At 43.7% G+C, this 124,463-nt stretch overlaps 3 protein-coding genes and 1 long non-coding RNA gene across 13 annotated transcripts; 1 reads left to right on the top strand and 3 right to left on the bottom strand.

Moving 5' to 3' along the window:
* The first annotated feature begins 19,109 nt into the window (after positions 1-19,109).
* Positions 19,110-66,073, top strand: Fam240b (family with sequence similarity 240 member B). 6 transcript variants are annotated; one of them, XM_060378702.1, is made up of 4 exons: positions 19,110-19,223; positions 54,683-54,701; positions 56,625-56,769; positions 65,490-66,073. In XM_060378702.1, exons 3-4 carry the CDS (start codon positions 56,627-56,629, stop codon positions 65,581-65,583), a joined length of 237 nt encoding a protein of 78 aa, XP_060234685.1. In that variant the 5' UTR covers positions 19,110-19,223; positions 54,683-54,701; positions 56,625-56,626; the 3' UTR covers positions 65,584-66,073. The 6 variants fall into 6 exon arrangements, with proteins under 6 accessions (XP_060234685.1, XP_060234681.1, XP_060234684.1 ...); XM_060378698.1 differs by having other exon boundaries at positions 54,599-54,701; XM_060378701.1 differs by having other exon boundaries at positions 19,154-19,272.
* Positions 24,795-30,475, bottom strand: LOC110539526 (spermatogenesis-associated protein 31-like). Its single transcript, XM_021626386.1, has 3 exons — positions 30,293-30,475; positions 28,163-28,235; positions 24,795-27,649 (listed from the first exon to the last, which is right to left on the bottom strand). Exons 1-3 carry the CDS (start codon positions 30,473-30,475, stop codon positions 24,795-24,797), a joined length of 3,111 nt encoding a protein of 1,036 aa, XP_021482061.1.
* Positions 66,074-72,002: 5,929 nt separating the features above from the next.
* On the bottom strand, positions 72,003-75,130 carry LOC110555716 (uncharacterized). Its single transcript, XR_002476844.2, has 3 exons — positions 74,818-75,130; positions 74,399-74,597; positions 72,003-73,328 (listed from the first exon to the last, which is right to left on the bottom strand). It is a non-coding gene; the product is annotated as an uncharacterized LOC110555716 (long non-coding RNA).
* A 34,672-nt stretch (positions 75,131-109,802) lies between these two features.
* Positions 109,803-115,294, bottom strand: Cdk20 (cyclin dependent kinase 20). 5 transcript variants are annotated; one of them, XM_021649091.2, is made up of 8 exons: positions 114,610-114,909; positions 114,210-114,323; positions 113,311-113,499; positions 113,021-113,142; positions 112,812-112,874; positions 111,977-112,100; positions 111,528-111,683; positions 109,803-110,707 (listed from the first exon to the last, which is right to left on the bottom strand). In XM_021649091.2, exons 1-8 carry the CDS (start codon positions 114,682-114,684, stop codon positions 110,576-110,578), a joined length of 975 nt encoding a protein of 324 aa, XP_021504766.1. In that variant the 5' UTR covers positions 114,685-114,909; the 3' UTR covers positions 109,803-110,575. The 5 variants fall into 5 exon arrangements, with proteins under 5 accessions (XP_021504766.1, XP_060236329.1, XP_021504765.1 ...); XM_060380346.1 differs by having other exon boundaries at positions 109,803-110,735; positions 113,311-113,462; positions 114,214-114,388; positions 114,610-114,901; XM_021649090.2 differs by having other exon boundaries at positions 109,803-110,735; positions 114,610-114,896.
* Positions 115,295-124,463: the final 9,169 nt, after the last annotated feature.

The following is a 124,463-nucleotide window of genomic DNA, read 5'->3' as shown; positions in this document are numbered from 1 at the left end:
TTTCCAATGCTGTTCCTTTTGTTATTGAAATATTTCAGCTCAGCATAGTTTTTTTTTTTTTAATTTTTTGAAATACACTTTACATCCCTGGGGTAGCTCCATCCCTCCTCCCTTCCCACTTCTACCTTATCTTCCTCTACTTCTCCCTCCCTTTTTCCTCAGAAAAGGGGAGTTCCCTTTTCCATCCACCACAGCTCATCAAGTTGCATCAGGACTGAGAATGTCCTCTTTCTCTGTGGCCTGTCAAGGCAGTCCAGCCAAGGGTGGAGTGATAAAAAGCTGACAAGTGAGTCTCTGTCCAATGCAGTCCCTACTTCCCTTACTAGAGGACCCACTCGAAGCCTAAGCTGCCCGTCTGCTACCTCTTTGTAGGGGGTTTAGGTCTAGTTCACACGTGGTCCTTGGCTGATGTTTCAATCTCAGCAAACCCCTCTGGGCCCTGGTTAGTTGGCTCTGTTTGTCTTCTTGTGGTGCTTCTGTCACCTCCAGGTCATTTTCTTTGTCCTCTCGCTTGTCCACAAGACTTCCTACACATTTTGCTCAATGTTTGGCTGTGAGTCTCAGCATCTGTTTTGAGGTGTTGCTGGGTAGAACCTCTCAGAGGTCAACTCTGTCAGGCTCCTGTCTGCAAGCTTAGGAGAGCTTCATTCATAGTGTCAGGTTGGCACTCTCCAGTAGGGAGGGTCTTTGTCTGGGCCAGGCATTGGTTGGGCAGTCCCTCAATCTCTGCTCTATCTTTAGCCCTGTACATCTCATAGGCAGGTAAATTTGGGGTGGAAGTTTTTGTGGGTGGGTTGGTGTTCCCCTTCCACTGCTAGGACACTGTCTAGTTAGAGGGTGTCCTCTTTAGTCTCTATGGCCTCTGCTACTAGGAATCTCTGCTTGAGTGCCCCTCATACCCTCCCAGGAGCCTATCCTGACTTAGGTTTCCACCTTGTCACAGAGATATGCCCCCCTCAGTTTCTTTTTTTTCTCCACAGACCTCTGTCCTCTTGCCCTCGCTCCCCCCAGGTCTGTTCTCCACCCTCTTAGCTCCCTGAGCCTCTTCTCCCACGTTGTTCCCTCTCTTCAGCCACAACCTCTGTCTTTAAATCTCACTCCCCTCCTGAGTGAGATTTATGCATCTTCCCTTGGACTTTCTTTGTTACTATCTTCTCTAAGTCTATGCCTAATAGTATCAGCATAGATTTTGATAGGAGTAGTTTACTGCTTCTTCTTTTTTTTTAAGGCAATCCAAAAGGATTACTTAGATGCCCCCAAACATTTCATTTTCAGATTAATCCTGCTGGAAGCAAACAATAAAGAACGAGTCTTTCTGAAGAAAGGACTAGTTTATGATTATTAAAATGAGACTGTCATGAACATCCTGTTCTGTCAATCACCTGAGTGATTTAGGCCTACTATGGCAGTGCCCACCGTGACCGTCTCGTCTCTGCTTTACCCTCACCTGTAGTTCCAACAAGTGCCCAAGGTATTGCTATTGTTATGTACTTAGTTTTCCCAAGTAATGAGGAACCATAGAACTTGATTAGTATGTAAAATTCAAAATAAAGGGGCTCTAAAATAGTACAACTCTAACCCTGGACCACCATTTCCTTGGTAGGTACAAAGTAAAATGTCACAGTGCCTGAGAGGAACGTGGTCATGATGAGGATCATGTGAGGAAAAGAACAACAGCAGGATCCATGTACCTACGTAAGACGGTGTCACCTGGAAGCATATTCTTCTCCACAACTGGTTCCACCAAACGGGAGGTGCACACCCATGGTGCAGTGCTTCTTTCTCACTTTACAGTCAGTCAGCTCCTCTGTGGCACACCCCTCAGTCATCACTCCCTGATGATCAAGATACTTACCACGGGGTGTCATATTGTCGAGTTTTCTGTAGGGGAAGAAGACACATCAGAACCCTTGGCCCTGGATGTCCTCCATTTATTCCTACAAATGCCTTTTGGCCACCAGTTTCCCCATAGTCCCTAGAACCATACACTACTGCCAAGATTGCCACAGTGGCCTTGAGACAGCCTTAAAACTCAAGAATTTTACTAACTTTTGGCATCTTCATGTGATATCATGAAAATAGTCACTATATACCATTTCAAATTTATTTTTTCAGACAAGATATGTGTATACACACACCTACACACAAACACATACACACACACATACACATATATATCTTCTTCTTATCTTGGTTTTGCCGTCTCCATGAACTTCTTATTTCTAAGCACCAAGTCATTTGCTCTTGGTGTCTGTGAACCTTCAGAATTTTGAGACAATTGTGTGAAATTCATCTTCTCCAAGTTGTTCAGGGTTATATACCTCAGGCAACTTATCAGAAATTTGTTGCTTACAATTTCTGCCAGTTTCATGTCCTGCATTTGGACTCTTCAGTCTTGTGCCATGAAGACTTTCATAGGGTCATTCCTGAATTCAAGAAAGGTCTTTTGTGGAGATTTAAAGTTTTTTTGTCCTTACTCAACTTCTCTGGAAAGGTGTTTTGGTTAAGCTATGGCTACAGAGATGACATAGCGCCTAATGATGTATCTCACCTGTGTACAGATACACTTCTTGCCATTGAACGCTTGGCTAAGGACATGGCAATGTGAAGGGCTCTTCCGGTGGCCTTGGCTCTGAAACTGTCCCTTGGCCTGTATGGATAATGACCTTCCTTCTCCTCAGGACTTCCTACTTAATAAATATAAATAAATATAAATATATATTCTGACTCATGCTTTAACCTTGATAAGCCTTGAGGGTATTAAATTACACAAAATAAACCAGTTGCAAAGCCACAAATATTGTAAGATTCCTGTATGTAACACTCAAAGAAAGAATACTGAAAACCGATTATTGCCAAGGGTTGGGAGGGAAGAAATGGGGACATACTGTTTCCTGGAACAGAACTGGTTTTGCAAGATGATAAGGTTTCAGAGCTCAATATACTCCAGTGGGAATATACTTAACACTGAACTGCGAGCCTGGAGTTGAATGGTAAATTTAAAATTCCTTGTACTCCATCACAATTTAAAAATATCCTTTGGCAGTAATTGGTGGAGTGATGATTCATGAAAAATCTGTCTCCCACTGTATGTGTGTGAATGTGTTCGCGTGCACGCATGCATCCATGCATCAAAATTGGGAATCTTGATCTATCATTCTCATTCCTTTGAGATAGGATTTCTCATGGAACCTAGATCTCGGACGGTAACCACCCAGCCTCATGGTCCTCCTGACTTGATCACCTACAGTGTTAGGCTTTCGGGCATGTATACAACCACACCCAGCTTTTTGTGTGGATGCTGGGGATTTGAAGTCAAGTAGTCATGCCCATGCAGTAAGTATTTTACCTGCTGAGTGATCGCTCTAGCCGCATCACAGTATTTTTGTATTGGTTTGGACCATATGTCTTTTCTTTTCTGTTGCTAATATTCTTCAATGACTGAAGAGTTATAATGTCTTAAAATTGGACAATTGGCATTTTCTTTTTTTGACTTGGACAAAAGTATAACATGGCTGGAAGTCTAGAAGTAAACCCACTAATATTTAAAGCATATTCTCAAGTGAGCACACTGCAGCAAGTCTCCTAAACTGCATGTCAAAGCAAATGGTTCTGTGCTGTGCAGGACACCTTCTGTCTGATAAAGGATCTACAAGGATATTCTCAGGCACAGATGAGCCTTGGAGGGCTATGCTGTCTTCACTGTAAGCATCAGGCTTGCCCCCACCTCGTGCTGCTGACTTCTTTCTGAATGTTTTGGGCGTGAATTGTGCCATGTATCAAGTGTTTATAGAAGAACCAGTTTGTCCACCTTATTGGCATTGTGTCCGCATCCACTAAAGCCGCCTGTTCATTCTTCTTTCCTGAATAAGCTGGTTTTCTTGTTTTGTTTTAATTTCTCTCTCTCTCTCTCTCTCTCTCTCTCTCTCTCTCTCTCTCTCTGTGTGTGTGTGTGTGTGTGTAGGTCTATTTGGAGCTGTAGTAGAACCTGAGATGGTATATACTATATTATAAAAAAATAGAAAATTAACTGTAATGTTTTCAAGATAAGGATGACATGAAGTAACAAAAATACTTTCAAACAGATCCAAAGATGAAAGAGAAGTAATTTATTGCTATTAGTAGTAGTAGAATTAGTAGTAATAGTAGTAGTAATAGCACCTGCAGGGAGACAGGTGCATCGTGCATAGACTGCACACGTTCTGTGATACTGGGGGGTCTCAGGGACTCTCTCTTCCCATGGTGGCTCAGGCTTTTGCTAATGTTAATGCAAAAATTATTTAATAATACTTGTTAAATATACAGTAGGAATGGCTACTTGTGAACATCACAAAAGGCGTAGGGCCACTAGAAAAGGATTTTGCAGGGATTAAATGAATTGGGTAGATGTGGACTTAAAGGCAAGGAACAAGGTAAAGTCAAAGAGTAATCAAAAAGAAACAGCAAAGGATTATGGCTAAACCAACTTAATGGGCCAGTCTTGTTGACAGGCCAAGGCTACTAGACACGACCTGGAAAATGGAGGAAGATATCTGATCAGATCTGAGTTTAACCAAATCCTGGGGCTTGGGGTTCCTGCCAAACTGACTAACAAGGAAATGTAGAATGGCCTTGAATTTTCAGGAATCTAATGCTTAGTAAACCAAATCATCCTTTTTAGTACCAAATAACAGTAAAAGCTGATGACCTGTTGACAGCCCTTATATAGCTCTCTAGAGTTACTTGATGAGATTAAAATGACTTTTTTCTATTTGCAAGTTGAAAGAAATCCATGCTTCCTTGACTCAGGAAATTTTATTCATATAAAGCAGAATTTAATAAAACACAGAATCAGTAAAGCAGTCCTGGGTTTGAACACAGACTCCACAGTTAGATGGCTCCTAGTAAGTCATTTAATGTCTCTGAATTTATTTACCTCTAAAAAGTTAAGAATATGAAAAACAACTCTTAAATATTTTTTGACAGGATCAAATGCTAAGTTTACATATAAGTTTCTAATGTATTTATTGCTGGGTGCCAGGAGCCAAAGCTATCTACTGAAGCCAAAGTCAAAAAAGTGAGCCAAAGCTATCTAGTGGAGACAAAGCCATTTACTGAAGCCAAAGCCAAGTAGTGAGCAAAGGTCATTTAGTGGAGACCTAAAGCTATTTAGTTGAAGAGTTACCTAGGACCCGAAATCGTGGGTGATAGATTGTGAGAACATCCGTCTGTTAGTTTTAGAGCATCCGTGAAATAGCTTAAGAAGACATCCTTACGGCATCTTGCAGGTACAATAGTTAACCCATGAAAGCACTCTTCCTATCTCCTGCAGCAGTAAATTAACCTTCCCCCTTTCCTGCCTTCTCCCTATATAAGTTGGGTAAAAATTTTTAATAAAAGGAAGCTTTGATCAGACAAACAGACTTGGCTTCCTTCCTTGCGCTTCTTGTCCCTTCCCCCCATTCCTTCCACTCTCCTCCCTTAGGAACCCACGTTGAAGCCCCGCTGGTCCGGGCAGCTGGGTATAAACTGAGCTCTTAATAAACATGTTTTCCTCTGCTTCATTTTTTTTTTGTTTGTTTGTTTTGTTTTTGCTTTTGTTTGTTGGTTTTTCAAGACAGGGTTTCTCTGTGTAGCCTTGGCTGTCCTGGACTTGCTTTGTAGACAAGGCTGGTCTTGAACTCACAGAAATCTGTCTGCCTCTGCCTCCCCGAGTGCTGGGATTACAGGTATGTGCCACTAAACCCAGCTTTCCTCTCCTTAAATGCTCAAAATAATGGTTGATGTTCACAATTCAGTCTTATGAAGTGGGAATTCTCGATATTAACATTTTAAATGAAGCGTGAAGAGTGAGCCGCTTTGGTATCTGCTCTCATAGTTCTCATTAAGCACCATGGGGTAGATTCAGACACTAACAAATATCAGTCGTATGGTGAACTGAAAGGTGACTATAGACAAAGCCCTCACAGGTAAACTAAAAGACATATAAGAAAATTAACAGTTGAATGACACAAATTAAGACCTTAATCATTGTTAAGATTTTAAATGTTAGCACAAGAGAAGGATCAACTTAAGCAAAATTCTAAGACTATTAATGAATATATCATAAAAAAAACAAATTATCTCAATGTATTTGACCAAGGATCCCTAATTTGTGTGAAAGAAAAGGGGCCACAAAGCCACAGCTGTTCTAATAGAGCAATGAAATGCTCACATCTGTCACTTTTCACGGGAAAATGCATAAAAATATGCACTTAATATTTTGTGTCAGACCGTAACACATGCTCTCAGTGGAGCCAATGGAAGTTAAGAAACACAGTCCCCTCTTTTTCTCATAAAGGTTGTTCCCAGAGGGTGAAAATAACTTCTCCAATTATGAAGCTACTCAGTTCTGCACCTAGCGAGGATTCTCCATCCATGCCTGCACCCACTACGTCTCCCTCTGCATACCACTGGCTCTGCACTGCCCAGAGTTAACGCATGCGGCTCTAAGCCAGTCTGCTTTCAGCAACTCACTTATAATGGAAGTATTTACTGTTTACCCTAACCAAGTGGCAAATGATACAAGTTCAGTGAGGGGTCCAAGAAGACCTGCAACCTAGCAGTGTGCATGTGTATGTGTATGTGTGTGCATTGGCAGGGATGGGGCACCAGCTGATGTCCAGCAGAGCCTGACACCTACTAGTGTGTATGAGGCAGTGAGTAGTATTCGACCTCACAGATCCTGCTACCCAGCAGTCAGTGTGGACAGCAGATGTGGGGAGATCCCCTACTGTAATTGTTGGCCAAAATATGCTGTCATTTTTCAGCAAGTCGCCCTTGATGGATAATTCCCACGGACCAGGGCCTCACACACAACGATCAGAATCAAACCTATCAGACAGCCCAGTTTCCCCTGCAACCCCATGCACACAGCAGGGTCCTACTGAATGTATTCTCTGTCCTTCACTACTCCATATAAACTGATAGGAATCAAAGCCCGACAGACAACCCTCACTGGGGACCATAACTCCTCACACAATTCTACATACTGGGATTTACTGGACACCCATGCTACCCTTTATACCATTCTAGCATCTCTACCTGATTGACAGCCTTCCCCAATGCTAACAACAGACATGTATTGTTATATTTTGGGGTTCTGTGCCACTTCCTGACATACACGGCTAGGTTCAGACAGTACTAGAACTCTCCATTTTGCCACCCAACATCAGTTGCTAAGTATCAGGCTCTGTCGGGTGAATCATGCTCTTGATGCACACATACTATTAGGTATCAGGATCTAGAGGGAAAATCATTATGTTGCCACACTTATATTTCTAGGTATCAGGCCCTGCTAGATGCTCAAACCACCACCTCACATACATTGCTCGGTTTTTAGCCCTACTGTAACTACTCCCATTACCACCACGGTACACAAATTGCTATATATCAGGTCCTGCTGGACCCCTTACCTTTCCCTCCCTATATGGACTGTTATATTCTTCCTCATTTCTCCTGTTACATATTGTCTGTCTCAGTGCCAACTCTAAATATTAAGTCAAAAAAAATTAAAAATAGGTCTATGAGGGAAGTAAATAATCAATAAATTCCTATATAAATAAAGGCAAGACAAATCAATCTAATGATGCACTTCAAGGTTATAAAATGAATAAACCAAATTCATAGCAGTGAATAACAATCAAAACATAATAATTATCAGAGATGACATTAATGAAATGGAAACAAAGAACAAAACAAAGGATGAAAGAAACAAAGAGTTGGTTACTAGACAGAATAAGTAAAACTGACAAATTCTTCTACAAACTAACCAAATGAGAGAAGACGCAATTTATTAAAAATCAGGCTTGAACAAAAGTGATGTTTCAGCAGCTGACACTAAAATCAAGAAGATCATTAGGGAAAATGGAAAAAAGGGAGGACCCTCTAGGGAAAGGAAGGGATGTAAATATAGAAGAAAAAGGGGGATAAATAAAAATAAAAACAAGCATGGCTGCAAACGCCACAAAGAATCATACTTTTAACTATTTACCCTTAAAAAGCCCTATAATGAACATAATTGAGTGTATAAATATACATGTGTGGTTAGTTTTAATGAACTTTTCTCATCTGGGCTTAAGTTGCTCCCTCCAAGAGCTAAAGACCACCTAACAAACCCCCAATAACAGACACGAGAAGCCTTCTTCTGAGCTGTTAGCCAGTCCTGTCTAAAAGACTCTCCCAAATACCCAAAGTGTATAGTCTATTGATGCTGCCCTTGGCTATCCAACCCCAGAGGTGGAAGGCAGGCCCCTGTCGCTGAAGACACTATGCACTTCAGAAACAGGACTCAGAGTTCTTTGAGCTCAAGATAACCTGAATTTCCCCTCCCCAAGGACTAGTTTTTATGGTACCAGAAGGTGCTATTCAAGCTTCCAAAAAGAGAGACAACCAACAGTTACACCCAGCTATAAAACCCATCAACTGTATTACTGGCCAGCATGGCATGATAAAAACAGGCGCAGTAGTGGCGCACACTCTGGCAGTAACCAGTGGCTCCCTAATTGAAATGAAGACCTGCTCAACAAGAGGGATATCATGTCTGGTACTGGAAACCTCGCTAGCTAATCAGTGCTACTGAAATCACGGTTATTGGGGGGGGGGGGGGGAAATCTACAACTACTAACTTTCAAAACCAGCATAATCCCTAACAACAGTTTATAAACATGCGTCTTTATCTGCGGGTGCACAAATAAGTGTAGTCTTTACTCCTCATCAAGGAAACTTATCTTTGAAACTGACGGAGACTGCCATAGAAAACTACAACCAATTAAAATGCAGAGTTGTGGAGCCCAGTCTCAATGGATACATCCACAAAATGTTCCCACACGTAAGACACAGGGAACGTTGTAGAAGGGGGCTGGAAAGCTTTTAGAGACAAAGGATCAGGGAGTTTGCTGTGAGATTGTGTTTCCTAATGACATCAGAAGCTCAGAAAGCTGTACCTATAAAGTCTCACCAATATGACTGTCCAAACATGAGCTGAACAAGGAAGACACCAATGAACATGCCAAACTGCACGGAGAAAAGCTCATGAGACCTCCGCTACACACAGGTAAATCTGGGAGGCGAAGAGGTGACCCTCCCCAGGAAGAGCACAGCAATTGGTTATCTACTTCTAGCTGGTCACTCTGAAAACATACATCCAAGTAACATTATATGTGCTCAACAGATATTTGGGGATACATATGTGTGTGCAAATACCTATGTGCATGCAAGAACAACTGATGGGAAAACGGAAATCATTAATTTGAGGGAGTGTGGGGAGGGGCTTACGGGAGTGCTTGGCAGGAAGGAAGTTTTGTTGAAATTAAAATATAATCTCAAAAATCATTAGGAAGTATTTTGAAAACACATTTTAGTCAACTGTAGAAGAAATGGACCAATTTCTAGAAACAACCTACCCAAATTGAGATAAGAAAAATCAAAGCATGCAAAAAGAACAATATAACAATAACTAGGGACAATATTGAAATATTAATGAAAAAAATCTACCATAAAGAAAAGTCCAGGACCACACAGATCGGCAGATAGAGTCTACCAGAGCATTAAAAGAATTAACACCAATACTTCACAGACTATTCCATAAGACAGAAAGGGAAGGGAAACTTCCAGGTTCGTTCACAAGCCAGTATCACCCTGATACCAAGTAAAGACATTACAAACAGAAAATATTATAAAAAATGTCCTTAATGAACATAGATGTAAAAATCCAAAATGAGAGTACTCAATACTTTACAATTTAACAATACATTTAAAAGCTCATACTCCATGGAATGCATCCAGGAATGCAAAGATGGCTCCACATAAGCAGACAATACAGCATATAAATAAAATCAAGGGCAACACAATCATCCCCAAAGAATCAGCACTTTTCCGTATCTAGAGATGTGTCTAATGGGACAAACCGGCTCCACAAACATCACTGTTTTCTATCATATTTGCTATCAGTGGGTGAGGCAAGGGATCTGAATGCAGAAAGGAAACCAACAGAAATACGAGAGAGGTCAGGGGTTAGCCAGCACAGACTGCCCACAGAGTGAAGAACAGAGCCTGGCAAGGATTCAGTATCTACGCTTTCGGAGCATTATGGTTCTCCATTGAAGCAGCGTGTAGGAACAGAGAGCAGAGGCATGAAACTCATCCCAAAGCGGCTTTGACAACCCTCCAAACAAAGCCGATGGGAAGGACTAACGGAAAGAGCAGTGTCTTGGGCAGGCTGTACCGGAATGTTAGGTAAGAGACCAGTGAACACCTTCTTGGACTCCAGCGTCCTTGCAGTGAAGGCTCATGTCAAAGACTGCAAGCAACTGTCTCAGGAACTCTTCCCCACGTCCAACCCTGAATCCTTGGTCACATGCTCACACAGTGGCCAATCACACTGGTAGGTGGGGTGGGCTCTGCTGATTGGTCAGGTTGGAATCACGTGTTCTTTCCCTGTAGGTGCGAAGGAATTGCTCGTCTTGGATCCTGGTCTCGCTGCAGAACTCAAGACCGCGCTGCTTCCCTTCCAGGCTCCATTCATTTTGAAACAGACTTACTCTTTTAGGCTCAGACTCTTCATTGGCGCTCAGCAAGTCACTAACTTCCCGCAAGATAGTCTAATGCTTGTTCTGGAGAAAACAGAGCAAAACAACATACCTGCTCGAGGCACGGTGGTTGGGGGTGGGGTGCGCTACTCCAGAAGCAGACCACACCCTTGACCGTTTGTCTCATTGACTTTACTAAAGTGTTTCATGAAAATAAATGGATCTCCTTTATTTTCTGAAAATACTTTAGTTAAAATTCTTGAGATTATATAAATTGGCATATGACTTCAATAAACATTAGAGTTCCTTTGTACTTATTTTTTGCGGTGTCTAAAAATGTTCATGTTTCATGAAACTATAGTACAAACAAGACACCCTGTCTTGTTCAGTGTTGAGGTTATACAAGTGTGGGCGCGTTTGCATCTGTGGACGTATATATGTGTCCACAGTGAAGAAGCGAACAGTTCCGTCAACGTGTGTGTGTGTGTGTGTGTGTGTTCATGTTTACTTTTGCCTTCATAATCTTTCCATTCCCTGGCAAGAACTGAGCAGACTTCCATTTCCTTTTGAAAATTGTATAGAAATAGAACCATGAAGTATGGGCCGGCGTAGTTCCTTCGTCAGTGCTTACCGCTTTCGAAGAGCGCTTTTTCTTAGTGGTGCATCAACCACAACTTGCCCCGTTACCTGGCATACAGCACATGTATTTATTGTAATCTAGGACTATTATACACACATTTCTCAGTGTTGGCAGCCGTGACTCCAGCGGCCTGTTTTGATTTTTAAATCTTGGCAGAGAGATAGCTTTTAGCAGGCCTTTACTAATGGCAGAGGAGAACTTGCAAGTCCATCTCCTTTTGTTTGTGACAGCAGGTGGGATAGCTTGTGAGGGTCACACCTCTTCCTCAGGCTCCTTGTGGAAATTAACCCATTGTTCTGAGATGTTTTACTGGTTAAAAGAAACTCCTCACAAAAGAGGTCAGAGGGCTGGAGGCAGAGGAGGAGGCAGAGACTTGAGACTTGCTGCTTGTGCTGCTTGCTGCAGCAGCCTGCCTTCTGCTGTGGCTGTCCAGTCTGGACCTTTAAAAAGTTTCCTGTGTGCTGTGTGTTTACTTTATTAATTTTAATCCTCACTCCGGACTCAAGAACCGTTCGACTCTGCTGGCTGGCTCCGGCTCAGAACATTCATGTACAGAGTTTGGTGTGAACTACATTCTCACTTCTCAAGATAAATGCTTCAGGTGCCATTTCTGAGTCATAAACTATGGTTTATATTTTTGTTTCTAAATTTTAAAGGTGCAAAATTACTTTACAGAATGTGTTAATGTGTTTTCCACCTTTTGAAATACATTCCATTGATCATGTTCACATCTCATGTCACCTTATGTTTAAATTTGCCAGGTATTTTAACCTGTATTCTGTATGGAGGATTTTTGGTTCCCTCATTCCTTTTTGCTGACTAACTTATAGTATAGCATGTTAATACTTTGGTTTATTAGTGTTAAAATCCATGTGTTATTGTATTAGGCTGTTCTAAGTACTACAGTGTGCATCTTATAATGTGCTTCATGTTACTCCTAATGTAATTGCGGTGTAACAAAGAAATTTTGTACTGGGCGGGGTGTGGTGGCACACGCCTTTAAACCCAGCACTCCGGAGGCAGAAGCAGGTGGATCTCTGTGTTATAGGCCAGCCTGGTCTGCAAAGTGAGACCAGGGCAGCCAGGACTACCTGGAGAAACCCTGTCTCAAAAAGAATCCAAAAAAAATAAAGCATATTACAGGAGCCCCATTGCTTGTGACCAACTGTGTTGTTACTGCCATGTATGTTAATGTGATACAGTTGTTGTGTGTTGTTACTGCCATGTATGTTAATGTGATACAGTTGTTGTGTGTTGTTACTGCCATGTATGTTAATGTGATACAGCTGTTGTTTATGTCTTACTTTTCCCTCTTAAATATCTCTTGATTCCACTGACTTCCATCTCCATTGCCACTGCTATTACCCATCACAGATTAACCTCTTTGTATTCCTGGGCTCCCCATGTATTTTATTATTATTCCACCTAGGTAGATCTAATTAAAATCAGAGCAGAGGGTCCAGATGACTGAAGGTCTAAGGCATCAAACTAAAATTTGGATAACTTATCCCCATATTAAAATATTTTATTACAAACTGCAGTCATTTTAAAGCTAACTGCAAACTCTTTGAAAGTGCACATAGAGACCTGGGTTCTCTAACTCTCATTTGAACCTAGATGGGCTAGCAACTATTTAAGGTAGAGCGGCAAGGATGTCTATGACTTCAGGGTCACCAAAGGCCGTTATTAGCCTTGTTTCTGGAAGCATTTTCTCTGAAGCTCGAGCTACTATTTAAAATACTAGCTACTTTTAATAACCATATGTAGTCATATAGCCCAGAAGATGCTGTTAGTTTCCATATATTTGAGGCAGAAACAGAGTTACAAAATAGCTTCAAGGTGGTAGTGGGGAATCCCAACACTCAGGAGGCAGAGGTAGGGAGATCTCAGGGTTCCAGGCCAACATGATGCACAGAGCCAATTCCAGGGCCCTGAGGGTTACATAAAGAAATCTTTTCTTGAAAAGCCAACAAAACAAAACAAACAAAAAAGAAAAACAAAACCTTTCAAATTTCTACTTCAGTGTATAAACAACAAAAATAATGAACAAAGTTTAAACCAGAGCCTTGGTATTTATTATTAAATGTTAATATAGACCCCTCTTTAAAATAAAAATAGCCATTGGGGAAAAAAAATCAGCTGTCTTGACTTAATGCTCAGGACAACTGGTTAAAGAGATTTTAGGTAGCTTTTAATACAGCTCAGTGTTACTTTGATGAACACACATCTTTCAAAATTATCTACTCTAGGAGTGTTTAAAGGGCTTTTGTGATGGTTAAGTGAAAGATTAGAAAGTACAGAAGATGCCAACCAGAAGATGTTTTGCGATACATGGCATTACCACCTGACTAGAGTCGTCAGAACAAATATCTTTGACCTAATCAGTGATAGGCATTTGAGAAGACGCTGGGGAAAGTCAGAGATGGTTCAGAATAGAGCCTCAGGAGTGTCTTTAAGAGCAGGAATTACGTGTGTTAGCTGATGGTCCCTTTCCTTTGAGTAACATGTAAGGCAGAGTTCTCAATAATTGAGGGTCAAATGGGGACATGACTGAGTGAATTCCCTGGGATGGACCAATTCACTATGGCTTTCTGGGCAGTTTCTTCAGAGCCCATGTCTTTTTACAAAGCCTGAGACATCTGGTGGACTTTTGCCCTTGCAAGTTTACTTAGGTGATCTTGCAATTTACGTAGCTACGTAGTGGCATGGAGCATAGTAATAGGAGAATTTTAGCTTTACAAAGTTCAGAATCAAATCTTTTCTCCATAGTTTGCCCTAGCTGTTAATGACAGCTTGGGTGTAATTAGGTATTAGACTAAATGAAAGAAGTTTGGCACAGAGAAAGAGAGATTATGTGTGGTATGTATAAAACAGAAACAATTACCCTGTTTGATAAAAAGAGTGATGATTACTGGGCACTGAGAGGTGAGGAAATGGGGGTGCAGTGATTCAAAGAAAATGTCTTCTTAGTCATAAGATGAATAAATTTTGAAGATCTAACGTTCACCACAGTGAGTCAGGTAAATAATATGTAATAGAAATTCATTGTTCTGGGCCTAATCTTTAAAAAAATGCTTATCCTGAGGTTAGGGAGATGGTACATAAGGTAACATGCTTGCTGCACAAGCATGAGGACCTTAGTTCAGATTCCCAGCACCCACAGAAAAACCTGGGCCCAGAGGTGTGTTCCTGTCATGTCAGGGCTGAGGAAGCAAAGGCAGGTGGAATCTGGGGCCTTATTGGACAGCCAATGTAGTGGAATGGTAAGCTCAAGGTTCAGCAAGCGTTCTTGTCCCAGAAAACAGGGTGGGGAGGGCACAGTGGAGGAAGATCTCTGGCTTCAGTGCCCAGAGATGCTTTGTTCGAGAGAACTTACCTATAAATATCCTGAAGCTTCTATTGTTCTATAAAAAAAATAGCCACTAACTTCTCTGTGAAAACAACACACATTTACTACCTCACATAGTTTTGGTGAGTCAGAACTTACCATTGCCATACCACTATGGATAGCGTCCCTGGCCCCGATTCTGGTCATATCTCAAATGCTAACTGGACTTCAAATACTACAATAAATACAGATAAGGAGAAGTAAATATAAATAATTATATGTGATATATAAAATAAACTAAAACACCTATACTACCACAGAAACCTGACTTCCAGGCAGGAAGCATTTTTGGAGACAGTGCCATATAAATACATAAATCAATCTATGTGAAGATTGGGCCGTGGTAATAAAACAACTTTAAGTGCTTACACATCTCAAAAGTCAGCCTTAGCACATAGGAAGTTAGTACATTCCTGCTAAGTAGAGAAATACAGATCATTGTGAGAGTTAAAGTCATCTCTGTCAGATTCAACAGTGGTTTTATAAACACACAGATAAAAAAATAAGTAGATTCACATGAAAGTAATAAATGTGTTTGGAAATCTAATTACCAGGTGGTCTTAGGTGGAGCCAGGAAACAGGAAGGGAGATCACTGCAACTTTCTCCTAGTCTGCAACCAGAAGTGGACGCAAAGAGATAAAGCAAATGGCTAGGGAGGATGGAATGTATTTCAGCAGGCATTTAAGGTTGTATAGAAATCCTTACTCAGGTCTTTGTGTCTGTTTGTGTGCTACATGGATCAAACCCAGTGCTCTGCCCATGCTAAGCACCAAGCACCAATTATGTCCTCAGTTGATCAGTTATACGTAATGCCAACCACCTGTGAGGGCTGTCCCAAATAATTAAGAATACAGCATCCAATAAAGACAACTTTTATTGTATTTCTATCATCGATCTTTTTAAATATGAAAAACTAGTCAAATGCATATTAAATTATTTATAGCCACTTATTCTATAAAACAGAAAATTTCAAGGTAGTTATTGTATGAGACTTTTTGTACAAAATTGAATGCATGTCTAATAGCCACAATTTCCAACAGTAAGTCTTGGTTAGCTGCATATTGTTAAATTCTTATATTAGACATTTCTGTCTTCACTTTTATTCAGCAATTTGATCTAGTGCCCAGTCATAACCAGTGAATAGCCCAGTTATAGTGACAGCTCTCCTAGGCCTGCAAAACTGTGGCTGAGAAAACAGAGACAGATTTTTTAGTTCTTATATTCTGCCCTTTTTTTGTGTGTGTTGCACTCTGTGAAGCTAAAGCACATGATTACTTCTTATGACCTTTCCTTGGAATGGAAAAGAAATCCTCCTGAATTCCACATATCAACTCCTACAAGACTTCACACTGAGGATACCTCAATTCAAAAAATGTTATTCTGATTATTTCTTTAAAATATTATTTCATCCAAGGTCACAAATATATGAATTCATCTGAGCACCAAGTTCCCCTTTGAGCATAGAATACAATGCTGCCTCAGCATGGCATCCGAAAGCTCATAAAAGCAGACTTCCATTGCAAGTAATACTGTTCCCATCACTTGCCTTCTAGACTATCTGCAACAATAAGCATTATCCCTGCTCTACAGTCGTAATCTACATGTACATGTAACCTCCATTTTTGAAGGAAAAGGGCAATTTTATAAAATGTCACAGACATTTTACAGCTTGAAAGTCATTACAACTGATTTGCTTTCAGTATTGTCAAATATAATTTTGTTTGGAAATTAAATTTGCTATTTACCTGCATTTGTAAAATGAACAACCCTGTTCCTTTCATTTTTAAACTACAAGGCAGCAATAAGAAATATTTAAAACTTTCTAAATACACCCATTAATTATAATACAATTCAGCAAAGACAAGCTCTGCATCCATTATAACCTTTCAAATAGAGAAATACAGGCATGCCAGTTAAAAATGTAACATTATATTGGAAAAGCTGGCACATCTGGACCTGCCATTACAACTACCAGGAGGAAGCCAGCCAACTAAAGAAATAAATAGTTTTGTGTGGCAACTAGAATGAAAATACCATAGATCACAGGATGTGCTTAAATTAGCCTCAATATCTAACGTTTTACTCTGTTTTAAATAAATGAGTGAATGAAATAGTTAAATAGTCTTTTGAAGGAAATGTGAAGATGGATTGATGAAGAAAGGTGTGGCCTTAACAGGAGAGAGGAGGACAGAAATCAAAGGTCTCAGAGAAGAAACATCTTGGTCTGGCTGAAGAATAAAGAGCAAAATACAGAGAAGAAGGAAGCAAAGATAGTGGCTGAGCTTTGGGTCTGTGCTTCATTACCCTGTTTGTTTGCAGTGCGGGGAACTGAACCCACAGTTTGTGCCTACTAGGGAAGCACCTTCCACTGAGCTGCACCTCCAACCCAGTACAGGATTTTGAAAGGCCTGAAATTCTCAAATTAGGGCTTTGTCCTTTTGACAATTGAGAATCATGAAAAAACTTTAAGGGGGAGAGCTATATAATCATATTAGTGTTTAGTGAAATTCATATTTTAGATAACCTAATGCAGAAACATGCTAATGAGTGATAATTTTAATATCAGTTGTACTGCCACTGGCTACACTGAGAAGCGATATGGAGAAAAATATTTTATTGTCACATGATGATCTAACTTACTTTAGCTGTGTTATTCTTACTATGGGAAACGTAATTGTTTAAAGTATTATTATTTATTACATTTCAACAGTTACAAACCATAAAGTAAAATTTTTTTCAGTTGATGAGGTGATAAATCTTGACAAACGCATACAGTAAAATAGTATTCAGGGATAAAAAAGAAATGAAACACCTTGAAACAATACAGAGAGATTTTAAGTGCATGTCGCTAAGTGAAAAAAAGTATGGAAAAGTTGTTGGAATCATAGACAGTAGATACACTGATGTTTTTCTGGGAAGACTACAAATTTTTCATAGGCCAGTGCATTCTCAACCCTTTGTGTAATGTCTCGTGTGTGTGTGTGTGTGTGTGTGTGTGTGTGTGTGTGTGTGTTACTGGGGAGATGGCTCAGTCAAATGTTTGCCTTGAAAACAGGAAGGCATGAGTCTGATCCCTAGAACCTTGCAAAAAAGTACCAGGCATGGTGGTGTGTGCTTGTAACTCCAGTTCGGGGGCAGGGGGAAGAGTTCTTGGTTCTCATTGGCTATCTAGTCTGACTGACATGGTGAGTTCCAAGACAAATGACAAATCTTGTTTCAAAGGAGGCAGATGGATTGCTCAAAATAACACTCTAGTTTGCCATTCTAACATCTAGATACACATGTACACACAAACATTCTCTCCTAGAGACATGCACAAACACATAAACAAAACATAGTCATTATTATAAAATATTTACAAATAAATAGATATATATAAATGTTTTATAATTTACCCTGTCAGAATTATACCAACATACCAAAAGGGTTTTAATAAATACTTTTTGCTATATAATAATTTTGATATAACACAGAAAAGTAATCAAATTGAAATGACATAAAGAAATTCGAATTATTGAATAAAATGTCTTCATTTTATAAGTACAAATATTCTATTATAGCTTCAGAAAGTCTTAATGGCACATATTTCTGGCTGCCACAGGAAAGAAGATGCTCATTTTAAAATTTGATAAAATGATTATATTTTAGTGTTATGAAAGAACATAGCATTGAGTTACAGTCAAGGTGATAGCATACATACTGTGAATTCATGTTTATAGTTTGAGTTTGGTTCTTACCCTCAGCCAAACATCCCATGGCTGTTGACATTTTGGTTTAAAAATACAGCTGCTGTTACTTTTCTCTTGTGATAAAACACCACAACCAAGGAAACTTCTAGAAGAGTATATTTGGGCTGGGTAATTCTAGAGGGTTAGAGTCCATGACGGAAGAGTGAAGGCACGCTGGCAGAAGCGGAAAGCTGAGGCTCACGTCGTCAACTGCAGTCATTAAGCAGAGAACTAAACGTGGCATATGGCTTTCCACCTCATTCCCAGGGACATACTCCCTCTAGGAAGGCCACACATCTGGGTCTTGGGGGCGGGGTCTCATTAGAACCAGCACACACTATCAACACTGGGATTACTGCTCAAGCTGATTTTGACTGAGTATGTTTGTGAACTGAATGACTTCCTCTACTTCACGAACTCCTGCCGAGATAAGTAAGAACAAAGGCAACACAGTCACACAGACAGTACACAGCTTGGGAAATGTGGGTACCATACACAGTGCTCATGAGTCATTTCAGAAGAAAGATGGCAGACAAGTTATTTGTATGTTAAGTCTTGTAGGAAATGTCTGCAATGGTAAGGGCTACAGGCTCAGTACCGGCAGGTTGGGGACAACATTCCCAGTTCTCATTCATTTACTGTTGCATCGATGAGAACAGTGCCATGAGGTGGAAAAGGTTCGCGTTGCTGTGAGCGGCGTCTGTAAGCAAGTGGAGAGGTGCATTGCTGTGAGCGGCGTCTGTAAGCAAGCGGAGAGGTGCATTGCTGTGAGCGGCGTCTGTAAGCAAGCGGAGAGGTGCATTGCTGTGAGCAGCGTCTGTAAGCAAGCGGAGAGGTGCATTGCTGTGAGCGGTGTCTGTAAGCAAGCGGAGAGGTGCATTGCTGTGAGCGGCGTCTGTAAGCAAGCGGAAGCGGAGAGGTGCATTGCTGTGAGCGGCGTCTGTAAGCAAGCGGAGAGGTGCATTGCTGTGAGCGGCGTCTGTAAGCAAGCGGAGAGGTGTATGAGCCTTCAGCGAGTCAGCTATTGACATTTAGCTTATGACGAATAGAGTTGACTACTACAATACATGGCTAACAGCATGTGCCAAGATAGTATAGCGGGGACATTAACTTACGAGGTTAATGTGCACGGTACTCACTGCATCAGCTTTTCTAGGCCTGGTGTTGTGAGAAAAGGACTAACTTTCAAATCAAAGGTACTCTCCTGGTTCACTCTGCACAGCTTCCTTTGTGCCAAGCACCCATAGCTATCGATGCTGCCTTCAGTATCAAGTGTTGGTTATCAGCTAAACAGACCACATTTGGATGAGCACAAATCTTTATTGTTATTATTATTATTCACTTTGTAGCCCAGTTGCAGCCCCTTCCCTCCCTATTTAACACCCCTTTGTAATGGGCTGGAATACAAGTCTGTCAGTTTATTGGTCTTTGCTGCAGACTGAATATTCAATGAACCCCATAGGCTCATGTGTTTGAACATCGGGTCCCTACCTGGTGGCACTATTTGGGAAGATTATATATCCTTTAGGAACTGTAGCCTGGCTGGGAGAAGAGTATCACTGAGTAGGAATTTAGGGTATGTAGCCTGGCCCCACTTCTGGTTCTCTGCTTCCAGTGTGTGAACAAATCTAATTGTACACTTCTTTCAGATACTATCAGCCACAGTCATTTTATCAGAACTTACATTTATGCAAGTGATGAATTTTGTCAGATTTTTAAGTGTTTTAAGAATGCCTCGTTTTTTTTTTTTTTCAGCTATGTAATAACATAATAACCACATTTGGATAAGCACAAATCTTTATTGTTGTTGTTGTTGTTGTTGTTATTATTATTATTAATCCACTTTGTAGCCCAGTTGCAGCCCCCTCCCTCATCACCCTCCCTCCCTCTGCCCTCCCTATCCCTCTCCCTTAGTCCACTGATAGGGGAAGTCCTCCTCCCCTATTGTCTGACCCTAGCCTCTCAGGTCCCATCAGGGCTGTCTGAATCCTCTTCCTCTGTGGGCTGGCTAGGTCACCCTACCAGGGACATCTGTCCCAGCTTTCACTTTCAATTTGACTGGAACAGTGGTTCTCAAACTCCCTAATGCTGAGACCTGTCTCTAATAGTTCCTTGTGTTGTGGCGATCCTCAACTTTAAGTTTTTGTTGCTACTTTATGATGGTAACTTTGCTACTGTATTGTCGTAATGTAAATGCCTGTTTCCCCATGGTCTTAGGTGACCCCTGTAAAAGCGGTCTCGTCCCACAGGTTGAAAACCTCTGGCCTCGAGTCACCTGATTAGAGCTGATTTAAATTACCCATATCAGATGGGCCTGTTGTACATGGGGGAGGGGCACAGTCCTTATTGTTAAATGATGTAGAAGAGCCCGTCCACTGTGAGGGGCACCATCCTTAATCAAGAAGGTCAAGGAATGTATAAGAAAGTCAGCTAAGCAGGAAACAGAGCTAGCAAGAAGCATTCTTCCATAGTTTCTGCTTTAAATTTCAGTTTGGGTTTTTACCTCAGCTTCCCTCAATGATATTCCTTCAATATCATTCCCTCAGTGACACAACCTGAAAGTGTAAGTCAAATGAACCCTTTCTTCCCCTAAGATGCCTTTGGTTCATTTGCTTCAGATCTTTGGAAAGAAGAAAACCATAGAACTTCAAAACTTGTCCCCAATGTGATTTTTTTAAAATGTGGAATTGATACACTTTGTCTAGAAGGTGACAAACAAGATACTTTCTGTCATTGGAAGTTGACAATATTTACTCATGTTTGAAACTGTGAGATTCTCTGTGTTGTGAATCAGAGTTCTGTAAGGTGTGGGAAAAGCCCTGAGAAAAAGCATGTTGTTGACACACGCACAGCCATATTGAGGACTCAGAGGCCCTAGGACCCACAAGAAATTGCCAGGCAATATTAGCTAGGCTCTAGAAGAATGGCAACATTTTCCTCAGGAGTTAAGCATGAGCATTGTGAACAATTGGTCAGTGTATACAAAAACTAGCAACCACAGCTTGCTCTAGAGTTTTTACATCCAGAGACTGCTCACCCACAGAGACCCCTCCTCCTGAGACTGGCTTACCCCCCTCACTGTTCTGCTCATAATGAACACACTGAGGTTCCTAGTTGGGATGGTAGCAGAGCATAATCCCATAATCCCAGCTTTACTGTATTTGTGTCAGTCTTTTCTTCATTTCTTCGGCATCCCCCCTGGTTGAGAAAGAGTTCAAACTAATAAAATCTTGTAATAAAAATATTTTTGTAGATCTCTCATGTATATTTTCTTCAGAGATAAAAGAAATGCTACTAAAATAAAAATAACCAAAAAAATGTGTTTCTTAAGCAGAGAATCCTATTTGGTATAATGCTGATAATGTGAGGGTGTTTGTCAGTACAGTTCTATAGTACCATTTTGCTCTAAGTAGTTTCATCTTCATTGGCTTCTCAGCCCCCAGAAGAACGTGTGTGAACTTTCTGTGTGTCTGACCCTTGGCCAGTATTCTGCTGAGAGCTCCAGATGAGGTTTCTGTTAAGTCTCCATAGGAGGTTTTGTGTGAACTGTGAGGAGTAGTAAACCTCTAGGAAAAGTTGCTAGGGGGGTTATTTGAAGGCAGTGGAGGTCTGTGCTACCTGGGAGGTCTATGTGGTGATTTCTATGGGGTGTCTGTAAAAGGTCCTTGTGTGCGGCTCCGTGGGAGATCTCCATAGCGGTCTCTCATGAGCTCTCTGTGTTGGACCTGTGGGAAGTAGCAAACATGTCTGGTTATTCTCAGGGCAGTCACTGGATCAACCTAAGGAATCTTTGGAAGGTTCTGTGGTATGTGGGAGATTTCTGAGACTTGGGGTCTGTTTTCTGAATGTGTCTGTGAGAGGATCTCTCTGTACTAACTGGGAGTTTCTGAGGGTAATCTGGATTGCTGTATGTTGACTAGGGGTGTTTGGGGGAGAACTCGAGTTTGGAGGTTCTTTGTATTGCCTTGGGTGTTTCTGTGACAGGGCTCTGTAGCCCCTATTTGTTGATTGGGACCTATATTGATTGGTCTCTATAGAAGGTCTGTGGAGGTTTAAGTGTGGGGTCTGAAAATGTGTCAATGTGAGAAGGGGTACAGCTATGGAATTGAGGCCTCTGTGTGAGAGACATGTCTCTGTGTGGTCTCTGTGGAGCTTAACACCAGATTGATACCAGGGCTAAGAGCTGTGAGAGGTTCCAGTGGAAAGTCCCTATGAGAAGTTTCAGATTGTAAAACAATGTGAGGCAATGTGAGGTATCAATGCTGTCTGAAGTCTCTCTGGGAGGCTTCAGTAGATCTCTTTGATGACCTTCCTGAATCTTATGTGAGAGCATCCATTTCTCTTGTCTGGTCCATAGTGCAGTCACTTTATTGCCCTTTCCCTGGTAGGAACCGTGGGGTCTCAGTCCAGCTTCTACGTAATTTAGAGAACTCACCTCTTGGTGTTTCAAGAGAAGACAAAAACAGCCAGACATGACCTCTTCCAAGGTCAGGATCCAGCTCTGTCTTACCATCTTTTTAGCTTCTGTAGGCTGGGAAACCACCCTGCTTCAAGTCCCAGACCCTTCCTGCCAGCCCTCGCTCCGTTCTCACCGCTGGTCCCACTTTGGAGGCTAACTTGTCCATCATATGGCACCAGCATCCAGACCCCAGGGGCCTGTGGTCACTATTCTTACATGCAGGTAGGTGCCGCCTAGTCCCATATGTGGAGGGACCATGTGTGTTAGAGCCCGTTTCTATTGTCATCAGGCTCAGTCTGATGCAAGGCCCTCCACCGTGTGTCTGAGGCTCCCATGCTGTGCCTAGTCTGTATCCTGTGTGTAGCACAGCTTGTCTGTGTAAATGGTCTAATAGAAAGGAATGCTAGAAGCAGAGAGTGGAGCATAGACCTCTCCTGTATCCTGCTACACAGGGGAGGGGATGGACTTTGCAAAGCCATTGGCAGTGCACAGCCTTTCTGATTCTTTTCTGTTGGCTTCTGAACTAAAGTGCTGAGCAAAATTTGCCATGTGAACCCACGCCATCTCCTCCACCCTTGTAAATTTTCACCTCTCTATGGTAATAGTCCTGCTATGGTGTATGTATACAACAGACTTAAAGATCTTAAAGATCTCAAGAGCCCCAGTCCTGAAGTATATTGTAAAATCATCCTTTCTAGGATTAGACATGTGATTATATGCAAGGTTAAGAAATTTACCTTTCCTAATTTGTTTTGATTCCAATCAGTCTGTTTTTGTTGTTGATTATGTGGTTTCTCTATGCCTGAGACCAAGGATCACAGATGGGAACAAGTGTGACCAGGATGATTATCACTTGGCCCCTTTAAAAAATAATAATAAATAAAAAATAAAAAAAAACCTTCCTCCTCATGGATTCCAGGATTCCAGGTGACAGGGGAACAACAAGGGCTCCTTGTTTGTGTCACATTTATAGCACTTCCATGATTCTGTCTTTGGCTCCGAGGTTTTCAGTCCTTTGCACCCCGCCCTCAGTCTGTCCTGCCCTCAGTCTGCATCTGAACCATGACACTTTTCTTCTGGAGTAGACACAACCTTCAGTGGCCTCTCTGAATGTTCTCACCCTGACCTGGAAAGTGCTTTCTCTGCTTTTCTACCACATGGGGAATTAAGGGAGATAGAATATGACTGATATTTTTTCTTAAGGCTGAATTATAAGGGCTCATCAGTATCCCTCCCCTCCCTCAGGAGAAGAGGCTTCCCAGAAGCATGAAAGCTCTGGGCAAGCTTTCTCCTGCTTCTGAGCTCAGAGTGCAACAGAATATCTCACTCCCAGCAAGTACAGCTACTTGGTTCTGACACTTCCAGGAGACCCTGGGGAGATTTGGAGGCTTAAGATGCCTTTGTCAGCCTAGTCTTTGCAGCTGCCTGAAGTTTAGGGTTAAGATAAAGCAATGGAGAGGAGAATCGAAGCAGATTGTGAGATGGACTGCTCTCAGTTTTACTTGTTAACTTTGTGTGAACACATGTATGTAAATGAGCATGTGTGTAAAGGCTAGAGGTCAATGTTGGGTATCTTCTCAGTAGCTCTTTTGGGACAGGGTCACTCAGTGAACATATAGCTCACTCAAATGGACTAGCCAGGTAGCCAGCAAGCTTCAGGAGTCCTTTTCTTCTTCCCAGCATTGGTATTGAAAATGTTCATCACCATACTTGACTTTGTTCGTATGTGATGGAAACCTGAACTCAGATCCTTACGCTTTTGCAGCAATCATTTCACCACCAGAACTTCTCCCAGACACTGGCAATAGTGTTTTAATGTTGGACATGGGCTTGCACCATCCCTGTCAATCACCCATCCTACTCTACCCCTGCTAGAATCCAAGGCCTATGTAAAACATGGAACAGACAGAAGCCAGTACCCTTTTATGAGGGGAAAAACATGTATTTTGGACTACATTAAATATCTTGAATGTACTAACATGAGAAAAATAATTTTTATATGCACTAATATTTTTTGATTATGTTTTCCTACTAGAAAAAACTAGAATTTTCTAGTTGGCTACAGATACTTCTCCGAAGAGCACAGTGCCTAGGGCAGTGGAGATGGTGGCCCGAGAAGGCTGGCACTATTATTCTATTCGGGGGGAAATTCACTAGGTTCAAAGGTGCGTTGTGGGGAGAGGACCCAAGGTTCTGTGGGCTCTGTGGTTCATTGCTAAACCGTACATTTTTCTGAGACAGCTGCTCTCTGGTGTGCCTGTCCTGTATACAGTAATTCTGCTGTGACAGATTGGCTGGGTGACTGGGTGCTCTCATTTGCTCTGTGTAGGAGCCTGGCTTGTGGCCTTGGGAAAACTGGTAGGGATGGGCAGGAGGAAATTGCTTGTGCTGGTTGAACTTTGAAGCACAGAGTTTACGTTGCAGCATCATTTTCTTTTCTAACATCTGTCCAACAGCTGTCATAAGTTCCTGGGCCTCAGCAACATTGCTGTCCACATGTGGTCCCTTTCTCACTTGCTTTTGTTGGCTCTGGGCAGTGGTTGCTGTAGGCTTAAATTTTGGGGGAGGAGTTTCCTGCGCTTTCATTGTTTTCTTGGGCTGAAGCCACTGTAGAAATCGGCTCACCAGTCTTTGGAAGGTGCTCTGTGGTAGAACCTGTGTGGTGTTTGGAACAGGCTGATGGTATTTACTTCGAAAGTTGTCTTCTTTCTCTTTCACTCTGCTGAACTTGGACTTTTCTTCATGATTTCCTTCACTCTGTCTTTTAGTGTCCTCATCTTGACAAGTAGAGGCCAACAGCTTGATTAGGTCCTTCTCTGAGACTTGATGCTTTGGAGTACTGGTTTTCTGCTGCACAAAGCTCTTTCTCCCTTCTACTCCCACAGTGTCACCTAATGCACATGGAGCTGAAGTGTCTGCAGGAACCCTGCTCCTAGAACATTCTGGAAGGAGCACAGCAGTGGCGCAGGTTTGTGGCTGGGCTGCTGGTTCTGTCTTCACATTACACGGAAGCTTACTAACAACTTGTGCTTGAAGGCTGTGCGGCCCTGGACTTTGGACACTAGTCCTTCTAGGCAGTAAAAAGACTTCTTGGGTCTCTCTCTCTTTCTCTAAGACAATCTCGCTCTCAGAGGTTGTGGCCATGAAGTTGTGTGTGAGAGTTTCAGAAAGATGCCTGCTCTCTGGTTTAGTTGGCAGGACTTTCAAAGGCTTATGGTCAACCCCAGAGGGGAGCCTTCTCAGGGCCCTATCGATATTCTTATAGGAAGGAGGGGAGACAAGGAGACAACTCCCCGCTGATGAGGAAGAATCTTTAAGCATCTCTCGCAAGCATCTCTGAGATGGTTTTCCCAGAAACCTGACTACCTCAGCTACTGAACTGGTGGTTGAAAAGGGCTGGGCACGAGATGCAATAGGCAGAGACTCAACATTTTTCAACTTAAAGAGGTTTATGGGCTTGAGCATCTTAAGGGGTAGGCCCCACTTGTGCCTCACCCAAAACCTTACGATATGTGCCTCCAGGGTCTGTCGAGTTCCTGGATCGAGAAAGGCAAGCTTCTGTGGAGAGCTCATGGACCTTTCTAAACAATTTGGGGATGTTACATTTCTAGTTTCTGCACTGACGGGGGATCTGGCAAAACCATCGCTTATGACAAGCCAGGATCGCCGCACATTCAGAGGGATCAGGCCTTGATGGATCTGCCCTGACTTTAGGCTCAAATGAGTTTTCAGGGAGTTTTCTGGATTCTTGGCTATGTATTTTATTGTGTCATTTCTGGAGTTGCTCTCCAAGCACTTCACTGGATTTCTTTCTGACGGTGAAATGTTTGCCCATTGAACCTTTCTCGGAGGCTTGTACAAGCCCCTGACTGGATCCTTTGAGATCTTTCCTAGAATAGGTCCCAGATTCTTGCCAGTTTCCTTTTCTGGCTGGACTCTCACCTTCTGGCCTTCCTTGCTGTATTCGCCAGAGGACACAGAGGATTGTGAGGGGCTGGGCTGGAATGATGCTTGACAAGTATTTGTGGCTGTGTTCTGACGCTGCATCACTTCCAGAGACTCTTGGGTCTTACAGGGAAGATCCCACCGGTGTTGAAGGAGCCATTTCTGAATGTGCTGCTCCAGTTTCTCCCGGAGCTCACAGCTGATTGGGATACTGTCAGGAAACATAGAAACTGCCCAGTCTTGGGTAAGGCTGGGGGTCGAGACGTCACAGACTTGTGGCAAAGACAATCTACTTTCTGGTTGTCTTGTCAGCAAGGGCCTTTCTCTGTATTGTAATTCAGTAGGGAGGTATGGTGGCTTACACTGTGACTGAGAACAAGATGTTCCATAATCCCTAGTGTAGGGTAGAGAAGAGGGTAGTAGGCTTGGGAGAGGGGATTGAAGATGGACTTGAGTTAGAGTTTGGGGCTGGAACTGAGATGAAGATAAAATGAATGGTGGAGATCGGAGGTCCAAGTAGGACAGAGGAAATGTGTGGGAAAGCATCGGAGACAGTTTATCCTGAAATTGTACTGGATAAACACCTGAGATGACATTGAATAAGAAAAAGGGAGATGGGAGAGCAGAAGCTGTCTGAGGGATCCAGGCAGTAGCCACTAAAGATTCACTGTGGAGAGAAGGGAGACCCCAGAAGAGCTGGTTGTATTTCTGTTGGAAATGGTCCCCCCAAATCTTGGGATTTGATAGCTTCTGAGTGGACATCTGTTGTTCTGATTCTCCTCTCAGCTTCCAGAAGGGTAGCAAGGCAGTGCTGTCCTGCCTAGCACTTGACGAGTTAAGCATATTCCCTAAAGAATTCAAATGGTGTCCTGAGCCCATTTCTTCTAGAAATAATCCATCCTTTTCTTTTCCTTGGAGTTTTTTCAGGCATTCTCCCCAAGCTGGAAATTAGGAGATGGGGTTATGATGGTGGAAGGTGGGGCATAGGGTTATTGTAGTAAGCTAAATTTCTGGGTGTCCCATTAGAAAAGATTATGAGATTAGATTCTAGAGTCTGCTCATTAGCATTCAAAGTCCTGTCATCCATGATCGATAGTGTTTTCAAGGTACATGAATGGATAGCACTTAATCATTTATAAATAGCTCTTATAGCTGTCGCCATCCATGATTCTTTTAGCTGATCTATGGGAGAAAGGATGGGAGTCACCTCAAAAAAAAATCAGCTTTACTCAAGGTCCGACCCCCAAATCCCAGGAACATTGCTCCCAAGAGTCAGAGACGTCTCTGTTGGGAACACTTGTTAGCTGGCTTGTCATAGCTTTCTTCTAAGCCAGAAACCTGAGTATGGGATTCTGATTTCTTTCCCATGAACCTCCCCCTTAGGCCACTGCAACTTACCTGGGAAACATGGTGTTAGCTTCCCACAGGCAGGTGAATGGCAGAGACTGACTTACCTTTGGCATGGCTCCTGCAATGATTCCTAAACTTCTTTCTGTGCTGGCTCTGCCAGGTCATCTTCATCTGAGGCTGAGAAATGAGAGCGGAAGAGAGAGAGGGAGAGAGAGAAAGAGAGAGATGGGAGGAAGAGATTCTCATTCTCCTCTACAGAAGCTGCAGATAGTCAATATTCATGAATTTTTAAATTTAATACAGTGTGTGTGTGTTCATTTGATATGTATCTGTCCACCAGCAGACACCAGCAGAGTGTGTTGGATCTCCTGGAGCCAGAGTATAGGTAGTTGTGAGCTATGCATTCTGGGAAACAAACTTAGATTCCCTGGAAGAACAGCAAGTGTTCTTCACTGTTAAGACATCTCTTCTCTTCATCAAGGTTAGCCTTGAACTCACATATCTACTTAACTCTGCCTTTCAAGTACTGGGTTTAAAGAAGTGTGCCACCAAACTTGGTGCTAGTGGTTCTGTTTTTGTTGTTTTAACTTCACATTTTTAAGTGAGTGCAAATTCTCTTTCTTTCTTTCCTTCTTTCCTTCTTTCTTTCTTTCTTTCTTTCCTTCCTTCCTTCCTTCCTTCCTTCCTTCCTTCCTTCCTTCTTTCTTTCTTTCTTTCTTTCTTTCTTTCTTTTCTTTTCTTTCTTTGTGTATGTGAATATGAGAGACCAGAGATCTATGCCAGTGTTCTCCTGACACTCTGTCTAAATACAGAGGCTCTAACCCTGGAACTTACTGAGTTGGTTAGACTGGTTGTCCAGGAAGCTTCAGGGATCCTTTTATATTTGTTTCCCCAGCATGAGACTGTGGGCACACCTCACTACACCCAGCTCTCTAACTGGATGCTGAGTATCTGAACCTTTTTCGTGCTCACAAGGCAAGCACTTTCCTGAGCACTTTCCCCAACCTGTTTTATTTCTTTAAGGAATATAAAACGGGAGCTGTGGAGATGGCCTGGCAGGTCAGAACATTTGCTGTCTGAGGACCTAAATTCATGGCTGAGCACTGACGTAAAAAAGCAGGTATAAGTGCACGTGTGCCTTTAACCCCAGTGCTATGGAGGCAAAGACAGAGACCTGAACTTGGATTAAGGCTGGGAGACATGTTCCTGCCTTCCACAGCACTCTGCCTCCCATGGCCCTGGGGCTACAAGGGCTCTTTCTACAGAAAAGGAGTAAAGGTTGTGGAGCAGACCACCTGGAATTCTCCTTGGCCCTCCTCACGCATGCACAGTATATGCTCTCCTCACCTGTGCTTAAGACCACACACATCACACACTTACACACATGCACACACATATTACACACTTGTACACAACACACACGCGCGCACGCACACATCACACACATGTATATGACACACACAAAACGGAAGGAGGATTTTCTCTGTGAGGCCAGCCATAGCTGTCTGCAGTTGCTGTTCTTCTGCTCAAGACTCAAATCTCTTCAGCTGCTTCATCGCTGCCAGATGTCACCCTTGCCTCTGATCTAATGCCCTGTGAGGCTCAGCACAACCCTCAGACAAACCATCACAGAGGAAAGGCTAACACAGGAGAAAAGGACATATGAGCCAGCACTCAATGCTTCTTCAATATCAGAGGTCCCCCACATATATGGAGAACGTAGGTCCTGTCCATGAAACCATGGCATTCAAGTTCACCCTGGCACACTAGCACACCTCACAGGCATACTGCAATTTCTAGATAGAGGCTGTGGTAATGCTTTCAACCCTGCCCCACCAGCTCCAAGGGGAACAGATTTCTGTTCTTTCTGGAGATTGTTCCCCAGACATCTCTCTACTTGATTTGGGGAGTGGAACAGTACAAGATGGGGAGATAAAAGAGGAGAGGGTGTGAAAGACAGCAGACAATCAAGATAAACATTTTGTTTAAAGATCCCATTATTAAGCCCAATGCTTTGTATGCTAATTTAAAAATTAAGAAAGAGACACAGTAGGAGAGATGGAGGGAGGGAGAGAGGAAGGAAGGAAAGGAGGAAAGAAAGGAAAGAGGGAGGAAGAGAGGGAGGGAGAAAGGGAGGGAGAAAGGGAGGGAGGGAAGGAGGGAGGAGAGAACCAAGAGAGGGGAGGAGGGGAGGAGAAAGCATTCTCTGTTAGATTAGATTGAGAGTGTCTAACCTTTCTGGTGAACTTAATATTTGGTGGTGATGCTGACAGATGACTCTCAAGGAAAGGGAGTAACAGGAGGTAGAGCCCCAGTCCACCCACAAAGGCAAGGATCATGTCCATTGCCCACAGAGTGGAGCTGAGGCTGAGCCATGTGCTGTATATGCTTTCCAGAAGAGAGGAAAGATTCTCCATCTGAACCCCACTAACAGGAGTTCTCTCTGGGAGCTGAAGGATAACCCGCAGCCAAGTCACAGAGCTGGAGACTCCCCATCACAAAGCCAGGCCTCCACATCACAAAGGGCTTCTGAGAGTGGGGGAGGGGCGACAGACAGACATTCTCCCTTTCCAGCCTTCTGGGTGCTCCCTTTCAACTCCACCTAGTCCAACTTTTTTTTTTTTTTTTTTTATGTTCTATTAACCACACCCCCACCCTAGCCTTAGAAACTCATATATTACCTGGTTCCTTTTCTCACTTGTAGATCTTCGCTTGAGGTCTTTTAAGGTCAGTTTTATGCTCCTTAAAAAAAAAAAAAAAATCTTAGGATGAATTGAAGGATGGAGAGATAGCTTAAGTGCACTTGCTGTGCAACCTTGAAGGTTTGAGATCAGATAACAGTAGTCACATAGCAAGCTGGACATCTTTCTGAAAGTGTCAGAGGGCACCCGTGCCCTCTCCTGACATCCTCACACACCACTTGCACACACAATCACACACACACTTTTTTTAATAGATAGCGTAGTGCTTACGAGCACTTGATGCTCTTGCATAGGACCTAGGCTTGGTCCCGGCACCCACGTGGCTGTTCACAACTGTGTGTTCCTCCAGGCCCCTGAAATCTGGCAGTCTCTTCTGGGCACCACACATGTATGTGGTGCACATGTGCACATGCCGGCCCTCGTGTGGACACATCAAAATGATATTTTGTTTCTAAAGCTGAGGCTGGCCCCGTAGGTTTGAATGTTTCAGGGAGTTTTCCCTCTTGGTATCTCTTTTGTTCTAAAGTCTTCCATCAGTTCAAGGGAGGAACTCAAATCCCTCATATTCATTTAGTTTTAGGAATTTTAAATATTTTTATATTTTGCCTCATTTTCAAATAGAAATTGCATAAAAATAGGTATAAGTAGCTAAAATTTTGCACGATATTTATAAATATATAGCATTTACATAGCGTTGGTTAAGTTTAACTTCACAAAGATTTGGGCATTGCTTCATGCATTCACCCATGGATATCCAGCCACATGCACAGATAGTTATAGTACAAACGCACATGTCATATTATTCCACAAAACAATCTAGCATTTTTTAATCCAAGAATATATCACTTGCTCTACAGCCATCAGAGAAATGCCTAACAAAACTGCAATGAAATGTCCAAATGACTATATTAAGAATAAAAACAAATACTGGGGAGGATATAGAGAAAGAAAAATTTTCTTATGCTGTTGGTGGAGATGTGAACTAATACAGCCATTTTGAAGAGCAGGATAGATGGTCCTCAAAAAAATTAAAAGTAGCTCTACTGTATGACACAGTTACCCCACGCCTCAGTGTATAGTCAAAGATATATTGAAAAGTTACTTGAATGCTCATGTTAACTGTAATAGTTATTACAGCTGAGATAGTGAGGCAGTCATCTCTCTCACACACACACCTCATAGTGGGAGTCCTACTCATTCATAAAGAATGATATCCTGTCATTCACAAGAGGGATAAAACTGTAGATTGCTGCATTTGTAGAAATGTCATCCAAAGAATAAAACAAGTACTGTCCATTCTCTCTTGCATGTGGAAGTTTTTAAAAAGTCAACTTTGGTGTAGAATAGAGATGTTAGAGGCTGAGGATTCAGGCAGAGTGCTGAAAGGGGGCTTCTTTATTTGTGTCTGCTGTACACGTGTACTGAAATATAACCCTGAGTTAAATTAATATGTCTAATTACATATTAATAAACAGGTTTTAATTTTGTAACACCCTTATTGAGCTTCAGTATCAGGGCAATGATGACCCCATCAAAGAAGTCTGAAAGTGTTCTTTAGTTTTCAAATTTTAGAAATGTTTGTTCAAAATTACTAAAGGAAGCCTATTTCTAAAAAGGAGCTAACAAAATAATTACCTCCTAACGAGCTATAATAAAAGAGAGGAGAAGAGCAGGTAGAGAACCTCACACTATCCGAAACTGTGACGGGGCTTTGAAATGCGAGATCATTAGGAAGGAGAGCCATTACAAATTTTAGAAATAGATTTCTTTTGTAAGATTTGGTCATGGCACCTCTTCAGTGTAACGGAATAGTAGCTAGAAGAAAGTGACACACATATTAGCTTGATTATTTGCACTTGTATGACAACGCATACATTAAGTACACAGAATTTTATTTGCCAATTGTATCACCAGGAAGCAGAAATAAAATCTTTCATGTTAGACAATGCAACCAGTCCTGATGAGACCTGATAGGCTAGGGTCAGATGAAAGGTGAGGAGAATCTCCCCTATCAATGGACTTGGGGAGGAGCAGGGAAGGAAGCTACAGCTGGGATACAAAGTGAATAAATTGTAATCAACCAAAAAAAGTTTTTTAATTCTGGGAAAAAAAAAATCTGTTACAGATAACAAATTAAAAAGAGCTTCAGAATACAAAATTTAAAAAAATCTTTCATGTTATCACACAATTACTTCTTTTTTTATGAACATAATACATACTTCCATAAGTTATGTGAGCTTTAAAACTTGATGCCTCTCAGAAACCGGCAACGGCTTAGGGTGGACCAAGTTGCCAGCCCTGAGGGTCCTTTGAGTTGGAAGCAAGATTTGGATTCAAAGCTGAGAGGCTGAGTGTGGTCTGAGTAGCCTCTGTCAATATCTTGGAATGTTTTGTTACTTTTTCTAAATTCACCCTGCCTTCCTGCTCCTTTCCTCTACAGAATGCCAGAGACTTTATCTAGTTTAGCTGGGTCCACATAGATGGGAGAGGGCCTTCAAGTCCTACATAAAATTTCTTCATGATACCATCCTGTGTCTCTCAGTAACTATATTCACTTGGGAGTTCCCATCATCCACTTGTCTTGATGCTTTACCTGGTCTTCGAAGGATGTGTAGCTCTGTTTCTGGTGAGAGGTTTCTATAGAGCTTTGATGGGAACTGATATTTGAGTTTATATGCTGTATAGCCATGAATGGTCACAGCACCCCTTCCCCTTTTAAGCTCAAGGACAACTAAATTAAGAGTTTAGAAGAGAAACTGCAGGACAAGCAAGCTATAAATCTCAGCAGCTGTCCAGAAAAACAATGGGAAGAAGTGGGGGGAGCTGTGCTGGTTGAGGTAAGCCAGGGTGGAAATCAGCCACACAGCAGACAAGCAGACAAGCAGACGGGCCAGGGGCCAGGAGCTTTAGAGAGAGAGTGATGAAACCTACCATGCCTGAGGAAGCATACTTAGGCTCTGCATAGCATCCAAGAAAAAGATACAGAAAAAAAGAGAGAACAAAAGTTGCAGAAAAGCGGGCACACTCAGCCAAACCTCACGGCAGTTTATAGTGACTGCCGAATACATCTGCACCTGCTGTTTCTCCCACTGCTCTGCACGCTCTCCCTGGACATCCAACCTCCTTGAAGTTAACTTTTGATGAAAATTTGAGCACTAGATCTTTTATTCATATTTGCCTGCTCTATTTTCTTCATGACTTTGTGTCCAGTATGACTCCTTGGACCTTGATTTTCTCACACTTACAAAACTCTTGCCTGGGGGGGCTGGAGAGATTTTCCAAAGGATACGCAGATATGCTTTAAAGCTCAACACTCTCAAATTTCACCTTAATGAAGAGTTTTCTTTCAGGGAACCTTGAAGACCATTGCTGCTGTAGTCAAGTCACCTGTCAAAAGTTTGATTTTGATCACTTAATAGGGCCACTCCATTTTCCTCCCTTAAGATATAAATAGATGAATTTTGATATGTTTTATTTCCTCTTCAAAATTACCCCTTTAACCTTTCCTTCAATGTAAGGCTTATGTAAAAGACAAAGTTTTATTCATCCTTGGGACATGGTTCAGTGGGTAAATATTAAGAAGCCATCTTCTTCATTTCTTGGGCAAAACACTTGCTGTTCAAGCTTGAGGACCTGGGTTCAGATCCCAAGAACCCACATAGAGGTAGGCAAAGCACACCCTGTTATCCCAGTGTTCCCCTACAGAGATGAGAGGGAAGACAAGAAAAACCCTGCATGCTCACAGGCCAGGGAGCTCAGATTGTGCAGCCCTGAAAACCAGGAAGCCTGCCTCAAACAAGGTGAAGAGTGAAAGTTCACACCAAAGGTTGTCCACTGTAACACTCACACGACTGCCACTCACACTTATTGTCATATTGTCGTCTACTTTCTAACATCTATGGCTGTGCTTTGTTCAGAACAATGGTCCTTAACCCGAAGGGCTATATTCTCATACTTCACTCTGAGTCGTTTATATGTACATATATATATATTTTTATATATATATATATATATATATATATATACACACACACGTGTGTGTGTGTGTGTGTGTGTGTGTGTGTGTGTGTGTGTGTGTGTGTGAAATTTTCAGGTACCAAAAAAAAATAAAATAAAATGACCTTAATATCGATCTTTTTTCCACAAATCTAATGTCATGTTCCTGGCTTGATTTTCCTTCCAAGTGGAATTTCATCTGGGGTTTTTGTTTGTTTGTTTGTTTGTTTGTTTGTTTTTCTTTTTTAATATTAATTACAGTTTATTCACTTTGTATCCCAGCTATAGCCCCCTCCCTCATCCCCTCCCAATCCTACCCTCCCTCCCTCATCTCTTCCCATGACCCTCTCCAAGTCCACTGATGAGTATATCCTCCTCCCCTTCCATCTGACCCTAGCTTATCAGGTCTCATCAGGACTTGTTGCATCGTCCTCTGTGGCCTGGCAAGTCTGCTCACCCCTCAGGGGAGGTGATCAAAAAGATTTATGTGACTTAGAACTTTTGAAGCCTTATATTCTGATATGTCTCATCTATAATACTGAGTCCAGGGTCAGAGGCACCTCCCGTGAGAGAACCTCATCAAAGTTCTCTGAGAAGTAGTCTCTCCTTGACTTCCTCTACAACCTCCTATGCCTTTTTAGAAGCACTTTACGATCATTACCCTAGTTGAATTGTGTCTGCATGTATCTGATTTTCCTCCTGAATAGTGAGTTTGAGGATCAGGGGACACTTGAGTAAATTAATAGTGTTTAATAATTTAGTTCAACATGGTGGCCTCTCACATGTTACAGCTGCTGGCAAGCACTTCCCACAAGAGCACAGGAGGGGCCTGGCCAATGTGCACGTTCACAGGTCTACAATAGGAAGCCATTTCAGATAGGGCTAAGCCCCCAAACTCTGCTTTGCAGAAGCCCATGAGTATGCTGGGCGGTGTGGTCAATCATGTCTGACTCATGCTGAAGTGAAACAGTCTCCCAGGTTTAAGAACCATTCCATTGTGGCTTAATATAAACTATCCTTCGTAGGCTCATGTGTTTGAACCCTGGCTGTCCAGCTGTTCTAAAAGGTTGTGGGACCTTTAGGAAAGGAAATATTTCTAGAATAAGTAGATCACTGGAGGTAGGCCTGGGAGATTTATAGCTTTCCCCCCTTCCCTATTCGTTCTCTGCTTCCTGACTGTGGTCCTGACGTAAACAGACACCTCAAGTTCCTGCTGCCACACCTTCCCAGTCATACTGGATTATGGTCCCTCAGATTTAAACCCAAAATGGAGTCTTCTCCTCTGAAGTTTCTTTCTGTCAGGTATTTGGTCTCAGCAATAAGATGAACTAGTACACAGCAGTTCGTACTCCACTGGCCAAGCTAAACCCAGCAGCAAATCCATCCCTGCCAGTGTTTGAAGAGTAAGTCCAGTTTGGCTGGACTCTGGAATCCTGACAACGCTGTTTGCTGCCGCTGTGACTGCATTTGCTGGTTTGCTGTTTGATATGTCTGCTGGTATCCTGACGTCAAAGAGTCCACATCCCCCATCCCTGTAAACCTTCCCTCTCTCCTATCTAAGGCTGGGGGGTTGGAAGGGAGGTAGAGGCATTTAAGAACCCTAAGTAAAGTAGGTTTATAAAAAATCAAAGCTTACATCCATAGACTAGGAATACGGACTGAATAAACAGGAAAGGGGGGCATGCTTCTGATTTATCTGCAATCCCGTTTCCAGAGGCCATCACAGCTGACCTACACAGAACCGCAACCTTTATATTCTTGATCTGTGAATCACTTGAGTGACTTCTGCCTTGTGCCTTTACTAATTCAGTAGTGTATTTGAAAAATTGTATTATGATTGCATTTCATTGCTTAGGAAAATATTCAAAGAAAAAAATTCTAGGAGATGTAACACATTCTTGGGGTAACACATTTTCTTCTCAAAGCGCCCCTGAGTTGACAGGCAAAGATGGCTACATTTTAAGGGATTCCACTTTAATCTTTAGACCTGAAAACTGAAGAACTATGAATTCCAGCTTTCATTGGAATATACTTAGTATATTACATTTTTTTCCTTCTATAATTAGTTTTTTTTAATTTCCAGACCAGAATTTGTAAAGGAATAAATGTATTTGTCATGATCTACCAGCAGCTTCACATAATAAATTCAAACTGTAAATATTTACAAGATCATTATGCCATAAAAAAGTAATGTGTGAGTAAAATTCTATCAAAAGGATGAAGCATAGGGCCTACCATTCAAGGAAGAAAACGCCTACACCAGAGTAAACTTCTCTAAGTTTTAACAAATAATTCCAAGTCTTACGACATTTTTTTACACAGACTGATTTGCATAGTTCTTATGCAAAAGTAGCTCGGTGAAACCAATTAATAAGGCAACAATAGCCTAGAAAACTGCTTATATTACTAAGACATTAGAATTAATTTTAAGGAAGACTTTTGAGGGTATTTTCAAAACTGTTTTCCAAGAAAAAAAAAGACAGAAAGTAGATATAGATATTATCTCTCTCAGATAACCCTTTTGTGGAACCTTGAGGCAGGAATCACTGTCAATTTAGAGTTTAGAAAAGAGAAGCTTTCACCCGTTTCCCAGGGAAACAGCACCTGCCTCAAGGTGAAAATTTCAAGAGATACTTAGTAACCCAGATTACTAATATTTTAATGCATTGTTGGCAAAAATTAAATTTAATGGAAAATAGGAGGGTAGGCATTATTGAGGAAAAAACAAAAGCCCTGTTAAAGACAGACTTTAAAAGCTCACTCTCACGAGCCTTGCCTACCCCTGGCCTGACCCTGAGCTTTCAGATGGAGTTCCTACAAAGTAGAGGTGGGTGCCTCCGCACTCTCCCACCTATAGAGTCCTTCCTGGCTCGTCTTTTTGAGATGAAACAGAGCACTTTTCCCTGCATGCACTCCTTTACACATGACCCCTGGCCTTGCAACCAGCTGCCCTAGTATGGCAGTGGGGGAGCCCAGCACGAGTCAGGTGATCCCCAGTGCCTGCACCCAGGGGAGAGAGGCAGCTGCAGGTATGACGTAGAGGAGCTGCGGCGACAGTGCACATAGGCTCCTGGCTCCTCTCAGACCAGCATTTTATATTGGCCACCTCCCACTGGTGCTGGGAGAGCCAGGACTCATATCTCTGGGACAGGTGGGGAGCTGATGTCCTGCAGCTGCAGAGACTGCTGGTCGCAAGGTGGCAGTTCCCACACACGCAGCGAGGGAACCAGGAGTGTGTGCAGCTGGAGCAGAGGCTGCAGCTTCTGCCAGTGGGGACCTGGCACCCTGTGAGCTCAGGAGAGTCAGCCAGCAGGGAGGACCTGATAGCGCAGTCCCTGTCCCAAGACTCAGGCCTTTTTCATCCAACACGTTTATTAATTTACAGCTTTTATCCCACACTTTGTATAAATTACAAAAAAGGCTTTGTTAATAAAATGCAGGGAATTAGAACCAGATTTAATGGGTCCTATGACAGTGCCTGTGAAGAAGAAAAGAGCACAGTCAAGTAACTCAATAATCAGCTAGTTGAACATACAACAATATCTCACTAGAGGTCACTCTCACTGTTTGATAAAGAGCTTCAAAAAGCCTTGGCTTGAGAAGAGAACAGCAGCAACAGACTCTAGAACCATCTTTCCCAGCTCTGTTCCACAGCTGAGATTACTTCTCCCAGGGTTAGTGGGATTGGCAACACTTTGCTTAGAGTGCTCTGGGAGGGTTAAGACGCCAACAGAAGCTAAGCTGCTCTCTCATACAAAGAGCTTCTGGGAAGGGTAGGGAACATCTGAGATGCTGTGTTGAACACCTGGATACATGTTCAGACGGGCTTGCCTGACAGTTTGGCTGGTCCTGGTCAGCCATTGGAGAACACTTAAAATTTCAGTGCTAATGTGAGCTTTTCTCTTTTAGTTGACAAAGCATTTCCATATTCAGTACATTTTTATTTAGTCTAAATTATCTTTTGGACTGAATAATCCTTTCAGATCTAATTATATAATTAACAAATGTGAGGCTATCTTGAGAACCAGTAAAAAAAGACAATGTAGGCATTTGAAAATCTCTTTTCTGTGTAGACACCATGACTTGCTGACTCTATATTCAGCCGTCTCTTTAGAAGCGAAACTACCCATCCACCAGGGCATCTTGTGGCTAATGGCATGAAATGGAGTCATGAGAAGAGTATGTAAACATTTAGCCTTTGAAGGACCCTGCATTTTATTTGAATGGTAGTTGACCTGACAATTAAGTGGAGAAATATTATGTTAGGAAGATACTGCCTAAAGAGAACTGGTTTTACTTTCAATCTGAATTCTTTTTTTTAATCTGTTTTGTTGTTGTTGTGGTTGTTGTTGTTGTTGTTTGATGCCTATTCTGAATTTTTCTGCATCATATTCTATCTTTCTAAAGATGAAATACCTAAGGTAAACTTCATTCTTTGCACTTTATGATTATTCCTGATAAAGAAAAACACTGTGCTAAGTAATCAGTTTTTTATTCAGAAAGTGGATTTGTTTATGGAATTTGAAGGAGAGGCCCTTAGAATTTTGTATTTTTTTATGCTATTTCCTCTGTTCTTCATTCTTTCACTTGCTACTAAGAATCTGATTCCAATCCTGACTTCACCTCATGCTCTGTGCTGTTATCATTTCTTTCTTCACATCAGGACAGCATGGTTTTGTCCGTGGGTTGTTGTTCCCCTCCCTCCACTGGTCCTGGCTGGCTAGGAGGAGGTCACTTCAGTCTTCATGTCCCCCACTGTTATGAGTCTCAGCTAGAGTCACACCCACATCCTCCCAGTAGCCTATCCTGTTGCAGGCCTCCAGCTTGACAAAGAGATGTCCCCCCTCAGTTTCCCTTCTGGTTCTTAGCTTTCTCACCTCCCACCCTGGTTCTCCCCTCATCTAATTCCACCCTCCTCTCCCTCCCCATTCCATCTCCTGTCAAATTCCCTCACTTCATCCATTTCTGCTGTCTATTCTATCTCCCTTTCTGAGTGATAGTCGGGCACCCTCCCTTGTTACTTAGCTTCTTGGATCTGTGGGCTGTAGTATGGTTATCCTGTACAGAAGGTCCAATATCCGCTTATAAGTGAGCACCAAACTCAGGTCCTCTGTCTGTCTGTTATTATAGAGACCTGAATGTCGTACTCAGCTTACACCAGATCCGTCATCTCTAACCTCCTTGGACCAGTAAGGCACTGTATTTGGAAACAACAGATCATAATAGCATCGTGTTCCTGTCAAATTTGCTCTACCTGTATAAAATGATTCATGTTCCACTTTATATGTCAAGCATGAGGTTGTTTCTCAAATGATTTAGCATCTCTGCTAAATACAATGTGATCGCACACAAGAAGAATGTATGAAAGGCATTACATAGGTCTTTCCTGGATTGCAGTGAGTGAAGATTTCTAAAGAGTGGAGGGTTAACTTATTTTGGTTAAAATTTCATGATGAAACTACTTTTCTGGTAATAAAGGTAGAAGAATTTTCTAAAATGGGACTAAAAATGATTGTTTTAGGTGATGATCATCTTTATAGTAACATGGAGAGTCATTGAATTCATCTAACAATTGACAGTGAAATATTTTTAATATTGTAAATATAGAATGCAATGTCAAATAGAAAACATTTATATACAATTACAAAACTGTCTTTTCTTGTGTGGGTGTGATTCTTGTGCTAATTTGAACTGTTGCCCAGAGAAAAAGTCTGCAGCTAATTGAGACAGCCTTGGAGCTTATGGAATATTATACCACAGCTTATCACAAACGTTGCTAAACTGTAGGCGAATTTTCAGATTTTCCAACAGAAAAAGATGTTGTTTAGCTTTAAGTAACCAACTTACTTTCTTTGCTCCTTCTGTTCTCATTGTCTGTTAATGATTTTAGGAGCCCAAAATCATCTTTTTTTTTTCTTTTTTTAAATTTAGTTAGTTATTCATCTTACATCTCAATTGTAGCCCCCTCCTTCCTCTCTTCCTGGTCCCTCCTCTCTGTCCCTCCCTCATCCCCTGTCCTCCCTCTCTTGCCCCTCAGAAAAGGGGAGACCCCTTACCCCACAAACCCTCACCCCAGCACATCCAGTCTCATCAGGACTGTGCACTTCCCTTTCCACAGTGCCCTGGTGAGGCAGCCACACCAGGGGGATCGAAAGGCATGCAACAGAGCTCGTGTCCGAGGCAGCCCCCAACCCACTTCTGGGGAACCCACATGGAGGCTAAGCTGCCCTTTGGGCATATATGTGTAGAGGGTTTAGGTCTAGTCCATGCATAGTCCTTGGTTGATCCTTCAGTCTCTGCAGCCCCTCTGGGCCCAGGTTAGTTGGGAATATTGGTCTTCTGTGGAGCTCCTGTCACCTCCAGGTTGTCCTATCCTTCCCCGCCTGCTTCACCCCCCAACTATTCTACAAGGTTCCTAGGCTCGCTCCACCTAAAGCCTCCTCTGAGAGGCTTTGCCCAGAAATGGATAGAAACAGAAACCAAGTCTCACATCTCCTAAAATTATAGTAAAACTATGAAAGTACCACACAGGTTTTCAGATAGCATGAGCAAAAATCTGGTACTGATTTGTTCTTCTTATGCATAAAAATCAGCATAAGATACTTATTAATAAAACTTGATCTCTCAAAATTTTATTTCAGTGTGTTAATAAATTACACTGAATAAACACTTTTCTTGTTTCCATTGGAAACAACAAATAAAATTTGTTAAGAAAGACTAATTTCATGCATTTGGCATTTGGAAGCCATTGTCTAGGGGTCTCTAAATGTTTCTTCGCACTTTGGGAGTCAGGCATCATCTTTTCAAGGTTGTTTGCAGAGCACACAGTAAAGGGCATGTGATGCTTACTGATGACTTAGAAAAAAATAGTTCACTCAACTCAGAGTTCCTTTCTGCATGGCAACCCACTGTGTGTGCAGATGTCCATGTGTACCCATCTGCTTTTCCCCTGGGGACTCGGAGGCAAGGGAATTCATGCAGACATGCTGATGCCTGTGGTGTTTGCCCTGCCGTGATGAATAGAGATGAGATTCCTCCTTGACCCAGGAGCCTTTGGTACCCAGAAAACTGACAGGCTAAGTGTTTAGCATCTAAGAGATTTTATAGTGCTTGATCACAGGCTTGTCTGTGAAATGCTATTCTGCTTTGTGGCTATAATTGTAACATGAAATAGGAAACAGTGAGGAGCTGTTGCCAGTGTATCAGAGAACAATTTATGAGTAAAAGACATTTGTTGTTTCAGGTATCACAGTTGATGCTGTCTTGAAAAGAGACAACTACTCTCACAACAGCAGGGCTGTGTCTACTGCCACACATTTTATCCAGCTTTCTTGCAGATAAAATCCTGCCATGACAAAGTTCACCTTATTAGACATTGGAGTTGTTTATCACGTTTGTGTGTGGAGTATATGTACGTGCAATGTGTATGCATATATACCTGTTGGCGTGATATTTGTGTTAGTGTGTCATATGGTAGTGGGGGATGGTGTGTGTGTGTGTGTGTGTGTGTGTGTGTGTGTTGTAGATGACGGTGTTGGGAGAGTGAGGTAAGAGGTTGATGTGTGTATATGTGTGTGTGGTATGCAATGGTATGTGTGCGTGTACATGTGTGTAGTTTGTGCATGTTACACACCACACAAATGTGATTTTTCTTCTTTGCTCCCTGTAGCAGCTGTATGTTTGAGTTTACTAGTATAAATTATTCCATTACTTTAAAAAGCCAGTCATATTCACTTGTGAAAAATCTGTTGTCCTAATTAGAGTTTCCCCTGAAGGCTTGGCATGTCATGGGCACTTGGGCAGGTAGTCTCTTCTGGAAAGGTGACTTATAAAAGAGCAGTGAGGGCTACGAAAAAGAGAGAATAAAGATGCTGCTGGGTATTTGCAACTATCCTAGAATGCACCTAAGGCGTCAAACAAGAGAGGATGTTTCTTGGAATCTCAAATCATGCCACCCTGCTGTGCTCGTGAGGAGATGGATATGTGAACAGTAAGCCAAAGGTGAATCAAAAAGATGTGAGGTGCAGAAGGTGACTTATCCAGTGTCATTATAACCAATGTCTTTGTTTGCAGAGTATCTTATATTTATTCAATTTTGACATACATTTTATTGATAGACTTTGCAATATTTAATTCAAGGTATTAGGAAAAGCAAACCAGCATCTTCATACCTAACCTTTTTATTGTTTTCTGAGTTATGAATTTCCCTCCCTTTATTCCTGCTCTTTAATAGTTTTCCCTCAGTCAGGCATTAATTTCTTTTCTGTCAATGTAGCTTTTCATATTCTGCTAATGTTTTCTGGAGTGGCCATAATATATTTCTCCTGGAATGTTATAGGACAGGCATCATGGCTTGTGTGATGCTTTCTTATTGTTCTCACTTATTCAGTGAAAAAAATCCATAAATCTTTGACATCTCATTGCACTGAGCATGATAAAATGCTATGGATTTTTCTATTTAAAAATATGTCACATTCACAAGAATGTGCTATATCTTAGAGGTATTTTATATGACCAGAATGTCATATAAATAACACACAGCACAACGCCCAGAACATAACCAGTATTCATAAGTAAAATCATCAGCTTTGCAATTTAACTGAGAACTTTCTTTACTATTTTCAGAAACTGTGAACCAGAATGGATTAAATGGGTCATTGGCACAGGTTGACGGAAAGACCAGACCAAAAGGGCCATGGTGTTGTAACATTTAGGGTGGTATATAGATGAAGCTGAAAAGCTAACTTTGATCTAACTGTATGTTTACTTTTGAATCTGTTATTTGGAATTTGAATACAATTCTTGTATTTGTTTCCTATAACCATTACTTATCATTTAGTTACATGCAGAACCGCATTCAACCTATCAAGGTCATTTATTTAATAGTCTCTGTACTACTTAAGGGGTCTCTAGAGGTAGAGCGCACACATATGTAACATATGTATGTAATATATACATGCGTACATATAGAACTCACTATAAACATTTGGCTCATCAATCTTAAGGGGAAGCTGTTAGACTGGCAAGCAACACTCATGTTTGAAGACAATTAGGCAGAAGAAGCTGGAGTTCAGAAGTCTGAAAACTGATTACTGAAAACTTTTTTTACTGGAGGAAGATTTTGTTTTATTTGATCCCTAACTGGTTGAAGGAGGACTACTGACAAGGCAAGGCTGCCCACTCTCTCCGTATCTATTTAATATAGGACTTGACGTTCTCGCTAGAGCAATAAGGCAACTGAAGGAGATCAGCGGATACAAATCAGAAGGGAAGAAGTCAAGGTATCATTATTCACAGGTGATACGGCAGTATACATATGCTTCAACAATTCAAACACTGTTTGGAAAGAGAGGCAAAATGCAATTGCTGTTACTCCCTTCTGTCTTCCCCATTAATTTGTAGAATATCAGGATTTTCCCACCTGCCTTCTAAGAATCTCAAGTTTTCACACATAAGTCCCAGGGATTTACTGTTATGTTCTAGGGATCAGTAGATCATCACCATCTTTCTCCCTTACTGAGAGTTACCAGTTACCATAGCAAGGTCCTCTCAGGAGTGATGTCATTTTCCTCCTCACCTGTTGCCTTATGTGGCTCCCGTAAGTGAGGTGTTTCTTCTATTTCAAGGTATAACTCACTTTGTGTGAAACATACTTGAGCATTTTAGCATAGAATGTTGGGTCCTTACAGAGACTTCCTTATCTCTGGTATTGAATTTAGGGGTACAGTGCCTGACATTTATTAACACCAAAGTCTTCAATGAGTCAGTGTCTACAGGCCCTTTGTCTTGGGATCTGAAGAACAAATTTCATGGGCAATAAAGGTGAGGTTAAAGGGGCTGAAGTAATAGGGAAAGCTCGCAGAAAAAGGATTTGTTGCAAACAGAAGCCAATTCTTCTTGGAAAGTGTCTCAGGAGAGGGTTGTCATTTAGCTAACTAGAAGCCTTTTATATGACTTATGGTAGAAAAAGTAGAAAGAACAAAGGAATTTCTACTAAGATTGATTAATTATTTGGCCACATCAATAGGCTAAGCCTGTGGGAATCCTCAGGCTCTTTTCATGTGCCCTTGGTTCATATCTTCTTTCAATAAACTGTCCTTACTTAGTAGGGAACTGGGCAGAAGTGTTGTGAGCTTTTGTCTGAGACATGGGCTGAATGGGGTCATTTAGGCAAGAAAACAAGGGTTAGACAGGCTGGTTTCAGATCCTAATTCTGCCACTTCTCAGTACTGTGATCTCTTCCCAAGGAAACAATGCAAAAGTAAAATTCAAAGACAGACATTTCTATCCTTGTAGATTAAGATCTTGGTTGAACTATGAAGAACATAAGAAATGGTTCTTTAAAGTGGGTCAGCTGGGCTGCAGCCTTTAACTTGGCAGTTGGGAGCTCTTGTTATTCCTGCGCAGGACCTAGGTTTGACTCCCGTCACCAACATAGTTCACAACTATCTAGGTCCAGTGAATCTGATGGTTTCTTCTAACCTCTAAAGACACATACATAATATGTACATATACATAATGCATGCAGGCAAAAATATATTTGAAATAAATTGATAAATCTAATAAAAAATTAAAAGCACAATTGTTAGTTGCAAGATTCCATATACGTGGATTAAATGTTTGTAGAATTCCAGGTATAGTAACAGCCCATGAGAAATATTTTGATGTTTCTCTTGAGTTTTTTTCTCATGACCTCAAATAGGAATGTGAAGAATCTCATATAATCAATGCAGTCTTCATAGCTTTTGCACCATATGATAAAGAGAAGATAAGAAGAGAAAGAAGGAAGAGAGAGGGGGAAAAGGAAAAGGAAGAGGGAAGGAAGAATGAGGGTAGGGAGAAAGGGAGAGAATAAGGGAGAAGAGGAGAAAAGGAGAGGAAAGAGGGAAAGGAGAAAAAGGCAATTATATACTGATTTGCTGCTTGCTATTTAATTTTACTGTATTTTCTAAAGTAGAAATACACCCATAAAATATAAAATATTAGCATTCACTTGAAGTTTTAATATAAACTTTGTTATGAATCTCATTGCACTTTCAATGTATTCCTTGAAAATGTTTTCACTGAGGTTTTTTTTTTTTAATTGTTGCTTTTGTGCAGTTTTCAGAAAAAAAATTCAAACTAACTTTTCTTTCTTGCAATTAAAAAAGCTTCTGTTGTAAAACTTATTCTGCTCTTAAATTGGGCATCCAGCTTACAGTTAATGTCCTTATTAAGTTACAGGCTCAACATTAAATATTACCATTTCAGCAAGTTGGAATCTACAGATCAATATTGGATGAGTTGACACGCGTAACGTGAGTTGCAGATTTATAGCCCACTGAACCAAGTAATGGGCTTGCAATTAGCAGCATAGTCAAAGGATTTGATGAAAACCAGAGCTATTTCTGTGATCAGATCAGTGACTGTTCCAAATGCTTTTCCTAAGGACAAAGTGTGCTCCTCCGTGATGGGACGTGAGCCACTCTAAAATGAGAAGCCGATCTCACTTGGATGCGTTTGATTGGAAAACACTCACCGGGGTCAACTCCTTCTCCAGCTGGTGGAGCACTAGCAGGCCGTGATGTCATCACCGATTCTATTCAAGGATTAACGGCTCCAAAGTACAAGATGCCTCACTAAATCTTCCTGTAACAGTATACCCAAGTGTGGCTCGCCCCACCATTCCAGCCCCCTTTGCACACCAAGGGGCAGAGGATGGCTTTTCACAAGCCACAGAGCAACAGGGCCCATGGGTAATCCGCGCATGTTCTAAACCACCTCTCTAGGTTCAAGCCAAGTCAGAGCATTTATGAGAAGCTGCCAAAACAGAAGCTCGCCCGCCCAGGGGCAGGCAGGCTAGGGAGAGATGGGATTTCTTTAGAACCATCTCTCATGGTGATGGAAGGCTACAGTGTCCCAGGAGAGATATTGCCTGATTCTACTACTAATTTGGCTCAAATGACCTTGAAAGGCTGAGGGATTTCTGTCACTCCCTCTCCTCCCTATATAAAAAGCTCTAACAATGAGGTTTCAGGATAGCGCCCGTGGCTTTCCCAAAGCGGAGCTGAGGAAGCAGGAACCGGGACACTTGTCCTTCTTTGCACCCTAGCAGGCTATCAGTTCACCTGCGATCCATCTTTAAGGTACGATGCGTTGAGCTTATGTTGTCAGGTTATGGGAACCGCCTACTGTAGCCAGTGAGTTGCGCTTTTTTTTTTTCCACCTCTGGTTTTCTTTTCCATAAATGTCAGTGATGCGTGAATTTCGAGTTCGAGGGTGTGAAAAAATCAAGAATCGGTGTCAGTCTCAGGAATGAGGCTCTGTGAAGATTAACCAAAAGAAGGAATATATCTCATGCTGATTGATGGATAACTTTAGTCACAAGAAACATTTGTTAGAGGCGCCACACCACAGAAGTGCCTCAGGAAGCCAGTGGACAGCAGGATTAAAAATTAATTTGAGGTTTTTGCTTGACTAAGTAATCTGGGACTTGGCAAATGAAGCTGTAGAGTTTTGTTTGTTTGTTTCTGTTTTTACAGTTGGCTAGTCTGTGTTCCTCAGTTAGAGAGATTGCATGAGTCCTACACAGTCAGCTTGCAACAAATGTCCCCTGACTAAGAGCTATTTAGTGTAGTTTTTCTGGAAGTGAATTGTACGGCACTTAAGGAGAAGTTGATCAGTGAAGTAAATCTGAGAACCAACAGCGGAGGCCTAGCAAAGAGGCTCATACCTGTGGTCCCAGCACCAGGGAATATCACGAGTTCAAGGTCATCCTCATTTATATAATGAGGTTTGAGACCAGCTAGGCTACATCAGACTTAGTTTCAAAAAGGAAGAAGAATCAAAGTGGAAAAAGATTCTAACTGAATTAGTATGATTTACTGAAAACCGAAATAACTCCCTCTATACATATAAAGGCTGGCAAGATCCACTTTTTCAGGGGACAGGTGCAAAGAAAGAGAGCCACTTACTCACACAAGAGCAGTCTCTTTAGCCTTTAGCAAAGGCTAAAGGTCGATTTACTTCTATTTGCCCTTCCCTTATATACAAGGTAGCTAGACAGCCTCGTTTGGCAGTGAAAAAACTGAAACCCAAAGTCCATATAATTTTGACAATGCAGTCTATTCCCTAGAACTTAATGCTGGCAATTTCCCTAACAATTCAAGACAGGAGTCCCTAGGGAAAACACACACACACACACATACACACACACACACACACACACACACAGAGATTGAGAGAGAGAGAGAGAGAGAGAGAGAGAGGCAGACAGGAGGAAGAGGCAGACAGGGGGAGAGAGGCCTTAATTTATAAATTCATAATGAGGACAATGAAAATTCTTTACCAAAATTTTTACAGTATCTTTTTTTATTATAGGTCAATAAGCCCTATAAAATAAAAGATATTTTAAGATGTAGTTAAAAACTAACTATAGCTTAGGAATGTAGCTCAACTGGTAGACTGCTTGCCTGGTCTGCATAAGACTTCTGTTTCTATGTGTGTGTGTCCGTACCCTGTGTACAGAGGCCGATGAGCTGTCTGGCTCTGTCACTCTTGGTTTGATTCCTCTAGGACAGGGTCTCTCTCTGAACCTGAATCTATACATTTCGGGATAGACTGGCTTGCCAGTGAGCCACCCCATCTGGGATCTGCCCGTCTTTGTCTCTTGTTGCTAAGGTCACAGACACAAGCAGGCATTTCCAACTTCAGCATGGGTACTGGGGATTCAAACTCAGATCCTCTCAACTGAGGTTCTAGGTCCCAACTTTGTCGGGTTTTTTTCACCTGCATTCCGGGGATTGAACTTACATCCTAGTGTTTACAAAGCAAGCACTTTACCTATTGAAAAATCCCCTCAATGCCCTCAGATTTTTCAACAAGAAATGTTAAGAACAGAGTAGCTAGAGCCCACAGCCCCAGAGAATACATGCAGCGTCTTATTGTTGTTTCTATTGAGAAAATACTAGCATTGACTAGTGAAAGCTGAAGGCCACTGGGCTGGCATTTTGAGGAAGGGAAGTGCGAGGCAGTTTTCCCCAGGACCGAGGTTATAGCTCTGGTCCACAGAGATCTCACCAGTCCATATAGGGATCCAAATGTGAATGCCCAAAGGTAAGTCTGGCCAGAAAACATGTTCTGACATTCTTCCCAGTGCCTTAAAGTGCCTGAAAATTTGTTGCCAATACTTTAAAATAATATTTCCTCTTTTTTTAAAAAAAAAATCATTATTTATAGTTTCTTTTGAAAAACTTGAAACTTGGTCAATACTCTGCTAGCTGCAGGAATCTGGGGCTGAGTGCCCTGTCTCTTGTAAAGAAGTTCACATTCTAGAATTTGCAACAGAGTCTTCTAAACACACTGTGCTTCTGGCTTTGTGGCTTTGATTTGCATGTTATTAAAACAGTAAAGAACGCAAAGCAAAGTTTTATTAAGCATTAACCATGCCAGGAGCTAAACGTTTGGACCCTATCACTCTTTAACTGAAAGCTGGCTGACTTTGAATTGTATATGTTACTCCACTTTACAATTGAGGAAGTGGAGAAAAGTGCACAGGACCCCTAACTGCTAGTCTGGGGCTCTTTCTGTGACACAGGCAGAGCCGTGGCATGGCTGGCTCCAGGACAGAACACCTTTAAATGTAGTGAAGACTCATTGGCCAGAACACTTTCCATAATTCCTAGCCAGCAGCAAGGGGTAGAAGAGTGCATGTGTGTAGTAGAAGGCTCGTTTTGATTCTTTTACTTTTTACTTTAAAATAATTTTAAATGTAGGAAAAGTTTCAAAGGGGGTGCAGTGTGTTCCCACCTATCTGCCACGCATTCCTTTGCGATGTTGACATTTTACATCGACCTGGAGCACTCACCAAAACTATGGAGTAAACACTGCCATAATAAAATTCCTCACAGACTTTACAGAGATTCCCCAGTGTTTCCTTTTTACTTTTTTTTCCTACTCTAGGAGCTAATTAAGGACACCATATTGTATTTGTGTAGGACACACACAAACATATATACACACACGTATATATAGGCATATATTATATAAATACATATCATATCTCCTTATTCTCCCCCATTCTGTGCAAGATTTCAGTCTTATCTTTCATAATCTTGATATCTCTGTCATTCTCTGTATGTCTCTGTGTTTGTCTCTCTTGGTCTCTATCTCTCTGTCTCTATCTCTCCCTCATTTGTGTGTGTGTGTTGTTGTTGTTGTCGGTAGGAACTAAAGCATACTAAAGTTTAAGTGTACTAAACCAGCGCCTAAACCAGCATCTAAACCAGCTTCTGGGCTGCCCTGGTTCAGTAATTTTAGAAAGCAATGGCCAGATGCTTTGTAGAATGAGGCTGAATTTTCTTATTTGTTTATTCTCTTACATTTTTTCATAACTTACGTTTTGATCAAAGTCTGTTCTGACCTCTGTTATCTCATACCCCTCTTCCCTCCTACCAAATACCTTCTTCTTCCAAAGTCCTACTCCTACTTTCATGTCCTTTTCAACTTTACGTGTATGTGTGAACCACTGCATTGAATTAGGGTAGCCTACAGGAGCATGGGTTGGGGGTCATTTGCCTGAGTGGGGACAAGGCAACCAAGTGTGATTTTTCTGTGGGTAGACTGAGCCTTCTGGAGTTGAGAAACGTAACAGAGAGGCGATGCAACCTAGCAGGGCACTGTGTGACATCAATAATTGCTACTTGCTTCCGCTCTGTAAAGTTACTCTTTCCCCTCAGCCACCGCAGGCCCCTATAGGAACCAGCGAAGTGGGAGCTGGTGTTAGAGAACAGGAATCGCCATTCGAAAGCCTCCACTGGGAGGAGTCGATTGAGGACATGGGGCTAAGCCACTACCCCATTTCTCCTTCAAGTTTCGTTTGCTCATTTCATCTTTTGTCAAGCTCAGTGTGCCTCAGACAGTGTGCCTCAGTGTGCTCTCCTGGTTTCAATTCCTCTCTTCTTCTACACTGAGTCACTCTTCTCTTTAAGCATCTCTTTTCTTTCGTTCACTTATTATAATGATGTACATCAATTTAAGATGTAATATGTTGTTCTGTTGCTAAAATTCTTCTAATTTTTGGCTATTGATAAAAAAAAATCTTCTTTTTATCCCTTCAAAGTTGCCCAAAGATGTTTATTTTAAGCTTCCTTGTTTTAGGCATGGGTACCTAGCCTTCTTCGTCTTAAAGGAGAATAATTTGTTTTGTATAGCCATGATTTTCTCTAATGAGGAAACAAATAATTAAACACACTGAACCTGATAACGTTGTAAGTGAGCATGAGAATAACATAAAAGAATTACCCAGAACAGGGCCAGCAGGATGGCTCCGTGGATAAAAATGTCAATTCCTGGAGCTCACCAAAACTTAAAAGGAGAAAAACAACTCCATCAAGTCGCTCTCTGACCTCCACAGGTAGACTGTGACACAGATACCCTGCCTTTCCGCAGATAATAATAATGATGATGATTAATGATAACAACAGCAACAATAATAATTTTTTAAACCAGAATGACATTTATGTGTCCTTCTGGCTTCTAGATTTATTTAAATTTGCTGCTCTTGATTTTAAGCTGTTAGGGTGAAACACAGAACAGTTAAGCTGAGTGTTGAAACAAAGGAGTGTCCTCTAGCCTTAGAGAAGCTAAGAACTGGAAGACACCAAAGAGGCCTGAAAGGCATCCACAGCCGCACACACCAGAGGATGAAATTAATAAGCTGAAACTTGCAACTGAGGAAGTAAAAACCTGAAGTTGAATTTAAAACAAACAAACAAAAAAGCTAGTTGCACAAGAGGAAAGTGGAGACAGCTGAGTTGAAAATTCCTCTTGTGAAACATCAGAGCCTAATCTCAGTTCAGCAGCTCGGGAGAGACAACCTCCAAAGGTTTGCACATCTACACATGACTTCATATTTCTTATTTCTGAGCCTTTGAAATGCTGCTGGTCCTTGCCACTGAGATCCCAGAAGCTTTCCCGTCTTCGCAATCCCCAGAGAGAGCAGGGACCATGCCATTTCTTTTCATTGTCACATGAGCTGCAATGATGTCTGTACCAGGGTAGGTGCAGAGGCAACCAGTCACAGCTGAGACTCATCAGCTCCCCACGGAAGACCTGTTTCCTGCCTTGGGCTTACGGTTTCCTGAAATTACTATCAGTACTTTTTCTTCTTTTCCTTTATTAATTCAAGATTTCGAGTACCCCCTGCTGGCTTCAAGCATGCTCTGTAGAGAGGAATGAACTTGAACTTCTGTCCCTGGCATACACTTCACAAGGGCTAGAATTCCGGGTGATTGGTTTGGTACTGGTGACTGAGCATGGAGGTCATGTATACCGGCAAGCACTCTACCAGTGTAGCTGTAGTCCTGGTCCACAAGTCTGTTCCTGTGGGCCCAAGCTGCTGGCACCAGCCACTGCTGTGCTGCTCACAGTCAGCACAGGAAATGAAAGCAATAAGTATAAAACAGACAGAAAGAGAAGAAACTAGAGAAGAGGACCTGGTCTAAGTCAAAATGTACTTTATGATATAGAAGGGGCCATAATGCTAAAAGCTGAGCTTTGATCTCTCAGCAAAACAAGCAGCTGTACATAACCTGGAAGGGCCAAGGGCAATTGTGAGTGATGACAACTATGTTTTTAGTAGGTCAGTCACTTCTTCAGCATGCTCGGCATCACACAGTGAGCGTCATTATTCAGTCTGACCACAGAGAGGGCACAAATGCAGCATCCTAAGTGGTACCAGAAGCTTTGCTAAAAGCATCTGTCCAGGCTCGACACTAGGCCTCGGACAAAGGGGAAACCTCTTATCCCTGTCATCTCAGGTTTTCTAATCTGAACAGCCCAGCAACAGAAATAAATAAACCTTAAGTATGAGCTGAGTCAGTGGGAAGCAGAGCATTTGGTACCATGTATAAACCAAAGTCGATGAGAGTGTGTCCAAGCGGTGATTCAAAGTGGTTAATATTTTTGATGATGACTGCCATGAATGGGCAATAGACTGCGCGCATCCTGCAAACGTGAACATCACATTTGAAGAATGAAAAAGCAGTCCCTGTATGAAGCACTATGAGCTGGGTCCCAACAATTAGTCTCTGTCTCATGGGTAAAGAAACTGGGACTCTGGGTACAAAAAGCTCCTGTTGGCTCAACATCATGATAGTAACCAGCCCAATGCCCTCCTCATTCTTGGCTCCCTTATATAGCTACCTGACAGAACACAGCCTGCAGAGCTGGCCAGTCAGCAGACGGGAGCTGTAGAGAGAAATGTGTCCACGTGCCCCCTTATGGAGAACCCTCCACTCCCAGCTACTGCTGGAATGTCAGGTAGTAGGGTCTGTTTGGCCAATTCAAATATCATTTGCATGCTCACGTGGTTCAAGAAAGAGAGTCCGCAGAACTCAGAAGAAAAGCAGGAGGCAAAAAGAAATGATTGGAGAACAAGCTAAGAATATTTGTTACGTTTTCCCTCTGGCTGAGTACATGACAAGACACAGCTTGAAGGAAGGATTTATTTAGGTTTAGGAGTTCAAGGGATTTCAGGTCATAATGCCGAGCTGTAGGGGGAGTGTTAGACACTTGGCCACATCCCATCTGTAAGTAGGAAGCAGCTATGAGACAGGAAGGGGGGGTCTGGCTGTAGAGTTCCAAGGTCTGCAGTCTCCAGTGACCCAGTTCCTCCAGCAAGGCTCTGCCTCCTAAATGTTCCATGGTCTATCAGACAGCACTACCAACTGAGGAGCAAGTGTTCAAATGCAACCAAACTGCAGCCCCCCACGGGAAAGTTGAGCTGTGAGCAGAGCATGAGTCCCCAGACGAGGAGCAGCAGGCAGGCCCGAGCCTACGCTTAGCAAAGGCCATCCCTTCCACAGCCGAGAGGAGGTTGTACTTGAGTTTGAACACAAGCACTGTGGGTACTACTCGGAGCCACGGGGTGCCCACCATTGGCTTCCTTGATGCTCCCTTTCCTAAGATGAAGCTCCTCCATGGAAATAAAACCCCTAAGTTGTTTCTGACCCAAACAGGCCAACCTAATGCAGGTCCCTAATAGTCTTTTATCCAAGTTGCCTTGGGCACAGTCAACCTCAGTTTACCCCTTAGGGGGTGGACATCTCTACTTCCAGCTGATTTGATTTCCCTGGTTCCTGGGTCTACACATGCCTTGCCTGCTAGAATAGATGTCCTCCATAGCCAACTCACTTTCCAAAGAGAGAAAGTGTCAGACTGCACGAGGTGACAAGACAGCTGCCTGCTGGGCTTTCCTCTCTTCTTCTTGGTGCTCTTTAGTGTAAAATGTTAATTCTAAATTTTGATTAAAAAAAAACATTTCTATGAGTACATACGGCCTTTTTATGAGTACCACCAAGTACACAATTTGAGTTTGAAAGTTTTAGAAGGGGTTGGAGCTACAGCACAGTTAACGGAATGCTTACCTAACAGGCATGCGGCCTTAGAGCCCACCCCCAGCTTTGCACAAATCCAGCGTGCACATCTCCAGTCCTTGGTGCATGGAGCAAGAGGATAAGCACAGCTTAGCAACCCTGAGGCCAGCCTGGGCTACCTCCAAAAGAAGTATTTGTAATAACAGAACCTACAATTAAACCATACACCCAAGGAGCTATTACTTTGCATCCACATAAACTACAAGTTGTGAATGTAAACCTTTCCTCCCAGCTCAGAATACTGTTTAGTATGTTTGTTTGTTTGATGGATGGATGGATGGATGGATGGATGGATGGATGGATGGATGGATGGATGGGTGGGTAGGTGGATGGGTGAATGGATAGATGGATGTTTTTTGTGCATGGGTGTGAAAGTCAGAGGATGACTTTTAAGAATCAGTTGTCTCCCTCTGTCTTTTGCGGCAAGACACCTCTTGCTAATTCTCCTGCAGCTATCTGGTCCCTCAGGCTTCCTGTGACTCTCTTTTCTCCACTTTTCTTCCTGCCATAGGAGTGTTTGGACAGCAGAGGTGAGCCAAAGCACCTGGTTTTTTACATGGGTTCTAGGAATCAAACTTGGCTCCTCAGGCTTCCGTGGCCTCAGTCCAAGCAGTATTTTTTTTTTTTTATTTCACACGTATATCCCCAGAAAAATAAAATTTCTTATATTCTTTTCTAGGTCAAACTAAACCTACAGGGAAACCAAATGCAGGGAGGGGCAACCATTCCACCTGTGAACAAAAACGTAAAAGCTATTTTTGTTAATGGCTTCTCTTCCAACGTCCAGTGACTAGAAATTTATTAGAACTCTTCACACTTAAACCATTGGCCTGGAAACAAAAGCAGATGGGGGTTATGTATGCCCTTGGAGGCAAGAGACTGTGGCGTGGTCAGGCTGCAGGAGAGCCCAGGGTTCACAAACACCCAGCACTGTCCCTGCCTGGAGAAATCTCGGCAAGTCACCAGAAACAGCAAAAAGCAATCCCCTCTCTGACCTGACCTTCTCTCATTGTCTTGGTCCTGGGATATCTCAAGGCACAATATTCATTTTCCAGCAAGTTCTTTGTATATAAACAGTTGTTTGGAAACAAGTCTTTGTTAATTTAGAACAACTGAATGCCCATTAAATGCTTCAAGTCACCCAAAATAAGACCAAGTTCTTCTCTTTAGAAAGCTAGACCCCACTACATCACAAACCTCCAAACCCTGAGGTACCTGGCAATCTCGGGAGGGCTCTGAGATCCTCAAGAGTAGAGAATGCAGTCACTTTGCCTCTCCCTGAGGGCAGGAAGAAGGAGGAAACTCTGAAGCTGTGTGGCCTCAAGGAAGTCAACGGACACCTGTGAGCACCAGCCTGCTTGTGCGCAAAATGGGAAATGAATTAGCTCAAGTTAGTCATCCTTAATGTACAAAGAGAGTCCTCTGTGAAGGTGAGAAGATCCAGGTTTAAACTCAGCTTTGTCTTAGTGTTTACTCCTCAGCATCTTTATCTGAGCAATGAGTGTAGAACACCCATCTCTCAGAGCAGCACTGGGGAGCAACAGTGCAGGGACGAGAACACCCACCTCACATTTTTCAGAGATGAGCAGAAGTCATTGTCACTCTGTGAGGAGGGACAAGGAAATGTGCATCTGCTAAGCACCCTTGGCTCTGCACTAGGTTCAGAGGGATTTTAAGTAAGATTAAAATGATTTGCAAACAGATATAAAATCAAAATGTGGCAAAGAATTTATTTTACATATAATAAGAAAACTAGAAAGAGACTTCAAGTGGGGAGCCGGGAAGAAATCCACCGGGCAATGCTTGCTGTGCAAGCATGAAAAACTGCGTTTGAATCACCAATGCCCAACAAAAGCCGAGTATAGTGGTGTCCACACAGGGAAGATGCAAAGACAGGCAGATCCCAGAAACATGTTGGCTAGCCAGTCCAGCCAAATGGTGAGCTCCCAACTCAGTGAAAACCCCTGTCTCAAGTGTTAATCTCTGGTCTCCACATGAGCACACACACATGCAAAACACACACAATTACAAGTGATTCAAAGAATTTTTAAAAATCAATAAATTTATATTAGGTGAAAAGTCGATTGACATCAGGTATATTATTTGGATGAAATTTATCTTAATTTCTGTGCTTTAGAATCATCTACATTGCTACAATTTTTCTATAACTTGCAGTATAGCAAAATGGCTAAAAGAGAAAAGAAAAGTCAGCTGCTTAAGAATCAGATTACCTTCAGGGACCGCATTTTTTTTTTTTTTTTGTCGTTGTTCAACTGTTTTCAGAGTATTTCTGCATTGCTATTATTATCTTCATCAGCAGTGCAAAATTAGAGTCATTCCATGAGTATGTGACGACAGAAAAGTCCGTTTAAATTCACGTGGATTCAGGCGCACTCCAAATCAGGGTGCCGCTCCTTGCAGTCCTGGGCTATGCTTTGTCTTTCGCACTGCAGGGATGAACAGCCAGTACATGCGCAGGGAAGTCTTCTGCTGCGAGACCTGTGATGAGCTCAAAAGCTTCTGGGAAAAGGAAATTCGCAAACAGACGTGTTACCGAGAACTGGAAGAAGATCGCCAGGAGAGGAGCGCTCTGAGGAAGTATGTAGATTGCTTTTCTGTCTAAGGTTTCCTTGGAATATGGCAGATACAGAGAGGGGCTCGGTTCTTTTATCCTCACTGTTATAAGAAGGTGGGTGCTGGATGCTATCCCACACGGGGAGGAAACAAGAGCAGGACATCAGGGGGGAAAAGGTGTATTAAACTTACAAGTCCCAGAGATGTGTTTCCATACGCTGCTCAGGCCCATAGAAGAAGGAACAGGTTTTAAGCAGAACAAGAAGAAAGTGTAAGCCATGTCATCTGAGGGATTTCCATGTCAAGGCAGGAAAGAGTGGACAGTTCAAGGTTGGCTACTTTCAACAATCCCAGTGGGCTTCTGGCTGCACAGCCCCCAGAGCTGGCTCTAGGATTTTTTCCAAAAGGGAGCATCGTGGCAAGTGTGGAAGTTGAAAACAGAAAAGCTGAAACTACAGACTTAGGTACAGAGGGTTTGGAAACTGGCTGAGCCTTCTGCTGGGGCTAAAAATGTGGTTCCGCACCATGTCGACCTGTTCTTAAACCCTTTCCCAACATGACTGTAAAGGTGCTAATAACTGTCCTCTTATCGCTTCATAAATTTTATCTCTGATTATACATTAAACTGAAAATAGAAAGTAAACCTAACTCTAGCACTATAGAATGTATTAGTGTACACAGAGAAAATCTGGAAGAAGATTAAATACCCAACTGTCCATGAAGACTGCCTGGTTCATGTGTAACCATCATAAGAGATGAGCTGAGGCAAACAACCGGCACAGCAGGCACAGAGCCGGTAGGAGAAGCCACCCAGACAATGGGCATTTGAAGTTGCTGAGAGAAGTCCAATAACTTCTTCCTGGAGAAAGAAGGAACTTATGGTCAAGTTTATGTCAAACAGGAAAGTGTCACTTACCTGCACTATTTACTATATAAATATAAACACTTATAGATTTACTTTCACAATAAAAAGAATATTCTCTATGATTAAAAAAAAAAGGGGGGGGGATGTGGTTCCATTGTTGGGGGCCAACCTAGAGTACACAAAGCCCTGGGTCAGATGCCAGCACCTGGTGAGGTAACCCCAGCCCTGGGCAGGTAGAAGCAGAGATGCGGAAGTTCAACGTCATCTAGCTACACGACATGAGACCTTAGCTTATAAAAGAAGGCAAGGAACCGAGAGGGCAGTCTCTCTCCTGACAGGACATTTTTTTTTAAGACGTCAGAACATAAAATACAGAAAAGTCAGAAACCAAGGTTAATAGAACCACTCATTCTTTATGGGGTTTATAGCCTGGTTTTCACTGGGCTGTCAGCACTGCTGATATTTTAAAGCCAGAGCATTGGAGGGACTTCTTGCCCTTCGCAACATGTTCAGTAGTATTTCTTGCCTCAAAACATTGGCTGTCAGTGGGATTCCCACTCCACATTGTAGTAAAGGTGCCTGGAAAGTGGCCCCTGTGAGCACCCACAGCTTACAGGTGTCAACCATGCTTTCTTCACACAAACGAAGCAAGTTCTGGGTTGCCCAGATGTCTCAGCAGGTAAAGGCACTTGGCACAAGCCTGCAGACCTAAGTTTGAGCCAGAGACAACATGAGATGGTGGAGGGAACTGACTTCACCAAGTGTCCCTCCAGCCTCCACACACTTGGCACGGCACACATACCCACATATGACAACATGCACATGCAAATGCACGAAATAGTAATAGTGACAAATAAGGTTGTTCCTGAATTGTTTACTCAAGATCTAGGTGTGGTGATACAAGCTGTAATCCCAGCAGCTAGGATCCGGAGGTAGAAGGATCCGAGATTCAAGGTCAACATCAGCTACCAGATAATTCAAGGCCAGCCTGAGCTACATAGAGCCTGTCTCAAAAACAAATGAATAAAGATAACAATAAAGTAAAATCCATTCTCCAGCTCTTTACAGTTATAATCCCAACATACAAGGCCAAACTAAGTTTCAAGGTTAGCTTGACAGGTATGTCTGTATGAAAAACTAGTTCATGAAAACGTTCACATCCAGAAGGACACATTAAGGGTTTTGGAGGGACAGCAATTCAGTCTCTCTCTCTTTCTCTCTGACAAATGAATTTCTTGTTATAGTTGGCAGTCTACTGAAAAGAGATCATTTATTCGCACAAGAAAGCGTGCATCCTATGGGTGGTGTGTGTCTAATGGAAGCCCATCTCGTGCCCTCACAGGTCAGTTCCTCAGAGTAGCAGGAACAGCTCAACTTCTCCGAGCCTGTCTGGGTTCTTTGTTCCTAATGTAGGAGCAGTCCCAACTGAGACGTGGACTCGCTAGTGGGACAGTAGCTCCTGTAGCCCAGACTAGTCTCAGACTGGCTATTTATCTGAGGATGACCTTGAACTCCTGATCCTTCTGTCTCCATAGCCCAGCACTGAGATTACAGATATGGGCCACCACATCCAGCTTTCAAAAATCTTTCTAAAAGATTTTTAAGCTCCCCCAAAAGAGCCTTCTTCCACATGGAGAGAACTCTGCCATGCTTCCATCCGCATCCCTAAAAGTGTCCTCAGAAAGGTTATCCCCCACAGGTCCTGCTTACAGGAAGCAGGCCTAAGCGTCACGTGGTGTCTGGAAGGCAGCTGGCTTCAAATAGCCCTAATATCCTTATCCCTGCCTTGTATCAAACCAACAAGAAAGTCCAAAGCTCTCCCTGCCCATTGCTGTTTCGTCTCCCTCTGTTTTCACAGTTCCTTCCCTAAATCTGCCATGGGAAAGACCCCCAACTGAGACGCATAAAGCTGGGGTAAGGAGGAGGATGAAGCCCTGGGCTCAGAGCCTCGCTGCCTCCCAGCTAGTACATGCTAGGGCTTGGAAATCTCACAGACACCACCTGCTTTCTAGATAAGCCTGGTTAATTCTGCTTATCAGGGAGAATCAGAGTAGCCAGATAGCAACCACCACCACCTATCCCAATAAACAGGATTTTTTTCTGTATTTGAAAAGTAAAATCAGTATTTCTAAGACAAAGGCAAAAACTTTAATACAGCTATATTGCTCTTCTCATGTATTTGGGTCTCTTTTTAAAGATTTACTTGATTTTTACTCATGTAAATATGTGAGTCTTTTTGTGTCTGAATGCGCACAAGTGCAAGGCCTGTGAAGAGAAAGGTATCAGATGCTCTGAGGCTGGAGTTACGGCAATTGTGAGTCACCTGATGAGGACACTAACAACCTTACTGCAAGAGCAGTAAGTGCTCTTCATTGCTGAGCCTTCTCTTCTGGCCCTCTGCACTCCCTTTTACATACTCTTCCTCATACCAAACATCTATGCATTTACACTCACCAATTTACTGAGAACCTAAAACTGAACTGGAAGAAACACAGTGATGCAAAAGAGTGACCAAAAAGAAGCAGGGATCTATTTAAACATTCATAAGCCATATTGAAAGGTCATCTGGGTCAACAGAGAACTGAAACATTCACAAATGACTGCTCTGAAAAGTGAACAAATGTGTTGTGAACCCCAGATTCTGAAACCATCCTTCGTAATAAACACATTGTAAGACTTGGGCTCTCACAGCTCAGGAGTTCAAGATCGCGCCCTTCCCAGAAACTCCCCCAGACCATGACTCCTTGCAAAAGCAAGAGGTTTATTAACCATTGCACAATGGGGTCACCCCTGCCGGTCAGCAAAGAGTGGCACCAGGAGACAAAGGCCTTAGGTTTTTAAAAGAAAAATTGCAGGAAATTTGAAGTTGCAGTTTTGGCAATTTAGGATTGGATGAGGAAGCTATAAAGTAAGATAATTGGTTAGTCTTAGGTGCTCAAGCTTGGCCAGTCCTGACAAGTGTGGATGCAGCTGCAATTGAAGGTGCATCATCCTTGAAGACTGGGGCTGCGGACTTTTGGCTGGAGGTCAGGAGCTACTCAGAAGAAGTCTGGGTTTGTTGCTAAGAAACACAATCTCAAAGAGAAGAGTCCTTCTTTTTGCTGAGTGATGGTCATTGCTTGCTTGCCTTTTTTCTATCTGTCCTCATAGATAGGGTCACATTTTTCCATTCTCTGGAAAGGTACTAAGAGCTTAACCTGAACCTAGAACTCAAAACTATAGGCTTTAGAAGACATACAGGTTACAAAGTTAGTCTAACCCTTTCAGCATCATTCTCAATGTGTTGATTTGGGTCATCTAAGAGGCTAGGACTAGAGGTGTTAGAGATTTATCAGAAAAACAGCTAAGAGAGAAAAATGGAAAAGGAGTTCTGGCGTGACGATAAAGCCACACGTGGCTTTCCTGAGAAGTGGGGTAAACCCACACCTATACATGACTATTTACCATAAAGCTCATTGGCAGAAGAGCTGTGTCAGACACAATGTACATATACTAAAATGTAAAATGCTCTTCATTATAAATTCAACACAGCAAGCTGATTCTCACAGTATGATTTTAATAGGCTTTGCTGACCTCTTGTATTTGGGCCAACAAATGGCTGCGATACAATCGAGACTTGGCAAAATCAAGAAACAAATCACACTGGTTTGTTGTCCATCTCAGTCAAGAAGTCATATTATTGATTGTGATAGTATTTAGTTATAAACAAATATTTTTCAAAGTTTTTGTTTTTCAAAATAGGATACCTAGCTGGAGAGATGGTTAAGAGCACTGGCTGCTCTTCCAGAGGTCCTGAGTTCAATTCCCAGCAACCGCATGGTGGCTCACAACCATCTATGATGAGATCTGGTGCCCTCTGCTGGAGCGCAGGTGTACATGCAGATAGAATGTTGCATACAGGCTTTACAAAGCAGAGCATCAAGCTTGATGCAGCACCCAGACAGACAGCCTCATCCGAGAGCCTAAGAAGACACTGGGTGTAGTTGCAGGGAGATTTAATTACAGAGCCTTTCAAAGATGTGTGACAAAAGAGTCTGTGTGCCATAGGCCTTCCAGATTGAGCAGTGTCATTACAGTTAAAATGCAGATGAAGCTAGGCACAGTGGCACAGGCCTTTAATGGCAGCACTCTGGAGGCAGAGGCAAGCTAACCTCTGTAAGGTCAAGAGCACCCTGATCTACAAAAGAAGCTCCAGGTCAGCCAAAGCTACACACAGAGAGCCTGTTTAAAAACAAACAAATAAACAAATAAATAATGGAAAAGCAAATTAAACAAGTAAATATATAAATAAAATATAGATGACCAGGTAACAACCTCATAATAGTTAAGAAACAGAAACACAGGTAACACAGAAGAAATGGAAAATTGTCAAAAGATGGACATCAGAATTAAGGACCACAGAATCTCAAGAAATAACTGTTTCTCAAGTGTCCTCTGGCTGATGCTGTGAGCAGTGTCCAAGAGCTCCTGAGGGAAGCAGCAGCCAAGGGCGGTGGTTCCATGCCCCGCCTCCCTGTCCACGCACCCAACCCCAGTCCCTTGTTTCTATTCCCCTTACATCCCAATTGTAGCCCCCTCCCTCCTCTCCTCCCCATCCCATCCTCCCTCTCTCTTCCCCTACCCCCCTCTCCTACTCCTCAGAAAAGGGGAGCCCCCCCACCATCAACCCACCCCAGCACATGAAGTCACCTTAGGACTGAGCGCATCCTCTTCCACTGAGGCCAAGCAAGACAGCCCCACCAGAGGGAAGTGATCGAGAAGCAAGAAACAGAGTCCATGTCAGAGACAGCCCCTGCTCCCCTTAGTAGGGACCCCACATGAGGACTAAACTGTCCATCTGCTAGACATATGCAAAGGGCCTAGGTCCAGTCCATGCATGGTTCTTGGTTGGTGCTTCAGTCTTCTAAGCCCCCTTGGGCCCTAGTTAGTTGGCTTTATTGGTCTTCTTGTGAAGTTCTTGTCCCCTTTGGGTTCTTAACCCTAACCCTAACCTTAACTACAATTCACAGACCCCAAGAAGCTAAGTAAAAAGGAGGGTCCAAGGGAGGATGAATATCATTCAGAACAGGAAATAGAATAGACATCAGAAGTGGATGAAGAGAGGGAACAAGGTATGAGGGAGTGTGGAGGAAAATGACGTAGAAAGAGCAGGAATGGGAGGGCAGAGGGCTTGGAGAGAGAAGGCAAGCCTCACTCTTTTTTGTTTTTCAGACTTATGCTTTTTTTTATTCACTTTACATCCTTGTTGTAGCCCCATTCCTCTTCCTATCCCAGTTCCACCCTTCCTCCTTCCTTTTCCTCAGAAAAGGAAAGCTCCCTTTCCCATCCACCATAGCTCATCAAGTTGCATCAGGACTGAAAATGTCCTCTTCCCCTGTGGCCTGGCGAGGCAGTCCCACCAGGGGGAAGTGATCAAAGAGCTGACAAGTGAGTCTGTATCCAATGCAGTACCCCCTTCCCACACGAGGCCTAAGCTGCCCATCTGCTACATCTTTGTGGGACGCCTGGGTTCAGTCCATGCATGGTCCTTGGCTGATGCTTCAGTCTCAGCAAGCCCCTCTGGCCCTGGTTAGTTGGCTCTGTTGGTCTTCTTGTGGCGCTCCTGTCACCTCCAGGTCCTTTTCTCTTTCCCTCCCACTTTTCCACAAGACACCCTACAAATCATCCAATGTTTGGCTGGGAGTCTCAGCCTCTGTTTTGAGGTGTTGCTGGGTAGAACCTCTCAGGGGACAACTCTGCCAGGCTCCTGTCTGCAAGTTTAGCAGAGCTTCATTCATAGTGTCAGGTTGGCACTCTCCAGTAGGGAGGGTCTTTGGATGGGCCAGGCGTTGGTTGGGCAGTCCCTCAATCTCTGCTCTCTCAACTGAAGAACAGAAAAAGAAACTGTGCCACATTTACACAATGGAATACTACTCAGCTATTAAAAACAAATAAATTTGTCAAGTGGATGGAACTAGAAAAGATCATCCTGAGTGAGGTAACTCAGACCTGGAAAGACACACATGGTATGTATACTCATAAGTGGATTTTATCATATAACACAGAATAAGCATACGACAAGGCACAAACTCACAAAGAAGATAAGTACATAGAGGACCCAAGGGGGGGTGCAGAATAGACAGAGGTGGTGGCTGAAAAAAAGGAACAAGGTAGGAGAGGGAGCACAGAGAATTGAGAGGGTGGAGAACAGACCTGGAGAGAGCAAGGGCAAGAAGAGAGAAGGCCTGTAGAGAAAAGAGAAACGGAGGGTGGGGACATCTCTGTGACAAGCTGAAGACCTAAGTCAAGGTAGGCTCCTGGGAGGATATGAGGGGGATTCAAGCAGAGACTCCTAGTAGCAGAGGTCATAGACACTGAAGAGGACACCCTCTAGCTAGACTAGTCTCCTAGCAGAGGGAGGGGAACACCAACCCACCCACAAAAACTTTGACCCAAAATTTATCCTGCCTACAAGTTGTGCAGGAATAAAGATAGAGCAGACAGAGATTGAGGGACTGAACCCCACCCTTACCCTACTCACTTTTATTTAAAGAGGCTGAGGACCAGTGTCCTCATGGTATTCTCCCATGTGCTTTACTCTTCTGTGCACCTTTTGGCTTTCGGACCGTGGTTATTAACATGCTAGGGGAACACGCAGTGCCAAACACAAGGCTAAGCCTTCAGATTCTAACCGCGCTCCCCTAAGCCAGCAATCAAGACAAGTTTTCCACATGAAGCCAGAGACAGCCAGACTCAGCAGCTAAAAGCACCTTACCTCTCAAGCCTAAGGGTCCGAGTTCAGTCCCAGAAACTGAAGGTGGAAGAGGAGAACCGACTCCTGAAAGTTAGCCTCTGGCTTCCACACGTGTGCAACCCACACCCCAGTAATAACAGTAATAATAGCTAGTAGTAATAACTCATTTCTAGTTAAAATTTAAAAAGAAGCTGAAGTTGCCTAGAGTCAGTTTTATGCCTTAGGGTCCTCACAATATTCCTATCGAGGTGATTAAATGGACCATTTCACCTTTTGAGAATTTCCAAGGAGAACAGAATAGGTGAGAACATGTCAAGAATGAAAAACAGTATATTCATTTTGAGATGATTCATGAGAGAAAATTAATGTGAATACATTTTCTTCTGTATATGTTTTCGTTTCGCCGTACATATTACCTCACCCCAGATTCTTCCAGATTCCTTTGTTTACAGATTTATTTTTCATTTCATGTGCTGAGTGTTTACCTCCTTAAATATATACATACACAGATGTGGGTTATGGGACCCACGCCAGGTCCTCTGTGAGAGCAGCAAGTTTTCTTAACTGTCATCTTAGTTTTCATTTCCTGCTGATCCAGCTGCCTGTCCCTTTCTTCATGGTGTGTTAACGATGGTGACTCTATATCATGTAAGACTTAAAATCAGGTCCTCTAAGTCCCCCAACTTTGTTCTTCTTCAAAATTCTTTTGGCTAATCTACTTATTTTCTTGCTTTTCCACATAACATTGATTAATTCTTTCTAATAAAGTCTTGATGCGTTGTCCAGGCTGGCTTCAGTCTCTCCTCTTGCCTCAGCCTTCCAGGCAACTGAGAACACAGACACCAGTTCTTGCTCAGTTGGCTTGTTGACAAACAACAAAAACCTTTTACTGGGACTTTGACTGGAATTTCATTGAATCCAGTAGTAATTTGGGAAGGCTAAATTAAATTTGATAAAAAGATTACCTATTTGTAGTCTTCATTTATTTTTCTAGTTTTTCTACTCCACTTCTGTTCTTTACTTGTTTGCAAAAGTCATGGGCTTCATTGGACAATATTTATGAGATGCAAATGAGAAGCATAAACAGACCAGGAGACGTCGAGACAAATGCACTAACCAACTGCGTGTGTGGTGTCTCCTCCTCAGGCTTAGAGAAGAATGGAAGCAGAGGCTGGAGAAGAGGCTGAGAATGCTGGACCACCCTGACGACAAGGGAGAGCAGGCTAACCCCGAGAACTGAGAGCTCCTGGCAGACCATCAAGGACGTCGTTTTCTCTAGGAGAGAAAGGACTTCCACCAGTTACACTCACAAAGCCGAGCCTCCCCGTCTGCTCTCCCATCTGAGAAAGGAATTACGTGTAAACCCCATGCTGTGCTAACGGGAACAGTTATCCTGCTCATCCCTCTTCACACAGAGGACAGGGTGACTGCAGGGGTGGGATGCTTGGATTGTTTAAAATAAAAAGCTCTTTGAATTAGCACCCCTCTCCAGATCTTGAAGGTCCATGTACTATAAGTTGGTTTTGTATTCTCCCCTCATCTTGAAATTTAATGCTCTCTTTGAACTTATTTGAGGCACTGACCTTGATGAAATCTGGCTCCCTACATCTCCAGAAATTGGTCACAGCATCTTTGTTTCCTTTTCCCCTTTTTTGTGCATACAGAGATGCCACAGCCTGCAGAAATAAAATTATTATGAATTTTGAAAGTTTAACCATATGATCTGAAAGTAAACTGAATTTGCTCTTTTTTTCTTCCTATAAATTTGTTCTTTTTGATGATCATGTTTTACTTAGGCACATGAAGTGAAATTAGAATCCTGCTAAATAGCTTGGTTGTCTCACCCACATCCTCGCTCACCTTGAAATTGCCTGCCGTCTGTTAAGTCCTTTCGTGCTTGTCAGTTCTCTGCTGGTACAGCAAGCGTCAGCTCCAGAATCACCAGACGCATGCTGAAACTTTGAGGCCTCCTTACTTAGCCTTCTGTCTGGTCCTGAACAAGCTTGCTAGGCAAATGGCATTTACAGCAACATGGATGGGGGTTCCTTTGCCTGAGGTTTTTTGAGGCAGGACAGGAGCAAAGGGAAATAGGATGTAGAACTCTGGGCAGCCAAGGCACATCAACGGCCAGAGGAAATAAAAGGCAAAGTCCAAGACACTCTGAGACAGTCCTGGGGAAGACATGCTGTCTAGCCTGCTTCTTCTGGAAAACTAACAACCTTCATTATGCCCAAGAGAGCTGTTGATGGCAGGAAGGGCTGGAAGGACTCCCACCGTCCCCACAGCGAGAGGCACTGCTTGGAGGCAGGGTCTCATTCAGCCCAGGCTGACCTCCAACTCTTAGCCTCTGATGACCCTAACCTGCTGACCCTTCCACTACTACCACCCAAGTACCTAGACTGAATGTGTGTGCCACCATACCAGCCTAACTTTTCAATTTTCTTGATAAACAAACACATGGCATTTTCTATAAGTTTCTGTCATATTTCAAAATTATAGTTTATATAAATAAATGAAGATAATCATATATGTTGGTTGGCTTTCCATAACTGTGGCAGAAACTTTCCGAATCTTCTGGCCAAGCATGTGATGTCCGCGTCTACTTCTCATGAACATTTGTTCACTTGCTTGTTAGTCTGTTTCTTTAACATGAGTTCGAGGACCTGAACTCAGAGCATGTATGGAAAACACTTATTAACCACTCTATCGTCCCAAATTTTCATGTGTAATTTTGATTTTGCAAGTATATACATTAATGAAGATTATGAATAGGTAGTCTAGCCTCAAAGCAAAAGAGAGAGACGCAAAGGGACCTTGGTCCCAGTGTTCCTTTCAAAGCCATGCCCTTAATAACTGAACTTCTCCCACTGAGCCCTACCTCCTAAGCATTCTATTTCCTTACAATATTGTCATAGGCCAGAGGACAAGCTCTTTAATACACGGGTCTTCAGAGAGTACGCAAGATCTAAATTGTACCATTTTGCACACTGATATAATGGGTGGGTTGTTTGTTTGTTTGTTTGTTTGTTTGTTTGAGACAGGGTCTCACTATGGATTCTTGACTGGCCTGAACCTTGCTATGTACACCAGGTGGACCTCAAATTCACAGAGGTCTCCCTGGCTCTGCCTCGCAAATGCAAGTATTAAATTGAGTACCACTACAACCAGCCCTTTATTAATGAAATGTTCTTCCACCTTCTTTGTCCTTTGTTTGCCTTGTCATGGTCCTTTCTTTGTTCCCCTACTCCTTGTCATCATTGATCGTCACATCCTAGCAATTCATACTAACAGTCTCCCACAGTTTTCTGCACATTGCATAACCATGAATATACCCATTTAAAAGACTGCGTGAGCATGTTCCTGTGAACATAATACACAATTGAATCATATTCCACTTTCCTGCATCTTGTGTTCTTCAATCATGCAAACACTAGGACTTTGCCACTTGAATTGTGCAGCAGTGAAAACTCTTATCTATGGGTTCTGTAAAGTAACTGGGGGGTTGGTACTGGAAAATGGGTTCCTCAGAATGGGAAACACAAATAAATAGCACTAATGAGTTTTTATTTTTGAAATATTGCAAAAGTTTGTAGAAATTGCCATTAGAAATAGTAATTCATGAGAGAGTGCCCTTCTCTCAGTATCTCGAGCACTAAAGTGCTGCTCTTTTAATCTGGGGGACAGAAGGTGGCACCCCATTGTTCCTTCAATGTGGTGGCATTTCATTTGCTTGTTGATTAGGTTTCTTCATCTACAAAATGCTTATCTATGCCCACCAATCATTTTGCCTTGTTTGCTTTTGTTTTGTTTTGAGATTCAGCTTCATTAGCCTAGATTGGCCTGTATTTTCTATGTGGCCAAAGATGACCTTGAATTTCTCGCTTAAAGCCTTTACCTTTTTGCGCTGAAGTTACAAGTGTTAGGGTCAACGCCAGGACTTCCTGCATACTAGGTGAGCACTGTTCCCATTCAGGTGTTACTGCGCCTCTAGCCCCATCTCGCTATCCGTTTTCCTACAGTAAGCCATCACATTAAAATATACAGACTACTTAGGCATTGGAAATATAAAGTCCTGAATTGCTATTCTTACTAGAAATCTAAAGGGAAGGGAAGGTCAGATTCATTAAACACTCATTATCAAGTCTAAAAAGCTTGAAGCTATAAAGAGGAGAAAACATATTTGTCTATAGGAAAGTAAAAATCTTTTAGGTGGCAAAATGGACAATGAGCAGAGTAGCTTTGGCAGCTTTTCAAGTCTAAATGATCATTTGGCTGCAGCTAGGAAAATGGATTTGAGAGGTGACAGGAGATGGCCCGGAGATGAAGTGGAAGATGGCCTCTGTGGCCATCATGATAAAGGACATGGACAAATAGAATGCATGGGTCTTGCACATTGGTTGGATGTAATGAGACTTGGAACATCTGAAAATATGTCTTATATGGCTCATTTGTCTTAACCAACACTTATTTATCATGGACTAGATAAAGAGAATACAAAACCTAAAAGCTGCTGAGCTGGTTCTATTAACAACCAAATTTCCCTAAGCAGCAAGGACAGCGTGTGTGGAGCCTCGTCTCCAGGCATTGGGTTCCTCCCCTGTGCCTTTCCAGATGGCTGGGTAGATTATCAGGTATAATGTTTCCTAGCACAGGACTTGGTACAGAGGGGAGCCTTGATGTGTCTCAGCTTTCGCCTCCTCCAGTCTTACGTCTTTCACCAGACTAGACCCATGGAAAATGTCATGCTTATCCTGGAGCAGTGATCCCAACCAGTCTTAATTGCCCATAAAACTGTTTTAAATGGATAGATTTCTTGGGCCCTACTCTCGGGGACTAATTTTGCTGATCTGGTCTCGGTTTCAGGAACTGTGTTTGTATCAAAATACATGGGAGACCCTGATGCTCAGTTAGTCGTGGAACCCTGTTCCCTAGAAGGAACAGAAAAGAATGAGGAGAACCCACAGAAACAGAGTCTGTTGTTTAGACTTAAGAGGAATGGAAGGGATGCTCTCTTCAGGTACAGCCCAAGAAAGTCCAACTCCCAGGGTGTAAGAGATCAGCCTTGGAAGATTAGCCAGCAAAGGCAGGGGACGTCCTCTGCCTGTCAGAAAGGAAGGGAAGGAGAGAGGGAAAAGGAAGTGTCAGCAGGGTTAAGTAAGGGAAGGGCCTTAAACGCTGCCGGAGGAGTGTGGGCTTCATCACACAAGCAATGGAGGCTCATCAAAGGTTTCTAAGCAGGCTGGTAACCTGCTAAGAGCTTGTCTTAGTAACTTAGTGAAGCAACGCTGGCAGCAAGGTTGAGAATACACTCTACAGAATGAGGGATTGTCTTTGCTCTAACTGTGATTATCCAAACAGCTTTATTTGGAAAACATACCGCTTCAGTGAGCCTGAACTCCATCCAAGGCAAGTGGAGTACAAACAGGAGATCTAAGTAACAAAGGGCAAGGATCAGAGTGGCCAATTTACTTTATGCTACAACTCCTGGTTGACAGCTTCAAACTTGCAGGATTTTATTGTAAAATTAATTAACACTTTCCTTTCAATAAGATCTTACATTATATCATCTTAGAGGTGAGATCAGATGTCCCCCTCGACACCCCCCCCAAAAAAACCCTAAGTGAATTTTATACCCAGCGTTGTTGATACTGAGGAAAGCACAACAAAAAGGTCCTTTTTCATTTGGTACAGCTGAATAGCATCACTCCATATCCGTGACAGAAGAACCAAAAGCAGCCAGTGTCCTTTTCACAAAGTACTTTAGCTGCAAGATTGCAGAGCAGTGTACAAGCCCCCAGGGATATTTGGGGGCCAAAAAAAAAAGCTGAAATTCATGTGCCCAGCCAAGGAAATACAATGGCACCCACAGGCTGCTCCATTGCTGGAGACATTGCTGTCTGCAGAAGACAGGCAGGAGGCATTGGTTAGGAAAGATTTGCTGTCCCGGGCTGACAGAGGAGATGGGCAGTCCCCAGTCAGCTGGACGATCGGACGAACATTTATAATACAATATTGGGTAACCCCCACCTCACCCTAAACACCATGAGGAAAAACTGTAGACCAGGCACAGGGCTGAGCCTCAGACAAGACCTGGACAAGGACAGGCGGGGGTACTTCAGGAAGAAGCCCAAGTTGATTCCATCAGCTCTGACTTACACAATCCTCCCTTTGAATATATCAACTGTAAAGAAGAAAATTTATTAACTTATTTATAAATTTATTAATTTATTAACTCTTGCAATGGAGTCTTTCTTCTAAAATAATCACCTGCATGTTTGCGGCAAAAAAAAGATCAGGAAAGCAAAAAGCATACAAATGACCTACAGGCTGCCAGTGGCAGTAAACATGGCTGAGATTATAAAACTTGTTTAACATTCATCATGCACACTCAAAAAGATAGGGCAAGTGAGTTTGAAAAACATGAGGTTATGTCCATTCTTATAACCTGTTCTGTTTTAATGGTGTAGCCATTTGAGAATTGGAGCAGCCAGATCTGCCCACTTGTTACTGTTGAGTACAAGCTTCTAGGTGTGGGTTGTTTACTTGCTATTCCTTTTTTTTTAACTAATTTTTGGGAGTGTCTCAGTAGCTGACTCGGAACTCTTGATCCCCCTGCCTCTTCTCAGGCCCCCCAGTGCTGGAATTATAAACCATTACACCTGCCTCTTCTCTCTCTCTCTCTCTCTCTCTCTCTCTCTCTGTGTGTGTGTGTGTGTGTGTGTGTGTGTGTGTCTTTGTCCTTTTGGTTTTTCTCTCCCTTTCTTTCTTCTTCCAAGTGCAGGCTAATCTTGAATTCAAGTGGAATTCTGCTTCCTCAGTGCTAGGATTATAGATGTATGTTACCATGTCCAGGTTCCGAAGAGCCTAGGCTAGGACTTACTTGGTTTCAGACATCCCTCGGCCCCTGCCTGCTGCAGGGCATGGCTGGCATACCCGGCCTCTACCCTGAACTCTCCATGCTAGGGTCATGGGCTTCCCTTCACTATGCAATCCAGATATTTTGGTACCCCCCTCCTCTGCTCTCCGCTTTATCTGTATCTCTCCTCCTCTTCTCCTTCTCCTCCTTCTCTCTCTCCTCTCGCCGTACACACTTCTCTCTCTCCCTCCCATCCTCCCTCCTCCCTGTATGGTTACCAAGAGCTATTTCCAATAAACCTACATTTATGTACTATAACTTCATCTTGGAATTAGCTCATTCCATTTTAATCGGAACCCAGGGCTTTACCCATGCCACACAAACACACTACTGAGATACATCTCCAGTCCCTAATATTATTTTTTAGTAAATTCCTTTTAATATAGTTTCTTTAAAAAAAAAATGTATGCACAGATGAAGGTGGAGGGAACAGGACTGCCTTGGTGTATTCAGGCACCTTCCTCTTTTTGTTTGAGATAAGGCCTCTCATTGGCCTGGAACTTCACTAAGCCAGCAAGTGAGCTGGCCAGCCAGCTGTAGGGATCCTCCTGCCTCTGCCTCCCATCTCGCCATCACCAGGATTAAAGTGGGTATCACCAAGCTTTTTATGTGCGTTCTAGAGATCCAAACTCAGTACCCCATATTATGAGTCAAGCACTTTACAAACTGAGCCATCTCTCCAGCCCTACTTCCTTTAAAATAAAAATTGAAATTTAATAAAAGTCAGAGTTATAACATATAAATTACTTAAGCATGTTCTACTTTAATAACATTCACAAAAAATTCTGTGAAATTAATTCCATTACTGCAAATATGTCACTCATAAAGGGGTTGCATGTACCCCTAAGAACATTTCCTATTTCATTAAACAATTCTCCAGTTTTCTTCTTCTTCTGATGTCCATCCTCTTTGCCTTTCTGGATGGGGATTGGACGTTTTAGTTAGGGTCCTCTCTCTTGCTTAGTTTCTTTAGATGCACAGGTTTTAGTGGGTTTGTCCTATGTTGTATGTCTATATGAGTGAGTATATACCATGTGTGTCTTTTTGCTTCTGAGACAACTCACTCAGGATGACAACCTAGGAACCTACCACAGAGGGCCTCTGGAAGCCTCTGCCTTTCAGACTATCAAAGCAGATGCTGAGCCTGATGGGCAACTGTTGGGCAGAGTGAATGGAATTTTAGGTAAGAACTGGGAAATAGTAAGAGTTGGAGAGGACAGGGTCTCCACAAGGAGAGCAACAGAACAAGAAAATTTGAACATAGGGAACTTCCCAGAGACTCAGACTCCAACCAAGGACTATTCATGGAGATAACCTAGAACCCCTGCACAGATGTAGCCCAGGGCAGTTCAGAGTCCAATTGGGTTACATAGTAATGTGAAGAGGGACTGCCTCTGATATAATCTGATTGGCCTGCTCTTTGATCACCTCTCCCTGGGGGGAGCAGCCTTACCAGGCCACAGTAGAGGACAATACAGCCACTTTTGATGTGAACTGACATACTAAGATCAGAAAGGAGAGGAGAACCTCCCCTATTAGTGGACTTGGGGAGTGGCATGCAAGCAGAGGGAAGAGGGAGGGTGGGATTGGGATGGGAGGAGGGAGGGGCTTATGGGGGGATGCAGAATGAATAAAGTGTAATTGATGAAAAAAAAAAAAAAAAAAAAAACAATTCTCCAGCAGACTCTGCAGTTTTTCTCCATTTCGAGCAGCACTCCAATAAGCATCATCACAGGTGATTTTCACATGATTGTCCAATTATATCTGCTTAAGATGAACTCTCAGGATTTGACAGGCAGGCAACTCCTGGCCCACAGTAATCTTCCTCATTGAGGAAGCTACTGGCTTCGCCTGCCCAGTGTCCAGCCCTACCCTTCCCCCATTGCAAAAAAATGTGATGGGAGAGAGGAAGGAACTTCCGGGCTTCCAATTGTCTTCCTGTGAGGGCAATAATCACCCCATCCCTAAGCAGGTGACATCAGCCAGTCAGATGTAGGAGGAGAGGTGCTCAGTGTCTGAGACTGGCTAAGAGATGGCTCATGACCCAGCTGACTCCAAGAATGTTAGATCTGTGGGAAAGGAGAAATAAGAACGTGAGAGAAAGTTGTTGAGTTAAATCAGTTTTTATGCAAAAAGTATATTAATGCTGGCAGGCAAAGGGCAACACAGTATACAGGAGTCCAAAGTAAAGGCTTCTGCCAGACAGAGTGAGGTGTCTTCCCTTAACAATATCCAAGGTAAGGGGAGGTCCTGAGCCAGAAAGAAGCAGACTTAGTTAATGTGTGACCTTGCTGCGTGACAGAGGTAAGGAATGGGGCCCGCAGGGCTTGGGCTCTGTGATGAGGGTTACAGGGCTGGGCTATGTGATGAGGGTCACCCTTTCTTTGGCTGGGGCTATGTGATGAGGGTTACAGGGGTTGGGCTCTGTGATGAGGGTCACCCTTTCTTTCAGTCAGGGAATAGGTCTTGGCTAAGGTGTGACCTAAAGGACATTAGAGCTGTCAGTCTGCCCCCTCACCCTATTCCCTGACGTGGGGCAGGGTGGGATGGGTATGGTTTTGCTGTGCTTACCTTCTCTGCTTAGGCCCCAAAGAACCTGAATCTAACAAGAAAAAGCCAGGGCTAGGCCTTGGGCCGGAACCATAAGAAAAGAAAAAAGAGAGACCTCCTTTTTCTGGATCTGCCCCCAATAAAGATGGAGGTGCTGTCAGCATGCCCGAGCCTATGGCAGACTCTCTATACCCTCTGTTACTCACTGTCCTGTGCTACATACAAGAGTGAAACACCCTAAGTCCGGAATCACTTTGCCCCTTTAAGCTACCAGTCACCAACAGGAAGCTAAAAGTACCTGAAAGGCGGCCTAGGCCAGAGCTCTGACCTTCGTTCAGGCAGCTCTGAATGTGGTGCTGAGGGAAGAGCTCAGATGTTACCTAAACTTCATTCTTTGCCTCCCTGTGAAGAAGTCTTGTAATGCGAAGGACCATGCCAAGAGATTGGGTGTTAAAACTAGATTTTAAAACACATAAACGAGGAACAAGAGCTCTCAGTAAAGACGGAGGTGCAGTCAGCACACCTGAGCCTCTGGGGACCCTTCCCAACCAAACCACCACACCTGCTGTCCTGGTTCAATCCCTGTTACCTCCTGTCCTGTGCTTTACGCTCACCCAGCAGAGAACTTGACTACCACGCAGGAAGCTCTGGATAGGATCCTCAGAAACCAGGCGTGGAGCGCATGCCTGTAAACCCAGCAACTCGGGAATCCGAGGCAGGAGATCAGCAGCTCAAGGTCATCCTCCGCTACAGGGAGAGCTTGAGACAACCCTGGTCCCTACGTGACTCTGTCCAAAAATAATTATAGTAGTAGTAATGATAAAACAGAAAAGATTAATAAGAGCTCACTTCATACAGAGTGTGACCAAATCAGCTTTTCTCCCAAGACTTTTTAGGAAATTAAATTTACAGTGTTTTAAAGGAAACATTTAGGAAGCAACAGCCAACAGTTAATGTTTATCTCAGGGTGGAGCCGCAAGCAAATGAAGAGAAATCTACAAATCGAACCTGAAAGTGCTGCTTGCTCAGCTGTGACCTAGACCGCAGCACGAAGAACCAGTTGTTACTGTAGAGCCTGGGGATTAGCTGCCATGGCTTTGGAGTCGGGCAACGCCGGAGCTAATCTCAGTGCTGCCGCAGAACAGGCGAGTTAGTTAACCTCTGTCAGCATCAGTTTCCTCATTGCTCTGGCTTGGATCATGAATGCCCGCCCCCGCAAAGCAACGAGTTAGAGGCTTGACTCCCCAGCCTGGCGCAGTCCTTAAGGAGTGAAGCTTAGCAGGAGGTCCTGACATCGTCAGCGCTGTGCCCTCAAGGCCTGTGAGACCCTGCCCTTTCCTTGTTCTCTCCTTGCTCCCAGGGGTTTTGTTATTTAGTTATTTATTTTCTTTTTAGTGGGAAGGGTCATGGAGCAGGTTTAGAGGCCAAAGCACAACTTCATGGAGTCAGTCCTCTCCTGAGAATCAAACGCAGGTTCTCCGGGCTTGCCTAGCGTGCATCTTTCTCAGTGAGCCCTCTAGTCAACCAGCCCGTTCCCCAACCCCCTGGCATTTACTGTTGTGTGCCCTCACCACAGCGAGTCCCTCACCAGAGACTTAACAATGAAGCAAAGTGACTATGAAGAAAACGGAGGGCTGAAATAAATCTTTTTCTCCCCTAATTATCTCAGATATTTTGTTAAAATGGCAGAAAGCTGACTAACACAGAAGCCTTAAAGATGAGGTAATAAAATATTATTATATAAAATCCACAGAAATTCTAGAAGAATTATATGAAAACAAAATGCCCACGTTCTACTTTCAAACTGAAGTCCTGGGTTGGAGATATGGCTCAGCAGGTAAGAGCGCTGGCTGCTGTTGCTGAGGACTGGGGTTCCGTTCTCACCACCCTCATGGTAACCCACAATCATCTGTAACTCCAGTCCCAGGGACTCTGGTGCCCTCGTCAGGCCTTCATGGCCACTGCAGGCATGTGGTGCAGACACACATGCAGGCAAACACACACATACACACAAGCATATGTTTAAAATAAATAAAAGATTTTATTTATTTTAAACATATGCTTTATTAAATAATTTTAAAAATAAACAAATACATTAAGGTGATGCTCCTCTAAGGAGCCCACACCCTCATTTTCCAGTGTGACCCCTTTCCTTCCTGCACTTTCCTCTTTATCGTAGCATTTAAAGTCTCTTAGCAAACTCCAACTCTGCTTCAAAACAATAAATATATTAAAACTATTTATAGTTAATCTTTTTGGTTTTCATTCTGTCTTGATTCTTGAGACAGGGTCTCTCTATTGCAGACCCCGGCTGTCCGGAAGCTCACTCGTGTGGGCCAGGCTGGCCTTTCACAGAGATGCCCCTGCCTCCGCTGGGATAAAAGGCATGCAGCACAACACCTAGCTATCTATCTTCAGGCTCCTACATTTCTCTACGGGCATATTCTTTCCAAAACATAGATAATATGTGGGATAGATGTATATGTGTATATGTGTTATGTTATACATTACATGGTATTAGTATGTATTCTATCCTATTGTATATTGTATATTGGACACGGGCTATCTCCAGGCACATGTATGCCATAGCACATAGAGGTCAGGGGGCAGGCTTAGAGACCCACCCTCACTTTCCACCTTGTTTAAAACAGCATCTCTGTTGTTCACTGCCGTGCATGCCGAGAGAGCTGAAACCTGCCAGGGGTTCTCCTGTCTTGCCTCATCTCCACTTAGGAATGCTAGGGTTACAGATGTTCAAGCTAAGTGTCTGCCTTTCACATAGGTTATGGGATTTTAACTCGGGTCCTCGCGCTTGCAGGTAAGCTCTTTTACACGCTGAGCCGTCTCCCAGCCCACGTGCTATTATTAAGGCTTAAGTGCAACTCTGTCTTGAAAAACCCCACACTACCTCTTAGCTGTACATGGTGCAGTACACTTAGAAAGTGGTTTTGCATCAATTTTTCACTTGGTCCTACAAGGTCACTACAAATGGAAAAAAAACAATCCAGGCATTTCTGCCTTCATTTTGTATCTATCTCCTTTAAGCAACTTACTTTCTGTGTTTGCAACGTCCTGTTCCCCCACAGCTAAATGGTACTTAAAGATCTCCAGTCATTGCCCCAACTTGTAGTCAGCCACTTTGGATTCCAGGAACAACAAGACTGATAAACTCATTTACGTTTAGAGTTCAACAGGAATGCCTAAGGACAGGCACCATTACCATACCATCCCCAAAAAGTGAGGTCAGCGCATTTTAACAACAAAACTAGTTCTGCGGTACTCAGCAGGTACACTCACTATGAGGAAGGATGCGCCCTGAGCCACATGGAAGACAGAGTGTTCACTGACATGAAGTAGAACTTTAAGCAGACTAAAGCTCAGATTTTGAATCATTTGTGGCAGCTAAAATACTATTTGTTGGTAAGCCCAAGTCTTCTGCTTCCCCACAGACTGGGAGCTCCTGGGAAGAGGACAAGAATTCAGAGACTTACCAACCTGACAAGCAAGTTTGTTCGTGTGACTCTGTATTTCACTGCAGCAATTTGCAATAAGGAACACTGACCTGGGTGGCGCAGAACCACCTCGCAGGCTGTTGAGCACCCTGTTTCGCTCACAGCAAAGGCACACGGAGACCCAGGTTTAGGAGCAAATGGTACTTGGTGAGTATGGAATCAGCACTCGTCACGTAGCCTCCCTCTGGGCACTTTTCTCACGCTCCTGGTATTCTGCCACCTCCCACCATCAATTCAAAATGTTTTCCTTCAACGCGCTGATTGTACTCACTCATTTACACCGTGCTGCTTTCTTGTAGACACACCAAGGTTACTTGGTTGACCTTTGTGAATGAACACGTTTTCCTCAGCACGGTCACCTCGGATCTGAGGGTGAGTCATTGGTGTTAACACTGCTCGTTCACTCTTATCCACTTTTAAATTGAGTGTGACCGGCCGCCTCAGAGAGATGGCTATCTGAATTTCCCCTGAATTTAGCCTCCATGCTTTTGTGAACCATGAGGAAATTCCATCCGTGCTCAAATTAACATGCTGTCATGCAGTCCAGCAAATGCTTATTTCTTAAGGCGTGTGTGACTAATGGCAGGTATTTTGGCACGATTAGCTGCCTATGTGGTGTGTCCTTTGTGCCATTCTCTTGACTTCTGATTGTTCAGTGGGAGCCTTTACTTGCCTTTCATCACTGGAGCTCGGATAGAGTGAGCTTAGTTCAGAGGTCACAATGGTCCTAGGAACGATGGACTCACAAACTGAACCACCAACCAAAGAGCAAGCATGGACTGGACCTGGGTCCCCCACACATATGTAGCTGATGGGCAGTTTGGTCTTCACAAGGGTCCTAGAACGGGGTCTACCTCCGATGTGGACTCTTGCTGGCTTTTGGATCACTTTCCCCTAGATAGGCTGCCTGGCCTGGCCTCAGTGGAAGAGGATGTGCTTAGCCCTGATGCGATTGATGTGCCAGAGCAAGTTCATATGGGGAGGGCTCCCCTTTTCTGAGAAGGGGAGAGGGAAGAGGGGGAGAAGGGAAGGAGGGTGGGAGCGGGAGGAGAGAAGGGAGGGGGCTTCAATAGAGATGTAAAAGTGAATAAATAAATAAATATTTTAAAAAAAAGATGGTCCTAGATGTTATAGGTGAGGTAGAGGAAGGGAGGTTGGATACCCACAGTCACAGTACCGTTGTGCTCACGTGGACCTGTCATGTATGTTGTGATTTTCCAAGATCGTTAAATGAAAAGGCAGCAATCCCAGACTCAAGCTTCGTCATGTGAGCCTCCGTCATTCAGCACCCAATGGCTGCCAACTATGCTGACATTTCAGTGGCTTTCTTGAAACAGCCGCTGCCCTCAAATCTAAAGGATCAGAGCTGAGCACCCAGGTGCCTGGGCACATCTAAGCCCCCTGGGGGAGGGGTTGTTTTGCTTTTGTGGTGTTTGTGTGTGTATATGTCTGTGTGTGTGTGTGTGTGTGTGTGTGTGTGTGTGTACATGTTCACTGATGTATGTGTTTGAATATGTACGGAGGATGCCAGAGACTGATGTCTGGTGTCCTCCTCAATCATCCTTCACCTTAGTGACTCAGGGTTTCATTGAGCCCGGAGCTCAGTGATTCAGCTATCCAGATGTCCAGCAGGGTCCTGGAATCCTCCTGTCTCTGCCTTCCCAGCCCTGGGATTACAGGTATGCCCCTCTCCACCTAGTTGTTTTTTGTTTTTTGTTTTCCGTGTGATATCTGTGGATCTAAATTCAGGTCTTCATGCTTTCACAGCAAGCACCTTATCCGCTGAGCCATCTCTCCCAGCCTCTGATTCAATTCCTCCACCACATACCCCACGGATGGCTCGGCCGAGGCTCAGTCACAGAACCAGTAAAGCTTGAGGAGCATCTACTCGGAAGGGGAAGAAACCATGCCAGCTGCTCATCAGAGGGGAGCACCTGTGTGTGAGGCAGACGGAACATTGTTTTATTTTCCTGGTGGTTCTTTCTATCTGCTGGAAGGGTTCCTTCTGTTCCCTCTTCTTGCAAAGCCCAGTGGCCCTTTTTAAAAACTGTAGTTTAAGGTGTTTCAGAGGGTGAGAGTGCAGCTGTTCTTCCAAACTCCCAAAGTTCAGTTCCCAGCACCTGTGTTGGGGGGGGTTCTCAACCATATAACTTTCTCCTCTGACCTCCAGGGGCACCTGCACATACCTACACATACACACAAACACTAACACATAATTAAAAATAAAAACGAATATATATATAATATGCATCATACGAAATTTATCATCAAAAATACTATACTGAATTTATTGTACAAAAATGCAGGATGTGTCATCCATTGGCTCATTATCCTTGCCCAGGGAACATTCAAGTCTTTCTCACATTGCTTTAGTTTAGTACAAATACTTCCAAAGCATCTACCCTCTTTTGCTGATGAACTGTTGCATCCTTTACCACCCCTCCACCAAAGTCACTTATTCAGAGAACCCTTCCAAACCCAGGACCTAGAACCCTGTCATGTCTGAGCAGAGCCTCACATTACCATGTGCTACGGCTGTTCCTTGGGCATCTGTCACCCTCAGTTGGACTGTGAGTCCCATGAGGGCAGCAGCCAAGTGGGGAACGGTGGTTCCTGACGCTTCCTAATGCTTCCGCCCCCTAACACAGTTCATGCTGTGGTAAAGCTATTTCACTGCCACCTACAGCTGTGATTTTGCTACTGTTATGAATAATAATGTAAATATCTGATATGCAGGACAGCTGATAGATGACCCCAATAGGGGTCATGACCCACACGATGAGAACAGCTAGCCTAGAGGAATGTGGGGCCAGGAATGGTGTAATCGCAGCAATCCGCATTCCATAAGGTATTAAATGAAGAGTGAATTAAAATGCAGTCCTTTCTGCAGTCCACCTGTAGGAAATCACTTAATTCTGTGTTGGCTTAAATTCCTTAGGAAAAGTTAGATCAGTAATGACGGGGGTGTTTTGTTTTGTTTTGTTTTGTTTTGTTTTTGTCTTTTCTCAAATACAAAAGCAATTTTCCCACAAAAGCCGACATTGCCTATTCAACTATAAATAATAAATTCCCCTTTGAGTTTGCTCTTCTAAGGTTTCAATCTATTGAACCTAAGAAACTGCTCAAGCATTTTGTTCTGTCTGCAAACTAACACAAAGTGGAACCTCTTTTGCACAAGCTGGCCTGCCTGATGCCACCACATCTGCAGAGAAGGCCTCCTTCTGGAGTTAGTGGTGGAGTCTGAAGATGGATTTCCCTAGAAACTGAGGGTATCTCATCTGCCCCAATCTAGGGAGACTCAGCCAGGAGGCCCCAGCTATAAGGCCAGACAGGGTGATCCTGAAAAGACCTAGAGCCTGTAGTGATTTGAATGAGACGTCTTTAATATTCCAGGGAATTTGAATAGTTAGTCTCCAGGTGGTGATGCTGTTTGGGAAGGCTTAGCCTGTCATTGTAGGTGAGTGGCAAGAGCACCATTTTGAGTGTATTCTCTCTGCTTCCTGCATGCGTTCTGAGATGTGAACCCTCAGCTTCTGCTCCAGCCACCACGTCTGCTACTAGCTGCCACACTTCCCTGCCATGATGGTAACAGACTCTTCTCTGGAGCCATAAGCCCAAAACAAACTCTTTCTTCTAGAAGTTGCCATAGTTACAGTGTTTTAGCGCAGCAATAAAAAAAGTAAGTAGTACATTCAGCCTGATTCAGCAGGAAAGCTGGCATTTACCTGGCTTTCAACCGTGAGGCAGCACTCATAATTAGGGATTAACAGCAGTAGCGACAGCACCCCAGTTCTCCAGAGGAAGAGGAAGCACAGAACACCAGGCTGTCCATGGGGCCAGTTGGAAGCAGGCCAAATTTAGCATTTATTCTTGGGACGTGAGGTGGTCAATCTTGCCAGTCCACCCGATGGGACCTAGAGTCACCTAGGAGACAAGCCTCTGACATTTATGTGGTTGAGTTTCCTGACCATAGAAGTGCTCACAGCGGGTGGGCGCTGTTTCATAGGCTTGGGGGGGGCAGACTGAGTGAAAAGGAGGGTGGGAGCTGAGCACCAGTGTTCTCCTCTCTCTGCTTCCTGACTGTGGATGAAATGTGGCTTCGAGTGCCTGTGGCAGGTTTTCCCGCCACGATAGTCTGTACTCCCAAACTATGAGCCAAAGCAAACATTTCCTCTGCTTGCTTTTGTGAGTTGTTTGCTCACAGCCACAAAGGAAGTAGCAGTGCCAAACCTTTGTTCCCCTTCACTGAGTAGAGGCCACCTACATTATGATGGCACCATTGACACCATATACACAAAGACTTTCTCTGGTCATTTTTTTTACCGTGTACAAAGTCATAGGAAGTGGGAAGACTTACAGCTTATGATCACAAGACCCTGGCGTACTTGACATTTAATCATCCAGGCTGTACATTAACCTTGTAGCTCTCTGAGAAGTGGCCTCTCATGAAGTCCAAGACAGCGCTGGTCTCATACACACACACACACACACACACACACACGAGCATGCTGTGAACAGGACCAAGCATCTCACAGAGGTCCCATCTCCAACTGTTAACCCACCCTCGCTTTCTATGGAGTTTCTCTTGACTGTCAGGAAAGCTAGGGTTGGGAGCCCACTGCCTCCAAGTGTAACCTCTGGTAGATCTCCCAGGACCGTTCCAAAGCTCGTCTGTCCCCACCCTCCTCACAAAGAACGTGATGAAGAACACACTAATCTCCTGGATCAAAGGTAGGAACAGAACGAAGTGCAAAAGGGCTCCCACTGCAGGATCTGCGCGTGCTGGGATAACTCCTCCAGCTCTTGGCCCAGGAAGTGATGAAAGACCCAGAGACGCCTGCTGTGAGGTCACCGTCGAAACCTCTACCCACCTGTCCTTCACCATCACAGTGGGCAGCCGGGGTTGAGCCAAAGGTGCCAGGGACCAAAAGCCATCTCACAGTCCCATGTTTCCCATCTGTCTGCTGGGGTTCCCAGTTTTGCATATACAAATCTGCCTTTCATCACCTCTGCCACAGTTTCCCTGTCACAGCTAGCCTGTGACCCTCACCTCCTCTTTCCTAGGCCACAGCTTATTCACTTCCATGTCACAATCTAAACTCCCCCTGGAGCAGAATACAGCTCAGCTATACAGCTCCTAAAAACCTAAACCTTAGGATCTACCTCCTTGTAGAAAAAAAGTCTTTTGTTTTGTTTTGTTTTTGAATCTTCCCGGAGGGGCTGGTGGTGTAGCTCACTTAACCTGTGCAAAACCCTGGGCTTCACCTCAAGCACAGAGGTATAGTGGGGCACACCTGCAGCCCAGCACTTGGGAAAGAGATGAAGAAAGACCAGAAGGAAGGTCCTCCTCAGCTGTACAGTGAGCTCAAAACCAGCCGAGGCTATGTGAGACTCTGTTAGAAAGGAAGGAAGGACTGTGGGGAGAAGGCGGTTAGCAAGTGAGCTGTTGTTCTTTAAATTGACCCAGTGTCTTAGATTATAATTGCTTAACACTGTTCAAGGGGGGGATCTTACAATAATTTCTTTTTATTAAAAAAAAAAAAGTCACGAGCCAGGCATGGTGGCACCCACCTTTGACCCCAGCTCTGGGGAGGCAGAAGCAGATGGATGTCTGAGTTTTGGTCAGCCTTATCTACAGAGTGAGCTTCAGGACAAGCAGGGCTGCATAGAGAAAGCTTGTCTCAAAAAACCAGTCAATCAATCACTTAATCAATAAATGAAACATTAAAAAAGAATACTAAAAGAACAAAAATAAATTGAATAAAAATTTTAAAAATCATTACATTTATTATCCCACATTAATTTCTGATCTTTACAAAATATATCTCCCTACACAAAACCTTCTCATTGGGATTCCATTAAATTAAGGGATTTGTTGTCAAATCTTAATTTTGTTGGTTGAAGAATGGCTACCACTTGCGTCTGTATTTTACTTGCTCATTTTCCCCATTCCAGCGTGGATTTTATCAGAACGGCCTCACACAGGGACACAGTGTGTGTGGAAATGTCAGGAACATACTCTGGGTGCTGGAGAGATGGCGCAGTGGCAGAGAGTACTTGCTGAGTAGCCATGAGGACCTTAGTTTGGAAGCTCGTGCCCATGCGACAAGCCAGGTGTGGTCTCTCAAATGCCTGTGACACTAGTGGTGTTTGGAGCCAAGACAGGAGGATCGCTGAGGCTTCTCTCAGCCTGGCTGAAAAGCAGGCTCACAGGAAATAAGGGAGAGAGCAATAGAAGAGGACGCCCAATAACCTTCTCTGGTCTCCATCCATACTCTCACAGGCATACACACGAGCATGCACAGCGAGCTCGCGCACACACACTGCTCAGAGATCACAACCTCCAAAGAGGCACGAGACCCCTCTGGCCACTGAGGTGTTCACTCCTAACCCTTCCCTTTGGCCTATCTTTTCAGGGAAGATGGATGCCTTCAAAAGAAGACTAGTGATTTTAGCTAGGGGTCAGGTTGTTTAGTTTTGTTTTGTTTGCGAAAGCAATTCTTAAGGACCTCCATCTGTTCCCAGAGCCTTATTTATTCCCAACACTTGCATTTTAAACCATTTGCCATTGAAGTGGTACATTTTGAAGGGCTCACTTAAACTGCTAAAATTATGGAGCAGATGGAAGGGTGAGAAACGATCACGGAGGAAAAGCTGCACACTGAGCTGGCAGCTACCCTACAGCTTTCTCCAAGCTGATCTGAAAGCAAAGCTGGCTGGCGTTTGCTAGGATTAAGTCTCTCTGAGGGCACTGACTACTGGGACAGCAAGAGGACCAGTGTGCTTTGCTATTTTCGATCATCCGGCTCCAGCCACAGTCCCGAATGTGTCTGTGAACTCTGGTGGCCTGATGGGGAGGCAGCGGGACACTGGGGACACTGGCCTGGCCAGACCTTTCACAGTGTCATCAGTATAAACCTCACTGCTCCGTGCTTCAAAAGCATAAACCATTCCCAGTTTTCTGAGACAGCGCTGGATTGCTTTCCAGAGTGGTTGCACACATTTGCACTCCCACCAGCAGTGGAGGAGGGTTCCCCTTCTCCACATTCTTACCAGCGTGTGTTGTCCCTTGAATTTTTGATCTTAGCCATTCTGATCGGTGTAAGGTGAAATCTCAGGGTCGTTTTGATTTGCATTTCTCTGATGGCTAAGGACATTGAGCATTTCTTTAAGTGCTTCTCAGCCATTCGAGAGTCCTCTGTTGTGAATTCTCAGCTTAGCTCTGCACCCCATTTTTAATTGGATTATTTGATTTGTTGGTGTTTAATCTCTTAAATTCTTTGTATATTTTGAGTATTAGCCCTCTGTTTGATGTAGGGTTGTTGATCTTTTCCCAATCTGTCGGCTGCCATTCTGTTCTATTGACAGTGTTTCTTGACTTACAGAAGATTCTCGGTTTCATGAGGTCCCATTTATTAATTGTTGACCCAAGACCCTATGCTGTTGGTGTTCTGTGCAGGAAGTTGTTTCCTGTGCCAGTGAGAGCCAGACTTTCCCTCACTTTGTCTTCTAATAGATTTAGAGTCTTTGGTTTTATGTCAAGGTCTTTGATCCACTTCGACTTGAGTTTTATGCAGGGTGATAAATACAGGCCTATTTGCACTTTCCTACATGCAGATATCCAGTTAGACCAGCACCATTTGTTGATTGCTGTCTTTCTTCCATTGTATGGTTTTGGCTTCTTTGTCAAAAATCAAGTGCTTGTAGGAGTGTGGGTTTATGCTATATACCACTCGAGGGCATATACCCAAAAGAGGCACGAGACCCCTCTGGCCACTGAGGTGTTCACTCCTAACTCTTCCCCTTGGCCTCAAGCACAGAGGCATAGTGGGGCACACAAGGACATTTGATCAACTGTGTTCATAGTGGCTTTATTTGTAATAGCCAGAATTTGGAACAACCTAGATGTCCCTCAACCAAAGAATGGATACAGAAATTGTACTTTTTTACAATGGAATACTAACTACTCAGCAACTAAAAACAAGGAACTCATGAAATTTGCAGACAAATGGATGGAACTAGAAAAGATCATCCTGAGTGAGGTGACCCAGACCTAGAAAGATAAACATGGTATGCAATCAATCAAATCAAGGCAGATTTTAGTCATATAGTTCATGTTAACCATACTACAGTCCACAGACCCAAAGAGGCTAAGTAACAAGGAAGGCCCAAGGGAGAGTACTGGAATGTCACTCAGAAGGAGAAATAGAATAGACAGCAGAAATAGATGAGGAGAGGGAACTGGGCAGGAGGTGGAATAGGGAGGGAATTAAGAGTGGGGATCAGATGTGGGGAGAATGAGGGTGGGAGGTGAGAGGGCGGGGAACAAAGGTAAACTGGGGATAGGGGAGCATCTCTTTGTCAAGCTGGAGGCCTGTGACAGGGTAGGCTCCTGGGAGGATATAGGTGTGACTCTAGCTGAGACTGAAACAGGGGGAGATATGAAGACTGAAGTGACCCTCTCCTAGGCAGGCAGGACTAGTGGAAGGAGGGGAACAACAGCCCACAGACAAAACCTTTGGTCCGAAAATTACCCTGCCTACAAGAAGTGCAGGGATAAAGAGGGAACAAAGATTGAGGAAATGTCCAACCAATAATTGGCCCAACCTGAGACCCACCCCACAGTAGAGAGCCAGCCCCTGACACTATTAATGATGCTCTGCTATGCTTGCCAACAGGAGCCTAACTTGTCCTTTGGGAGGCTCCAGCCAGCAAGGGATCACATAGATGCTGAGACTTGCAGCCAAGCATGGGGCAGAGCTCCGGGAGTCATGTGGAAGTGTTGAGGGAAAGATGGAAGGACCTGGAGGGGACAGGAACCTCACAAGATGACCAACAGAGACAACTAACCCAGACCTATGGCGGCATAAAGAGACTGAGACATCAACCAAAGAGCATGTATGATCTGGACCCAGGCCCCTGCACATATGTGGCTGATGGGCAGCTTAGTCTTCATATGGGTCATCTGGAGAGTGGAAGGTCAGAGGAAAGGCTGTTTCTCATATGGACTCTATTGCCTGCTTTTGGATCACTTCCTCTTGGCAGTGATGCCTTGCCTGGCCTCAGGGGATGAGGATATGCTCAGTCCTGATGTGACTTGATGTGCTGGGGAGGGTTGATATTGGGGGAAGGGGGTTCTCCTTTTCTGATGGGAAAGAAAGAGGGAAAGAGGGAAGGAGGAGAAGGGGGGGACTGAGAGGAGAGGAGGGAAGGGACACCCTAGGAATGTAAAGTAAATAAACTGGGGTGGGGGCATAAACCAGGGACAGGAGCTCCACAAGGAAACCAACAGAGCCAACAAATCTGGGCCAAGGCTTGTGGGGGGAGGGCAGAGACTGATGCACCAACCAAGGACCATGCCTGGAGAGGACCTAGACCCCTGCTCAGATGTAGCCCATGGTAGCTCAGTCTTCATGTGGATCCCTAGTAAGGGGAGCAGGGGCTGTCTCTGACATGGACTCTGTTGCCTCCTCTTTGGTCACTTCCCTCTGGCAGGGGGTCCTTGCCAGGCTACAGAGGAAGAGGCTGCAGGCAGTCCTGATAAGAATTGATAGGCTGGGGTCAGATGGCAGGGGAGGAGGACTAGGGGAGGGGAGAGGGAGAAAGAGTGGGACTGGGAGGAGACAAGGGAGGGAGCTACAATCAGGATGTAAAGTGAATAAATTATAAAAAATAAATTTTAATTTTAAAAAAGCATAAACCAGGCAGTAACTGACAGGGACTCATGGTGTAGTTTACAAACACAAGAGTAAAAAGACCAAGCAGCAACCCTTCAGAGGCTGAGACATGTTCAGAGCATTACTGTGGTGTGTGTGTGTGTGTGTGTGTGTATGGTATACATGTGTGTATGTATATGGTATGGCCTTGTGTATACACAGATGTATGGTGTGTGTGTGTGTTCACATGTAGAGGTGTGTGTGTTTGTATGTTTTTCATGTGTGACATATGTGCAATGTGGTATATGTGTATGTGGTTTATATTTGTATAATTGTATGTGTGTACATGTAGTGTGTGTGGTGGGGGTGTCATGTGGTGCATGTATGTGCTGTGTGTACTTGTGTGTATGTGCATACGGTTGTGTGTGCATGTGGTATACATGTATATGTATGCATACATTTATGGTGTTTGTTGCATGTGTTTATATTTTCATGTGTGATGTGTGTGCATGTGGTATATGTGTATGTAGTGTGTGTTTGTATAATTGTGTGTACATGTGGTATGTGTGTGTGTGGTTTTTCTTGCTCTTAACAGAGCACCTCCTCCTGTAACCCAAGCTAGACTTACTGTGTAGCTGAGGATGACCTTGAACTTCTAATCCTGAGTGCGGTGGTCATCAATGTGCCCCACTAAACCTCATTTATGTAGCACTGGGAACCCAACCCAGGGCTCTGTGCCTGCCAAGCAGGCCCTCTGCCAATTTAGTCACATCCTCCATGTCTAAAATGTGGTAAACGTTGGGATAAGAGCCTTTAACTGGCACTGAAGAAGCGCCCTCCTGCTCCCCATCACAGTCACTCTTCATAGCAGCCCTAAGAGTCCACATGTTGGCCAAGTGATGGGGCTGTTAAAGCTGTTGAGACTTGCTCAAGGTCACTCAGCAGGACTGAAGGAGCGTGGCACCTTTGTTTATCATGCTGTCCATACCTGCCCCACAGATTTTAAAGTTTTGTTTTCAGTAGTCACTGCACATGTGTTCACACCAAACTTACCTTTTTTTTTTTTTTTTGTCTGAGCCCAAGCTGGCTTCAAATTCGCCATTTTCCACCGTGGCCTCCAGAAAGCTGGGATCATAACAATGCAACCTCCACGTGCAGCTTCAGGTAACTTTTCCGTGTTTTTTTCAGTTCCATGAGGCAGCTGCTCTGAGATTCCCAGCGTCTAGTCAGAATACCTTTATCCATTTCACTGAATGACAGATAGTTTCTTCTTCCTCCCTTGAGGGCATTTTAAGGATTCTACTCCACAGCGCAGTGTCTTCTGGACGTGAAGGGCCGCTACATTCATGAACTCACAGGGGCTGTGAGAGCAAACACGGTTCAGGAGCCCCTACCCCTAACTGAGGAGCTGAGGACAATGACAGCTTCGGGGGGAAGCGAGAGCCTGTGTTTTCAACCAAGCTCGGGGAACAGCTCAATTGGATTTGATGAGCTATCAAATAATGATTTTATGAAAGAGGGCATGAGGTTGGGGTGGATCTAGGAGGAGACGGGGTAAATATGTTCAAAACACATTGCAGGGAAATCTTAAGAAATTAATGAAAAGAAGTAAAGATCCTTGAGGGATTGTTCAGCAAATGCAGAAAATTTTGAGAATCGTGTCTTTAAATAAATGTATAATATGACCTGAATTATCAATAAAAATACTGAAGTAACTAAAATTAAAATATCATTTAAAGTAACACAAAAATTAAAATAAAATGCTAATAAAAATATTGATTCTCTAGGCATAAGGGAAGGATAAATCTGGAAAGGGAGTAATTCTACCATTTGGCAAAGAGTAAACTCCTGAACCATGCCATCTCTTCTGGCGTGGTTTCCATCACCACATGTAATTCTGCAGTTCGTGCACATTTAATATTCAAAAACTCTTCCAATGGCTGCTCACTAGTTGCTCCTGAGCACAGTTGTGCTGGCCTCTGAGGCTTTGGTTTCTTTTTTATGGGGTCTCATTGTAGATCAGGCTGGCCTCAAACTCACTATGCAACCAACCATGACCCTCAACTTCTCCTCCTGTCTTCACTTTCCCCTGGTTTGTGGTGCTGGTAATGAAACCCAGAGCTTCAGGCATGCTGGGCAAGCCCTCTAATAAACGAGCTGCACTCTCAGCCCCTCCTTCTTGCTTTCACACGATAAACAAACGCCAGCACACAGTGGATGTATCAGATTGAGTTAGGAATATCAGATTGACTTTCACTGAGGTAGTAGACTGAAGTGCTGGCTAGGAGGCTCCTCAGAGAAGAGACAGCCTGCAGGGAGGTATGTATGATCTGGTGACCGCTGATAAAAAGCCCCACTAACCACAGGCTACTTGAAAGAGTAGCAGAGTTTGCAAAGAATTGTTAAATGGGTGATAGGAGTAGACTCTGGACAGATGGGCCATCAGAAGACAGCCTGTGACTGTCAAAAGTGACTTCAGATCTTTCTGATGGCCACAGACTGCCTGGTTGACTCAGCTGGATAGGGGTCACCTATGTAGCCACATAGCTGTGACCTCCAGAGCCAGACAGAACAAGACAAGGGCTTTCTGTGTTTGCATAATGAATAATGTCCTCTGGGAAGAAGGGCTCCTCAAGGTTTTCTATTTGCACCAGATGAACTCAGTGTTAAATGCAAAGGGCAGCTTTCCAGGGCCATTAATACCAGCCTCATTTGCTATGCAAACAAGGACAAAGGTCCTTACAGCCAGAATGCCATCAATCCTTGGGTTCCAAATGCTCCAGAAGAACTACTTACTCAGTTTTTATTATTACTGTATATCACTAAAATACCAGTTGGCTTTTACATGATCGTGAAAATTGATAGCAAAGAAGGATTGTTCCAAACAGGATCCACAACTGTATTTGCCAAACCATAGTTACCTTCCATCTCCTTCAGTTCCTGGAGTTCCCCTGGGGAAAAACCCAATAATCTGAATAGTGGGGCTTCTCCAAAGCCCTTATCACACTGGAAACAAAACAAAACAACAACAGTAACAACAAAACTCCCCTTTAGCCATTTATTTTGAAGTATCCCAGCTGTGAATTTTCTGACCAGGTATTTGAGTTTCAAAGCTTACCTGTGAGTGAAAATAAATCATTTCCTTGCCACCAAGAAGGTTCCAAGAATAGTTAATCTTGCTGGATGATCAAGAGAACGCACTGGAAAATAGGTCCCTACCAAAACTGATCTCAAAAAAAAAAAAAAAAAAAAAAAAGGTAATCAGGGGCATCACTCAGCTGGGAATGCTTGCTAGGGCCTGTAAAGTCCTGGATTCTGTTCCCAACAGAATCCACCTTAATGGCCAAGGCCTGTAATCCCACCACTTGGGAGGTACAGAGAAGCAGAAAAATCGGGATTAGAATGCCAACCTTGGCTATACAGTGTGTTCAAGGCCAGCCTGGACTACAGGAGATGTTGACTCAAAACAAATAATAAAATTAAATTAAATTAAAAGCTCTGGTGACCATCTTTTGTCAGGCTGTTTCCTGAACTACCTAATTTCTCCATGAGATGCAGTTTGCATGGACATCAGAAGACACGAGTTTCAGTTCCTCTCCAAGCACTTTCTCCTTGTTTGGCAGTTTTTATCCACCTTTCATTTACACACTGTTTGTGACATTTTTCCAAACCCTGTTTCACATTTTTTTTTTTTTACATTCCCTCTGCTTGAGGATGCTCCTCAATCTTGCCCTTCTGTTGTGAGTGAGACCTAAGTCTATCGGAGTTGCATGCTGAAAACATGGGTGGCTGAGGCAGGAGGATTTCTTCAAGTTTGAAGTGAGCCTTGGCTCCACAGTAAGTTCCAGGCCAATTTGTCCTGTAGAATAAGACTCCATCCTCTGAAAAAGCAAATAAATATAGAAAGAAAAAATAAAAACTGAAGAAAAAACTTGGCTGCTGCAATGGCTCCGTGGTTAAGAGCACTGACTGTTGTTCCAGAAGACCTGGGCTCAGTTCCCAGCACCCACATGGCAGCTCACAACCATCTCTAACTCCAGTTCCAGGGGATCAGTTCCATATAGAAATACATGCAGCAAAATACTGATGTAAATAAATAAATACGTTCTTTAAAAAGGAAAGAAAAACAGACCAGAATTGGCAGCTTGGGAATTCAGATGATACTTACTGAATTTGGAGGGCCTTGGCATTCTCCTGAGATCGAGCCTTAGACAGATAACACATACCAAATACATACCAAACCATACCAAAAAAAAAAAAAAGGAAGTAAGAATAATTGTTTTATCAAAAATGGACTCGAAACTTTTATAAAAATGCATACAAAGATGTTAAAAGGTAAAATAATTTTTTTCTTATTTATTAGGTGATAAAACTGTTTTGTGTATGTAGTTAAGGTATGGGATTGAGTTGGATGGTAAAGTGGTTCTGTAAGACCTGGGGTCTCACAGCTCAGGAATTCAATCGCGCCCTTCCCAGAAACTCCCCCAGACCAAGACTCGTTGCAAAAGCAAGAGGTTTATTAACCATTGTACAACGGGGTCACCCCTGCCGGTCAGCAAAGAGTCGCACCGGGAGACAAAGGCCTTTAGGTTTTTAAAAGAAAAATTGCGGGAAATTTGAAGTTGCAGTTTTGGCAATTTAGGATTGGATGAGGAAGCTATAAAGTAAGATAATTGGTTAGTCTTAGGTGCTCACGCTTGGCCAGTCCTGACAAGTGTGGATGCAGCTGCAATTGAAGGTGCATCATCCTTGAAGATTAGGGGCTGCGGACTTTTGGCTGGAGGTCAAAAGCTACTCAGAAGAAGTCTGGGTTTGTTGCTAAGAAACACAATCTCAAAGAGAAGAGTCCTTCTTTTTGCTGAGTGATGGTCATTGCTTGCTTGCCCTTTTTTTTATATCTGTCCTCACAGATAGGGTCACATTCCTTTACTCTCTGGAAAGGTACTAAGAGGCTTTAGCTTAACCTGGACCTAAAACTCAAAGCTATAGGCTTTAGAAGACATATAGGTTACAAAGTAAGTCTAACCCTTTCAGTTCAATGGAGCTAGAGAGATGGCTCAGCGGTTAAGAGCACTGGCTGCTCTTCCAGAGGACTGGGTTGGGTTCCAGCATCCACTTGGTAGCCCACAACCATCTGTAACCCCAGTTCCTCTCTGGCCTCCTTAGCTTAACACTGCATAAACATGTGGTACACAGACACACAGGCAGGCAAAACCTCACACACACAAAATACACACTTAGAAAACATAAACCTCAAAAAGTAAACAAATAAAGCGAGTAGGCTAGCATGGAAAAGTGTCCCAGCAATATTTTAATAGGGTCTTGGGTAAAAAAATAAAAAATAAAAAGAGGCAGAGAAACAATCTCATTTTTTTAAATTAATTACTGTTGTGCTGTCTCTCTCTCTTTCCTTTTAATTATTGTTTGGGACTCCTGGGTGGAAGGGGGGGCTTGGTGCTGTTTATCTCCAACTCTTGCTCATCCATAATTTAATAGCAGCTAAGTCAGAAAGATCTTAAATGACCTAAACTGATTTCTGTGTAAATTTCTGAATTTTCTAGATTTTTTTAATTCCATGTAATGAAGCTGCTTCTAAGGATCCACTGACATCCTCTGCTCACATGCCCCAATCTCTAATAACAAGGCACTAAAATGCCAACTATTCACCCAGTGATTAGCATTCTTACTTCAAGGATTTCCTTAACTACTCTGAACATAAATCTCAGGAATGGTGATTAAAGTATTCTCTGCCTTCAGAAAATGTATCATTAGTTTTCGACTCCACACTCTCTGGGCTCTGGCATTTATTCCCTCTCCAGAGTCCTCAGATTTAAACTATCTGCAGCTGTTAAAAAGCTCCTCTCAGAGCCCTCATGAGGCAAATAGTCTGCTGCTGTGGACCATCTGAATAAGTCCCACGTCCCACACCTGGGATTAAAACAAAAACTTGTTTATTTCCAAAACAAATCTCCTCTAACAGAACTTTAAATGTTCAACTAACAGACAAGCCGGTGGGTTTGTCAGAGGGCTCTCTCCCACGAGATGCTCCTGTGCCCAAACAGTACAAACTGATAGGGTAGGCTGTCCTGTCTCAGACGAGTCCTCACAGTTCCTGAAAAGCAGTGCTCCCCAGCAAGAGACCAGGACACCTGTCTCTCCTGTGGGGTCATTCTTACACACAAATGATCATATAGCACCCTTCTCAACTTGATTTTTAAAGCACTAAGCATTCAAGGAACCGACCGTCCCCAGCTTCTCCCATGCTTTCACCACAAAGCACCAATTACTATGAAAAGCCCTCCTGGGGAGAGAGTGGCAGATCTTTGAGCTCAAAAGCAGTGACTGCTGTGTTGTACCTGCTTTGCAAAGGTTCCATCTCTGACAGCGTTCCTCATCTCTTTGTCTATTCTCTCTTAGGACAAGGAACGGCAGGATCATAGCAGAGTAGGCAGATCTTTATAAATATTCTTTTTTTTCCAGAGTTGAGTAAAAAGCTATGTTTGAAAACATACTGAAATGACATTTCACAAAACAATTAGGAGTCCTAGAAGGAAGTAGAAAGAAAACAATTCCATGTTACATACAGCAACAATTTCAGTCAGCTTCCTGTTAACGTTACCAAAAATACTTGAGTCTTTGCTCTTTGTTTCAATAGTTTCAGCCCACAGGTTGCTGGACTCTGTTGCATTTGGGCCTGTGGCGGGGTGGTACATCAGGATGGAAGCAAGTGGTGGAAGGAGCTGCTTGTGGAAAACAATGAGTGAAAGAGAGGGCTAGGCTTCGGACTCAGTATCTTCCTTCTAGTGACCTAACTTGTTCCACAAGACCCTACCTCTTAATGGCTCCATCACCTCCCAAGGCCAACTTCTGTCTTAGTCACTGTTCTATTGCTGTGAAGAGACACCACGACCAAGGCAACGCTTGTAAGACAAAGCTCAGTTGGGGGTGGAAGGCTTGTTTATAGCTACAAAGGTTTAGTCCTTTGTCATCGTGGCAGGAAGCATGGTGGCAAGCAGGCAGACATGGTACTGGAGAGGTAGTTAAGCACTACATCCTGGTCTGCAGGTACAAAGAGTGAGACCTGGCATGGCTTTAACATTTTTTTTAATTTATTTTATTTCATTTCATGTGCGTTGGTGTTTTGCCGCATGTATATCTGTGTGAGAGCATCAGATCCTCTGGAACTGGAGTTGCAGGCAGTTGTGAGTTGCCATGTAGGTACTGGGAATTGAACCCTGGTCACTCTGGAAGAGCAGACAGTGCTCTTAACCGTTGAGCCATCTCTCCAGCCCTCCCCTCCACTGCATGGGCTTTTAAACCTCAAACCCCACCTCCAGTGACATACTTCCTCCAACAAGGCCACACCTTTGAATCCTTTTCAAACAGTGTAACTCTGTAGTGACATTAAGATATATGAACCTATGGAGGCAATTCTTATTCAAACTACCACAGAGCCATAAGCAGGAGACCAAGCTTTTCACACTTTTGGAGAAACAAACCACAGAAAGGACAATGTGGAGAGAGATGAACCAGAAGCAATTCTTTGAACCTAAAGAAGTTCATTCTCCAACTAGAAAGGAGCCCAGTGCTCATTTAAAATCTCGCAGCTGTGTGCCTGGAGCAGTTGGCAGCCCTAACTTTGCCATGCTGGCACTGAGAAGGAGCTGAGGCTTCACAACAGTCCTTGCCTCAGACAATGGGAGTGACCATGACCTCACCCCTCCAGATTGCCTTTGGATAGCTTCCCTTTGGGAAAGGGATGCTGATCACAACAGTTTATTTAACCTCTGGCTAAATAAACGTGTTATGTGTTTAAAATCCCCCAAAAGGCCTGATTTTCAATGATATCTTGACATCTCTTGATACTTACCTACAGAAAAATTTTAGCCATACTTTTGTCAAATCCTGATCTTTCAGTTCCACTGAGAATTTGGTTATAATCTTATTAGTAGTATAATACCACTTATTTGTGTCTTTTATGAATGGCTGCAAAGGATTAGTTTTCTTCTTGGAAGTTCATTGCCTCCTTTTAATTTTTTTTATTATTTTTTATTACAAATGCAACTGTCCATGAAAGGCATCTTATTTTTTTTAAATGGCTGTACTATTATTAACACTTTATTTTAAAAGTGCTACCTCAAGTACATGTGTGAGGCCTTGGGTTCCGTCCTTAGCACACCTATCATAGGTATGATCTCAGGACTTGAAAGGTAGAAGCAGGAGGATAAGAAGATCAAAGTCATCCTTGGCTCCATAGTGAGTTCAAGACTAGTCTGAACTACATAAGACCCTGTTATAAACAAAACAAAGAAACAAACAAAAAACACTACCTATTTCTTTTTGGTTTTTTTAGAACTGTATAATGAGTCAACCAGCCAGAAAATGTCATTCTTATGATTTGAAAAAAAAAAACAAAAACAAAACAAGCAAACAAAAATCTCTAGGACAACTGCAGCTCCCAAGGATTAAAAAAAAAAAAAAATTATGCCAAGAGTGACACTCAAGGATTTAAAACACAGCTCAGTTGGTAGAGTGCTTGCTTAGCACGAATGAGGCCCTGGGTTCATAATTTGCACCAGAGAATCAAAGTGTGTTGGCACACACCTTGCAATGCCAACTCTCCAGATGTGTAGACACAGGATCCTTCAAGGTCATCCCCAACTACACAACAAGGTAGAGGCCAACTTGGACTAGAACTCCAGTCTCAACAAAAACAGAAATGAAAACATGATCATCATGAGTAGTCAAGTGGGCATTTTAAAAGACAATGAAGGAGAGACTGACGAGCCAGTTAAAAGAACTGGTTGCTCTTGCAAAGGACCTGGCACTCACATGGTGGCTTGCAGCCACCCATAACTCCAGTTCCAGTGGAACCAACAGCCTCTTGTGACCTCTGAAGATACCAGGTACACACATGGTGCACATACACACATGCAAGCAAAACATTTGTAAAACGATACGACTAAATCTCTTATAAATATTTAAAAGAGAAAATAAAGGAATATCATGAATAACTCTATGCCCATAAATTTTGAACTTACACAGAAAGGCTCAATTCAAAGAAAGAGACACCTAAATTCTTGCAAAGAGAGATAGATGACCTGACAGCCTAAAGCTGCTGAAGAAGCAGAATCAATAACTGTCTTCCCAACAGAAAGCCCCAGGAGAAGACAGGTTCACAGGTGAGGAAGGAACATTTGAAGATGCATCATGCCAGTTCTCTACAATTTGCTCCAAAAATTAAAGCAAAGCAGACACTTCCCAACTCAGCGTGAGGCTGGCCATCTCCTGGTGTCCAAAACCACATAAAGACACCACAAGGCAAGGACACTGCCAGCCAGAATCTCTCAGGACACAGATTCAAACATCCTCAATAGGCTTCTAGGAAATTGACACCAACTGTACATTTTTTAAAGTTATTTTTAAAAATGCAACAATTCTGAGGAGAAAAGCATGCCCACAAAGCCCCATGTACACAGTGCTCAGGAGCAAATCCAGGGCCGTGCATGCTGGACAAGTGCTCAACCATCTGGGCTACTTCTCCAAGCCTTTATTTCTGATATTTGTCATTTATATCTTTTCTTTTCTTAGTCTAGACTAAATAATTTTAAGAGCATTTTAACATTTAAAAAAATTGTGTGTGTGTTGGCAAAGGTATCTCACGTGTCACAGTTGCTGCTCCATGCTCAGAAACCCTGAAGTCTGCGGCCCTGCTCCTTGAGAAGCTTGAGCTGTGCCTGAGCATTTCCCCTTGAGCTGCTGTTTCTCTTCTTCCCACTAAAACCATGGCACTGAGCCTAGTGTTGCTACTGTCTTTCAGTGACCTTGTGCACTTTGTACTAATGACAGCTTTGTGTGGGTGTGTGACCTTAGGAGTCTGACAGTTACATAGACACTTCACTGAGAACTGCCATGGCACTACGTTATCCACATACATCTCCAGACTCAAAAGCAAAAAAGAAAAATAAACCAAATAATAAAAATCAAGGTGGAAAGGAGGTAGAAAGATGATAGAAAGATATAGATATAGATACATACATACATACATACATACATAGACAAATAGAAAGATAAAAAGAATGTGAGACTAGAATGATCTCATTGTGGAGAGGCAGAAGACTTTAGGTCCTTAAAGTACCTAGAAGGCTTTCTTGGTGCAGACCACTTCAAGCAGACAGGAATTAGCAAACTCAGGATGCTGCATAGTCCTGAGTCAGCTCTCTTTTCCACTGAGTCTTTTCATTAAAAACAAAGCTGCTGCATAAAACTCAAGATACTACATCAAGTGTCCTAAACAAGTGAATTGCTTATTGGTAACACATAGCTCGTGTATTTCTATGAAAATGGCATTATGAGATTTGTAGAAAAATAACCACATTTCAGCAATATGATAATGTCTTCATTGATCTGATCACACTGCATTAGAACAATATAATGCCTTCCTGGAACAGTAAAATCTGAGCCTGTTGGTGGGATGTGTATAAATTTTAAGTTCTGAATCCTAACACCTACACACAGAGAGTCCATCACACCATTAGTCTGTGATCACTGGCACAGGAGGCTGCTGCATGTCAGGGAGTGAGCAGCTAGCCCTTTATCCCCCTCATTTTCCAATTCTCTCCTGAGGGCCACAATAAGCTCTTCAGTCTCAGTCAGAATGCTTGAATAGATCAAGCAGTTTTTAAAACACTTTTTCCAAAATCATTTACAGATTTCATTAGCTCCTCACAACTTCACAGTGAAATTAATATGCTAACTTCTGAAACTTGAAGAAAATTAAAGCTCAAAGATTATACGTAAAATCTGCAAGGATCAGGGTGATAACTAAAATTCCCTCTGACTATCTCTTTTCTGGAATTTCCGTAACTTCCTGTCTTCACCTGCTCTTTCATTTGACCAGCAGTAAGTGCAGCATTCTGCTGTGTGGGAGACAAAGTGGATGGGAGGGGTTTACAGATTAGCTGCCCCCATCACTTCATTTCACAGTGAGGACAGTGTCAACGTTCGCTGAAATCACACCAGCCTCAGTCCAGTTAATGCTTCTACACTACACTTTGCTGATATATGAACCATTTTAAAATAGATGTATGAATTATAGTCAAGTAGAGGGGCGCACACCTTTAATTCCCGCACAGAGGAAGCTCAGAAGCAGGCAGAACTCTGTGAGTACAAGACCAGCCTGGTCTGCATAGTGACTTTCAGGAAAGCCAGAGAGACATAGTGAGACCCCGTGGATTGGCTGGTTTTGTGTGTCAACTTGACACAAGCTAGAGTCATCAGAGAGGAAGGAGCCTTCGTTGAGGAAATGCCTAAATGAGATACAGATATAAAACATCTTCTCAAGTAATGATCAATGCGGGAGGGCTCAGCCCATATGGGTGGCGCCATCCCTGGGCTGGTGGTCCTGGTTCTGTAAGAAAGCAGGCTGAGTAAGCCAGGGGAAGCAAGCCAGTAAGCAGCACACACACACACACCCCCACGGCCTCTGCCTCAGCTCCTGCCTCCAGGTTCCAGCCCTGCTTGAGTTCCTCCCTGACTCCCTCCAATGGTGGGCTGGAATGATCTGTAAGTGTGAGCCAAATAAACCCCTTCCTCCCCAACCTGCTGTTTAGATCATGGTGTTTCATCACAGCAATAGAAAACCTAAGACATCCTGCCTGGAGAAAATCAATTAATTAATTAATTAATTATATTTATATACATACATATATGAGTAGTTACTAACATGTACACTGCCTGATACCTCTTTAACACATACAGAACTGTTGATCATTTGAAAATTAAATCTAATTTATGTATTTTTCCATACTCTCACCTACCTTTGTAATCCGTAATAATATTTTGTTTTCCTAACAAGAGCATCACCTTGAGCAGAATGACTCAGATTCATAAACACAAATGGCATGTTTTCATTAAAATGTAAAGACTACAAAAAAGTTTTTTGAAGGCTCAGCAGGTAAAGTTGTTTGCCACCAAGCCTGACACCTCCGTTCTATCCTTGGGATCCACATAGTGGAAGTAGAGAAGTGAAAGTGACTCCCACAAATTGTCCTCTCACATCTACACACATGTAGAAAAGAGAAACGCAAAATATCTGAAAAATTTTAATGGAAACTAAAGTAGGAAGGGGACTGTTGAAGAATAAGAAGACTTAGGGGGTAAGATGGTAACAAAAGGTAAATAAAATCAAACTACATCTAAAGCGTCATGAAGCATCCCAGAAAATGTCATTTCTCAAATTAAGACAGGCTTGAAAAGACTCTTAGCAGATGGATAGATAGAGATACAGATACACTCATTCTGGTTATGCTCACACGGTTCACTGCTACGGCAGCTGAAAAAATTCACTGAAAAAATCTATGGATGCAGGTTTTACTTGAGAATAGATCTTGTCTCTGGCTTCATTTTCACAAATAAAAGTTTGACAAAGACAGCAGATAAAAAACTAGATAATGGCCAACTATGAATTAGGAGTTCCTTAAAATAATAAATAAATGTGAGCTTTTTACTGCCAAACTATGTTGAGAAAAACAGCCAATGTCATTTATTGCACTGGTTCTTAAATTTAGTCACTGTGAGGACTGTGCCCTTCACAAAACTGAATTAAAAATGAAACACTGAACATGCTGGTTTGTCACCCCTGTGACCTTATTTCATTAATTTATGTGCTAAGATCATATAACCATCAGCAGTTCAACAATCATACATGAACTTATACCTCTCACTCCTTGAAGATTTGTGAAACAGAACTTTCAAGCTGATGTATCTTATCTGCCTGTGGCCCATTTGCCACATAAAAGATTTTTTTTTTTTAACTTTCATAAAGTTGAATGTCTTTTTTCCCTCACAGCTTCTATAAGACCTGAGGTCTCACAGCTCAGGAGTTCAAGATCGCGCCCTTCCCAGAAACTCCCCCAGACCACGACTCCTTGCAAAAGCAAGAGGTTTATTAACCATTGCGCAATGGGGTCACCCCTGCCGATCAGCAAAGAGTCGCACCGGGAGACAAAGGCCTTTAGGTTTTTAAAAGAAAAATTGCGGGAAATTTGAAGTTGCAGTTTTGGCAATTTAGGATTGGATGAGGAAGCTATAAAGTAAGATAATTGGTTAGTCTTAGGTGCTCACGCTTGGCCAGTCCTGACAAGTGTGGATGCAGCTGCAATTGAAGGTGCATCATCCTTGAAGATTAGGGGCTGCGGACTTTTGGCTGGAGGTCAGGAGCTACTCAGAAGAGGGATTGAGGCCTTCTGGGTTGGTTGCTAAGTTTTTGCTGAGTGAAGGTCATTGCTTGCTTGCCCCTTTTTTTATATCTGTCCTCACAGATAAGGTCACATTCCTTCACTCTCTGGAAAGGTACTAAGAGGCTTTAGCTTAACCTGGACCTAAAACTCAAAACTATAGGCTTTAGAAGACATATAGGTTACAAAGTTAGTCTAACCCTTTCACTTCAAGCTTTTTGAACTTGATAATGAACATTTAATGAACCTGATCTACCCTCTTAATTTCCAACCTGAGTGACATTCTAGAGCTTTAAATTTTACAAAGTAGAAATGGCTTGTCCACACGGACAAGCTTTTTTTTCTAGCTTTAGAAAAACAAGTAGTGCATTTCTTCTTCAGTATCTCCCCATCTTATTTTTTGAGGCAAGGTCTCTCACTGAACCTGGGGTTTGCCCAGGTGGTTAGGCTGGCCGGCCACTAGGTTCTGGAACTCTGCCTGCATTTGCTTTCCCGGCTCCAGGACCGCAGGCGCGTGTCACAATGTTCAGCTCTTTTACATCAGGACACTAGAAATTAGAACTCAGGTTAGGAAGTTTGCGTAGCAAGCCCTGGTCCCAGATTTTCACCTCTCCCTGCCCCCTAGTTCTCTCTGTAGCAATATATCCTGCATGACTTACCTGAGAGTTTTCAGACAGCATCTGACTTCTCCACAGGCCCTGCTTGTTGGAGAGGAGCTTGTTGGTTGCCGGTGTTAACCGTACTGAAATAACCGGCGTGTGTCTGCCGCAGTATCTACTATCCAAACAACCACCTTCACAGGGCTGTGAATGTCAAACCACTGCGGCCTCACCGTGGCCATCACTTTCCAAAACACCTGCTGAAAACCGCAACTCTGAAAGGACACTCCAGATGCCCCTTAAGGACATAAGCATCGTTGAGGTTGCAGAAAATAAGCTGTACAAATGCTGAATGGCTGCGCTTTAGAATCTTCAGTTGAAGGAAGCATACCTGAAAGTAATTTGCATTTAGTTCTTGGATAAGCTTTGTAATCAAAAGTAATTTGGGGGGAAGGAGGGAAGGGGAAGGGAAGGGAGAAGAGAAAGGACCGTTTTCAGCTGGAATTTTGTTCAATAATAGATTACTGTCTCATATGAGCATCGCCCCTAAATATCTCTGTGTTCACCAACACCTGAAGACCTCCTAGTCCAGTGTGCTCATCCGAGGGCTGGACTCCAGCAGCATTCCCTTGGAACCCCGGATCATAGCCCACACTGGAGAAGGCTGCCCCCTAGTGACCAGAGTGCAGCAAGAGCAAGCTGACAGGACACAGCCGTTCTGAGCTCTTCTCCTCTCCTCCTGTCCTCTCTTCTCTCTCTCTTCTCTTTCTTTTCTTCTCTCTCCTCTCTTCTCTATCTACTCTTCTCTCCTCTCCCTTCCCCTCCCCTTCTCTCCCCTCTCCTTTCTCTTCTCTTTTCTTCTCTTCAATTCTCTTCTCTTTTCTTCTCTGCCCACTTCTCCCATGACCCCACTCTAAGGGGATCAAGAAAACCTCTTGTGAGAAGACACCCACAGGACAATCAAAGGAGTCTCCAGTGAAGTTGCCCATGAATCCTCCCTTAACCCAGTCTTTAGATTTTCTGCAGTTCCTTGTTTTGATCTACACTTCCAGACCTGCTAAGCACGTGTCATGTATTATCAGCCCTTTACAATTCTTTTTTGGAGAAGCGTCTACTCAGAGCATTTGCTCGGTATTTATTAGGCTGCTCACTGTTTCAGTGCCGAGTCTTTGGGTTCGTTACCTATGTTGGATGAGTATCTGTCAGGCGTTCCCATGTCTGGTGCTTGCTCCTTACTGGTTGCTGCTTCCCTTGCCCTGCAAAGACTTTAATGGAATGTGGCACCACCTGTCAACTCCTGCTTTGTCTTTTGTGTTCTGGGGAAATCCACACCCATGTAAAAGCTGGAACTGCTTCCCCATGCTTCTCCATTTTTCCCTCTAATAGTTTTAGAGTCTGGGGACTTACATGAAGATGTTTGGTCCATTTCAGTTTGACTTTTTAATGGGGTGAGAAGTTCTGTGTTCATACCATGAAGGGTGTCCCTCCGTCTTCCACCGCGGTGTGCAGTTTTTCTAGCACCCTTTTTAAACAGTCTTTCTTTTATCCGATGCGGCTTTTTTTTTTTTTTCCACCTTTGTTGAAAATCAATTGGTTAAAGTCGTGTGGAAATATTTCTGAGCTGCTCCTTGTGCTCCTTTGGTCTACGTCTCTGTTGGATTCCAATATTGTCTTGTTTCTGTTGCTTTTTTTTTTTTTTTTGCTTGTTCAGGGGGTTTTCTGTCTGTCTGTCTGAAAAAGGGCCTCATTCAATAGCCCACACTGATTTAGAGCTTATTATGTAGCCTAAGCTGGCCTCAAATTCTCAGGGAACCTGCTGCCTCAACCGCCCATGTCTTAAAAGCAGGTTTTATGGCCAGGTGTAGTGTCACACACCTTTAACCCCAGCACTCAGGAAGCAGAAGCAGGAGATCTCCAGGAGCTCAAGCCCAGTCTGGTCTACATAACAAGTTCCAGGACAGCCAGGACTATGGAGAGATCCTGCCTTAAAAATAAATAAATAAAAGTTGCTCAAAATTGTGTTGGTTATCTGGGTCCTTTCATATATTTGTATGGATTCCAGAAGTTTCTTTAAGTTTCCTTTTACACTAATGAGAGGGGGGAGAGAAAGAGAATGCATACAATCATACACAGTGGAAATGAGAGGACAAATTGCAGGAAATTCTCTCCCTCCAAAGTGTGGACTCTGGGGAGAAGTCAAGTCATTGGCTTGGTGTCAGCACCTTTTCCCACTGAGCCATCTTGCCAGCCTAACACCATTTTTCTGTTTCTGTGAAGCATGGCATTGGTATTTTGATGGGATTGTATCAGATCTACAGAGCACTAAGTAACACAACATTATAAAATTAATTAATTTTCTCAGTTCATGACCATAGGAGGCCTTTTCCATCTTCTTCAATTTCTTCCTTCGATGCTTTATAACTTTCATTGTAGATACCTTTCAAAACCTTAGGTTCATTTATACATAGGTAGAGGGTGCTGTAAATGAGACTGTTATCCTGGGTTCACTATTGCCATCGCTTTTTTATTATGATTGTTATAATTCTAACTTTTGGGTAGAGAGCGAGTTGTTTGCTTTGGGATAGGGTCTCACTGTGTATCCTTGACTGACCAAAACTAACTCTGGAGAGCAGGCTGCCAGCTCCCGCCTCTGCTCACCCACACTTGCTGAGGAAGAAGCTGTAAGCCATGAACATGCTCAGTGTTTTACGTTTATCTCCTTTGTCTCCTAAAATCATGAAAATATGATTTCTTAAGTATATACATTGGGTAGGAATTAAATTAAATGGAGGAATCAAAATGAGCAATTGAAGAAAAAGGACAGACTCAAAGGTCCTAACTGAAAAGGCATTTAAAATTGACCACCCAAGTTGTTCCTAAGCATATTTTCTTTAAAAAAGAAAAATCAAGTTACAGATGGTATGTACACTAACATAAATCTCACGATCAAACTAAAATTTGAGTTTATATTTTGTGGCAAATATATATATATATGCCTACAGCAATTTTCTATTGATGCTAAATTAAAATCCTGAGTTGACATTTTCATAGCACCATAGTTTGATAGATATTTGCTTGGCTTTAAAATGTTTTTTCCAAGCTTGTGATGTAGCTCAGTGGTAGAGTACTTGTTTAGTGTGCAAGGCCCTGGGTTTGATACTCACTCAATACCACATAAAGGAAAAATAAAAAGCAAGCTGAATTGCTTTTCAGATGCTCATAGACATCTCGTGAGGGTGATAATTGCCTTCTGTGTAACCTGCAAAGTTCATAAGGCCTTTGTCATTGTCAGCTTAAATGGGATCATCCATAAAGCCATTAAATTTAAGCTGGCTGTAAAAAGCTTTCAAAGTGCTACTGTTTCTAGCTGATAAGAGCCCCTGCTCTTCAAACTTTCTGCATGACAATTATTTTTAGCTCTTTCCTCTGACCAGAGTATACATGAGATATTTTAGTAGAAACAGTACATGAAGGTCAGAAGGCTGCCGTTCGTATCCATCACCACTCACTCATCCTGTGTCCACAGGTGGACACATTCTGAGATGCCTGTTGAGCCCTGGTCACTCAAATTTGGGTGTGTCTCATAAAGGTCCATCTCCTTTTTCAGATTAAAATCCAGGAAACAGGCTTGTGTCTGTTTATGTCACTGCGTACCAAGGATGCAGTAGCTCGAAACGCTTAGAGTGGTGTTGCATTCCTAAAATGCCAGCATGGGTGAGCTAAAGCAGCAGGATTACAAGCTTGAGGCAAGTGTGGGCTACACAGCAAGACCCTGTCTCAAAGAAGAGGCTGCGGAGACGGCTGCAGAGGAATTGCTGCTCTTGAGGAAGACCAAGTTTTAGTTCTTGGCTTCCACATAACCATTGGTAACTCTGGTTCCAGGTGATCGGACACCCTCTCCTCACCTCCAAGGGCACCAGATACACACACAGTGCACATACACACGCAAAGGCAAAACACACTGTCCAGGCATCCATATTTCTCCAGTCATCTGCAAGGACAGTGGTGGAATTGAAGGGTCTAGGCCCAGGCCCAGAAGCCGTGTGGTCTACAGCAAAGGATCTATACTCTGTTCCAAACTGGGCTCCCTCTCTGTGCCAGACTGTGCTGGTTTGTGGCAGTGTGTGTGTGTGTGTTTGTGTGTGTGTGTGTGTGAGCCCAGAACTGAGAGGTGGAGGCACTAGGAAGCCCAGAGCTTGCTGCTCATTCAGTCTAGATGTATGGTTCAGGGAAAGACCCTGCCTCAAAAAGAATATGTGGAAAGTGATAGGGAAAGACATTCAATGTTGATTTCTGCCCTCTGCATGATCATCATGGATGCACACACCTACACACATTTTTGCACATAAACACACACATATATACACACAAGCACAACACAAACTAACGGGCACCCATCACAACAGGCTCTTGCATTTTTCACCCCTTACTTTACTCTATTTACTTCTCCTGCACATTCAACATTCACAGGCGCTGTGAACAACTAACCCAGCATATTAGAAGCAAGAAATCTCTTCTTCTACACATTCGTCTAGATTCAGGTTTTGTTTGATTATTTTGATACAGAATCTCACGGAGCTCAGACTAGCCCTGAACTCTCTTTGTAGCCAAAATAAAATGGGAGAAAAGTATTAATTTAAAAATAAAATTAAAAATATGACCAGCAGGAACAATCCCCAGTGTGAAGAAAAACAGAAACGGTGGGAAGGAGAGAGATGGGAAAGAGGGAGACAAAGTCAAAAGGAAGCTAGATGTTTCTGAGTGGCAGGTGGCCTGGGAGTGACACACCAACCTCATGGGCGGCTCTCACACTCTTGTCAAAATCCCTATCTCAGGGATGAGCCACAGCAATCATCTGTCCCTGTTTTCACGGTAAGGTGGCAAACAGAGCATAAACATCAGCACTGAGGTCAGTTTCCACAAGCCCTCCCCAGCCCTCGTTCACCCTACTTTCCCTGCCCTCCACTCCATGCGCTGACCCGCTCCACTGCTCTGAGCCGACCAGGCCCACAAAGTCCCTCATCACAGGGACACTATTCTAATTCCTTCGATGGCTTGAGGGCCCTGTTTCTAAGGAGATGGCAGCCTGAGGTAGAAACTGCCCTGCTCAGTCTATGCTTCTCTAAGTCACATGGTTTGGTGCACTAGGAATGACTGCCTGTTCTCTAGGTCTTTTAGGGGTTCAGGGAGTTTAGGAAATTCATGTTTTCCTTTGCTCCTTTCCCTCCTCCCAATGACTCATTTCTCTAAAGTGTGCAAGGTGGGTCATATCACACAAGCCAATAGCACCATCTACTGCCTGCATTTTCTGTTATTGGGCTGGGCCTCCTGGTAACTGGAAATTTCACATTTGTTCTAACTGTCTGTTAGCCCATCAGAGAGAAACAAGAATCCTCATTCACCATTCACTTTAAATCAATGTCAAACTGTATTTGCTGTCTAATAAAATTGCTTTTTTTTTTTTTTTTTTTAGTTTTTGAGACACAGCTGTCCTTTACTTTCATCTGGCACAAAGGTGGCCAATCCCAATCCATCTATAGATTCACATCACATTAGAAGCATCAGGCCAGGCATACAGACATAGAAAAGAGCCCTCTAAATCTCATGGGTTTACCCCAGGATAGGGGTAATCTCATACACAGCCCCAAAGTAGTAGTAATTGTGTAGCAATTTCCTCCAAAATAAAACCCTCCATCTTGAAGGGGGCTTGTAAAGACACAGAATGATCTAGGGGGAGGTAAAACATTCCATCCTGCAAGGAACCGATTAAGCTCAAAAAGTTAAACTCAAGCCAGACATGGTGGTGCATGCCTGTGATCCCAGCATTCTGGGAGGCAGATCGATGTGAGTTTGAGGCCAGCTGGGTCTACAAAGTGAGACCAGGACAGCCAAGGCTATACAGAGAAACCCTGTCTCAAATAAAAAAGAAGAAAGAGAAGAGACAAAGAAAATGTAAACAATGAAGAAGAGGAAGAACAAGATCAGATAAACTGAGCTGCCTAGAAGAATTTTCGTGGCTGTCACCCAAGCTGGACATTTGGGCAATGTACCTGTCCTTGAGTTGATTCTGCTTCTGTAAGCAACCCCTCACCCATATTCCTGTATGTAACCTCAATAGAGCTGTTTTGCCAAGTTCTACTTTGGTGATATTTGTACTTTGATCTGCTGTTGGCTCCCTATGTGGGGTAAGTAGATGTTTGTTCTTATAACACACAACAGTGGTGAAAGACCAGCAGCCATGGCAAATCTGTCACCTGATTGAAGCCTCTCTGCTCTGGAGAATAAACGGGGAGGTGTGAAGAACAGACAGACAGTATATCTAAGCAACCAGAAGAAAAACCCAGAAAGAGGTCAGAAAAACATTCTCTCTCCTTTTCCCTGTCCTTCCTCCCTTTTTCCTCCCTGCTCGGACCCTTAATACTGTGACCCACTCTCACTGTAAAAAGTTCATGAACATAACCATCCATAAGCACACACTAATTCGTGCATCCTTCTCCTTGCAGGTTTGTTCTCCTCTGTGCGACTTTCACTTACCCCTGAAGCCATCAGGCTTGCTCTGCTCACAGAAGGGAAGTCACTTAATCATTCCCTCCATACCCTTCAAACCCACCAGCAAGATGTTGCCTCTCTCAGGCTCCATTCAGAGAAAGACTCCTCCGAGGAGCTTCCTCAATCCCAAGCACAGCCCTCTGGCCACCTTCTGTGAGGATGGGCTGGGATTCTCCCAAGAGCCCAGGATGGACCAGGGACACCTGCTGAATGGATGGAGGAGGGGCTCCAGGTTTCTAAAAGGGAAGAATTCCCAAATGAAAAGGGTGGCATAGCCAGGACGGAGTGGGAGATGGCAGGTAGCTTTGGAGTTTCACTCGGAGTGCCTAGGTTAGTAAGGAAGAGAGACCAGGAGCCAGGTCACAGGCAAGTCCTTTGCCTGGATGAAGTCTCCTGGTCAACTGCAGATGGGCACATTTTGTTTCTAATTACAGACGTCCCAGTACTGGGAAAGGACCTTGAGGGTAATTTCTGGAAATTCCTCAATTTCTGCTATTCACAACCAGGGTGTGAATCAGCTCCCCCCCCCCAAAAAAAAAAAAAAGAAGCCTATGGAATATTGTGAGCCAACACAAATGGCAGTGCTATAAACAATGTCATTGTCTTACTAAGATGCGGCCATCCATCAGTATGCACAGGGACTTGTTTCCCAGACAGACCCTGCAGACACCACTCTAGTGATTCTCAGATCGCTCGTGACAATGAAATATCTGCATACACCCCGTATACAGGGCCAACAAAACGGCTCCACTGGTAAACAGAGGCACTTGTCACCCAGCCTGATGACCCAAATTCAATCCCTAGAACCCACGATAGGAGAAACCCAGCTCTTGAAAATTGTGCTTCGACCTTTGCACACATGTTGAAGCACACAAGTACACACACACCATTGTTTTCTTCTCATGTCTTATCTGCCATCAAGTCTATCATTCAGACATATTCTTTAACAGGGTCTCACTATGTAGACCAGGCTGGCTTTGAACTCACAGAGCTCTGCCTGCCTCTGCATCTCAAATGCTGGAATTAAAAGTGTATGCCACCACTGGCAGTCATACCAGGCCCAGTGTTAAACAACTACCTTGAAAGTGGATTCATCTATTTTTAGCTCTCTGACTACTCATATCTATCCTGAAATTTGAAGTCAGCTGTAGCGACATCCACCTGTAGCTACACAGAGGCTGAGAAATGTGAGTTCCAAGACAACACAGACTAGAAGATGAGACCGGGTCTCCGAAAGGGAGCTGGGAATTCGGCCCTTGCAGAGTGCCCGTCCAATGTGCACAATCCTCAGAACTGCAGAATCCAGAACCGGCAGTTCACATCTGCAATCTCAGCACACAATGGGTAGCAGCCAGATGAGCCCAAGGTCATCCCAGGCTACTTAGTGAGCTTGAGGCTTAGCCCTAGTTACATAGTGAGTTTGAAGCTAGCCTCGGCTACACAAGATTCGGTGTCAAGGGGAGGAAAAAAAATCTGTCTTGTGTGCATTGATATTTAGAAATTTTCGCCAACTCACTTGAGTTTAAGGTTTATCCCTTGCAATTGTCTTTGTCTACTCTGATATCAAACTATACTACTTTTTTTTTATCTTTTTGCTTGTAAAAGTTTGGTATTTCTAATTTCACTCTTGAAAATACCTGTTTCACCTGCCTTTTAATGCCAGTAACCACCTTTGTCCACACTAGAACATTTACTCTGCATTTAAATTAGTGAGGGTGCCAGGGTGGGTTAGCATGGAGAAGAAGCCACACGGCTGAGGGGAAAGGGCTCCAAAAATGGTGTAGAAAGACCCAGAGAAAGAAGAAAAGCAAGTGTTTATAAGATTATAGATGGAAGATAGTTCAGGTGAGGATAATTAAGGCAGATGGCATTGGATGGGGCCGAGATGAATGGTGCAGTATTTAGACAGTGTAGGTGAACCACCCACCTGACCCAAGGTAATATGGCAATTATAAAATCTAACAGGTGCCTGTGTTTTATTATTTGTGATATTGGGTTAAATACCATCATGATAATCTTAGGGCTAATAATAAACATTATATAGTCTAACATTCATTATTTTTTTATTTATAACACCTGTCTTAGTTGTTAATATAGCCTTGTAGTAAGTCTTAATATCCACTATACAAGTTCTTTCAACCCCTTCTATCTGCTCCCTTCTCTTGCCCCTTGACATTTCAGTATCTTTTACACCAGCAGTTCTTAACCTGGGGGTCATGACCTCTTTGATGGTCACATGAGATATTCTGCATATCAGATGTTTACATTGTGACTTATAACAGTAGCAAAATTACAGTTATGAAGTAGCAACAACAATTATTTTATGGTTGTGCTCACCACAAGGAACTGCATTAAAGGGCTGCGGCATGAGGAGGTTGAGAACACCAGTTTTAGACTCCTCCTGCTATATTCCCATGAAATAAAAATCAACAAGCTGGCTGAGTTACACTGGAGTTTATTTACTGAATGAATCCCAGGAACGCCTGTGTCACAGGCACAGCAGCCTCAGGCTTACTCTCTCCTGCAGGAAAACTGATCACCCCACCCAACATGTGGAAAGTGTACTTTGGGAGCTGGAACTTCTGGCCCCTCACTCCCCAGTGAACACCCAAGTCACGTGAGTGGCACAGGAAGCCCTGAGCACCAGAGCAGCTCTTACTTGGAAGCGCCCTCTGTGTGACTGACCCCTGAGTTGAGGGCCACTGTGTCAGTTTCCCTCTAGAAACAGAAAAGGTACAAACACAGGCAGAGGCACCCAGAGCTTTTATGTGAATCTCAAAGCCTGACCCAGTGTGCTCTGAAAACCAAACCAAAGCGAGCCTGCCTTCGCAGCTCTGTACCCAGGTGAAGGTGGCTTACTCTCTGTGCCTCCCTGAGGGGCTGCTGTAATAGCAGTGTCCTTGGACAGGAGACAGCGCCTGAAGAATCATCTCTAAGGCAGGTGGTGAGGCCCTGGAGAAGGACACAGATAGTGGTTTCTGGAAGCTATATCTGTAGGATGTTGAGTCTCTTTCTCTTCTGGGCTGGACATCTTCATGGTTCTGCCTCCTGGAGCCTAGCCCTCAAGCAGGCTAAGGAGTCGGACGAGGTGTGATGTGCGCAGCCGCAGGAGGCCGTGGCTGTCCAGGTGCTCCTGGGGCCTGCGGGGCAGGCAGGCAGGACTGGGCCAGCATCTCACCCTTCTGGGATGAAGGGCCGGATCAGCTCTGGGTTCAGCAGTGACTCCTCAAGAGGCCGGTCCACATGGAAGTCATGGACGTGGGGGGGCCCTGAGTGGGCCTTGGGTGCAGGTCCCCCTGGACGCTGAGGAATTGGCAGCTCAGATGGATGGGCAGGCAGAGGAGCTGTGAAGAAATACTGATGCAGAAGGGCCTGAGGGTAGCAAATAAGGGGCAGTGGAAGGAATTCAGTCACTCTCTGTCCCCAGAATCATTCAGCTGACGCAGCGCAGCTTGCCTGTGCACTAGAGCACTGTTCCAGCAGCTGGGAACATGGCACGGAGCTAAAAAGCCTTGCCAACAGAGGAAGGGGTAAGGACTTAGACCACAGAAAAGGACAAAATGCACACACAGTATGTCCCAGCAGCAAGGACAACTTGTTATGAAGCTGTTTCCTCCCAACAGAAACATTTCCTCTGGGCAGAAGGCTCCTTACACACTCAGGAACTAAAGAAAACTCACAAGTCTCAGGAAGTACCTGAAACTATAGCTAGACTCAGGTCACACTAGTTATCAGAGTCCCATCTGGAGTGAACAGGGACTCCTTCATGTCTCCCAAGACAAGTCATAGAATAGTGCTAGGAAAAAGGGCTGAAAAAGACAAGAGAGATGCTGCAGGCTTTGAAAAGCTAGGATACGGTAGCACAAGCCCCAAAAAAAAGCCTAAGTCTTGAGAGAAGCAAACTTAGGAGGGATAGGGACATAACAAGAACAATCAGGATAAGGAGGGGACAACACTCACACCGTCAACACCTGTGACTGCAGGAAAGAAACAGTGACAGGGAGAGGGCTTAGACAGAGAGAGGCAAGGATCACTGACTCCTACTGCCCTGAGCCTCCTGGAACCCCATCTCCTGGGGTTCCACCCCACACAAGTTCTGAGAGCCACCAGCTTGGCTACTAAATACAGAGAATCAGGAACAGTGACCACAACCTCTAATCCTACCTGAGAGGCTGAGATACGCTGATGTGGAGGGTACAGGAGGAACTGACCCAGCAGATCCAAGGCCTGGGGAGAGGCATCAGGCAGCACCTCCTCCAGGGGCACTGGTGCCTGCTCCTTGAAGGAGATCTTGTTGTAGTCGGGCAGCTCTGTGATCTCCTGAGCCCAGAAGAGAAAAAGGCAATGAGAGCAGCCCTCCCTCTCCACTCCTGATGCAGGCTTTCCAGTCTTCATTCAGCCCAGAGTGCGCCATCACCCACGCATGCTCTCCTTTACCCCCTCACCTCTCAGGGTTGCTGAGATGCTACCCAGATAAGGCCCTCTTCAGGGCTAAGACACTGGACTTTATTGGTCAGGGGACACTGGGGCCCTGGGACACCTACACAGGGAGAGTCACTTGCTGCTGGGGAATGAACAAACCTGGACCCTCCCCAGCAATGGCTGCTACTAACCGGCCAGACTCGAGGACTGGGGGTGCCCAGGATGCGAAGCACACAGCAAAGTTGCTCGATGTCATTCTCTCCCGGGAACAGGGGGGACCCATTCAACAGCTCTCCCATAATGCAGCCCACAGCCCTGTGGACACACATCTAAGCGACTGGAGAGGGCACATAGGTGGTCAACCTACCCTCAGCAGCTCTAACGCCTCACACAGCAACAAAGCCAGAGGCTCCCAGTGTTACTCCTCCACAGACATCTAGAACACAACAGCCCTTACAGCTCTTAGGCCCTCAGGTCTGGGACAAACCCAGCTCCATTTATGGAGTGGAGTGGGGGGGGGGCAGAAATGCAAAATAACCCAAAGTTCAGACCTCTGGACACCACAAACTATTCCTTAGTCCCCCAAAGGCTGAAGCCCACCTCACCAGTCCTGATGCAGGCTTCAGGCCAGGGTGGACCATGCATGCTCTCCTTTACCCCTCTCACCCTCTCTAAGGGTTGGTGAGATGATACCCAGATAAGGCCCAGCCCTCCTGCAGGGCCAAGACATTGGTCTTTATTGGTCAGGGGACACTGGGGGCCCGGGACACCTTGGGACCCAGGCCTCACTCTAGCTCACAGCTGTCTCATCCTCAGGTCAGGTGCCTATACATATTACATGCCTAGTACCTCAGACCACTTCACCTCCCATTCCCAGGAGCCTCCTGAGGCCACCACTCCCCTAACATCCCCCCCAACCAACTCAAAAACAGGGTGAAGAAAAGATCCCAAGCTGCTCAGACTACTCTAAAACCAGAGAGGATAACCCCGCGGCTCACATCAGCCTCATCTGCCCAAGTGTCTCACCACAGGTCGACGCCCTGGTCATACTGCCGAGCACCATACAGCAGCTCAGGAGCTCGGTACCACCTGGGGGAGAAAGGGTTTAAGACCACAGCTGGATTGCTGGTCTGATAAGCCACTGTTCACCCTCGCCTCACAGCCCATGCCTGGCCAGAAGGTGCAGAAGTGTCTCCTCCCTGGTGAAAGGACTGGCGGGGATACAGCTCGGCTACCTGGTGGCCACCTGGTGTGTATAGAGGCGACCGCCATCAGGAGAGAAGACCCGGGCCAGGCCAAAGTCAGCTATCTTGAGCTCGCCTGAGGCACTGATGAGCAGGTTGGCAGGCTTCAGGTCCTGTACATGCAAAAAGAAGCATCAGTCCCCCTGTACCTAGACAAGGTTTGGGACAGGGGTATAAGCCCCCAGGCCCCCATCTCCTTTAGCCACAACCCTGGCTGCTGACCTGAGGAGCCGACTGCACCCTCCTGCACCCCAGCCCGCAGGAGTCCACACCGTACTAACCCGATGCACAATGTTGTTGGCATGGCAAAATGCAACACCTTTGAGCAGCATCTGTAGGTAGCTCTTGACCTGTGCTGGAGCCAGCGGCCTCTGCGCGTGGCGCACCACCTCTGCCAGGTCAGACAGCATAAACTCGAAAGCCAGCACGAAGCCTGCACCATGTGGGAACACAGCCTTCAGCTGTACCACCTGAGGGCGGATATCCCATGAGCCTCTCGAGTCTAGACTCACCTCCAGACTGCCTCCGCTCCCATCCCACTGCCAGCAGCACCCTTCGCCCAGGCCCCAACAATAGACCAGGCAGGCAGAAACCGCCAGGGAGCTCAGGGGTCACGGTGCTCTGCTATCCAGAGATGAGGTGGTCCCCACTCTACTCTCCACTAGTGAACAGGAAGAAGGTCAGAAGGCCACTTAATGGGCAGTAACACCCCACTGCTCAACCTGGCCCACCCATACGCGGATCACCTGCATCGTGCAAATGCAACACCTTTGTGTGCATGAGAGACCCAGGACTCAAGCACCGACTGTCACCCATTTCCTCCAGGGCCGCCAAATCCCAGCAACCCAGGGACAGCACTAGAAGTCCCATCTTCTCCAGTGTTGGGACAATGAAGACACATCACACACGGTAAGCTACCATGGTCTTAAAGCCCAGGCGGGCAGAGTGCACTGGGACACAAGGGCTCTGAGGGGCTGACAGAACAGGGAATAAATGGCCAACAAGTGATAAAGGGAATATGTTTAGATTCTGGAAGGTATAGGACTAGAGGGAAGAGCAACACGTGTGCGGCCTCGTCGCCTCTTACTGAGTGGGTAGGAGGAATGGAAATGAGTGAAAGAGGCAACAAGCTGCTGCTTTGTCCGCCTGAGCTCAACCACCTAAGTCCAGCCCCACTCACATACTGACTGTCCTCGATCTCCTGCAGAGCCTTGATTTCCCTGAGGGCCTGGTTAGGAATGCCATCCTCCAGCCGCCGCAGGGCCACCTTCTTGAGGGCAACAATTTCGCCAGTCTGTGCAGAAAAGAGGGCAGACACCGCCAGAAGACCTCCGGCAAGGCAGGGGCAGGGAGCGAACACTGCAAGAGCGAGACACCCACAGAGATCCGCCCCCAAGTCGGGAAGGTCGGAGCCGTCCGCTAGGGGACGCGCCCCCGCAGTCCCGCCGCTGAAGCCGGAGCGCCCCAGGCGGGACCCGGCGCAGCAAGCCAGCGAGCCGCCCGAAGCCCGCGCGCGGGTGGTCTCAGCTCGCCGCACACGGCCGAGGAAGCGCAGGGGCACCGCGAGCGGCCTGGCTCACCTCTACGTGCTTGGCTTTGAAGACGATGCCGTGGGCGCCCTCCCCGATGCGCCCGAGGATGCAATACTGGTCCATGTCGCCCCGCGGAGCCCAGACCTTCCGCGGCTGGGACCCAGCGTGCGAGCGTTGCCTAGCGATAGCGCGCCCAGCAGCTGCTCCGTGAAGCACGTGACCGGAAAGACCGGGGCGGAGCAGAGTCGGGAATCTGCATCCCCCCCCTCTAGGCGGTACCTTTCCACAGCCTTCGGCAGTCACGCGACCCTGACCTAACTATAAATTCACCGTGGCGCCAGACAAGAAACGCGGGTGCGTGCGGCTGAAAGGGGTGGGGCCACGTACGTAGAGGATGTGTCCGCGCGCCCAGGGGCGGGGCCTTGCTAGAGAGGTGGGGCCGATGGCGGACTCCAGAAGCTGGAGTGAGTACCCAGTGGCAAGGGCCTAGTGTGTCACTCCCTCCTGGGGCCCCTCTTTGGAACTGACTCAAGCCAGCGCTGGAGACGAACCCAGAGTTGACGCATGCAGAGAGAACCACTTGGGCCTCTAGTCTCTTCACTGGGCATCATGAAGCTAAGTACCTTTTAAAAGAGCTTACTAGCCCAGGGATGAAGGTGAGGTGTTTGCCTAGAGTGCGCAAAGCCTTTGGGTTTAATTCCCAGCCCTACATAAATTGGTCGCGCTAAAGCACATCTGCAGTCCCAAAACTTGGCAAGGTCATCTTCATCTACATCGCCAGTTCAAGGCAGCCTTCGCTAGGACACCTTGTCTCAGTATATATATATATAGAGAGATGCCCAAGAAGTATATGAAATGACGAGCAACATCCCTTAATCAGGAGAAATGAAATCAAACCACAATAAGACACGTCACACCCTTTAGGATGACTACTGTCAGAAAAGTAGTTGATAAGCCTAGTAAGGTTGTCCTGCCTTTAACTCCAGTTCCCAGCAGGCCGAGGCAAAGGGGATCTCAAGTATGAAGCCAGTTTGGACATGGTTAAGTACTAACCTAGTAAAATTGGGAAGAAATCAAGAAACGCAGAAAGGGGGGGCATTGCACAAATGTTGGGAAGGTAAGGGTGCAGAGAAATCACCACCCTTGTGTGCACTGGTTGAAATGTATGTGTGCCAAGCATGGTGGCTCACTCCTACAATCCCAACACTAATGAGACTAATGCAGGAGGCTTGCGGCAGGTTCAAAGCCAGCGTGAGCTACAATGTGAGACTGTCTCAAACACAAAACAAACAAAACCTTTAAAAAGAGAGGTGAGGCGGGTCCCTATGGAATTCCTGTGGGACCCTCTTCTTCTGGTATGACATAAGTTTTGCCAGGCCTATGACATACTACTCCTAGGGTTAAATGGGGGGGGGGAGGAAGGAAGGAGGGAAGGAAGGAAGGAAGAGAGAGAGAGAGGGAGAAAGAAAGAAAGAAAGAAAGAAAGAAAGAAAGAAAGAAAGAAAGAAAGGAAGGAAGGAAGGAAAGAGAAAGAAAGGAAGGAAGAAAGAAAGAAAGAAAGAAAGAAAGAAAGAAAGAAAGAAAGAAAGAAAGAAAGAGAAAGAAAGATTTAAGTTTGGACTACAGTGAGGAGGAGCCTCAAATAAAAAATTAAAATTAAAAAAAAAGAAGGATGGGGTGGTGTGTCCTTGTTATTCTAGCAGTTGGGAGGTAGAGGAAGGAGGCCCAGGAATTCAGGATTGTCCTTAACTGCATGCTGAGTTTAGCTTTCATAGGCTAGTTACTTCTCAGAGATTATAGCATTGACATCCAAAACTGATACACTATAATTATGATTTTATATCTGAGGGGACACACAAAGAAATAAAGGACAATAATACCTCTCTTTTTATTCATAATATCATAAAACTAGAGCATCATTTTTCTTCCTTCCTTCCTTTCTTATTTTAAAGGATCACACTGTATGACTCCAGTTATACAGAGATCTCACAGACATCTACCCAATCTCTGACTTCCAAGTGTTGGGATTATACAAGACTATTTTCTTTGAAGAGTTTGCCCCACACAGTATCATGAGTTCCAGATCTTTGCTGAAACCTTTCCTCTTTCTGAAGGGCTGCTAACCAGCTAGAGCATGTGGCTCTGGCAGGCCTTGCCCTTTTCTCCCATTCCCTCTGCCTTGCTAAAAACCATGAGATTACATTCCTAAAGCTGACCACCGGGATCTATTCCCTTATTTAGCCACTTCCTCCTCCTGAGGCTGACTACCAGCTATCAAAGTATTAAAGTCCCGTAATCAAAAGCCCCCTTTGGCTCACCTAGTTAACATGCCCAGTTAAAATTAAATGCCTCATCATATCACCTACCTTTATAAACCACCATTTGCCTGTGGGCCACATCTGCTTCCTCTCTATCCAGAGGCAGTCCTTTGTCCCCCTGAGACAAATAAACCTCCTTTGTGCTGAAAACTTGGTATAGGGGGGCCTGAGCCAATACTTTTCCTTTCATTTTCATCACTTGTCAGAGCTGAATATAAAGTCCTAAAAAAAATTTTTTTAAGGAAAGAAAGACTTCTTATACTTAAAAACAGAAAGTATCAGCCCCCTGCCAGTTACTCAGCCTATGATCCCACCACTTTGGGATGCTGAAAGGCAGAAGGATCCTGAGTTCAAATCCAGTCTGTACTACAGAGTAAGACCTGTCTTGGTGGTTAAGAGAGGTCTAAGAAAGCAGGTAAATAAATCAGTTTTCTCCAGTGCTCTGATAGGCTATCCAATCCCAAGTATTCACACCTCTACATAAGCAACACTAAATGAACTTAGTCGTATATGTGTGTGTACACTCATGTATATATATGTATGTGTGTATACACCTGTGTACATGCCTACATGTATATGTATAACAACAATAATGAAAGAAAATATCATAATTTAATTAAAGAGAGAATAAGGAGAGACACAGAAGGAGTTGGGGGCAAAATGATGTCAATACAGTTCTGAATGGAATTCTCAAAAAACAAACAATACATTTAATAAAATTTTTAAGACTGTGTCCCGAGCAACAGTAGAGGAGAGAATGTCAAGGCGCCCTGCTGACACCTAGTGTCTGGAGCAGAGCATGGCAGGCCTGAGCAGGCAACTAAGAGCGTTGACCACCTGCCTGGTCCTGGTCCTAGTCTTTCTGTTCTACAGAATGTTTACATGCTCCAGGAAAGAAGGAGGGAGGGAGGGAGAGAGGGAGGGAGGACTGAGCCAGTGAGAAGGCTGAGCAGGTTAAGGTGTCTGCCACCAAGCCTGACAACCTGATTCCATCTCCAGGGCCCACACAATAGAACATACTGAATCCTACAAGCTGACTCTGACATCCACACGTGTTATGGCATGAAGCCAACACATACATACACAAATTAAATGAAAATGTAATAAAGAATTTTAAAGAAGCAAATTGTAATCAGTCTTTATTGTTTCTTTGAAAGCAGGTGAAATTATTCTACAAACCTTTAATCCCAGCACACAGGAGGCAGAAACGGGCAGATTTCTGTGGGCTCAAGGCCAGCCTAGTCCTACAAGTGGCTACACAATATCTTATAAAATTAATTAATTAATTACATTATGCACAGTTGCTTCATCCCTAATAAGAACAGGTTGTGAAAGCGACTTCTGACCTAAATGCAGGCACACGGTTACCTTATGGGGAGCTGGGGAATCTGAGGAATCCCTGAGTGAACGAACACGTGAGGGGAGAAAGCCCTGAGTTCATGTGTATTGTTACCACGGGCACAGCCATGTCAAGGACTCAGGGTCTCAGAGCTGTGGCTTTCTCCTTTGGGTCAGACTCAGATGGATGCAAGTCTGAGTTTAAGTGTCGGCAGTGTCCCCAAAACCAGCAATTCTCTCCCGGGGGTTTGCAGCCTGAGAGTGCTGGCCTACAGAGTCTCCTGCCAAGACTGGCTGGTTACGGCTGCGCGCAGTAACTCCTGAAGCCCTGCGTTGTCTCGCAGTAGATGTACTCCCTCGAGGCAGCATAACCCGGCCAACCCCAGCTTTTCAGGATGTGTGTCTGTATGTCTGTCCTTTCTTTGTTCCCTTGCCACCACGAGTTGTCCCAGCCATTCGGGATGGAGCCCTCCCTGACCCACAAAGGATCTGTACAGGTTAACTGTAAATTAACTTGAAGTTTTAACAGGGTTGGTGGGATAGCTCAGTGGTTAAGAAGAGGACCCAAGTTAGGTTTCCCGGACCCTCACTGTGGGTCATGTAGTGATCTAGTTCTAGGGGATTGCCGACCTCTGTGGACTCCAGGCATGTGCATGGTTGCATACACATATGTGCAGGCAAAGCAATTATACACATAAAATACATTTTTAATTCAGTCATATTTATGTAAATATAATTTTTAATGAAGTAATACCTCTCATTGAGACTATGGGTTGTTAGAATCAGGAGCACTTCAATAGGACTGGTCACCAAGCCAGAAGAAGGCTAGAGCAAAGGGCGAGTGAGAAACAGCATACTTTTTCTGTGCTTGGGGGAGGGGGATATATGTGTGTATGCATAAGGGGGAGGATGTATGTAGTGTGTGTGTGTGCATATATGTGTGTGATGTGTGTGTATGTGTATAGGGGTGGCATGTGTGAGATGTGGGGTAGGGTGACACTTGTTTTTGAGACAGGTCTCACTCTGAGCTCAGTAAAATCTGCTTTTACTGCCTGCTGTTTGGCTGTGTTTATCTTTTACACAGGCAGATAAATCACAGCAGTTCACAGGATGTAATTTGCCAGTTTAAAAAAAAAAAACAACAACAAACTCTACCCTCTGTGACTCTGAGGGATTATTTACCATCAATAATCCCTTTATTGATGATTATTTACCATCAATAAAGCCCAGGGTGAAGGTCACAGCACATCTGAGAGCCTGGGAAGATGCTAGCTACAGGCCTGCCCATGGTGTAGCCTGCGGCCAGCGAGGTTTCAGCAAGTCCAAAACATTGTATCATACACAAATTAGCTAAAGGTCCCATGTTTGTTTTTACAGATGCACAGAGATGAATTTGTAACACAAGAACAATAAATTGACAAGGAGATTAGTACCACTTGTGGTGGATCGTGCTGATTGGTGCCAGGGCAAAACCATATGCTGGCAGATCCGTCAGTAAAAGCAGCCAGCTGGATAGGACGTAAATGGAGGAAGCCCACGCGTCTGCTAAACCGAGGCTGTGTCTCTGTCAGGGCAAGGGATGAAACAGATTTAACGGAGGCTCTAAAACGAGAATGTTCTAGCAGGGTTGGAGCAGCTGCAGCCCTGACGAGCTGGAAGTGTCCATGAAGCATGAAGACACTGTGACACACAGCGAAAGACGATGCTGGTGTGAGGACAGGCCGAACTTTGCACATATTCACTAACCACAGACCCATAAGCAGAGGTTGAAAGCCTTGCAAATTCAACCTTTTCCCGAATCATTGGCCAGCCACCAAGTTAGAATGTCTCCTGGACTATTGCAAAGAAGCTACGCTAAAAACTAACAATAAGAATTAAAAAAAAAAATCCAGCACTTGGGAGGCAGAGGCAGAGGCAGAGAGATCTCTGAGTTTGAGGTCAGCCTGGTCTACAGAGTGAGTTCCTGGACAGCGAAGACTACACAGAGAAACCCTATTTCAAAAAAACAAAAAATGAAAAATAAAAGTTGGTGTGATACTGCACTCCTTTAATCCCAGCACTTGGAAGGCAGAAGCAGGAAAATCTCTGAGTTCAAGGCCAGCATGGTCTACAGAGTGAGTTCCAGGACTACTGAGAAAAATCCATCTTGAAACACCAGAAAGACAGAGGGAGAGAGAGCTCAATCCCTAGACTCCACAGAAAGGTGGGAAGGGAGAAAGCTGCTCTCCGACCTCCGCCTGTACACCATGCACACATTACCCCGCCCCATTCCAATGAACGTGCACACACACACACAAAATACACTTTCAAAGTGAGAGTTTGAGGTCAGTCCCAGCTACATAGTGAGTTCAGGTCAGCTTAGGTTACAAAATTAGATTCCCCACTTCAATAAAAAAAATAAACAAATAAAGTAGAGGTGCAAGGAATTGCACATCCACACAGCAAATTACGTAGTGAAGGTCTAAGCAAGTAACTAAGAAAAATAAAAATACAGAGGCTTATTGCCTGAAATGTACAGTTATTAGCAACAACAAATGATAAGACATTCAAAGCAAAGTGTGGTCTAAAATCAGCACAAACATGTTCAACCTCCCCAAACAAATAAACAAAAACGTGAACCAAATCCCCGAGCCACCCACTCACTCAGCCAAGCAAATAGATGCCAGCTTGATCTAGATACTCAGCTTAGCAAACAAAACCTTCAAAACAGCTTTTGTCATTTGTCCCAAAGATTAAAAAGACATTAATGAAACTAATGGATTAGGTTATTTTGAAGGCCATGCCTACACAAACCAAATGGGGGGAAAATGTCATAATAACTTTATGAGCTCCAAAAAAGTAGATTTTTCAGCAACAAAATAGGTGCTAAACCAAGGAAGAGAGTCATGGGCTGGGATATCTCAGTCAGCAAAGTGCTTTCAAGCAAGCGTGAGGACCTGAGTTTAATTCTTAGAACCTGTGTAAAAAGCCTGGCATGGTAGCACTAAGCTTGCTGGAGGAAGAGAAGCAGGCAGATCCCCAGTGCTGGCTAGCTAGCCAACCTGGTCTGATCAGTGAACCCCGGTCCCAGGGAGAGAGGCCACAAAGTAGATGGCTCCTGAGGAACAACACCTATGTTGCCCTCCGGCCTCCATATGCATGACCCCTCCTTACATATATGCACACATTCACACACACACACACACACACACGAAGACTGACATATCCTGATACAACTGGTTATACAAAAATTTAATTCATCTTAGCTGACACCTGGGGACAGATACCAAGGTTAGACCACAGGGACAATTGCAGCACACATGAGGAAGAGCTCACCTGTAAAGCATTTGACACATCACAGACAAATGCTACAAACCTAGTCGAAGCTGGGTGTGGTGCCTCACACCTGCCATCCCTGCACTGGAGAGGCTGAAGCAAGAGAACTGAAGTAAGCCAGACTGGTCACAGAAATGGCAAAGTTCCAAGCCAGTCAAGGCTATGTGGCAAGGCCTTGTCTTCAGAGGAAAACACACACACACACATACACACACACACACACACACACACACGAATAAAAACTTTAACAAAATAAACAGAGCACTGTCATCTGTTGTGGTTTGAATATGAATTGTCCTCCAAAGGCTCCTGTTTGGACACTTGGTCCCAAGAAGGTGGCACCATTTAGGAAAGTTGGCGAACCTTTAGGAAGTAGAGCCTTGCTGGAGAAAGCGTGTCATGGGGTGGACCTAGAAGCTTTGTAGCCCAGCCCCCACGTCCTGTTCACTCTCCACTCCTGTGGAAGCATGTGACCAGCTGTCTCAGGTCCTGCCACCATGCCTCCCCCACCGCAAAGGGCTGGGTCCCTCAAACTGCAAGCCAGAACAAGCCCTCCCCCTGCAAGCTGCTTCCTTTTGGGTATTTAGTTACAACATAGAGAAGAGCAGCACATGTGTTAGGGGAACAATGAGGTTTGTGTAGCAGACTTGCTTAACAGAGTGACTCATGCTCTTCTGAGAATACACATGCACGAAGCATATCCTGTTTGTGTTGAGCGAGCTCATGCGCCTGGTCCATAGTTTACTACAGTCACTACCGTCCCACCTAGCTTTTTCATTAAAGACTTCATTACTTTTACATAAAAATTTACATCTAATCAAAAAGAAGTCTTGCAAACCTATGGTGTTTTTTCAGCATATTTGACTTTGCATGCTCGGTTGTGTGTGATCGTTCCCAGGGGAAGTAAGTCCATAAAATACTGAGTAGGGACTATTATTGCAAAGAAGAAAAATCCAGTCCTAATGAAGAGTACACATTCATGACCCACCAGTCCCAACCAGCACAGAAGTTAGACAGCAAGACTTTCCCAACAGGGCTCTCTCCCCAGCCCCTAAAAAGCAGTTTTGAAACCACTTTACTGACCTTTGATTTACGCGTGGCAATCTCGGGCGTACTTACTACGCACCTTTCTCTCAGGCTGGAGGTGAGTATGCAGTCACGAAATGCCTATTGCTATCAGCTTCGTAAACAGGGCTTCCCACAATCTCCTCCACCTCCAAAGAAATAAAAAGAACACTTCTAATGTATGGTTTTGACTTTTTAAAATATTTACTTTTATGGACCAGCATGTAAACTAACCTGGGAAACCTTTTACATGTACTTAAAAGAATTCATACCCTGGGCTGGAGAGATGACTCAGCAGTTAAGAACACCTAACTGCTCTTTAAAGGACCAGAATTTGACTCCCAGCACCCCAGCAGGGCAGCTCACAATGCCTGTAACTCCAGGTTGAAGGGACTCAGTGATCTCTCTCCACTCCCCAGCCACCTGCTCATATGTGCATACGCATACACACATAGCTAAAAATCAAATACATCTTTAAAAAGAATGTATATCCTGCCAGACCTGCGCTATTGCAGCCCCAGTACTTGGAAGGCTCGACGAGGACTTCTTCCGATTGGAGGCCAACTTGGGCTGAGTTCAGACACAACATCTTATAATTTTCAGCTAAGTCACAGTGACTAATTAGATCTAATGGGTTCTTGCTGATTTTTTTTAATTCACTAGTTACTGAGAAAATGGTGTTGGAATAACCAACATAGAGCCAGCCGTGGCGGCGCACACCCGTAATCCCAGCACGTGGTGAGGCAGGGGCAGGCAGAGCTCTGTGAGTTTGAGGCCAGCCTTATCTACATAGTAAGCTCTAGGCCAGAGAGGGCTATACTGTGAGACCCTGTCTCAAATATAAAATAATACAATTGCTAATGCATGGTGATTAGGAGGACCTGCCATGGGGGGTATTTGAACCCTATGGTCTCCAGATCTCTTGGCTCATGAATCTCGTCCTGTACAGTTCCAGGACCCTTCAGTGAGGTGTCACTCTGTGCCATGTGTCAGCCTTCCTTTCATCCTGTACTCACTTTGCCATGGATGCATTTTAATCTTGAAAAAAAATGTATTGATGAGTTCTGTACAAGTGAAAGTAAAACAAAACAACAAAGATTGGGTTTATGTTTTTGAAACGTCAGTACATTTGGTGCCACTAACACTGCGATATATGTCTGAAGGCCTTTTAATGTTGTGATTTATACTTTGGAATCATGAAAAAGTTTAATTTGTAATCCCAATGTATGATTTAAATGGAGAAAGGAAGGAGGGAGGGAGGGAGGGAGGGAAGAAGGGAAAAAAGGAGGAGAAGGATAAGAGGGAGGAGAGAGGGATAAAGGGAGGAAAGAGGGAGAAGAGAAGGAAGGGGGGGTGGAAAGCCTGATAAAATTCTACAGAATTATCTTCTGACCTCCAAACACACTCTGGTCATACACACAATGCATCATATATACATGAAATAATAATTGTAACAGGGCCCCAGACCTTAGCACAACTGACTCCATGATGGAAGTATCATTCATATCATAAAACTCAGCAGATAGACAGTATCATCTGCCAAAATGAAAATGACCTAATCCATGAAAGCCCATAGTTCTAGGGACATTACTAAATGATTAACTTTGCTTTTTGGCTTCTGTAGTAACCCTCTGGCTAACTGTTCTGGTTAACTGATGTATGTCAACCAAGAACACAGTTTTTGTGTTTAAAAGCTCAACCTGAAAAACTCTCAGTACTTCGCTGGGATCCAGTATAGTCACTGGCCAGCTAATAAAGACTTTCTATTGGCTTGAATCCAAGCAGTTTTCTCTGGTAGGTACCCCACAACAACAATAATAATGATGCCTTAAAAGAAAAAAAGAGAGAGAGAGAGAGAGAGACTGA

This window comes from Meriones unguiculatus, chromosome 3 (genome assembly GCF_030254825.1).
Source record: "Meriones unguiculatus strain TT.TT164.6M chromosome 3, Bangor_MerUng_6.1, whole genome shotgun sequence".
NCBI lineage: Eukaryota > Metazoa > Chordata > Mammalia > Rodentia > Muridae > Meriones > Meriones unguiculatus.
The sequence above is the reverse complement of the archived record's forward strand: the minus strand, read 5'-3'. Positions and strand labels throughout refer to the sequence as shown.

Coding starts and splice junctions, on each gene's coding strand:
- LOC110539526 (XM_021626386.1), bottom strand. CDS start 30,475: ATGGAGAATCTTTCCTCTCTTCTGGAAAGCATATACAGCACATGGCTC. Junction 28,236..30,292: donor ATATTAAGTTCACCAGAAAG/GTTAGACACTCT, acceptor CTCATTTCTCAG/CCTCAGATGAAGATGACCTG. Junction 27,650..28,162: donor TTGCAGGAGCCATGCCAAAG/GTAAGTCAGTCT, acceptor CCTAATTTCCAG/CTTGGGGAGAATGCCTGAAA.
- Cdk20 (XM_060380346.1), bottom strand. CDS start 114,684: ATGGACCAGTATTGCATCCTCGGGCGCATCGGGGAGGGCGCCCACGGC. Junction 112,875..113,020: donor ACACACCAGGTGGCCACCAG/GTAGCCGAGCTG, acceptor TTTCTCCCCCAG/GTGGTACCGAGCTCCTGAGC. Junction 110,736..111,527: donor AGCGTATCTCAGCCTCTCAG/GTAGGATTAGAG, acceptor TGCTACCCTCAG/GCCCTTCTGCATCAGTATTT.
- Fam240b (XM_060378702.1), top strand. CDS start 56,627: ATGAACAGCCAGTACATGCGCAGGGAAGTCTTCTGCTGCGAGACCTGT. Junction 56,770..65,489: donor GAGAGGAGCGCTCTGAGGAA/GTATGTAGATTG, acceptor TCTCCTCCTCAG/GCTTAGAGAAGAATGGAAGC.